Below are 141,865 nucleotides of genomic sequence, written 5' to 3' on the forward strand. Positions count from 1 at the left end.
AGCAATCGCTAAAACATAATGTGTTATTTCTACCACAATACGCCGTGCTATTCCACTCTCGGGCTATTTTAATTTATAAATAAGCTGTGAGTTGAATAATTGTATTGATATTGTACTAGTGGAAAAAAACCTGCCTTGATTGGTTGAGATTTTAAACTATGACCCGAACCACCTTTTTCTCATTGTCGCATCATAAATCCTTAACGTCATCGATCACCGAATGACGTCTTGTCGCTGTACTCCGATCGCTGCTTGAAGAACAAACCACTGCTGAAACGGATGAATTGGATTTGTGACGACGTCGAAATCTTTCATGATTTCTTATTCGTAGTATGTTAAACTAGCAATTCAAAATTAATAATTGTGTTTGTTTAGTGGCATATCGTGCTGTAAGAGGACCCTGGGGGTGATTTCGGTAGAATTAACGCATATTTACTTTAACTGGGCAACAATGGTTTGGTGATTGTTTAGCGGGAAGTAATTGTCACTTTGTCGTAAACATGTCCGAAGGTAGTTTGACAATGATTAGATATTTGTTCAAGTATAGAAATGAAAAAGACGTTCGGGGAATAGGAATGCTTGGAACAGTTTTTCATAATTAAAATGATTTGTTATAAATACATTCTTTAAGTAACTAAGAGTTTTGAATATTAATGAGTGTCTATTTACTTCAACTTATTTGTATATGTCTGCAAATAACGTTACCAGGTTACTGTATTTTGGCCTTCTTGTGAATATTTCATTGTGGTAGAAACAGGTCACACAACTCGGGGTTATTGGATATGGAATTAATTTCACACTCGTAAGATAAATTTAAAAGTTACAAAAGACACTCGCTAAAGCTCGTGTCTTTTGGAACTTTTTAAAAATAACCCACTCGCGTGAAATAAATTCAATATCTAATAACCATTCGTTGTGTAATCTCTATATAACTTCATAAAGATAGATAGTTCTTGTTTTTTGTTTGTTTTTCTAAATACAAATCCCTCTCTTTATCCTGAGAGACAAAGGCTTATTCAAATCAAAGAATGCTAAAATTAACTGTGACAGTGTTCTCATTATCGTTTCAGTAAAGGGTATTCACTTGTGAAAGGGGGCGTTTTTTTATTCTCTTTTCGCTTTGTTAACAACAAGATTTTGGACAAGATTAAGGTCAATCAAATAACTAAAACAGTTTTTAATAAAAAAATCAGTTGATTATTTGATGTTGTCAAATAATACTAACGTTTAAGCTTTGTTATCGATCAATCAAAGGTAAGTTTTATTTTATTACGTTTTCCCCGGAAAAGAATGTATATTGAAATTCGAATATTTAGAAAAAAACTATATGCGTTTTGATTTGTCTAAATATATCTCCATGGTCGTTAATGTTAAGGAAAAATGTATTATTATTACGAAATCTTGTAAAAAAATTACATCGTCCAATATATAAATCAGATTTATAAATGTTAATATGCTTAATAATGTACATGTATATATCTAATGACATTTGAAATTAGCGTAAACATCAATGACAACGCTTTATGTTTTTGTCAAAACATATCCTTGATGACAGACGACTTATATAATTTAAAGGAAAAAACAACAACATCGCTTGTATATATTATAACCACGACAAAATCTCGAAAAAAAAAAATAAATCAAACTTCTATTATATTTGCATTATTCAGTCGAAAATAGAAATGAAATTCATATATAGTTCTTTATACACCTAACCAATGGCATTTATTATAAGAATAAACATAAATGTCATCACTTTATGTACAGAAAACAGATTAATTTAATCATAGTCATATAAATACTGTATTCATATTGTTAATTCATATAAACGGACCAGTTGTTATGCTTCTATATCCTTCGCCACTGGGCTATACATCGTGTATTATAATATATTCACCTGAAGGAAACGCAGGTCATCTAGTAAATTAGAAATATTTTGCGAAGGCTACATATATCAATGCCGACGGCAAACTGTTGATGTAACCAACATAGCATTAAGTTAGGCATTAAGTAGGCACGCTAATGGAAATAAACACGTGTTACATAAATCAGTCCTTGCTGTTACTGCTATGATTTAAAGCCTTTATGTCCGTATGTTATAGCAGGAAATAAAACGGCTTTCTTAATGCAGAATTTAAAAAAACGTTGACTCACAATAATATTGCTTAAATGAAGGATATGATGAAATAGAGGTGCATATTTATGAAATATAAAATACGTATCTCTGCATGAATATGTAGTATAATGGACCGCAGTGACTGATGTGTTCCGACATATATAACAATATAACGGTATATTCAATATTAGTCTCTGTCTCTGGTTTGGTAGTTCCATGTTGTCACGTATTTACCGTAGGACGGTTTTGCATCTTCTTAATCCGACTAAAATATAAACTAAATAAAACAAAACTTATGAAAGTCAACAAAATCGAAATAGCCAAGTGCGACAACGTAGGTTGAAGTATGTACGGGAGACCTTCGGGAGCTGTTTGTACGATATGAAATAAAAGTGTTGTCTGATTCACATTTATAGAAATAAAAAAAAATAGTTTATAGGTGTGGACTTGTTTGATTTTTCACAGAAATATTAAATAATATGTAAAATGCACGTCGAAATAAAAAGAGTAAATCCTTGATAGGTCATTGGTCATTATCGTTATCTCACGAGAGAGAAACCATTCATTAATAAATCATAACTTTCATTGACAACATCTGATACCTTAGGAATTCTGGAAATATAGATTCTGGGAATTCTCTGTTCACAGAAGACCAAAATAAATAGTAAAAAAACCTATACATGTATATGACGTAGTCTAATTAATTTGTGTTTAATTATTTTCTTCGTTTTGTTGTTAATTAGAGCAAGGTCATTTCATTTATATATAATTTAGTGAAATTAGGGGTACAAACGTGTTGCTATGTATTTCTGTATATGGCCAGAATGAATAAAACTATGCTTGGTTATACAACGGATATGCTTGGTTATACAACGGATATGCTGTAAAACAACTTATTTTCGTGGTACCTTAATTTTGCGTTTTCTGCAGAACGAAATTAATTTCGTGAACTAGACTATTATGATTCTACTTGTGTTTAAAAGAATTTTTTAGTAATGTTTTATCGCGATTTCCTATCGCTCTCGAAATTCGTGAACAGTTACATGTACAAGTAATCACCGGCGAACTTAAATTGGGTGGCAGTATGTGTGTATCTTACAGACCTCAAATGGTTCTATAAAGTGCACCAGGGAGTCATCCATTTGATCCATTGGTAAACTTTAATGGTAACTATGATAGCTTCTTTATTCATATCCTTGTGTCACAATTTTTACGGTATGATTCAGGCATATCAAAACCACGTGTGACTTTGCTATTTCAAAGCAAAGCAATACGCGTCCATATTTTAGAGCGAGCCTTGCAGTGCAGATTGATGCACTTAACGATACACTACAAAATTGTTTGCCTAAAAACATAATGAGCAGCAGCTGTACCATCTCACAATATGATAAGAATATCGCAAATTATGTTTGATGTTTTCTTTACCCCTAACTGTTAATAATGCAGCACTGCTTACCATTTACTAAAAATAATTATACTGAAAAACTAAGCATATTTAAAACATACGCAAGAATGAGCACATTTTTATTGGTTAGATTATTCTAATTATCAAGTGATAGACCAAACAATGTAACACACGTATTATGACGTCTTAAATTAATAAGAATTTATTAACAAAAGAGAGAATTGTCGAACTTTGATGTATTCATCCTATGTCTGACGTAAATGAAATCGACAGTTTTTGTTATTTAATTTGTTGTACAAACATAACAGAAACTTTAAAAAAAAGTTTTGGTAAACAAGTAAGACAAAGACAATTTTTAAAATCATTTATATCTGTGGTTTTATTTCTCAGTTTAAATCTAAGAAAATATATGTTAAGGAATCAACTCGGTCTATGGGTAGACATGCCAAATTATTTTCGCAGTTCCGCCCTTACGCATTTGTTTAATCATAAAACATATTATCGTTTTAAAACTGTTTCATATTTACTAAAATGAATGAAAATGCTAAAAATGTTTAATAATTCGACAACATAATTTGACAAATATAGATGATAAAAACATAAGATGAAAGGGTCATTTTCGCAAGTATACTTGAGATTCCGTAGGTTCACTAATTATAAGAATGCGTTCTATATTTAAGATAAACATACATTTGCGTTCCATCTTACATTGTGTTAAAAAATGACATGCTTCACTATGTATTTCCAAAACTTCAACTTTCTTTCATGGATACAAATTTTCGCGATTTCCGTTTAAAAACATTTTCGCAGAGTTGGTATTTCACGGATATAAAACCAAATGAAAATATATTTGAATTTAATTGAGCAATAATTGTCTTAGTTAGTAGTTCACGGAAATAAACTTTCGTGATTTTGCCTTTATCGCAAAATGCGCGAAAATAGATCGCTCACGAAAGGAATTTGGTTTACAATAATGTTTTTGAAAAAAATGATATACATTGACAGTACTGTAAACCAGACTATTTTCGCGACGACTTGTTTTCGCGATTTAGACGCGTATGTTATACTCTGTAATTGTCTGGTTCATTTTTTTGTGCGGTGATTTATTTTTGCGTTTACTATCGCCGATAAAATTCGCGAAATGTGATAGCAAGCGAAAATTAAGTTGGTGTTCTGTTGTTTCATTTTCACAGTACTGGGTCGTGTGATTTATGTAGTGAATAAAGCCATTTTAAAGAATATGATAATCTTAACATATTTTCCCGCCGTTTTACTGATGTGTTTTTTTCTGGATGAAACAAATAATGCCATGCAAATAGTTCTTAACTCAACGTTAATCCGAAACCCAAGAAATTATACATTTACTCAACCCTTTTAACGTTACATACTAGTTTCTAATAAAAATATGCGAGGAAAAACCACGGATGGATAACATTTCAAATGAATGAACTGTTTGGTATTTTTTTAAGACAAAGAAGTTAACAAAATTGTGCTAATTGTGCTGAAAGAGTCATCCACTCAACCATTCATCACACATACACGTCGGGTTAAACAAATGATAAATTCAGTGCTTCAAGAAGGAGGGGCCGTTTATATTAGTGAAATGTCTTTCATGTTAAATCAGTGTGATTTTTGACGCATGTGGTTTTGCTATTTCTTTTGTCAGGTATCGCATTACTGATGTGCGCCAAAGGGGATTTCGGTTGAAATTTTCTCCTTAAATGCTATATATACCTCAAGTGTTGAACAGAAACGTTTTTGTTCGATAAATAAAAAAAATAAAGAAGATAGTAATGAAAACTGAATCTCGGAAGTACACTTTGAACATAAAGAGTTGCCAAAGTTAATTACCCTTATCCCTTACGTGCCCCTGGAAGTGTTTTCTATTTGGACATTGATTTATTACCTTGGGCTCGGACTGGCCAATAAATTGACCCTTGAAGAAGGCCATCAGTTTTAGGACGCACGCGATTCCCTCATAAACAAACACAGCAACGCCAAGATTACTTCTGATCATTTGCCAAAGTTAAGTGCGATAGATCTGTTAAATTTCACTACCTACGTACAGTCTGAAACAAAAGTAGATACTCAGCCAAAACTAATAGAAGAAACTGGTTGGTATACGTTTTGTGTATGAATAATATTCTTTACACATGTATAATGAAATGATATTTCAGGACGAGCATTACATTCATTTATAACCCCTTACCATTTTGAATCGAGTAATCGACATTATATACTACCAGAGCAAAACCCAATGTAGGATGTATATGAAACTCATAAGACATGCATGCCAGAGTGAAGAAGCGATGGAAACTCGTTTTGTGTGTAGAGCTTAACATGTCAAAACACAAGTCGACAACTTTAAATCCTGAACATTATTTGGTGTTCCATGTCAACATACGAGTGATGCACTACAAGTATTAGTTTACCGCGAAAATAAGATGTGTAAGCGAGATTATGCTGATTCCAACTTTTTTGATAGAATAACAATCTTGTAAGAATATTTTTCTATAAATATAACAATAAGGAAACATGTCTGTAAACCTTTAATGAGTTCTCATTTAAATCAGAGTACTAAGATGCGGTTGACTGTTTATGTATTAGATAGATTTATAAAAGTCTTAAGTAAATGCACTCTCGTTAATATGGGTTTAAATGTAAATAGTACATTGAATCTTTAATTTTACATTTTTATCTGTAGTGTGATATTTACATTATATGATTTGAACTCTAGAAAATTAAAGCATAAATATGTTAGTTTTGGTACGGTGGCCCGGCAATGCCTTTGATAAACCATAACAATAAGAAGGCTTATCCTAGATTTTTCAGACATAATTATAAAAAGAGACTAGATAGCTTATATATGAGAAATGTTGCATGCATACTGTAGTTTAGCATTTGGATAAAATATAGTGCCACAAAAGAAAATAATCGCTGTTGTTAATTAATCTTTAAAATAATATCTTGTAGCACTAATAATCACTCTAATGAGGTTGATTCAAATTGGATTTCACGAATCACCTGCTACGTATTTCTCTTTTCAAGTTTTTTTGTCTAGTTGTATTAAAATTGTTTTCAAACTTCACTGACATCAGCTAATGGTTAGTTATTAAAGTGGGTTAATTTTTGCGGAACATTTCATGTTCACCATTACGATCTGAATATAGAGGCACGTATAGTGCTTGCGTTCAGAATAAACTTAGTTAAACTAAAGTAAGTAAATCATACAGTACATATAAATGGTGTATCAGTTTTGCTTATTTGATAAGATACATTTATCTTTTTTAATAGAATCTACTACGTCATTGCATACATTTTGTATCTGATAACATCCATGACATCATAGCAAACATAGCGTCATATAGTTTTGATTTAGCCAATGAGGTAATATTTAACCAGGACATAATTTCATTACCATTAAGCTGTGGATTTTAAGACCAATATGTCTTTTCTCTGTTCCTCATATTGATATATTAAATAACTAGCTTTTATAATCTCAAGTCATATTACGATTAAACCAATTTCGGAGTCGACGTACGTGTATTTGAAGGTATTGAACTCTTTTTATTATCATGGTTTGTCATATTCCTCGAGTAATGCTATTGTACGATGGAACGATAAATTAATCCCCGAAAGAATAATACTACGCTAACTCCAATTTCTAATAAAAAGAGAAACATCATGAGCAGCATGCTTTCGACAACTAGAACACGGATTCTAGCGTTACGCAAGTATTGTCTATATTATCGATTGACAAGAGCAAGCGGATATACGCTATTCGTATATATCTGGGGTTTTCACGGTATAAAGAGAAGCCATTCTACGTACACATGATTAAAAGAGCCAGACAAGATATATCCTGGTAGCTCTGAACAGCTGGGCTTGTCAGGTAGTCTTGATGGAGCGATAGTGTGCATTACAAAACCAGATCGATGGAGGAGAAACAGAGATCTACATCACACAGAACGAAACACCACATCACCAGATGATCTATTGGTTTCTTCTCCAGTTACATATTCAGCATCCATGCGGGAATATTACCGGAACGCAATTTTAATGATAAACAATTTAGCGGGACTTCTTTTAATTAAAACCGATTAACCAAATAATATAAATAAAACAGTAATTTTCACATGGTTAATAGTCACATATTTCATTAAAAATATGCATATCACTGCACAGAATATTACAAAACATGAAATAAAACCGCCATGCTTGAATCGATATAACGCTTATAAGCTTATCATGTTTACTAATAATAATATTAATTTCAAGGAATAAAGTCATATAGGTTTATGTTCATGTAAGTAAGCAGCATGTCTTAACATATAATAATACTATCATATTACAGAAAAAACCTTTAATTAAATCTCATAAATTATATATAAATTATTACATACATAGTTATCAGCCTTTAGGTCGACTGTTATCACATGCATCACTAACCAGCCACTGAATGATGAAACACCTTTAATAACCATATTCCTTTATTTGTCTATCTAATTTAAAAAAAAGAATGTGATTTTACGAGCCTCTAGAGAACAGTTTTGCATTCAATGTCAACTATATACCGTATAGGTGTTAAATTTTCGCGGAGAGATATTTTTGTTATTTGTCAATTTTGTCAGCAATAATAATAAAAAAAGGTTATCTTACTTTTTATTCTCAAGTAATAGAGTTCATGGAAAATAACTTGGCCGAATATAGCAACAGTAAACCCCTCACGAATAAAAACAACTATACAGAATATGTATTCTAATCGACATTCTATGAACTACACGTATCAATGGTATACACATAATCAATATCAAAATAGCTTCACAATTTTATAAATGTAGAGAAATGAAAATGAAAAAAAGACTACACACCTAAGTCTTATTAACACTTCTCGCAAATTTTGAAAGTTTATTAGAAATAACATTTTCTTTCAAACAGTCGAATTAAAAATGGCGATATATTTTTTCGCGACAAAATTGTAATGTAGATTAACCGGGTAAATATCTTCGTTTTAATACTTTTGAGTAGATCCACATTAATCCAACGCATAATACAATAAACAGACAGAGAGTTATACCATAACCAATCCACGTTTTTATCAATAGTACGGGATACATAGAAAGGGTAACGGCGTATATCTGTAGAAAAACGGACATGTTCAGCCTGTCTTATGATAAAGTACTTTACGGAATAAAAGAGGAGAATTATGCGTGGTCTGACAACTCATCGCGTCAGATGTAAAGCAAAAGCTTGTAAAACCATTTACTCACGAATACCAACATATACCATTTTGGCAGCTGGTGTACTTCTGGTGGGCAACCAGGCCCAAGCCTGTAATGAATGGCTTTTTCCAGAAAACAGAAAACAGCACTTGCACTGTAAAGAGATTCATTTGCATCACCTAATGGCTAACTTACAAAGTAATGCTTTTTCATTGAGCACTTTTTGCGCGGCTTTGGTTAGGCAATATTCCATATAACAATGAAAAATCAATGGGTATACGGTGTCCATGTATATAAATATATTGCGCTATTCTATTTATATTCCTGACAAGGCATGGGAAAATTGAAAATTACACATCTGTATTATTTGTTTAAACTGTTGTAAACGAAATTGTGCGCGTGTATATTTTCGGTTTTCAAATTATTCGCGCACTGTGATAACATTTACACTGTGCATCCTTTGTCTTAATTTTTGAATGCACTTGACGATAGGCTCTCTGGATTCAATGAAAGCGAAAAAAAAAATTCCTTGCCGCTTATAAGGCACTTGTGCAGTTAATTGAAACGAACACAAGATCAATAGGTAAATGGTTTCATAGCTAAAAGCCTTTGAACTGGCCTAAATTAGTAAATATCAAATAAAGTGGTCGCTTGCTGTGTTCTCGCCGACAGCCAATAAAGAAGATGACCTTACCGACACTCATACTTACACGAAACCTCTTCATCACCATTCCAGTGTTCGATAACTACGTGGTATAGAGGCCAGAAACAGACAGTGTGTAGCATGTCTTCCATCGTGTGCCTTGCAGATCTTTAAAACGTCGACTTCGAGATACCGAAAAGACGTGGAAAAAATTCGATTTATCGTCAATTAGTCATTTACGGTGATTGTGACGTCACAAAACACGTAAGAATATGACGTCAAAATTACTGGAAGGCGGAACTAATCGACGGTTAATTTTCCAGGCCGTTTTGGTATCTCTAAATAGACGTATTGCAATGTCGGCCAACAAAATAAAGGAAACCATTATCTTTTCTAGTATCATTTGTTGTATTTTAAGTATATAAATGTAAGATTAAACAAGCGGAGATCATACGAACTATATGGTATTAAACATGAAAACGTTGACGCACATCATTCCTATCGTATGACAATGAAGCCAAACAAATAAAAAAAAATAAACCAAATGTAATATCCGATGAGGATTCTTTTCCGATTAAGGATGTCATTGTGACGGTTTTATATCAAATAAATGAATCCGGTTATATTGATTATTTATAAAACAATACGGGTCACTTACATCATATGGCAAAACACAATGTGGCTAGATATGAGGGTTCAATAGAGTATAAATTTATTGGTTGGCGAGGTTTTAATGTCAGCAACATTGAGTTGGGACACAAATCAGAAGGAACAAACTCTCAGTACTTAAAGCATATTTCATAATTGTAACCAACACTTCTTATAGAATGTGTATTACACATACAGACGGTATTTAGCTTTGTGAAGACATATATTTGTATATCTTACATATTTACGTTTGCTTTGAAATACCAATATATGTTACATAACCAGAACGATATCTGTGTTATGAGACAATAACACAGACGGGAAAGTACTTAAATGCCTGAAAATGACAGGGTTATCTTTGTGACATTTACTTTTGCTATATCATTTTATTGTCTTCAAATGTCACGATAAAGCTGCCCATATGTCATTCTATTGGCGGTTTCACCGTAACAAACAATAGAATATACATTACATGTCTTATTCAGATATGAAAATTGATGCAATGCAAAAATGTAAATATTATCGTTAAACACAATGCATTTAATTTTAGATAAATCACTATTCAGAATACTATTCCAAAATATTATTTATGTCATCTATTACACATATAATACTGTTATGTTTCGTTATTATATAATCCTCATTTTTTGGCACTGTCTGTATGAATGATTGTTGAATACATGCACAATCATTTTAGCCCAAACTTGATTTAAAACACATTGGCGCAATGTTTAATTCGCGCAATTGTATCATATAATAGAGTTGAATTTATCGTTTGAAGAGCGCTTAAATATTCTGCTAATATACCCTAACAATAATTGTGTATACCTTGTATTGTCTTCGCTAACGTCATTATGACTTAATTAATTATATTACTTATATTGATTATAGTATCTCTTTTGATAAAATCGTGTTATGATACCCACACGAAATAGGTCAAATAATACAATAAAGTAATATAAATTAGATTGTAACTTGTTTAATGCTTATCATTTAAGGTTAATTCGGTCCTGCATAATGTCATCCATTTATTATCATATAATCTATTATTAATTCATTAATGGTAAATGTGTTATGTGGGGCTGCAAAATCCGCCAACAATCTGAATGCTTTTAAATATTCCAAGGTTCGTGCATTTTAATACTGAACCGGTATGCTCATACTTTATTGGCCGTTTTTCAGAGGCAGAACACGTCTGAAACTGTTTTAATTTATTCTTCTTTGATTAAAAAAGTAAAAAAAACAACAACAAAAAAACCATAGACTCTCCCCAAGCCCTGCAATTATTTAAAACAAAATATTCAGAAGGGCTTATGGTATTTCGTTTACATCATTTTATTCTTGTGGCTTTATCGGTAATTTTGATTTACATGTATACATTTCACAGAAGCCATATATACTACATAAAACATGAAAACATTGAAAGAAAAAAGAAAGAAACCCTTTAACAATTCAGTTGAAAATTGATTAATATTAAGGGATAGCGAACGAAAACACATAACAAGCTTGACTTACAAACGATATGTAGTCTGAAATACGCAACGACATACTTTATTCAGGCGTTAGAGACTTTAAAGAAATGTGATATGTTTTATAAATCCACATGATTTAAATTTCACGTTGATATATTGGTATAACAAGAAACACATTTGTAGTTATTAATTTTTTAGCTTCAATATCTTCAATATTATTCATGATTTAATTGACTATTGATTGATATATTTGTCGGGTCTAACCTGAACGCGAAAGATGAGAAAGATATTGGATCTAAAGTATCAAATATTCAAAACTTTTGGATATTTCACAGAGTGAAATTAAGAAGGATTAAAAGATTGAACAAAAATGATCTCTGATTATACATCAACACGTGCACGCAATATATGGTAATCATAAAGTTTTAATTAAAATAATTAAACTGACACTCGTATTTGTGTAAATATAATTTTCAGCCTTCTCAATGAATTTAAATTTGAGAAAACGTTTTACTTTGAATAATAGCTAGAGTATATACATAGATAGAGCACAAGCTAGATATGGAGAGTGAATTGATAAAGCTTGATAGACGAGGAAATATCCTATGATTTTACATGAAGACAATAGAAAATGCACAAAATAATTAGTGATATCAATCACTAAAATGGAAATAAAATTAATGATTTTTGTGTTATGTCTACCGCATCAAAGATGTTCAGAGACTTTTTTTAGTATTCTCATTACACTTAAGTAAGTAAGTATCAACATTGCAGACTGATTCATCACGAACACGTGTGCATTTTGCATACGGGTTAGTTCATTATAATTTTCAAATTTTAGGGATGAATGGTGAAGTAAAGTATAATATAATGTAATTAAATACGTTTCGACAAAAATATTCAGTGCACGTGTATACGCCTTTACGATGTCAGTTTTAGAACAAGGAAACATGGAATGCTTTTTAATGATCTTGTTACCCATATTATATTGCATTGTGAAAAGAAACGAAATTCGTGACGAGTACTGGTGGTTTTTTTGGTGAATAGTTTTGGATTAGAATTCTTAACATCGCTTCACAATATGTAACACTTTGTTGAGTAAAGAATTAGCCTATGATTTCTCAAACAGTGCTTTAAAGGAGTTTAGATTAGGAAATATCTTTTATGGTATAGACTTCTGAAAGCATGCGATGTTTATTGCTTTGATTAAATCTCAACTAATAACTGATTATTAGACTGAACTTGTACATATTTTGTAAATATCTTCTTCCCCCCCCATTGTTTTCATGTTAAATGTCATTCTATATGTAATCTTCTATTTTGGAGGAAATAAAGATAATAATAATTCCTTAGAAATCAAACTCATTGTACATATTTTGTTTATAGAATAATTATAATCTGTCATAATTTATCAAAGGATTTTTTTCTTTAAACTTTGGTTTCGTCCGTTATCGTACTCTTAAGGGACTTGTAAATGACTAAATATGTATTAATTCATTAACGTTTCCAATATGTACATCCGTAATCCGACGACCCTACTGTATTTGCCATATGGACAAACATACATGCGTTTAACCTTGGTAATCTGGTATTATGTGTGACACAGGAAAAGTTGTCGGATGTAGTACCATTAGAGGGTGGTGACTGACTAACAGAAACTAGTGTATAATATTTTATGAATTCTGAAATTATTTTGACGAATGTTATGAGAATACCGTCTCAAAATGACAAGTAATTATGAGAATCTAGTTTATTACCTCCTACTCTATCGTACAGCTTTAATATGCCATGTACCGTAAATGATTAACACATGCATGTGTCGTTGAACATATGACCTTGGGTACATGCATACTCTTTTCTACACGTGGTACTTCGTACAAGAAACTGAATGAATCATCAGTATTACATAGACATGAAAGCTGATGTCATTTCACAGATGTATCAAATATAATGCAACATGAAATATAATTAATGTTAATTGGTTAATTGATTTATTGTGACATGAACAAGTAACTGATAATTCATCCTATTTGATGTTTCTCTACACTTCAACACTTTTAATATTGATAATAATTAGATTTTACAAATTAATGTTATAAACTTTTATTTTCTACACTATGTGATTCCAGCCTCCATTGCATTTAGTTTTATGTAGCACACATATGTAAATTTTGTCATTACCTGACTTCTTTCGTGCAAATAGATAAGTAGCCTTGAAATACCTCATTGCAGGGGAAAAATCGACTTTGTTTCTCCCCAAAATATAATATAAAGTTTAGATTTTAGTAACCTACCAGTATTACTTGCTGAAATGATATATTCAAGTTATAAATAAAGTGGTTTTGGGTAACAAAAGGTCTGAATAATCCATCGACAACTCTCATTCAAGGGTATCGGTTGATTTATTTGTATATTTATGTACAAAAGCCATAGATATTGTATATTAGCTGACCACCTACCGACTGTACTGCCCTCGTGCACTGAAAGAATGTGATTTGTTGCTGATCTGGGCGAGCCCTGTGAGAGTCTATTGTTGATGTGTGAGAACTCCAATGCATCAAATGCCTTTAATTGTACGGTCTTTGTTACCAATAAGCCATCGACAAAGCCGTCGACGGATCAATTCTTCTCATTTTCCATTGCAGTATTATTTCAAGGTCACGGGATCGGTGGCTCAATCAATACACAGCTACACACAGTAGGCAGTGTGTTATGCTACTGCGTGCTCTATAACTGACCGATATTACATGCCCGGCTTAACATAAGAAGTCAAACAGGTTCTATAGGAAGATTATCTTGTGGAATTACATGCTGTGCTTCATATTCTACCGGGAGATTAGTGTTTGAATAAAACCATTTCCCCTTTTCTATCCTCTTTCATCATGGTGTGACATCTATTATTGCATGTTTCCCCTAAAGTGAGATGTGTTTCATATCCGCGTGTTGCAATGCATCATACAATGTATTTTAAATTATGATTATTTTCAAAATGATCTTTAGGATAGTATTAGTGTAACATAAATAGTGTCTGTAATCATTTCATTGTCCAAATAAATGTTATCCATATATCAATGTGTTTTTGAAGGTAATAACATTGATAATGATATACAACACTTTATCACATAATCCGCCTAATTTCCAGTGATTTCGCCAGTGTAATATTTTTGCATATGTCACTAGTGTAATATGACCTGGAGCGATTTTCATTGGCTGGAAATTCATTGTGACGTCAGACAGAAACAATAAAATGACGTCAGGAAAAATTACGTGCCGTCAGAATTACGAGGACGGCGGGACAAAATGGCGGCATTTGCTGGATTTTCAGAATAATTTTTGGCGTGAAATGCTTTGTTATGTAAGTATTTGTAGTTATGTGATAAAATCCATCTTAAATTTGTGTTAATTTCATATGATATTTTCTGAAACTCGTCTCGAAGTTTAATTTTTGCTCGCCAAGGCTCGCAAAAATAAAAATGTCTTAGACTCGTTTCATAAAATCTCATATGAAATGAACACTCATGTAAGATCCTATATACATTTGTATATCCATTTATTTATGATAAAATTGATGTATTTTTCATTTCATGTTGTAAAACGTATTATTCAAGAAAATCATACTCAAAGTTTCATACGATATAAACGCATAACGTTTTTTTAAAGCAAACTATCCGTATGGCTTAATAGCGTTTATCATTTACATAAACGTATACTTTTTATTTACAATTTTTGTCTTTAAGTTTTAAATGAAATCATCACAAATGATAATTACGCTTATAACATTGTTTTTCAGTTGGGTTCAATATCGTATAGAAGAAAAGTAGGCTATGCTATCTTTCAATCATGACGAAACATCATTTTTACATCATGACATTACATGTAAAAATACTCAAATACCTTAGTGTTAAATTTCGTATGTGATGATAAATAAAAAGATAAGGGGTTCGACATTCATTAATTTGGAAATCAGTGTCATTCAATAATGGTATTGATTTGGAAATAAAAGATGTCAAAAATATTAAGTCATACATTTATAATAAAACCTTAATGTTGCTTTACTTTACTTTGTATATAAGGCAAAAATGGTGACGTGTCATGATATTTAATTTAAAAAAATAATGTATCGAACTTTCATGTCGGAACACGAAAGTAACTTGAAGTTATTACAAAAACACTTACACGCACAGTAGCATAATGTTTGAAAGGCTAATGAAAACAACAGTTCAACCATATAAATTGCAGCAGAATTTGTAACAAGACTCTAAATGAGTATGTGTTCAGCTGTCATGAAAGATTAATTAAAAGTGTGGACATGTATTGTTTATAAAATATTTGCTAATTAAGGCATCTACGTCTAAATAAAAATAATAAAACACTTTGCATGATCAAAATGTAGCAATATTATCAAAAGGTGAATCCTTTTCAATTTAGCAAAACTTTTTGTAGGCGAATTGATCCATTTCAAGACAGCAATTGTGTCGGAGAGTTTTTATTTATTTATTTTTCACAAAAGATAATCGAACACAAATTATATCACTGTTATAAAGTATTCATGACAAAAGTAATTGTTTTCCTTTGTTGTTAACCTTGAAGAAAAGCTGATGCATGCATAATTTTATTTAATGAATAATGGTACCTCTGTGAACCTTAAGATACACCATGGGATCTTCATTGTGAATTATGTAAATGAGGGCGTCGAACGATAGGCCATTAAATATTTAATGTCAAATAACTGCACTAGTCTCATTTACATGACTTCGGTATTTTGTTTTGATAGAACGTCTCTCTCGGCGTGCATGCACTAAATGAAATATATATATATGTATATATAATTATAAGCTTCCTGTTCGTTTTTGTGAATGATTATCCTTTCAGTTTGTGTTTTTGGTAATTAAACATCTTCGTAACCAGAATTGTCATACTACAATTGATGTTCATTCATTAAGTCAAGTTTATTTTATTTTCAAGTATGAGAATTCCTCAATATTGCATGTGATTAATCATTTCATGCAGACTAATTCATTCATTAGAGTTGTACGAATTCAATTTCCTGTTGTATATTACGACTATACGTTTCGCTATCTACAGGGATAACATACTTCCTTCATGACATTTCAGTGAAAGCTTGCTTTTTGTTAACTTTTGATGATAATATTGATAAAATGAAATCTTAACAGAGTAAATAAAATAAAATCAAGAACCAAAATTATAAGCTTATGCATATCTTTAAATAGTTAAAAACACTATTGTTTTAACCGTTCTTCATCATTATTATAAGTAGTGGTAATGCAATTCGTTGTATTTTCAATATATCAAGTCTTACACATGATCATAAATTGCAAACCGTCTTTGATAAAGGAAATATAAAAGATTACTATCATGAGCTATTCTTATCTATATATAGTGTAACTGAGCTTCTATTATTATCGACTGGTTGCCATTTTAAACTTCCAACCCAAACATTGCAATAACCTTCAATTATATTGGACACATTTTTATTTATTAAACATTTCCTTGCATTAATGTGCCATCAAAGTGAACTTTCCTCATGTATGAAACATATATAAATACATAATAAAAGAATCTTATTTCCCTTCAAAAAAAGAAAATATAGAAAATAAAAATGAAAAGAAAAAAGATAAAAAACAAAAATATAAAAAAACAATCCAGAAGCAAACAAACTTATGATGTATATCCAACCTAGTATGTGGATATATTGTATGTTTATAAACTCCAGCGCATCAAGATTTCTATCTTATGATGTTTTAAGATGTTTTAACATATTTATCAATTTGATACATACGTCATCATTATACCATTGCATTTTTTCTAGTTTTTTTTTCTAGTTTTGCTTTGTCAATTATATCGCGCAATAATATCAATAGAATACCCTGTATCTTTGGGATGGTGGTTTCTTAAATAACATGTTCTTGATATAAAGTTATAAAATTAGTTAACGGAAAACCTCTTGATTGACCATAGAATATCACTAGCAAGCAAACTATCTATTTCTATGTATACTATTGTTTTTACTTCCGCGGGAATGATATTTTAACAATTTTCCCGGACACTGCTATGATCGCGAAAATTAAGTTAATCATATAAACCCTGAAGGCTAGATCGCGAAAATTTGATACTGTTAAAATACAACTTTGTCGGTTTAGATAAAATCGCAAAAATTTTGATCCGTGCAAGTGATTTTGACGGTATTTCCTTATATTCCGATTCACCTGTCGTGACACGATTTCACCCAAGTGAGATGGATGTTTGTTTATCATTGGCTGTGACGTTTACCAGAGATATAAGCTGGAGTGTTGATCTAGTGCCAACCACGATAGTTAAACACTTATGGACCAAAGCAGGCAAATGAACTCATAAATATGACAGCAGCTCTCAACTAGCGAGGATCATTAAAATGTTTTACTCCGACGCTCACTGAAAAGCTTGTCATTGTTGTGGAGGATAATCGATTGAGATTTTATCTACTAGCATGGCCTATCTCCATTGTCGACCTCGGACAGGTGAGAGAGAACGACAGGTGGGCGGTCGATTTAGACCACTACCAACCGATGCATTACAGTTAGAAGTGTAGTAAGTGTGTACACATCAAGCATTTTCAGACAATTGAAATTGAATTATTTATTACACAAGTTCAAAATAACACGCAGTTTAATTTGCATTTTAAATTACGTTTCAAATAAATAAAGGTGATTATATTAGCCGTACTATCGATATCGTTATAGTCCTGCAGTGCTTAAAACAACTATTGGTAAAGATACCCAACAAGATAATCATATTTTTGACCCGTGCAAAAATCAAAGAATCACAGAAAGACACATCTATGCGAACATTTAATTGCCTGCTTTTCGTCCTTTTTTTCTTTTCTTTGTTTTTAAATTCTTCTTCATGTTCACTAAAATCAAAGTTATAATTCATATGAACAGGTCGGAATGGTCATAAAGAAATATTGCTTCCAAAGAGTGTGTTTTTCTTTTTCCGTGTTTAAAATAACTTCATACCAAAGTGACGTATTTTATATTTATAGCGATAAGCTAATTGTATGGATGAACCTGCTGTATATTTTCGTCGTCAGGTCCAACGAATATGCTTTTATAACCGTTCATCGTCAAATAATTAAAATTTACTAATAACATGCATTTTCATTGGCTTAAAAATATCAACTTACAACCTATAAGATGACGTCACCATTTTAAACTTGCATCTGATTGGTTGATACTATTACCTAATTATATCATAGAAAAAGGGTCTCCAATCAATTTTGAATGTCATGGAATCAGATTGAATAATAGATATTAAATTTAATGTATTTTTATGTTATGGAGATATAACATAAAATGATTGTGTAGTCTCGTCATAAACAGCTGATTTAGAGAACACGCCGAAAAAGTTGATAGAGATTTGACTGAGGAAACTTTTCTTCGGAAACAAAACATGTAACTCATACCCTCCAAATAAACACACAGAGAATTATATTCCATGCATACACTGATGAACTTCAGTTATAAGTAAACTTACGATATAAGTAAAAATAAACTGTCTCGGTCCAAACATATCAACCACTAATATTTATTGTAAATTGTAACCTGTAAAAAATTTGTATGAGAAGAAAAGCTTGATATATACAGCTTTTTCGTGAATAGATATATAGAGATAAATCTAAGAATTATTTTGTGTCTTTTGGAAAAAAGGAAGTATAATATGATGATATCATAGGTTTGTGTTTAATTAATATCATCTATCTAATGGCATTGTTTAGAGTGACAAATTCAATGGAAAACACCTTCATCAGTCGGTTGATAAATAGGGATAAGCGTCCTATTAATACATCTTTTGCCGATATACTTACCGCTGATTGGCTACATGATAACCATGTCGCAGACGCGATTTAGAATATGGATATATTGTAACTTCGCTATTTCATGACTTTACAATATGATCCACTGGACCAGACGCCAACTTGACAGACATGTTATGATAACTACATAGCTAGTTCTACTTCAATTGACATTTGACGTTTGACAATTTAGGTGTTGTAATCTATCATGTAATTGCATAAAACTGTGATTCGAAAATATGAATACCTCTGCGTCGCGTACATGTATGTTGATTCTGCAGTCATTGTAATTTAGATGAGAGGCCACTATTGCATCAACGTATCGTCTTGTGATGATATATCCCATCCATTTAAACTACTTTGAGGTAGCAAGGTCATGAGATGTAATTAACAGCTAATGTCATAAAATGATGGTATCTCTTGCATGTAATGTGTTGCGGATGTGGATGTCTGTATGTATTGGGAGGCTGAGGTATAAACTTAATAAACTTATAGGGTCTGCTATTTCATCACTTGTCTTCCTTTCCGATGCAGTGGCAGTGTTGTTATATTCTGTCTCTACACCTCACATGTAACCCACAATCGCCAAAATGTTTATGTTTCTAGATCATACGCGGGGCCAGGGCAGTGGGTCGTTGTTTATTCTTCGTGTACTTCAGGTTTTCTTTGTACCGCTAAAGCTTTGCAAATTATTTCAAAATGGACTATTGCTGTTTATAAAGTGCGAAATTAAATCAAATGATTTCATGTGTAATACATTTAGACAGCCTTGTTGATTTAATTTATTGAGTAATGCAGGCACAGAGTGGGATAATGAATAAATCCCTATAGAACAGAAAATTGCTCACGTCTTATTATATTATCTCATGGTTACAATAAAAAAAAGCAGTGATAACCGTGTAGTTGTTTCATGTGTCCATCGGATACCATTGCAGATAACATTTATCGACCATGTTCAAATGCATTCTGGTGTCCAAAATAATTGTTCTAAATCTTTTACGGAAGGATTGGTTTTCGCCCATTATGTATGATAACGAAATAATTGTTACCGAAAGGATTAACCAAACAACTGTGTATGAAGTCAGAAGTACCGAGTGGCAGAAATATCGGTAACATATGGTTAAATATTAGTCCTCTTAGTTATGTGTCTAAATAGTGGTAAATTTGAAGCATGCTTTTTCATAAAATGGGATGTACCTAATTCTTTTTTAGTTTGTTTCTTAAGTCATTTTTAACACAAATTTGGTGATACGAATTCAACTAATCTGCAAATATGCCCTGATCATTTTAACCATAGTCTTGATTTCGATGTCGTTTGATTTCCGTTGTCCATTAAAACAATTCTACATATCTTTTCATTTGCATTTGTTGTACGCAACAAGTAAAAGAGGGAAACTAGAAACCAGCATGATAACCAATCAAGACATGAAACAGCGAGTGAAAATAGAAATCGATACACTGAATTGAGAACACTGAAAATCACTACGAAGCGAAATATATACGAAAAATAATCCCTTGAAGAGTAATCGGATTCTTGATCACCAAAGACACTCGCCATAAAAGTAAAGGTCAAATAGAGAAGAAGACTGGATCTCAAATAGGCATCAGGTGGTGGTGTGATATCAGACAGTCGACCGCCATTTTATGTAGACTAAGGTTTGTCCAGAGGAACAAATCGCAGAAGTTGAATCTCAGTACAATTCGTCTCATATCAGTGTGTGATGTGACAATTTATCTCGTACTCGGTTGTTGTAAACCAGCAGAGGTGATGCAATGTATTCATATAATGTGTGAGTTTATGCCGTAGAAGACAACATTAAACCTATGTTAAAAAATAGAACCGGTACGCGGTTTCTAAACATATATATTTGCCATTTTGAATGTATTATTTTGTAATTGTATATAAAATCTGATTTCCTGCTCATAAACTTCTAATGCAATTATATATACATTTACTTATCTAAGAAAAGAAAAATACTTAATTTTTTTTCACTGTTAATACATATCCAAAATAATCAAATCAATTGAAATGAGATGAAATATATCTCTTTCGTGGGTTCGTTTTAATCACTTAAATCATTTGCTATTTCAGTAATGATTTGCAGCTTTTAGTTATTATTACCGGAATTATGACTTCTATTTGTGTTACAAATGTAAGGCAAAATAGAAGGGGTGAAATAATTAATCAATGTACAAAAATAATGTCCTGTGGTGATATAAAAAGGCAATGATATGAGATATTGTCATTTATATTACCCTGCTTGATCACGTGTTCTTGTGTCCCTGCAAAAGGCATACAAGTCCCAGATGTGTCGTGCGAATCATTTAATCTAGAAAATGGGGGCTTCGGCAACTTTCATCACCGTGGTATGGACTTACTCACACAAAAGGTCTTCAAAACCGGACCATGTTGCTTCGGTTGTACAATGGACCATGGTTGTCCTTGTAGTTCAGATGTATGGTGATATATTCCATACTTTTCGTTTTAGATGGTATGATGGTGTAAGACCATGTTGCTTCGGTTGTACAATGGACCATGGTTGTCCTTGTAGTTCAGATGTATGGTGATATATTCCATACTCTTCGTTTTAGATGGTATGATGGTGTAAGAAGCTATTTTAAGTTTATTAGATTCTATTCAATGGGATAAAGGTATGCGTCGAACATATCAAAATAAATCTCGACATAATAACACATTTTCGAAAAAAATATATAGTTCATGTTAATAATTCACTCTTAGTTACCAAACACCATTTTGTCACACATGTTTGTTAGTGTTGTGAAGAATAAGAACAAATTGTAACGGGGAACGGATCTGCCATCATATTATACGTTAATATTGAGACAATTTTAACTGAACTGATATTTCTTGAAAAGAATCACACAACAAAACCCAGTTCTATAATGACGCCACTTTTATTTTGATTTCGAAGCTCGATAAAGACAAATGCATTTTGTTCTCAATTATTGTGCTTACCTACCGTCGGAAAAACCCGATTAAATTGCTTCTACGTTACAAACAGGTTCCAATATAACGTATTTTCCTCTTTTATTCCATCCCTCAAATTACGGGTATTTACATATGCTAAAACATCAATTGCATTCTCCTTTGATTGGCAGTGGTATATCGGGATAGTGCTTGAATCAGGAATTTTGAAATTCACCTATCGATCTATAGAAGATCGAAATATGCGGATGGAACATTGTAACTAGAAAACTATCCGAACCTGGAAAAGAGTAAACATTGTTTTTGTGATTTTGACGCCCAATATCGCCATGGTAACACGTCCAAAATTGACAATGTTGTGGAGTGGAGTGCAACGATTTTAGAGTTTAGACATCCAATGGGACGGACACAATGACAGACGGCAGACCCTTGTTTCAGTTAGAGGGGTAAGTTTGGTAATGGATATCAATATAAATTAGTTTTTAAGTAAAGAAATACATCATGTTGAGAAAAACAACGAAAAGACGAATATTGCATCAAATGTTGAATTTATTTTACATAACCATAATATCCATTTTACAGAATTTAAAAAAAAAAATGTTTTTGATATCGGATTGGTGATTTCCCAAATACGAGCATTAGCTTGTAGTTAGCATGGAACACAATCAATGACAGAAGTGCTAAATAATTTCTTTTAAGAAGCATTATGTCCAAGAAGCTCCCGTTAGGATGTAATGGTGAGCAAGGGAATGAGCGAAATCATAAAAGAATGTAAATATTAAAAATCTGTATACCACTAAAACAGATATTTAGAATAGCAATGGTATTGATTGCTAAGCGAATTGCCATTAAACATTAAGATTACAATGATTAAAAACGTTCATATCACGTAAGATAAATACGTTTTCAACTTTATAAATTGCAAAATATATACAATGTATATCTCAACTTAAAGTAAAAATTTATTAGTATTTTCTGTTTCACTGTTTATTAAATTGAATCTGAATTTTTTTATAGTCAAAATGTACCTGCTCTTTTACGCTTGTTCCAATCTGAATATATGAACGAATACGACATATATGAAGTAATAAAACAGCAAAAAAGGTTTTGCATTAAAAAATTACTTATCCTATTAATCATTCATTGGTGTTTCCGACAATACCTAATAGAGCACTTTCACGTATCGGAAAAGGAAAAGAAAATAGGATCATTAAGACTTTCATAAATAAAAGTGAAATATTTCAACGGTTTTAATAGGGTTATAAACGCTTTCAGCTAGCATAGATACACATGCAACGTACAATAGAGAGGAAACACAAAATTATATAAATAAAATGATCACACATATGTATGTATATATACACACTTACATATATAACAAGTATCAAGCATATCCAGTACAATCTATCCAGATAGAGGTTTAATTATGTCATATCACAATCAGACATAACTAAGATATTATTCAAGGTCTGAACAATACCCACTTATTCTCGATGGCAAAAATTGCAATTCGAATACACTTTGTTTTGTTATGTCGCAAAAACTGTATATCTCGAATGTAGTATATATCTAATTCGATACAACGAGGTTGTTTGCATTTTCAAATCAAATCTATAGAGAACTATCAAATTTCGCTTATTACATTCCATAATGGGACTTATGCATATTATATTCTACAGAATGTTCTTTTGGCACTAACGAATTACAAAAACCGAAACTGTTGTCGACACATGGTAGGTAGCACGATATTACTTTTAAGCTTCAGAAAATAAATCAAACATATTAGCCTCGTTCAACCAAAGCTTTCGTCAGAAGCATAATGCTGTTATAAATAGAATATACTTTTTTCAAGTGATCATATTCAAGTTAATCTAAGACAAAGCAAAAGTTCTGAGAAATTATTATATTTTTACCCAGTGTATCAACACATCATAAATAAATACTAAATATTACTTTCAGTAACATAACAGCAAGGAATGTTTCTATTTGTAAACAGTTCCCACGGAGGTCATATGTAGGTCATAATACTCGTAGCACTACATTATGTGACAATTTACGTTGGCATTACGCCAACAGCTCAGTCTAAAAGTGTCACGCAATACGTGCAAAGTATGCAGTACGCACAAAACAGGATTGCCAGTTGACCTTACAGATTAAGTTTGTTGCTTCATATCAAGTAAACTGGGTAATTATTGCATCCACATAAGAATGCAAAAACATGGATTGTGAAATTTTATATCCAACATTAGAAATATGCACATGCTAAATCAAACGCTGTACAAACAGGATGTGGATACGCTTAAATGGATTTGAAACGTTGATATTCAAACATACATCCCCTGGAAAATGTTGTTGCGCATGGATGGATTTTGCGTAGTGGTACAAACATCTATTGCAAATCTCGATGCTTCGTATAAGAAAAAAAGTTATCAATACTTGAACTATGATCACTTTGTTGATATTTACTTGTATTTTTGTATAGCCAACTACCGTCAGTGATGTAACGTAACATAAAGCGTTATAATTACAAGTTTCGTTTTTATATCATTCTCGTTTGATTCTCAGATCAAAATTAGGTTACTTTGGCAATTAAAATAAAATAGTTCATGCGTTTGTTCTTAACGAACGTTCTAAGTAATGTTTGCGTAAGTGACGGTTTGAATACTTTCTGAGTAACATGATATACATCCACAGCAAATGTCATCAACATACTAATAACTGCAAAATATAAAGTTTTCTCCTTTCAAAATTAGGGGTGAATAATCATGTTCCTCTTCCTTCATCATTTGCTTTATCAATTTACATATGACGTCATTTTAGATTATTTTGAACAAAATGTTAATGAATATACAAAAAACAAAGATGAAGAATACTTCCGGGACAGGTGTTAAAGAATTAAAGACAAAAAATACTGATAACATGCCCTATAGTTAAAATAAGTAATTGCCCTCAGAACTGATCCGACAAAATGTTGTTGGCGCGATAGTTTGACTATCTTATTTAACTTAGTTAAATTATATACATCTCAAATGGTATGCTTTGAGCATATTGGCAAGTAATTCGCAATCTAGTTGCCATTTAAATATAATAAAATTAGCCCATAGTCATTAAAAGACACCAGGGAAAATGCATATCTGTTAAGATGAGTTTCATAAATTAATCATTCTTACTCTAAACAGCTACTTGGTAACATTTTACATGTGAACATATGCACAAATGGTAACTAATTGCTACATGCACTTAAATATTCTGGAAAGATGTTTAAATTCTCAACCCACTTGTATTTATATGATTTATCCAACATTCACAAAACTGCTTTGTATTCTAACACAGACTATATGTACTACTGTTTCAGATAGACACGACAAATACAATATCAAAAGGTTCACAAAACGTAAAAATAAGTTCTATATTAACAGACGAAGTACTAAAAAAGTAGAGTTTGTTGTCAAAACTTATAAAACTAGTAATACGATTCAGTGATAACTGTACTGGTATTATTTCTACAGACGATAGTAATCAAGATTGCTTGTGTCATTTTCCGATTTTGTACTGCTAAAAAGAGATGTCTTGCGCATGTTATAACTTAGATTAAAATTTGGAATTGCAAAAACTGATTTGAACAAGACTATTTGACAGGTATATTTCGGTCTTCTTTACAACGTTATTCTTGCTATTGTGTCAATACCATACGTTGCGTTTTTGTAGGTTTGGATTAACTCATTCACTCCTGAAATTTCACTGTTCCAGTCCTTGACTTAAAAGAGTCGAAATTATCTTCATTAGTGAATGAATTAACAGGAAACCCCAGTTCTATACCCGGTCACTGGTTGTAGCATTCTAAAGAACTGTCATTTAAAAGTTTGAATACGTTTTTACTTGTATTTTTGTTACGGAAAATAAGAGAAAGAAAGATTATTACACTATTTACTTTATCAGTTTTGAAATGTCAATATCCTTCAAACAGAACATGAAAAATGTAGAAACGTCTCGATGGATGTATACATATATAACGAATTTAGCACAATGTTATAACAATATAACTGCAATACTCCAGGAAATGATGAGATAAAAACCAAAGCGAATGTTTTTTTTGTCAAACAAGAAATATGACAGGTTTTGAATGGATCATAAATGATAAATCATGCAGTACAATACAAAGATGGCGAATATTAACAATTCCCTCCGAATGTAGACTCGCCAACTCACTTCAGAAGAACAGAACTTTTGGCGTTGTCTACTCAAGTACGTATCAATGTAATTTCCAACATTACGCAAATGGCACAAAAAACCCATGGTTTCCATTGATAACAATCACATTATTTCCAGATACATAGATTGAAGAAGGATAAACTCAAACCAATCACAGACATATTCCGATAAGAACATTTTAAGTCCTTGGGCTTCCGTTCTTCCTAAGAAAATATACTACACATACATGAATACATAATGCGTTTCCAATCATTTTAGTTTCTTACGTCTTAGCACTGAAACTTTGACAACACGTGTCAGAATATCAAATGAACGTTGCGAATACACGACGAATTGAGTGAAAAAAATACAACAATTTTGTATCGAATCGTTCTGCACATCACAAACCGCGAAGCACAATCGTCGTTTCTAGAATCCACGTCCTTGCTAATTTTGTAATAATCAAATTCTTCATTTCATATTCATTTGTCACACAAAAGCTGCCGATACGTCATCAGAAGTTAAACCCACTCCGGGTCATGCGTTACTTATTGACCGACATGCGCTGTGCATGTGTCAGTCTATAGTAACCGGTTCGGCCTTGATTGGATGATGAAGTTTATGACTGTTTAGTGGCGGGACTGGCAAATCATCGTCATCATCCGTGAAGGCAAATCTGTCAATTTCTCCATTCGGAAGGAGCCCATTCGTTTTTGGCGCCGCCGGTTTGTTTCCGTTAGTTGTAGGTTCTTTAGAAGGGGTTTTCTTTTTAATGCTCAAGTCTTGAGCAACCTCATTACTATCATGTCTATTCAAATGACCATTTCCATTCATCATTGCGTATGTGGATATCAAGTTCATTCCATTTAACCTGGGTGTCGTCAAAACGACATGATTCGTTCCATTTCGTTCTTTCGGTAAAGTCTTTTCTGGTGTTTTGGTCACATCCTTTCTCACACAGGTTGTGGGAGATGGTGTTGAAGATGGGGGAGTGGGTGTGTGAGGGGCATGGAATCCATTCTCCACAGAAACTGATGACGTTACAACATTACTGGAAACAGTAGGACTTTTGCTTGGCTCAACCAGCTTGGGGACAGTTGGTTCTGTCGTCCGAAGGGGCTCTTTCGTTTTCGTTTCTGGTGCAGATTTGTTAGATGATAATACAGCGGACGCTGCCTCTATGGCACTTTCTTGTGATGTGGTTTTCTTGTCAAAGTCTAAGTCACGTTTACTTGTCGATTGTGGTTCCATGGGCACATTTGACGTCACTGTACACGAAATAGATTTCTTGAATCGTTTGGCAGGGTTTGTATAGACTGTGTAGAACAATTTCATTGGTCCTCTCTGTAAAATAAAAAGAAACGGAAAAAATAAATTAAAATTCTAGCCTACAAACTTACAGTATTATTGTCAACGGCTGGAAAAACTTATAGCTAATCCTTTTTCTTTCAGGTTCATATGAATATTTCACACACTTTCAAAAATACGTATTTTATGTTAACGAATTGTATTAAATTGAGTTAAGTTAAGAATTGGATCAAAGTATGGTGATTATTGCATTACTACAAATTCAAGAAATTAGAAAAAAAAATCTTCTGAACATTGCAACATTTATATAAGTTAAAATATAAGAAAATAATAATAAAGGTATTGACCATTTTCATATTTCAAGTGAGCTAGGTTTTGAAACCCTTGCTGGCATATGTAATCTGGGTAGGTATTTTGTCGTCTACACTGACAAATTTCACCCTGGGTATCAATGATTTGACAAAAAGAAATGAAAAGCCGGGTGATCGTTTTAAAACATTTTGATTATTGTGTCTCTCATATGATAAAATCGCTCACCCGTCTCCACAGATATATGTACGCCACATCCATCAACGTATACTCGTCTCGTAGAGATTCATCAGTATGGTACACATCAATCTATAAATATATGGATTGATTGCTTATCAAAGTTACGAAACTTACGAAAAGAAGCAAAGTTTCCTCTGAATCATGTGATCATGTATGTATAATATATGTAATTATAAAGGGACGGGACTTGAGTCCTTGAAAATTGACTATACACCAGGTCGGGATCAAAATTTTATATTAATGATCTAAACAGAGAAGGTTAGCCACCAAAAGCGTTCTTAGAGATTCATATAACAATTAATTGTTTTTAGAAAATTAGTCAAAAACAGCTCTATTGACATCTATGATCATCGATAGAAGAGAACGACATTGTATATTTCTTGACATTCACAATTTGATTTGTAATATAAGCGCAATCTACGTCATTCGCGTTCACTTCCTCAGAATAAAAATCTTAAACTCTAATACAAATAGAAAGATGACAAGGAAATGACGCAAGTCATATAATACATATCACATATTGGAGGTTTAATTTTTATATAACAAATTTTAACATTTTACGGTTGATTTTAAATCGTGTGTCGCTTACCTGGAATCTATCACATAGGCTAAACTTCATTTTGATGAATTTCTTGAGATGTCCAATTGTGACAGCGGCCGGACACAGAAGGTAACGACAGTCGTGCACCTGCATTATAAATGTAAAAATTAATTATATGTTAAACAGATTTCCTGGTCTTTAAATCATTTCATCCCAGACTTACTGCATGGAATCGTGCGGTGCATTTCAACATATGAAAACAAACAAGTGTTTATAAAAGAATAAAAATGCATTTCAACATAATATCTAAAACGTATATTGTTTACGACAGTAAATTTTTCTCGACAGTAAATTCTCTTATGATATATCATTGACACAGTCAATAGAACCACCTCTTAATGTTAATTATATTTTTAACTGTAAAATGTTCACAATTTAACTTTCTTTTCACAAAATGAGATGAGATGTGAAATATTGGTAGCAAAGCTCATGCTAATCCAATGACTTGATACAAGTTGGGTAAAAAATGATAATTTTTTTCACTCTTTTTTTTTACTTTCGTTTTCTTCTTTTTTGGAGATGGGATGGGGTTGGATGGGAAACATCGATTTAAAATGCAGTCGATCCCGGACGGAAAATCTTGGTGATTTTGGTTTGTTTACCACACGTATACAACTTCATATCATCTACCATGACTTAGTTGTAATATCCTGGTGGTGTTGGTTTGTTTACCACACGTATACAACGTCATATCATCTACCATGACTAAGTTATAATATCCTGGTGGTGTTGGTTTGTTTACCACACGTATATAACGTCATATCATCTACCATGACTTAGTAACAATATCCTGGTGGTGTTGGTTTGTTTACCACACGTATACAATTTCATATCATCTACCATGACTAAGTTATAATATCCTGGTGGTGTTGGTTTGTTTACCACACGTATACAACGTCATATCATCTACCATGACTAAGTTATAATATCCTGGTGGTGTTGGTTTGTTTACCACACGTATACAACGTCATATCATCTACCATGACTTAGTAATGTACTGTACTTACGTTACTGTTAGTGTCCTTGCCATTTTCTGCAAGACTTCGACTGGGTGGTCTGCCACTGAAGAGCAATAAGTAAAATACTTAATGAGCTTGGTTTACTGCAGTTATATGTTAATGTTATTACCTGCAAGTGCTCTTCATGTTCTAACAGCTTACTTGATTTTTTTTTTTGTATTTTCCTGGTCTGATCTTGGAAATTCACCAAACACTTACAATGAAAGCGTTTTTGTTAGATATGGCTAACTGTTAACTGCCACATGGTGATGTTGTCTCAGATGTTATCATTAGCTGGGTAGTTAATATCATTAATCTTATTCTACAGAAGGTTTAAGGGACAAACAAAAACTACAAGGCGAAACTACAAGTCTGTTATTTGCATATATGTGACATACAAGTTTCTGAAGTGACTTTAACGCGTTTGCCTTTTGATAAAACGGAAACATTGCCGTTTACATAGAGGGGGCTTTGCAGAAGGAAAGATGACCACGAAACGGAAACTATCGACTTTTAACCAAAGATGTTCTTTACAAAACTGAAGACAATCTAAATGCCAAGACATGTTGAGTATCGAAGAAGGAGAGCTAACCAATCAGAAAGAAGCATTTTAGGATCACGTGATTACTGGCTAATACAGACGAAAGAAATGGCAAGAACAACCATACTCGATTCTGAAAAAGGAAATGTGATATTGCAATCTATTATCTTTACAACTTTTCATATTGTAGACGATTGAAAGATTGAAATGAGTCCGGTAGAGTAATTTTGTGTGAAATTTGATCGAATTTGATGTAATACATATTACTTTAGATGTCAATTACGAACAATACATCAATAAACTAAACATATCAAATATTGCAAAGGGATAAGAGTTATAAATCAGACATAAACTACGTTGTCTAGAAAACATAGGCTTGTTGGCATGTATGCATTATCTTTTTGCACAAGATAGCCTTTACGGCGTCACGCTGCTTAAATATAATCCACTTTATATATTCAAAACGTTAGAGACAACAACGTACTTGGTGCTTAAGTGCAATGCCAAACTGATTTGTTCATCTTCGGAGTAGATTACTCGCTCCCTCTGTTCGTCTTCCTCGTCTTCCCCGATACAACTTCCAGGACTTCGCGCCTTCCCTTGTAATTCCAGAGCTGCATTAGCTAGTAAAATAAACAGACGTTTGATTAGTATGCAGTTACTCTGGATAAAACAGAAACGTACTGTCAGTCTCTATTGATGGCTTACATCATTTTGGAATGGGCTCCCACTGGTATGTTGTGTTGTTCGAGAATGCGATACATCCACATTTGATTTTCTTCGTAATTACATGGAAATTATGTACAATTTGCGACAGAGTCTTACTATTGTATTCTAATTCAATATTTAAATTGCGTTTCTTGAAGCGTCCATAAACATTTTTTACTGTAATGTATCGTATTGTAATTAGTTAAAAAATCTATTGCAGCATAAATGCATTGGCAAATAGCAACTAAAATAAGCATTTCCGTTATTGAAAATCAACTATAATATATTTCTACCGTTGATAAGATTGGCAAATAAGGTAAAAACGCCCGAACGAGGTCCACTAGAACGATAATGAAAATTTATGATGAAGAACATATTCTAATAAACAGCACATTGTTACAGTAATGATTAAATTAAGTAAAGGGATTACGATATCGAAATACATTGAAAGATTCTAAAACCATCCGTTAAGACTTTTTCGAAGTATTACAACATACCATCGTTTGGCTGGTCCTTATAGAATTCTCGTCGCCTGGTCATTTCGTCTGCAATGAAGAAAATGATAGTAATGATGTGATATCCTTTCTAATAAATAGGAATACCTATTCATATTTTAAAGTAAAAGTATATTTCAGTATATCTTTATTCTAGGTCAGGTTATATGCCCTTAAGGCACTAAAACATCACTAGCAATGTCCTTGTGCTTTCTATGAATGTCTCCATAAAGACTCATACGAAAGAACTGTCTCGCGACACGTTCGCTTTTCATATACTCCTCTGTGACAGATGCATCCATATTCAACCAATTTCCTCACTCAAGCACAATAGTATCTAACGACGAATTTGAAATGTTATACACTACATATTATGTCTTCTGTTCGGGCGAGGGATTATATAGAGATTCTAATAATGACAATGCGCAGAATCCGCCCGTTCTTCCTCTCAACTAAAAATTACCTGGTAGTTCTAACCTCGATTTGAACAATAGTGATTTTAGTTTTATTCGGTCACATTGACGTCACAAGCTTGACATTAACTGGTGCTGAAAACACAACCGAGCACCGCTCGGCATAATTCACTCATCGAAATATAAATTACTTGGGCGTTCTCCTCCGGCTTATATGAAAAGACAGTATCAGCGAACGCACCCGAGAGTTGCAATAATTACATCATGAACGATACATCAGCATTAAAATGCACCTCTAAGGCCCAGTAACTATCAATAAACGAGCATGTTTGCTAAAGGAAGATGTGTATTAAAAATTACATGATTGCATCATGCTCTACTTCGCCTCTTCCTGTTATAGATATTGAATTAGCATTCTTTAGTGGCTGAGCAAGCATTTTGAAGCGATAAAGGAAAAACAATATTTAAAAATAATACAATTAAGTAAATAATATAATGTCAAATCATACGAACAAATTTCTTAATTTGTCGAAAGCTAACATTGGATTATCAATATCTTACATCTGTGAAACAAGGAGTCGATGCCAAGACGTGCAAGATTGAAATTTATGATGAGGTAACGTAAAAGAAAAACATTCTAAATACGTCTCTCACATCTGCACCAAGTACGACCTATCTTCCTCACTATATTGCATGTTTGATCTGTTAAGACTTTGGTATGAAGATTGTCATAACATACTCACCTTTAAATAAGCCCGGAACCAATTTGTAGACAATGTCTTGAAGGGTATGATCCAATCTGAAAAAAAACAAACAACATAAATGATAAAAGAAATCCTTTTATGATATCTAAACCATTATCAATTATTGCTAACGTCAAATAAAGGCAATTTTACCCAATATATTAGTCTGGCGACGTCTTACTACTATCAAACCTTAATTGTAAATTATTATTATATAATAAAAAGTAATATGATCGTCACTCCCTCTTACAATTACTGATAAACACTTCTTATCCAATAATATTATTACTGAAGTGCACGATATTGAATCACGTCCCATCTGGTACACGTTCGCCGTCTGATGGTAATGGATATACGTGTTACATACTTGTAGAGAGAAAAATGTTTCCAACACAACTGGTAGAGAAAAGATTAAAACCACCTGACTCGCTTTACTGTGACTTACTGTTAGCTACATTGATTATATCAAGTGAATCTAAATATTCAAGACGTCTGCAAGCAACGGTCCGATGAATACATGTGCGTCTATCGGAAAGAGAACGGTGTGGCTAGTTTTCGTTCGCATTCCCATTCTAGGCGAAGCCAAAAAATGCATTGAAAAATCTCAAATTAGACACACACTCGCTCCCAGGCAGTGAAAACCGAAATAAACCCTTCCTCCCTCCCGTTTTGTGTTGAATTACATCCAACTGATCGTCTGCTTTTGTACTCTCTCGGCGCGTGCTCGCGCGTGGTCTTCTCAAACACACGCGCTGCTTTGTATGATTTTTGAAATCTGAACTGAATATCAATATTAATATTTCATCTGTGCGTAATGACTAGAGAGAGTGTGGAGCTTTGGAATTGTAACGACAGTATATCACACGATTTGACGTTAATTGCCAATAGACATGTACGATATTAAACACTATAAAGGTGGAGCTCCATTTATCGTAAGACCGACAAAGAACAAGGCATTCTTCTAAATATACGTGCACCTGTTAACGAATAAATCAATGGGGTGATTTATTTGGTAACATTTAAGCAAGTAGTGTAGATACATTGTGAACAACATACGGGCTTCCATGTTTACAATGTAACATCGTTGGAGCATTGTGTGCTTTCGTTGAAGTTGCAGTATTATCAGGTTTTGATGTACTACGTGTTTAGTGTGGTATAGAGCAAAAGAAAAAATAACATGTTCATAAACATCAACGGAGTATGATTTCAAAGAAGGAAATTCAAAGTTAACCTTCGGATTACTGATAGCATTGTGCATATATACTATTTCGAGAAACGTATATCACTGTAATTAACAGGTTTTATTTCAAAAATAATAAATACTTTATATAGAAATTACTACCAGTATAGTCATAATGGTAAGCAGTGTAAGAACAGGGGAATAATAATGATTATTATAATAAAAATAATATTGATATACGTAATAAACATGGGAATGAAATGACAAATTAGACAAAAATAATTTGTAAATAGCAGTTCTGCATGGAGACAACACAAACGCAACACAAAGGTGTCTATCTGCGAATATTGGTTATATAAATGAAACATATAATTTCAAACGTACACATAACATAAGACCTTTAGTGTCGTTTAGCGCGGGTAAAAATGGTGAAGAATACGAGACACATTATCAGCATGCAAAAGGAGAACTCTCATAGTCAATATAGCATCAAGCCCTCTGGCGTCGAGCTCAATAAACGGAAATTGAACCTGATCGATCGTGCGTGGTCATGAAAATACCGATTTATTTGCTTGATAAGTGGATGTCTTTCCTTATATATCTTGTTGTCCAAATGATAATGAATTCTGCAATTTACACATATTATTATATAAAATTTAACTCAGACTTGTTTTGTAATTACATATAATTATATATTCTTAAGATATGGCTGATATACCATCTCTACGAATCTCTCTGAAAGAGTCATTTCAACGAATGTTAATCATGGTTTTAAAATGTGTAACTTCAATATAATAGTTTCAATTTAATTCAATACTTAACTTTGTAATATATTTTTAAAATGTTTTGGTTGTACATTTGTTTACTTATATAACTTTTTAATCTGATTTTTTTTACTTGTTTATCCACTTTAGATTTACAGCTAATTTAACTGCTTGTTCTGATTAAACCTACATATGTATAATATTTAACAGTATTTGAATTATTTTTGCCAATCCATCGTATCATTATCTGTGTGTTAGTTGCTCGTTTGCTTACTCACCTTATGTTTAAGAGAGGCTTTGTCTTGTGGACTTGGACATCACATATAGGACAGAACTTGCTGCTCTCCAAGTAACGGACGATGCAAGTCTTACAGACTGAAAATGGAAATTACAAAACATGAGGAATGTTATCGTAAAACGCATGTAACATCAATATCTAAAACTCATTTAAAACATATTCCCAGTGAAATGGGAAAAACACTTATGGCGAAGAGACTGAAAGTGAAATTTGATATAAACGATATTGCATCCTTTTCTCTATATCACATTTTAACATCAATATCTCAATTGTGTCTCTCATTTGGAATGTACAGAAAGATAGCTTCGTAATTTCGAACAGCATTTGTTCCAAAGGACATATTGACATTTCAACTTTGTTCAATCATTTGTCTCTGAACGATATTTCTAATTAAAACAATAAAAATATCCCTATTCTGAAAAGACAATAAGATAAGTAGTCTGACTTCACGTTATGAAGATCAAAAGCGCCGACATTATTCAAAACTGTTTCAATTTCTTGTAATAAGATTTAAATATAACATAACGCTTTTACACTTCACACCGGATATATTGTGTTTGATTCCAAAGTCTAATCATGTTTCTGTTGGTTATATTCCATTGTGGGCCATGTTTCTTTTTTAAATCGATACTTTCATGTTTCAAAAATCGACAATGAGTGAGGAAATATCTAGAGAATAATACGAGCTTTCTAAATTGCTGATGATTTGTCAAAATGTCGGTTTGAAATGCTTCCCTAGAGGTACTGCTTAAGCAGATAAAGCCCGGGTAGCGAGTAAAACGCGATCGATATTCGCTTTATGGAGTCTTGCGAGAGAGGCTCCCAATAGATTTCATGGTAAATGTCAATCATTCACGGATTCGTTTATTACTCCAGAATAATAAATTATTTAAGAATGAAAGCAATGCTTTCGTTCTCGCTCTTCGTGTCAGATTTTGCGAGTTCAGATTATTTTGATTGATTTCCTATTTACTTTTACCGGAAGTTTTATCGTTCAATTAAGTATCTGAAAAGTGTAAAATATTTTGATTTGACAGTGTAGAGAATGAATTAAAGAAGTTGTTTTTGTTCAAATAATGAAGATTCTCTGGTTAAAAAGACTGTGTTTTGGGTTAAACTTGTGAAAAGGAAATTTAACAACTCAACAGACAGCATTTTATTTAACTGGGGTATACTTTTACACTGAAATCAGTATTTAAAAAATTAGTAGAACGAAGTAGAATGTTTTTGCAATATACACTTAAAATATGCAAGATTGCATTGAATATATTTTCTATACCAATATGAAATGCATACTATATTTCACTTTTCTAGTTACCTTCCGCATAGTGATTTAAGCTGCCATTCTGTATATCATATACTCTATATAACATGTTCATGATCATACTCTCTCCGACATACACATATTTGTACATAAATACCATCATACATGTACTTGTAACATATATAAGTTTATATTAATAAATACACGTATAAGCACGCACTGACCTTAGATAAACAAAAAATAGAACATATACTTCCACAGCAGTAAAACGAGTTATTATGTAGAATATAATCGTATGAAGGTATATGTCCTCAGCGATTTAAAAACCTACTTCGTTCTATTCGCACGAAACTTACCGTGTTCTTACGAGCTTGGCTGTAAGGAAATGAATACGCTGTTTCGAAGAGACATGTCAGGGCTAAGGTATGCATAGAAATTGCTTTATTACTGAAATCTCCACCAAGCGACATAAAACGATATTTATTAATACAGTTACGACACGTTATGGAACACAACTTTGTAATAAATGCAGTTACGTATCAAGCTGTGAGGAACATGACTAGATTCGTGATGAACGACTCATAGATTAGTCTGACAATTAAAGTTACTTAAGATCTCCAACAAGGATATGTTTTTCCTCCGCTGCACTCTGATGTTCAAAGAAAATAATTATCATAAATCGGAAGTATGATAATGTTCTATTCATATAAATGTTAATCGATTTCTGTACGTAAAAACATATGGCATTTAGAATCTTTTTAGTTATGTTTTACTGTAAACTCTGTCTAAACCGATTTCATTTTCACATGTCGTCTTCTTGTCGAGTTAAACCATTAGAGTACTAAACTTGTAATTTCTGTAGAAAATAATGACGTGTACAGATCGTGTGGATACCTTACCTTCATATTTAATTCCTTTCACAAAACTGCATGATATTTGAGTGCATTTCCGAATATTTGTATTTGTATTTTGTATGCACTGCAAAGCTTTTTACTTGTGCGAAATTGAAAAATATGACGAACACGAGATAACTCAACATATACTAAGTATCAAATATAGGGCCTGATGGTTATTTCGTTTTGCAAGGAAATGGGCGATTTAAACATTTAAACAAGAAATATTGACAAATATCTAGTCGTTTTTTAACAGTGCTTTGATTCACATCGTTATGTATACGTACTTAATATTTAATCGTCCTTTTTATATACCGTTCTTGTCAATTTCTTTACTTTCTCATCAGATTTGAATGTTGCACATTAACATACATATTTGAGATTTGGAGCCTGTTTTATCATAACTGACTGTAAAACACCTCTGCACGTTTGACGCGAGATGGCTTATTTAATAAATCATGAATAGACATACTACTAATTGGTTTTTACTTCAACAATTAAATACTTTCGATAAAATTGAATACTTTCTGCTTTGAAGACGACGATTAAGTAATACTACTACACTATCTAATTATTCTAAGATTTGATTCGGGATATCCGTAATTCCCGAAACAGAATCGTTACGTACAATTTCATAAACGGATACCAAACACGTGTTCCAGAATTAGATGGATATCGAAAGAATATCATATACTTTAACCAATATGCCACCATGGTATACGCAATATGCGAAGTCCAAAACGTCTGATCGAAATATAAATGATATCGTCTGAACTACAAAGCAGTTTAACCTGTTAAAGATTGCTTACATATTAATGTTTAAACCAACGATCACTGAATGACATACGTAATTCAAATTATTTAAATCAAACTAAGATAAACCATATAGAAAAATGACCTGTGTATCTATTTAAAGAATTGAATATGGAAAATAGCCTAGATTATATTCATAAGAAAAAAGTTTACAATCTCTGGGTCAAACGACAAACCAAATATATATATATATATAGATTTATTACTACATGCAACAGTTTGTGGTTATATAATTTTATGTTTACTGTTAACGGTAATATATTCGCGAGTTTTTCATTTTGCGATTTACACGTCTACACATTTCGCGACGTTGTGACTTTCATGATAGACATACCTTCGATCCTGTGATCATCACAATTATTACGCGAGGGGAATTTCCGCGGTAACAAGATCTCCGCGTAATTAGCGTAAATTTTCACTTCGCGTAAATTACAGGGTTTACAGCACCAGTGATACCGATAACTCCATATGAGAGGGAAGACTAAGGCATCTTTAATTTGCTTGCTTTCATTTTAAGGCGATAGCAACAAAACGTAATAAATGCACTGTTATGACTGCAGTGATCAATATCAGGACATTTACTAGGTTTGTGACGGTATCAGAGAGAACAGCTACAAGCTTATTTACCCTCATTGTCCATTGAGAATCACTACATGTTATTGTATCGATCGTAACTCAGAACTTCAAATGTTTCCATCTGTAATCTTGCAAGTGAATTGACTAGTAAATCTACTTGGCGTAAAAACCTCATTCTCCCCATCAATAGCATTACAGAAGTTTAAGTAGGCCTGCTGATGAAAAATAACGTCAATTTCACACGTGTGTTTTAAGGGGAAATTTAGGAATTTAATTTTGAATTTTATCAGTAACACTGAAATATGATCAGCCCAAAGGAGGATCTGCCTCCTCGGAGCACCCCGTAGATTCAATAGTTTTGCTACATTACCACTTGACAGTGCTATTTACGCAAGTCCCGACACGAAGATTTATGTAACTGATGCAATCATTAATGCTATATGGTAGTCTGTAAGTTCATTTCGGTTTTGTTATCTTTATGACTTTTCATTTTCTTTTTTATATCAAGCAACGTAATTTTGTCATTGCAAAAATTTTGCTTTGGGAAATTTGTTTATTTGAATTTAGGAAATTACTTAATTCTTGCACCGATTCAACGCAAAAACTTTTTTTTATATTCCTTTCAAGTACTTGTAATTTTGCACGTAAACCATTCGTCGCCGTTTGTTAATTAATTACCATTAATTGTCTGATGTAGTAACTCCAGAATCTGATAATGTTATCCCATAAAAATCACATGGTTCGATTTTCCGTGTAAGCTTAGACGGAGTTCGCTTTCCATCTATTTTCATGTCCTCGCTACATCTACACTGGTATTACATTCTTTCTTATTACCGCCTATCCAGTGGATTTTCACGGGGCTAACATTTTGGATTCTTACTTAAAACGAGAAATAGAAATTTGAGGGATTTTTTCAAGCTATAATAGCATAAATAATGGTGTCAAACCAGTAACAAAGCCCATTTAGTATGTAAGCCCCGTGAGTTAACGAAAATGTCATCCCAAGACGAGACCAAAACAGCTAATCCGATATCAGAGTATCTTTTTTGTTACGATATTCTGGTCAAAAGGTTTAATGATAGCGGCGTGATATCATAGGATGGCTTCTGTAACCTACATTATTTTCACGTATTCATTATGCCGCACAATCGTTATCTTGAACGTTAAAGATTTGAATCACGTATTCATTATGCCGCACAATCGTTATCTTGAACGTTAAAGATTTGAATTCGTCTTCAGGCTTTCTTGCGAAATCTCGCGAAAATGTGTATGTCACCAACGTAAAGTGATTTGCTATTTCTATTTTCTGACATTTTTCTACGTGGATAAAAATATTTTCTTTTTCGTTTCTCTTCATCAAGTTTTCCTGATGAAATATCAACTCATTGTGGTCATGTCCCTTCAGCGTTTTCTTACAGCTATCAATCGATGATGATCTTCTCTCTTATAAGTGTTAGCGTTTCATTTTCAAACATTGTCTTTTTGTAAAATTGCCATTGTAGTATTCTCTTCAAATTATGTTACACGCTAAAATTGCATTACTGAGTACGTTCACAGGTCTATCAATTGATAATTAATGGATACCAGGATATGTCAGTTCACTTGTACTTTACAAGGGGAGAACAAATGAATTTGAACAGCTGCAACATATAACTAAATAAAACAGAATTGTGTGAAGCAATTAAACGTTTATTCGGATACTCGATCCAGTGTTCTTTGAACAAGTAATTCAATCTTGATAATCAATTTTTAAACTTAGTTTAAAATGGAAACTGTTTCGTTTAGATCCCAATACCCAAGTGTGCACATAATAATAAATGATCTTTAGTTTTATTTGTGATTTATATCTTTAATTGCGAAATTAGATCTTACGAAACAGTGCCACGAAAAAAGGTCGTATCTGAGATCAAAATGTTTGATTTTTATTTGAATAGAGTTAGAAATTACAAAACGAAAAAAAATAAGTAACGGCGCATGTGATTGCACAATTACTGTTTTCATATAAAACATTCCTATTACGATTTCAATGATAGCTCTTATCTTCTGCACTAGTTATGATATAAACAAAAATTCATACATTATCAACACCATTTACAAATATCAGATATTCTTGTCATGTGATCTCATATGAGCAGGTTAATAAATTTCAGCAATACTCAAAGATAATGTGTAATGTTATCTTGGAAAACATTTTTTATATCTTTATTTTATACATTATTTGTTAATAATTTCAGAAATAATGCAAACTATTTAAACATGCTACTTTTTATTACATCATCCTTTATATTTTCTGAAAAATGTGCCCGCCGCAAAATGACAAATTGGAAGGGGACACAACGAAATGGGAAGGGCATGGCAAAGAAAATATGCCTTCCCTTTTTCATTTACGTACCATAAAAGATAGTCCCATCATTTAACGGTTACAGTCATAGTTATAGAACTGCTTTAAAGAAGTAAAATCATTAAGCACTCTTTTAAGAAACCAAGAATCCGACTGCCTTTCATAAAAAGGTTATACTGATATAAATATATATGTTATCCATTAAGGGGTAAAACGGAGTGTTCCAAAGTTAATGCTTGCCAGTATCATTCTCCGTCTAAACTATAATTAGTTTACATCTGCATTGCATTACACCTTTGGATTTCTCTCTATTTAGAAGAAGAGGTTTATTTTTGTATCTGTTTCCACCGAACACCATAGCTGGGTTAGGCGATAATATCTAATGCTGGAATGAAATAAACATTAATTTATGTGGATAGAATGCCCTACTCCTGTATTCACAACAACTATGTGTATAACATATCTCAACCGCAGCAATTATCAAGAGACGTTTATGTTCGTTTGTTTGATTTCGCTTGCATTTTAATGACAAGTTGAAGCGCGGACCATTGATAAGGAAGAAACTCTCATTTTCCAGGTCGTTGGCCCGTATGACGATGGTATAATGCACTTTCGCGATGTTTAACCTAATACAAGCAGTTTTAAAGTGACCAGGATAGATTTTTGTTATGTGGTTCGACATGAAATAAATTGTAATATTAATTGAGAAATAATGGTTCCTATTTCATGCTAAAGTATTAATTTCAGTACTTAATTCAAACTATATTACGTATTTTTAATATTGAACTAATATCTGAACGATACATAGATTGGTTATAACCGTTACAGACTCTATGAGACAAATGTTTATAGCGCAGCAAAGCCATCAAGAGTTTTAGAAATCATGAGAAAGATACGAGTATAGCACTCTGGGGGGGGGGGGGGGGGGGGGAGGTGAGGGGGGAGGTGATACATTATCTTTATTAGACATAAAGCAACGATAAATTTATATCATATCATAAAAAACTATTATTTTTTCTTTTAAATTTCTCATCGAATTAATGCGCATCTACCGTAGCTTAGCCTAAACTTTTTCTAAAGTGTGGTGGATAACTTTTTCAATAAACGCTAATTAATTGTAATGAAATAAAGAGTATGATGATAAACTTATTTATTTGTTTCTGATGTTATAAACTTTTATTTATACACATGAAATGGAAACGTTCCTACATGTTATGCTACATTGATTAACAGGTTTGTTTGGCTAAACTAACAACGTGTTTTTAACATGAATGTGTGTATGGCATTCAGCGGAAACAACATATTGAAGTCGGTCGGTGCAATGGAAGTTCATGTGGGGCGATGGAGTTGTGGATATCGTTTCATTTGTAGAATTGACTCAATAACCATAATGAGGGAACGAGTATACAATAAACATTACTCTGTAGATTTGATTTTTATTCAACTTTCATTTAAAAAAGAACTTATAACATCAACGCAACATGATAATTAATAACATGCCGTTTAAATTGTAAGATAACAATTATATGATTAATTTCATTTAAAAAGCTATGCTGAACTGCTTAGAGTGGTTAAAAATTCTAGCAAAAGCGTTCCATCTCCTCATACAAAGTTCGAACCCTATGTTGCGCTGACCGTCGTAGGCCTGCGATTTATTCCGGGTACTCGGGTTGGTTTCAACTTCGAAACACTGACAACTTCTTACATACAATGGACGTTTATATCTCGTTAAAACATAAATCAAACAAAGTAATGCTTAACTTAAACTGCATTTGCGCTTTAGCTATAGGAGTTCTAACGACAAACCATAAAGCCTACCTTGCATCCGTTATCATATTAACCACCTTAGCATTCTCTTTACATTACGCTAGCCTCAGATGCACGATGTTTCTGCTGTGCGCTAGCAGACACCTGTTCAGTTGCTGGGAGTGGGTATCTTAGCCAATCTTTATCGACCGGAGCAAGAAAAGCAACCGTTATACTATGTCGGTTGCGTAATCTTGTTCAGTCTATTCGTTTTTCATCTCAAATTCTCAAACAGCTCTCTCTTGCTGTTTTTGAGCTAGCGTATACCTTCCCCCTCAATTATCTCGGCCGCCCGTGGAACCAACAGCCCCTAGCATTATCACATCCGCTAGTAGATAAATTACGTTTATTCAAGTCTGACTTAAACCTGTTAAAATATCAAATGGAGAGCAGATATATCAGAAACGTAATATTTTACTTACATGAGTGTAGACATTCGACTATGGTGGTAGCATCGATGAGGTAACCCCCACAGAGGACGCAAACTAGGTGGGGGTTCAACTCGGTGATCTTAAGTCTAGTCGAACGATGCATTGCGTAGTTGGTCGTTCTTCCAATTTACATGGATTCGTACTGAAACAAATGAAACGTTAATTAATTAATGATAAAACGGCATAGACGGGGCAATCAAACTCAAGGCCATAATTGCGATTGCAGTGATATGTATATAATGTCTGTGCGTGTATGTGATACGAGATTAACGATAAAAAATCGTTTTACCGCACCGGGCAAGAAACGTGTGGTGGAGTAAACATTATCTGGGATATAAAATATGGTCGTACATCCGACAGGGGCATATCGCAATCATAATCTCCCTAGTCATTCACTTGTACACACAAACATGAATAAAACACGGGGATATAAGTCGTCTCAAGTGATTCTACAGACTGGGGACGTCAGTGTGATAGAGGGGAGTTGTAAGTACGCTAGTTAAAGGTTTCAAGTGAGGCCTGTTGGCGTGAACTTTAGGAACAAGACACTCCACAATCTCCCTTCATCACGCGCCAACCGCCTAAATACTTCAATTTTCTCCAATTTCGAACAATATACAAAGGCTTGCATTAATGAGATCGTTTGTACACGATATTTTGTAACGCGTATGGGGCTTAACTTTCTCATGCTATTTTTACAATGTTACAATTTATTTTACATTGTGACAATTTTTATAACTTCACAGTTATATTTGAAAGCTTGAAACATGACAAAATGTATATTTTTGGATTAAAGTAATCACGATAACATGAATTGTGTTTTCAAAATAAAATACAATAAAAAATAATCCTACACATGGGATTTCATGTCTAGGTTTCTTGTAGAATAAAAAACTGTCTGTCAATCGTGGGTGTACCACAAAAGTCGTGCAACCCTTATCAAATGAAATCAATGAAACACTTTATGCATATACAAGATAAAGTTACAATATTAAATAACGACAATGAGCCAAACCGGATATGGGTGTTTGTATCATTAGAAAACTCACGTAAAGTAGTTATTGAAGATATTGTCAAAATGTATCAGTTCTCTCGTTTAATTGCTTGTAAAGTGTTTGGTTTAAAATGATAACAGTTCTTTTGCATTGTGTTTAAAAGAGTTATTCAAAGTAGGAAATTACTAATTATAGAACCTTATGAATACACAAGATAAAAATAGGATTGGAAATCCATTTGTGTAAAGACAATAACGCGTTCCTTGGAAAGTATAACCAATAAAGAGTCAATGTATGGCAAATGTAATTAGTAAAGTGACTGTTTTGTGTATGACGTACTTTACATATTTTACGGAATACAATATTTCAAACAACTTTATTAACTGCGTTAGATAAGAAAGTCTCAACGTATCATAGCGAGTTGGAACGCCATGATACAACAGGTAATATGTATCTATCTATATTTAAACACTGGTAACATAACTTAATGTCTATGTTGTAATTTACATTTTTTATATTTAATGAGTTCCAATGTTATATGATCAAATGCAGTAGTGTAAACATAACACCGAAAATAAAAAAAATGCTTTAGTTTTAATCTATGCATGGATTCAATACAATATGATTAGCTATATATGTTAATGTTCAGTTTTACAAACCTGATACTCTTATGACAAAAAATAAATTCGAATTCAATTTAATTCGAAAGTAAAATATCATATATCATATATATTGGACCCAAAGAAAATGATGAGGTGAAAGTATAAGCTCGAGTGTTCAAAAAGAGCTAGCGTACTGTACTGAAATGATCAATCAATATTTAATTTTGAATTAAAAATTGAATCTGACATGACACAGTGGCATATCTAAATTAAAATTAAATTATAGCGACACCAAATAACATTTCTTATTTACTAAAATGTGGATTTTTTAAGAATATATTTGCACTTTTAGGGACAGAAGTACTATTTTTTAAGGAAATATCATTTCATTTATTAATTTTCAGTAAGGTTAGAAAATATCATGTACATTGGAAATCAATTTATAAATGGAAGGCAAAAATAGCCCATCTCATTGGATTTAGAATGTTATAAATTTTTATGTGAATCCACACAGAAGGAAATATTCTAATCTTTGAAGATAAACAATCAATCAGAATGCAGTTTAAGACACGTACATACCTTTTCTGTACTTACATTTTCTTATTTCATAAAACAAAAACCATCAGATCCTTAGTTTGCTAATTCTATTACCGGAGTTGATAAATGTAGTTAACATGAAGTTTTTATTATTTGATAAATTAATGTCCAACCAAAAGCATATCCGTATACCAAAACCATTAATGTAATTATTTCAGTTATATTTGTACAATGCCCCAGGCAATAAGACTATTTCAATTTCCGTTTTGTGGAAATCGTTTATCAGACAGATTATCTGGTAACTAAATATAACTTTCCGCATGAACGAATATAAACAAAGAAAATATTTCAATTTCAAATTTCTATTCTTAATGTTTTTTTCCTAGCAAGGCAATTTACTCATGTTGTTGACATATCAACTACTCTGGACAATATCCTAAAGCAATTTCATGTCGATTAAAGTTAGTAATCCAGATGAGGATGAAGTTTGCCTTTGGGGGAAATATTTTATATAAGATTTTTATGAGCTTAACATGTCATCGGCATGAAGATATTTCTTAAAAAAATTCTGGTACTTAAAAAGAAGAGGTAGCTTCAACGATTCAACCAAAAAGTATCTAAAATGAAACATTTTTTTCACATGCATGACAAAATCTATAGTTTTTGGCGCTTTTATAAATATAAACTTATGTTCAAGTGTAGAATTACCGTAAATATAATAAGAAACCATTTCAACGCAAAAGTTTTATCAGTCATATAACGCAAAATTTTTATCAGTCACATTTTGTCATTTCAAAACTAATGGATTGGTATATTGGCCAATAAGTGTAACGAATCTATTTAGCAAAACAAGATGTACGGTTAACGCCTAAAGAGCTAACCCTAAGGAAAATGAATCGAACGAAGTTTGCGGAGATAATTTGAAAATGGTATATTGATCATAACAAACGTATATTTGAGTCATTATTATATTATCAAGAAGCTTACAACTACAGAATAAATCTAAGAATACATTTTAAATGTATTGGTTAATTTAATTCAATTATATTTATCTATTTAAAAAGAAGTTTTTTGAACTTCATGTACAAAAACGCCAATCCGACGTGCACTGACACAAGGAGATTTGTAGACATTCCGTATCAGCACTATGGTTACGATTGGTTGTGGAAAATTATTATTTTATATGTCAATATCAGAAGTTTTAGTGAATTGTCAGCAATAATGCTTATAATTATGGGTAAAATCGAATGGATCAGTTGTACTTGCATATCAATTATAAGTTAAGCTATTATAACAGTGACTGTCCCCTAACATCACTGATTAATGCGCGTGAAATGAATTATGTTTTAATGAATTATCTTTGTACACCTTATAATGGACTGGGAATTTATTAATATGCTTCCTTCAGGATTGGTCGTCAAAGCAATTATTTTTTAATTTATCCAGATTCTTAGTAATTTTCTACATTTTTGATATTTGTAACTTTAATATATTCAGTATTACATGGTAATGGAAGACCAGTAAATTAGTTTGCAGCATACACATTTGCATACCAGAGTCTAGACGACGAATAACAAAAAAAAAATAACGATTAAGGAATTATGCCAGATATTATAAGACGTAATACATTTTAATGCACCTGCTAGAGATATGCAATATCTTACACGGAAATGAATTCTCATTCATAAAGTCTCATTCATACGTTCAATTAAATTGTCATGAAACATTTGACAGTGGACAGCTTTACATGAAATGAATACGTAATGTTGAATAACATTCGTTTTTATGCTCAAAGTATCATGAACCGATGTATGTTTTCTGATTCCACTAAGGAATATAAACACGTTTTGATCCCGTTCGTATCGGCAAAAGTTTAACTAGTGACCTTAGCTGTCGAATGAACGCAAATCACAAACAAAGCACTTGATGATATAGTTATTAAGTGCAAATACATAAAAAGTTATATATTTTTTTCATAATGAGAATAATATTGATTTAAAGTGCTTTCATCAAAATAAATTTATTTTTGTTTGCAATATTTAACAGCAATCATCTTACATTTTGTGAACTTGAAACTAATACATGTACTTCCGTTCAGGTAACTGCGAAAAACAAACGAAGCTTGCTATATTTTTGTTCACTAAAACGAAGCAACCAGGGACAACAATACATCATACGAAATTGACAATTTCAGTCAGTAGTGGGATAAGACAAAAATAGCATTTTCGATAGCTGAACTACAGTAATATGACTTTAACTACATTTATCATTGGGAAAGATGAACAGGGTTGAGGGAAGTCTTTTTGATCAGGATAACGAATGATGTGACTTTCGTTCAAAACATTGATACTATTTCATTGTAATTATTCTGACAGATATGAACCATTCAGACCGATGTGTCCTTACCGTGTGTTTAGAGGTAGCAAGATACACCAGCTTCCCCACAGATACCTCACACGGAAATGAAACACTGCCAACAAAAGCATGGCATAAATGCTATTGATCGGCCAGGGCACCAGACCCAAGCATTATTTGTGGAACTCCTTACATTCCCTTTACGAGATAGCGAGCGTATGCCTCGTTTTACGTTGATGTAACTCAAAGGATACACATTTATGTAAATGTTCAATTGAACTAGAGAAACTCTATTACACGTCGAGATAATAACATCATTTTAATGATAGTTGTCTATGAACATAACATGCTTGTGAAATAGCTGGTATCAATGTTTTGACCTTGAAACACATTCCCAAGGTTAAATTCTATCGCCACACGTAACTGCAGTTTTCTTCGCCTGTAATGCGGAAGTTAAGAGGAAATATAATGTGCATGTATGTTTACCTTGTATGAACAGAAAATAAAAAAGTATTTATGACAGAATCAATTGTGGCATTAAAAGGTTAGATGTCATTGTGACATATAAGGGAAGCGCACCAGTAGTGATACACGATTCTGTTTGATACATTAGTTGTGTAATCTATTATTCAAATGCGTGTGCAACACCTTCTCGGATACATTATTGATATGTCACACAGGTGTATACATTTAATAAAAAATATGTAATGTTATGCGTAACACGTTCTGGTGCTACATATATTTACAGATATGAAGTGTTCATCACTACACACGCAAATACAACACCATAATACTGTCCATCTATCCTGATATCAATTCTAGGGGGTAATTTGCTGTTTTACACCTGAATTATGATACAAAATCAAGGATCAGTTGGAGATGATGTTTACAATATTTCCAGTATTATTAATTGTTCGTATTAAAGTCTTGGAATTTTGAAGAACAATACAAAATTGAAATAAAAAAGATAGTACTTACAATCGATATTCAGATTTCTGACAATACTTTTATCAATGGTAATACAAAATTGACAATAAAAGTGGTGACAGTGAATAAATGTGAACGAAGATCATAAAACGATCTAAATAAAATACTCACTTTAGTGTCAACAAAAACATTCCAAAAATGATGTTCAAAACAGACTTTTCTTAACAAGAATTGGATTTTATATTATTTCATAGCTGTAGAGCAAAGCATCTGAAACATAACTATTTCTACATTTACATGATATTATCTGCTATGCAAATCTATTCAAAGTCAAATGAAATCATATTCCCGAATATATAGATATTTTTTCTCTGAATACAAACAGAGAATCAATTCTAGCGCCCATCAGTTAAGCTTATTTTAATATTACTCGGTCCATAATGGTTGCCAACAGTTGGTTGTAAAATGTTAAATTCGGATTTCGTAATCTTCATTCATTTTTTGCAAAACATGTTACTTATCTTACACGGGTATCAAATTTAGCGATTTACACTTTTTCGCGGGTTTTTTTTTGTCGCGAATCCTATTGATAACCTTTAAAATCGTCATCCACACGACAGGCTGCGATATGTAAATTTGTGATTTTGATAAATTTCGCGAGATATTAATTCTCGCACATTGGAACGAAACCGCGTATTTAGCGAAAATAGCTTTCACGAATGAATATTTTCAACTTCATTTGTATATAGCATAACTTTATACGAACACATTGTGTAACAGTATGTATACTTTAACGAAGTAAGCTGTTGACCTTTACAATTTGGTAACGGTTAAGTGTGTCGTAAACCACTTATTATATAAGAAATTACATTTTATCACCATGACGTTGAAGATAATGCAAATCACAAAGAAACAAAAACATATGTATTCCGTTTATACTGTTTTACCTCTTGAGGTGACTAAAATGTTTCAACTAAGTGCACAGCGCCATATCGCTGGTGCCAACAATGGCTGAAGTAATATCAACAACTTTTAGTCATTAATTCGGCGAGAGAAAATGTAATTTATAAGTTGATAATTAATTACAAAACGTTACATTGGACTGCTCCAGCGTAATGGTTGTGTCCATATATTTATACAAACTGTAACTTCTGTCAAAGAGTTTCAAATTTGATAACAATGGCGTATGCATATCTCAAGAAAACTAGGAATACTATTCAGCTAAGAAATAAGTTTTACTTTTTGACATAAGAAACACGAAACATTTGAATGAATTTTATCGAAAGAAATTCATACAATACTTTAAATTTCATTTCAGAACAAACACTTTTTTTGAAGACTTTTTTTTTATTAAAGATTGATTAATTCATTACTCTATTGAAATAAGGTAAAAACTGTGATGTGTCATTGTATTACTGAATGGTAATATTACATCAGATTAAAACAAAAATTAAAAACAATACCAGTCACTCTTCTATTTAAATATCATTTAATTCATTCATTTTACATGTTTGTAAACGAAAGCGTATGGTATATTAGCTTAGTAATTAATGTGTATTATGCAAACATATGTTCCAATATATCAAATTGTATATATTAATTGTCTACATTAGTTAGCATTAAAATAATATTTGTTCTGTATATTTCAACGTTTCTACATTTGCATGTGCGGAAATAATCGATCAACGCATCTGCAACTTCTGTCGTTAAATAAATTAAATCAAAGGCACATAAACTAATATCAAGTAAATGTTTTTTAAAACTTATTTTAGACGCATTACAGCTTAAATAATATCGAGTACCAAAGTTTACTACCAATTTATTTCCAATACGCACATCTTAACCTGACACGTGCATTTCTTCCGGAAGGTATTATTTAGAATTTTTCAAACGCATTAAATTTTAGTGGTAATCCCATTCTAGCTCATTTTATTCTTTTGAAAATCACATGTTCCTTTGTAATTTTAGGCATTTTCCTTGTGTCAATTTCTGAATGAGTTAAACTGGTAAAACCCTGGTTTTTGTTATGGGAATAAAATTATTTAAAACATTTTATGTTAAAACCTTTTTTTCATAATTATATAAAAACGCATATAGTCATAAATTCAATACTCTGCTAATTGCATCACATTACCTTTACTTTTTTTTACATTTTTGATGAAAAATGATTCCGATCAAACGAATACAAATATCATTAGTTATCATATCTGGACAGATGAACACACAGATGAATATCATTTTTTTCCATTTTTCATATGGAGGTGTACGCACACTGCTATTTCTATAATGTTTTCTTCTGAAACACATGCAAGCTTGTATTTTACCTGTAGCATACTATTGCATCTTCAATATTATGCATTTTCCATATCGATGTCTTTATGTGAAGACACAAACGCTTAGTTTCCATTGACAAATTTGACTCGGCATGTGTGTATCAATTAGCATTTGGATAGGAAATGATACCGAATATAATTTCCTTCGCCACATAAGCAAATCAGTACCATTGTAATTTTAATAAACAAGAAAGGTATATAATTATATTTAACTTCATGAATTAGAAATGTTCAGCAACTTATGCGTTAATAATATCTAATATATTAGTCTCTAACAAATTATGTACTGTTAACCAGAACTGTTCAGTTACGTATGCGTCGATAATCTCTAATATAATGTACAATAATACTATAATAACTTCATTGCAATATTTGAGTATTCAATATTCCATTATGAAATGAATATTTCGCTCAATTTTTGTCTGACATTACAGAATGTCAGTCCTGGTTGTAACATCCGGGCTATAATACATCCGGGTCTCCCAACACCATTTTCCGAACCATGGTATGGGTTGTGAGCATGCTCAGTTTATATTCATTATCTGAACGCCCTTAATATACTTCTAGCGCCTCACGTAATTAACTCAGGAAAGTCGGATACATATTCGTTCCAGAGAAAGCATACGTCAGGATATTGCCATCACGCTCCAGTAACCACACATTGAACCCTCTACCAGTCAGTACACGCCACCACACATGTATGCATTATGATATAAACGTTTGTAAAGTTGTAGCCAGATGCTGCTGTAGTGGAAGTTCAAGGACAATAAAGCACAAACAATTGTGTCACATATATAGCTTCATTCCTTTGCAGGGCCATTGTTAACAAGGCTACGTCAGGTGTCGTTGTTGATTAGGCGATAAAGCGGAGGCGGCGTTTCACTGGTAGGTCAAATACAAATATTTCACTCCTTGCTTCAGTGAATTTCAAAGCAAAGATATCAGCGTTGTGCATTGCACACATACGCACTCTCTCGAATATCGGTTATGAGTGACAGGTAGGGTAGCATCATCAGATATATTTCACATATACTAGATGACCCATGACCTGTGCAGATGTAGTAAACCAACACTATATTGTTAGAAAAGACATCTGTTCCCGCTAGTCCTGTATCACGAAATCATATGATCAGTTTGGGTCGCTGCTTTACAGAGTTTAGCCAACGAGTAATGGAAATACTTAGATAAAGAAAACAGTTTTGAAATATCGTATTTCCCCTAATTATTATATTTATTAAGTATTTTATATTTTAGTGTTTTATATAAATCATTAAAGGTGCAATCAGATACCATCTAATGCTAAATACGTCATCTTCTGTTTTGAAGAGGAAGATTAACAAAACTAATATGTTGATAATGATTGTTTTAAATTGTGTTTCGAGGTTAAGTGATAAATTGACAGGAAACAATCTGTATTTGAACATCTATTAGGTTTCAATTGCTGTGTTTCAGCTATCGACCAACAAAGCCATCATTTTGACATTCTAATCGATACGATAATCTGGAAGACATTGCTATCTATTTACCCATCTAGTAAGTATTGTTCCAAGAAGCATTAATGAAAGAAACTCGACATAGCGATGAAACGAAACTTCCTCCTTCGTCGATTTTACAAACATAAAATCAATCCGAAATCCACGTTGAAGTATTAACGGGGATAATTGAAACCATCTCCTGACCGAAAATGTTCGGTTTCATCGACGACAAGAGTTAGATGATACGAATAACATGGAAATATAATTTTGAAGCACATAATTGCTACATTATGAATCAAGGAGATATGTTCGTCTTCAAAGAAAAGAGCGATTGCACACCAACTGAACTATATTTCAATCCATAACATGTTTGTCTTATTTCATATTGACATGCATTGGGTATTTGAGAATATTTTATATCGACTTATTCATCAATTGTTATTTCTACTTAGATCCACTCTATTAAAACGTCGGTATATTAAACCATCTATTGGAGTATAAAATTATCGTTTGCATGTCCGAAGGGCAGACATTATGGACATAAAAGCCCTTGACAATATTAAGATGTCAATTATGATTTTTTCAGTACGTCGTACGGATGTTTTATCTTACAAATTAATTTAGACTGATAAGTTGGCACTGTGAAACAAAACTAGCTTTTGCCAGAGAGGGTTCGATTTCTCGATTACACATTGTAAGATACCCGATCAGCTGTTCGACAAGGGTTTACATCAAATACACTATTTCGTCTCTTATCACACTCCTTGTGCTTGTACATTTAATGCTATGTTTTTCATACTTGTTTTATGTCGAATCTGAATAATGCAGAAGAATTACGTATCTGCGAATTCGCCAAACTCTAAAAATGTGGTTAATATCTTCGGAATTTAAGCTGCAATTATTTATGCTGAAGGAATAGGAATCGTATGTTTATGTTAAATACAAGCCCTACCTTTAGAATCAAGTAACATAATGTATTATATTTTTTGAAACCACTCAGATCAAAAGTATTTCTTAATCAAGTGGACACAATTTCATTCTTTGTCAAAGAATCACACGAAACTAGTATAATCGATGTTGATTTTTGCAATTATAGATTCAAATATCGTGTTGTAATCTAAAGATTTTAACAATGAGAATGTGTCTATTTTGATTCCTTGCCAATTTTTGACTAATCCATTGTTTTCCATTTTGTACAACAATAGTTAATGGTAGGTATTTTGATTATTAGTCGCGAGTTTGAATACCGTGTGGGGCAATTGTCAGCTTCTGACCACTGGTCGGTGGTTTTTCTCCGGGTACTCCGGCCTTCCTCATCAACAAACCTGGCACGTTCTTAAATGACCCTGGTTGTTAATAGGACATTAAACTAATAAAATCCTTAACTCCTTTATCATTACTGACGGAAAAAAGTAAAGAACTTGCATTTTATGGCAATATAAAATCGTAAATTGTGACATTTTGTAATGTCAAACGTTGGCGTATTCTTACGGAACCAGTTTGATCTTATTTATGCGTGTCTATATTTGGCATTTACGTAAACCTCGTATTGTAACTCCCTTCCGCATATAGACTGCTCTCCTTTATTCCATCAAATACTTGTTTTTAGACAAATACCAATCTGTATCGCAGTTTTGTGGTCCAAAATGAAATGTTGCCTCCTTCTTCGAAACCATACCGAAAGATGATTACGCATTCAAAGATATAAAGCAGTATTACCTAGTTAACAAATCAGATACGTCTCTGTCTGCAATCATATAACGAAGATGCAATCATATAGATAGTGTGTCAGATTTTATCGCGGAAGTGACCGACGCCAATTAAACAAGATAAACTAAATCCCAAATTATCCCGATTTTAAAGTAAGAGAACCAAACTCATAGGTTACTTCTATTCCATAGATTGTATCTTGTAAATGAAGGATCACTATATACGAAAATAATGTATTTTAATGAAGATACTGATGCCATGTTTCCATACTACAAACGTGTTTATTTGTGACCATAATTGTAACGCTTAATGACTTTGAAGTTAGGTTATAATGAATCAACGCATTTACAAATATCTCTACCAAATACTACTAAAATCGCTAGAAAACGCACCTTAACGTTATAACATGTCTGCAGATATATTGAGGTTATTAAGATAACATTTCAAGATTATATATATTACCAACTAACATATTGAAATTTTTCTTTGATAAAAACAAGATATTGGCTGCTACTCAAAAGCATTTCCCTAAACAATCATTTAATTCAACATCGCTCGAAAACAGTTTGCCTACTGCGTTGAAGTAACCCCTGTGACTCAACAAGCTACGAATATTAGAAATGATTTACCTAAGTTAAATGTTTTGATGTTATCAAAAACAACATTCTGAACAATTTATTTGAAAATTTAATTAACAAACAACTCCTAAGTGTCCTCTTCCTCTGAATGTATTTTCGGAATGTCTATAGCATCGCTTTGATCATCCTCACTGCATATTTCAGTGTAATTTGATTTGCTAGTGCACCTGAGAGAAGAGATTCAAAAGTTAATCGCATGTAAGGAAAACATGTAGTTCCCAATGAAGAACTGCCACGTACTTGATTTCAATTGTTCTATTAATGAACTTGAATTCATAATTACTTTGTAACGGAGTTTCATCGAATAAATGGGCGATCCCTGGTTTTGTTTTACTCTTATCAAGATCACTTAACACTTCGAATTTTAAGGATTTACATTTTATTTACATTTTATATGACTCTACTATGAGTATGTTACAGTTTGTTAACGATAAGTACACTTTTCCAATTCCAGTTCAATCTAAACGTTAAGGCATTAAACAAACATATATCTGCACTGTGTTCAGCAAACAGAAAATATTTCATGGATCAATTTAAGCAGATAAGCACCCTTGAAACATTCAGTAGTAATGAATAAACAATCTACACGTGTCTGCAATTTATGCTTTGGTAAATTGTCAATCTGTTTTGCAAATTAGAGTTATCGTCATTTTTCATTTAAGAAGGCGACCGGTTGCATACCTATTTATTTATGTTCATGACCGTAATTTTTATTAACTTCTCTTCAAATCATATGTTCCCACTTTAAAAAGATTACATTGCACTAATCCAATATACGTTGAAAAGCCTTTATCACAATAACTGTTGGTCTTAAAGACTTTGGAATTTAAATTTAAGTTAACATCGAGTCATTTTGAAAAAAAAACCCCAAAAAACCCTGATAGCCCCAATAGGATATCTAGCGAATAATGACAATGAATAACGATAGACTGTCATGTCCATGGTAAAACAATGGTTAACCATGTCAGGTTTGTTATACCCAATAAAATAGTTACACTGGGAAAGTAATGTCACTCGTGGCTTTAATGGTAGGCTGCTCGCGTGAACAGATTAATTATTTCACCGTTGTTGATATATATAAAAAAATCTTTATGTCTTTTTTTCAACATTACTAACACAACATTGAATCAGAACGTGATACTGTATCACGCAGTCTCCTGTGTTCACTTTATCAAACAATTTAAAATGGCATGTCGGTTCGGTTAACTTTTAAATGTCACATTTGTTTTTTCCGTGGCCATGTTAGGAACGCTTATGGGATTTATTAAGGTTTTCAATCCTTATTGGTTTTTTTTACATATTCTTTATCATAAAAACCCTTTAACATCTATAGAGAGGGATGGGTTTATATTGTATGTGTCATTACTCGGAATGTCGTCATTACCGGGTATAACGTTGATGAATACTCTAGGGCCACTGATATCGTAAAGCATAAAAAACTATTTACTTTATCTTATTGACATGTGCAGATAATGAACTCATTTGTAAAACAATCGGTTTCTTGTTTTATTGCCCAATTTAGGGTTGTAGTCGTCAATAGCACATGACACACAAATATAGACCTTAACAGACAATTCAAAAGTACATATTTTCTCTTCAATGTTCGTTAACTTGTAAGATAATGATCATGAGTACATGTGCAATATGATAACTTATTGTAAACCATATTTTCTCTTCTTTTTTCTCTTGCTTATTCTTAAAATATTTCGGGTGAATGCCTAGATATTATAGAATTGTTAAAACAAAAACTGAATTAATAGATAAACAAGCGAGAAAGAGACAAAAAGATATTTAGTCTATTCAAAGTGGAAAAGAAAGTTTGGTGTTTTGACAACATAACGATTGCTTTTGTTAAATTAATAACTGGAGTCAACGAACTGATCAAAACATACATACACATTCATATATATAGCATAAGATTCAAATCAAATTCACCTGACAGAAGAATAAATTATAATTGTTTACACGACATAGTCTTTAACCATGATTATTATCATGCATATCTTCCACCTATTAAAAATACGTGGATATCGACATTAGATTTAGATCGAACCGTGCCCTTATCGCGACAGTTATAGATTTGTTTGTTTTTCTATTAATTAATGTCCTATTAACAGCCCAGGTCATGTAAGGACGGCCTCCCATGTATGCGGAGTGTAGCGTGTATGAAGTGCGAGGTGCGTGTTTTGGGAGACTGCGGTATGTTCGTGTTGTGTCTTCTTGTTTAGTGGAACTGTTGCCCTTTTTATAGTGCTATATCACTGAAGCATACCGCCGAAGACACCAAGCAACACACCCCACCCGGTCACATTATACTGACAACAGGTGAACCAGTCGTCCTACTCCCTGTATGCTAAGCACTAAGCAGGATCAGAAACTATCAATTTGTAGACTTTGGTGTGTCTCGGCCAGGTACAGTTATAAAAAACGTTATAAATGGGTCACGATCAGATACCATTCGAGAAAATCGCGATATATAGAGAAAATCGCATTTGACAGTAGGAACAGACCGTTTCAATTGGGCCTTCGTAACTTCCATATATATATGAATTTTTATAATAAATAACGTGTCCGAGAATGACATGGTAAACGTTTGTTGCTAGCTTTTACAGTGAGTATATTCTCGTTGTATTCTTGATATTTACATAGTATAATATGTTATTTCTGTTGAATAATTTTATATTCTATGTTGTATACTTGACTATTCTTATGGTACATTTGTCATTTATATTATATCGTTAATATTCAGAACGTACGTTTCGATATCCATAATGTACATTTCGATATTCATAATGTTCCATGGTCATTCAAAGTCCATCTCTTTTATTAGTATGGTAATATCGGCGTTCTCATTATGTTTTTGTTATCCATATTGTTGTTGTTGTCGCTTAAAATCGATTGCCCAGAACAGAGTTTAATTGTAGACTAGATTATATACCGGAAGAGTAACGAAATATACGATATGAACGGCTGTGATAATATAATATATTATCATCATAAGAATATCATTAATACAGTACTGCATAATTTATAAACGTTTGCCACGCAAAATCCATGAGCACTTCATTATCTAACAAAATAGCAGAAAAGATAACATATAATATATATCACTGGTGACTTTTATGTAAATGTTATTTTAGATCCTGTTTTGACTACTATATATCAAACATGCACTACAGCATACATTCTGCACTTTCCATAAGGTATGCAAACGACAGGTCTGAATTGAGTGTTTAATTGTACAAAGGGCTTATGGAATTGCACACGAAAAAATAATGTATTACAGTATGCACTTTCTACTCGAGTGGGAAGCATTTGAAGTTATTTAGCTTGTGTGTATATTTAGTAAGTATGTGAAGGAAGTAGGCTTAATGTTTCCTTCGTCCTTCGACGCCAACTTCACGTGATACGAAGCCATAAGTGTTCACACGTTCACACGTGTGCGACACCGATGATAAAATATACATGTAGTTTGTAATTTTAACTGAATCATAACATCATTTCTTCCATATCATTCTTTCAAACATTAATACCATTGGTATTTTTTTAAAGATACAATTATGTTGAATAACGATTGATATAAGAGTTAATGTTTAGTCAAGTATTACAAGTTGAACCCCGTTGTATATTCAGAAACTGATTGTAAAATAAAGTGCTAATAACTTCGTTTCATTTTATCTTCGCGGGCAGGATACCATTTTTGCAATTTTGCGAATAAAAATCCACGCAAATTCAATTCATGCCATTAGAAGAAGGTCGCGAAAATAAGTTCGTAACACTTTAAAGTCAACGTTTCAGGGGTGCATATCGATGGCGTTTTTCTTACTTAAATAATTGACTTGATATGAACGTAACATTATTGTCAATTATTTCTAATTAATTGTATACTAATTGCTTTCTTTAAAGACTGGTATTTGTCAGAATATCACTCGGGAGATAATATAGTTTCCAACGATTTATATTGAAATTCCATTTAGTATTGAATTCTCATAGAAGTTTGGTTATCATGTCATCAAAATAACAATTGATCAAATAAAAAATGCAGACAGAAGAATACACACAGTATTAGTAATCTGTTTAATGGTTTCATGTGGTTTCTGTGCTTTTATTTTCTCCAGTGAGGATTAACTTTGAGTCAGTAGTATTGAAAACTGATATGAACATGCCTTCATATACAACACAATAGTGCTTCGTGTCATCGTGAATTAGACTACATTTTTTTGATACCCGGAACATTTCTATGAACCCCCAAAGCGTTGATATATGTCCCTCTGTTTACAATTGTCTTCTTTTCTACCGCTACTCATGACAATTTACTAAACAACGGCAAACAAGACGTTCTTACTCGAGTCCCTGGTATCATTTACACTCTGTGTTAAGAACATTTTCCTCCTTGATGAGCCGTTACCTGAAATCAAGTGACACAATCATCTCGCCTGGGTAGACTAAACATTACTAGCTTCCTGTCAAAACAGATCCCAACACAGATAAAGCCTAACAAGGGGGAAAAGTCTCACATTCCCAAGATAATAGTAGCTTTGTTAGCCACACAAATCGCACATATCATACCATTTTCGCACTCTATATTTAAAATTCTACTTTAAACTTTATTGGAAGTTTTTTTTTTGTTAAACGCGGAGGTGTTTCATGTTTTTGGTTTGTGAAGCGTTGCATGTAAAGGTAATCGACAACGCGTAATAATCGCATTGTGTTCGCCCTGTACTCTAAAGACGGTGTTCGCCGAGACTGTGTACGAGCCAATAATAGGTTTGATCGAGAGATAAGTTGTTAGCATGACGGAATTTATCTTAACACACAAAGAATCAGAGTACGATTATATCGCCGTTTTAAAAGTGGAATATCATTTTTGTAAGCTAATCTTGGTTTACTTGTCTGATAAGGCATCTCGAGTCCGGATGGTGTATAGTTACGGCTTCTGTTAATTGATAAAGCTTACCAGTATAAATATGACTAATTACGGACGAGGATTTATATTGCTATGTCGGCAAATCAGTAGTTACATATAATTATGAGGCTCAAATATATCGATTATACTTTTTTTGAATTGCAGGTCGTCAGCTGTCTCATTTGTTTAAAACTAGTTTAAATAAGATACTGACATGAATATCACTTGAATACATGTAGATATGTTCAACTATTTTATGCCACAACGACGACTTGGATTTGTAACAAATTACTTTATGAATCATACATAGAATATGTTGAATATTTTTTTTCTTTTCTTTCCCATAAAATAAATATAAATATATCGTACTTTTAAAACCACGGTCGGGTGGTCTTACCTTTGTTGGAGTTAAAGTCATATATTTCTCACGAGGTTTTGTGTCTCCTTTCTGCCCTAGTCATTAAGAAATATATTATCATATATAAGATATATCTGTAATCTTCCGCTACATATCCGATTGTGTCATAAATCATTTCCGTAGTTATACACATTGAATATATGCTATATGATTACGAAAATAATACAATAACCTTAAGATGGCACAGAAACAAAGGCAATCGTGGATTTCCTCTTGTATTGTTATCAATCTGTAAAGACCAGATACAATTTTCTCATCCCAACTTTAGCGCTTAAACACAGTAAATATCACGAATGCTAAAAGAAGGCAATGACAAATAATGGATAAGTAAAAAAATACAAGTAAGCATACTGGCAATATAATTTGGTCGGGAAGGGGGGAGGTGAGTTCGGGAAAACATCTAACATTTTGTCTGTGCTGAAAAGGCCTACGTAGACGATAAAATAGCAAATAGACAAAAGTAAAATCAAAGAAAAAATAAGATATAAAATAAACAACAACAGTTACCTTTATATGTATCTATCTGTGTGGATATACTTTACTTGTGAAGTTAAATGATGATGGTATTTAAAGAAATATCTGGTTGATTCGCAAAATCACTTGTATAGAAGAGTTAAAGGGAAGAAAGAAGAAAGAAGAAATAGTTCTTTTACTACAGTATCTACTATTGGGTAAATGACTTAATGATCATTATCATTAACATATCATCAGCAAAAAATATTAAATCAAAATGCTATATCATCACCATTATAATAACTATCTTTTTATTCATTCGTAAATCGGAATGCAGCAAAAGAAAATCTGTTGTACCATCAGTATTTGTTGATTAGATTATCCAGCATCATTTGGCTTTATTGTACCCTACATGAACTGAAGTTATACTATCGAAGTTACACATGTTAAAAATCAGTCCGTTTCACTAAAGGTTAGTAACAATCTTATACCAAATCCGTGTAAATATTTAAGATTCCTTGAAGGCAATCCATTAGGAATTGTCTTTTTAGTTTGTAAGGACAGCGCTGAATGTTTTTCGCCGGACATCTAATTATAGTACTCTTGATTTATACATATTAAGTTATCTTTGGTACTGAAATAAGCCGTCATTCCTAAATCCAGTGGTATTTTGTTTGACGTTTTTTGTCTAGGTTTCGGTTTTTATCGTCTTCGAATATGATTTTGCAATGACACATCGCTGAAATGGGTAAAACACGGTATGTTCCAGTAAAATCTTTAAAGTTGCTTAATACCTTAAGTGTCTTGTGTACAATCCATTATAAGTTTATTCGATTCCTGGTATTGTCCCTGTGTATCGATTGTCTCTAAATGCTGACACAGTGGTGCCATTTCTCGGGTTTACTTTAAAAGCCAATAATTGAATTGCGATTTGGAATTCGTCTAACGGGAGCCGTAGTAGGAAGAATACACAGTTACTTCAGTCTTCGTTGTAAGACGTTAATTTCAATTAGATATAAAAGAAATGTTGCACAGTAACAAACATCGTTCAAATCATCCTTTCATTTGTTTTAGATGCTCCAAGTATTTCAGATTTATTCTGATTGTGCGGGTTTTGAACCTTTTGTTCGTTTGGCGAACAAGGTAGTTTTGAAAGAAACGTAGGCGTTCACGAGATCGAATTAGGAAACATTCATGCCAATAACTCTTGTAGTTACATAAAATGCTACAACATCAAGTAAGCCCATTTCATTCAGAAAGGAAATAAACGTGGATATTTGTTCTAAACTGTTTGCGAGGGAAAATCAGGACTGACATAATTCCAAAGTTCTTTAGAAAAGAGTAACTAATTATCGGTGATGTACAGAAGGTTTCACAGTTGTTAAAATAAAATATAGATGTTATTACTGAAACCTAATCGAAAACCACCAGGAGCCCCTTACTACCGATGAAATACCCGATATCTTAGAAAGATTTTCCACAAAAAAAGTGTAAAAATGGGCTTTATTACGATACGATGAAAACCACTTGATTATTGACAAACTTATTGTGATACACAAACCCCAAAACTGAAATTCTTAGAAAATAACCACTTGACAATGCATTCATTCACTACATTTTCCACATTCCGTGCGAAGGAAAATTAGTTCGGCGAAGGATGAAGATGAAAATAGCCATGCTGTGTGTCACTCATGGGGGTTCAATGCACGCGTAATAGCTGCAATGCTTGTTGCGTCGTACAGCGCAGCGCATGTGGCTAGGCAATGCTATACCATTGTCTACTAATGAACGCAGATGCACACAATTTCATTTCAAAGACATATAAATGAGACATATGTTATTGTTGATTATTCAATTACTCTTTACATCATGATCTGTTTGTACGAATCTGTACGTGTGGGGTCGAGTGTACTATAAGGTACTATTTTGTTTTTTACGATCGCGAGACATGTAAAGTTCCGTCAACGGACACTTCCGAGTAAATGCCCTTTACTTACAGGCATCACTAATCTAAATTAAACACATCCACATCGCATTTCAAAATTACTTCAGTTAAAATTAGAAACTCCCAAAAGTGACAACGGAGGAAATGGCGATACAAGAATGTCTTATGAAGTACAAAAATTACAAAGGTATACTAAATATACCTCGAAATTAAAATTAGATTCCTGTTGATTTTTAATCATTCATTAACAGAATTTACTACGACATTCTACAACAACTTTACGATTATGTACTCACGCACTCGTTCATCAAACTAACTTTTAAAAATATTCTATCTTATAAATGACACTCCTTCTGATATCGTCATGACACTTTTGGAAATGCCATCGAGAGGTTTCGAGAACGTTGGCCTTCAGGAAACTTGAACGATCGATAATAAAGGCCCACGCTCTGTTTCAATACTATTCACACTTGGTGGTTTATATGCATAGTATGGCAAACAACCATTTTTTTCTGGTACATTATATTCTGTAGTAAATTGTTGTTATAAAAAAAATGTATGTGTTGGTGAACTAATTTCCTTGATAGTAATGTCCAAAGTACTGATGAATTTTGCAATAGTATGATTAAGGTATTTACAATTTCTTTCTTGCGATATCAGGGTTTGGGTTATGATATTCGTAAGACTTTTTTTTCAAAATTTTCGCCAATTCGATAATAATTAAAATTAATTTAGAGCCTGATGAGCGAGTTTAAATGCCTATAATGATACATTTGCCTTTGAATTAGGTTTTGTACCTTAGAAATGGTTCTTTCCTTGCAAAGTAAACTGTAACATTACTTCGAACATTCAAATGGTTATTTTTAAACACAATCATTTTCTGTTTCCTTAGTATGAAATGCAAACTGTAATGCTTGCCTATCTGTTACATTTTAAATTTCGTTAGTCCGATTTACAGCTCTCTTCACATGCACATGCACAATTAAAATGCAGTGTTTTCCTACTTTTATCCACACATATTCGTGGCAAACTTCAAACTCCCAAGGGGACACGGATTCAAAGCAGAAAGCGTCACTTCTTTGTCACAACAAATGTGTTTTTCCATAAATGTGTTGCCGAGTCGTACACCTTGTTTCCTAACCAAATGTACCTCGTGTACGAGATATTGTCCTTCTCTTGACAAAGCAGATTTTCAATATGTTGTCATAGATTTCGAATGAAAAACGAAGTAGATACATGCAATGTTAAAATTGATATACTGCAAACGTCCACATTTTAACGGTAGTCATCAATGATTTCGCGAATCTATGATTTCGCAAAATTGATATAAATCCATAAATACATGCTTCCGCTATTTTACCATATCGATGATTTACGTTTCTGTTCAAACTTAATCTGGAATCATGCAAATCCACTCTATATCTAACTTATGTTTCCAAATCTGATAATCTATAATTTCAATAATTTGTGAATTATACAAAATTAAAATAATTATCGCACAGTACGTGTGTATTAAGTTTGATCCACTTGTCTTATTGCCAGGTCTTTTGGCGCGGTACACGTACTTTATTGAGCTACTTACTTTGGCATTAAACTAATTAAATAGTTCGCCAAAATCTGGACGTTTTCAGCTATTCAATTCGGTAAACTTTAGACCAGGTGTGAAGACAAACTGAAATTCTTACCTTTCAATATTTTTTCTCTTCTGTCCTTCTGTTGCTGGTCACTCTTTTGTATGTGACACGTACATCGTCAAGGGTTTTTGTTACCGTTTAAAGCCTCTGTAACATAAGGTCAAATCTCGTGTGACATATACATATACCATTGATATAAGTTCCACTACAATAGCTGTTGAATGTCATATGGTAAAACATACACCAGGAGAGCAGGGTTTTTTCGTCATTGTTGCATGAATGCCAAAATGAGATAGCCCTTCCCATTTGTAATAGGCATCGCTTTTAGAAGACCTTATTCCAACTTAAACAATAATTACTTATTACTTGTGATTTTGTATATGCTACTTTTTATTGTGCCACTTTTAATTTTCACAGGAAATTTTGTCTTTACAAATTTAGTACAAATAAAAGATCCTTTATGACAGAAAATTACTTTATATAGAGTTCCTATAAAATCAACAGCACATCTTCCAATTTCAATATTGGCAGTGCGATCTTGAATCGTTTATATTACCTGCAGTTACATTGAATGTTGAAATACAAAATAGATACATATCTTTTGTAATGATAGAAATGTATACTAAGTACATAAAGGTCATTCAACCGTGTAAAATGTTTCTTCTTCACGTTACATAACAACGAAATAGCAGCCTTCCTGTACCACTGGGGAAATCATTTGTATATTCAAAATGATCCATTATTACAAGCTGTATGTCGTGATTTAGGCAAATTACTTTCGAGTAGGAAATTAAATATATTATGGGATAGCAGCTTTAGTTTAGTGGCGATGGAAGTCGTGACAAAGAGTTTATCACTCCATCATATTAAATGTGTGTTGGTTCTAATCTATATGTATAGCTTGGACAATGGGAACATCCCTATAGAACAGGAACCGGATATCCGGTAGAGGGCGAGAGACAACAGTCCCGGACAAAAACACTTTTCATTGGTGGAAAATATTAAACTATCATGTTTATCGGCTAAACAATTTTCAAATATTTGTAATTTGTCCAGGGCTATTTCTATAGAGACTACAAGAACAAACGTTCTTGAAAATTGTATTTAAGTACTGTTAGATCATATCGAGGCGAGACAGAAACCCTCCAAGTAAAATAAATCTTAACATTAGTCCATTATTTTACGGCCGGAAGTTGGTAAGCATACAGTACTTAATTAGAATATAACCCAATTGCACTGGGTATGTATTTATAAAAAATGTATCTAATTAATACGTGGTTCTAGTTGATAAATTAAAAATCAATTTTGTTTAAACATATGAAGTATAAACAACCTGATTACTGATTGTGCCTTTTAATAATTAGTCTTCTATGAATTTACGATAAATTTGTCTATTAATAGTCTTTTATGAATTTACGATAAATCTGTCTATTAATGCCAAAGACTAATCTTCAAATAGAGGCAATGTATAGCCCCGAAAAATATAGCACTCATAGGATACAAAACCTAATTACATTTTCTGTCTATAGAAAATGCCACTAAGATCAAGTTTTTCCAATTAATGCCAACGATTTGTCTTCAAACGGAGTTATTGTATGCGAAAAACATGTGTTTTTTCGTTGAGCAGTTTGAGTCAATAGTACATATTGGAAGATCGCGACAAATATATCACACACACACAGTATAGAAAATCTAATTACATTCAGCTTCTTACATAAGAGATGTGTTTAATACACTGTTTGTCTATAAATGCCGAAGAGGTTTCCTCAAACACCGCAATAGCGACATGGGCATAAGATACCTAAAGCATGTGTTTCTCGTATGATTTAGATTGATTGAAACTGATACCATTGGCGAATGATGGACGACGGTGTTTTGGAGCGGTCGTAGACAGATTCACTCGTTGGTCAACACTCGCCAACTCCCGGTCGTGAAATACTAAATCTGCGTGTATAAACACTCTTCGGAACATTTTTGGCAGCAGTAATAAAATTCGGAGTTTGTGTGTGTCTGCGATAAATATTCCGGATATTTGGCACCGCAAGGGTCTGTTTATAGACTCACAAAAGAAACGGTTTAGCAGGAATTGGTTTGTTATTTGGAGATAATTTTACGTCTTCGGGTTTTCAATCTCAGTGCATTAAATTGTCTTATCCTTTCATCCGGTTAAATAGATTTTTTGATATATATTGCGTAGCGCAATCGACATTGTATTACTCGTGATATTTTAATTTTCATACCGTTCCTTATCTGCGAATCAATAATTTACTCAAAATTGTTTAACAATAACTAGAAAATCATCAAAATCCTTATAGCTACTTTAAACAAAATACCACAAAACCCCCAACTTTTTACATGAAATACCAAATTCTACAACAAGCGCATGGCAACCAAATCAAGTTGTTTTGTAATATTGCTTACACTTTACGTGGAATACGTACGTATCCATGGAAGATTAAACTAGCTCAGGTATAAGTGTGGTACACCGCCTCAATCAGGTCGGAGGACGCCCGGTCGGTCATTCACCGGCTGACCATAGCCATCCTATAGCGTAATATACATATTTGTTACAACCTGCGAAATCGTTGTCTTGAACTCTGAGGCGTGCTGATTGGTCAAAATAAATGAGGATTTTACTTTTCGAGGCGTCAATACGGTAAAGCCATTAAGTTTGAGATATCAGCATTCGGTAAAAATGACATCGATAGTGTTTGTTAATATCAGAAAATACCAAATGTTAGAATTTAATCTAGTTCCACTGAAATGATTTGGGAACGTCTGTGCTATATACACGTTTACTTTAGCAAGTTATCGGGTCGCCCAGCTTGTTTAGAATACATTAATTTCCGAGGTAATTATTCATAAAACGAGATGAGGAAATATTTCATTCTTCACTTTTGTGTACTTTGCATATAAATATATAGCAAACTATACAATAATGTAACGCATATTAAAGTAACTGGTCTAGATAATGTTCTCAATTTTGAAAAAAACAAAGTGAAAGGAGTCCATATGCCTCGCACATTATTATATGATAAGTTAATATCTGTACGATATATTTAAAGTTTTTAGAATTCCTTTATGAACTAAAATACAAGACCGCTTAAAAAACAACATCGACAGAATTTTGCCGAGAGTCGGTCGATGCCCAATATACTCAGAGATCTATGTTTTTATCGGACAAAGTTTGCAAATCTATTTCGATAAAGATCATATATATATCAGTCCAGTTAAAAATCCGTAAAAAGCTCTTCCATTTTCTTTGGACGATGCTATTTGAATTATGTGCCACCATCGTAGCCGTTATAGATTTCAGTATTATCAGCATTCAATAGCATTCGTCAATTCCTGAATTTAAGTTCATCAAAACAATTTTCATATGAAAAACATATTTTTCATGACAGAACGGATTTTTATACATATCTATTCATAATTACTCCTTTCGAACCCAGATTTGCCGTGTGAACATGAATAACAATAACTTTAAACCGCAAACTCATAAACAGATTTCCAAATTATTCATCATTCAAAAAATATGCTTTATTTACTTATTAATGTGATACTAAAATAGAATCAAAAATAAGCATTACATTATTAATTATTAATGAAAGAACTTCATGAAATCACAACCATTCTTCCATATGGAATTCACCTAATGTGTCACAAAGAAGAATGTTTGATAGACATTAAGGTCATCGCTTCAATATGCAATCGGGACGGAACATGACAAGAAATTTTAATTCAGACTACCTGAACATTCCATTGTTTGAACTGAATGTTGGTATTTTTTCGAGCATAGAGTAAAAGAATTGAAGGATTCAATTACATTTAGAATAACTTTTGTTACTTTTGTTATTATGTTTTTCTATTATTACTTATTATATTCGATATGACATATAATCTGAAATCACGGTATTGTTGCTTGGTTGCCTAAGGTCTTATAACAGTTCCTGTACGCAATGAAGGTCATCCCAGCTGTATGCAATGACGACCTCCCCTGTGTGCGGTGACGGCCATCCCAGTTTGCAATGACAGCCTCCCCAGCTGTATGCAATGACAGCCATCCAAGTATGCATCCTAGTATGCAATTACGGCCTCCCCAGCTGTATGCAATGACGGCCATCCCAGTATGAAATGACGGCCTCCCCAGCTGTATGCAATGACGGCCATCCCAGTATGCAATGACGGCCATCCCAGTATGCAATGACGCTCCCCAGCTGTATGCAATGACGTCCCAGTATGCAATGACGGCCTCCCCAGCTGTATGCAATGACGGCCATCCAGTATGCAATGACGGCCATCCCAGTAGCAATGAGTATGCAATGACGGCTCCCATATGCAATGTATGCAATGACGGCCATCCCAGTATGCAATGACGGCCTCCCCAGCTGTATGCAATGACGCCATCCAGTATGCAATGACGGCCTCCCCAGCTGTATGCAATGACGACCATCCCAGTATGCAATGACGGCCATCCCAGTACGCAATGACGGCCTCTGCAGCTGTATGCAATGACAGCCATCCCAGTATGCAATGACGGCCATCCCAGTATGCAATGACGGCCTCCCGAGCTTTATGCAATGACGGCCATTCCAGTATGCAAGGTAATGCTTGAAATTGGTTTGGTTTGTTATGTTAACGTTAACAGCCAGGTCATGTAAGGACGGCCTCCCATGTATGTGGAGTTGTGTCTTGGAAGAATGTGGAATATTCGCAATGCGTCCTCTTGGTTAGTAAAACTCCTGCCCTTTTTATAGTGTTATATCACTGCCGCATGCCGCCAAGCAACACATCCGACCCGGTTACGGTATACTGACAACGGCCGAACCACTCGTCCCACTCTATTAAAAGCTGAGGGTTAAGCAGGAGAAAAAACCATACCACATTTATAGACTATGGTGGGTTTCGACCAGATGACATCACATAGAGTCTTCCTCACAGGTACACGGGTTCAAATAAAGACCAAAAGTGAGGCGGTGTCAAAAAAGCCGTTAGGAAAAATAAAGTCAGATAGGAGGGAAAGAAGAGAACATATCCTAAATTTAGTCGCCTTTTACAGAAGTTACATTTTTAATGCCCGCCTGCAGGGAAGAATACATGTACATTTGTATAATCTTTTGGGAGGTTGATATTTGAACTCTTGCCATATTTGTAGAGCTTACAATGCCAGAAAAAATACACATCCCACGCAGCCGCATTACACTGACAACTTGTCCAATTCCCTTTAAACTGAGCGTTACAAGGAACTCTTCTGGGTAGGAGGTAGAAAACGTTGATTTGGTCATGTGACCGCGAAAAATTTAGAGCACACTTTTCCGTCATGGCGGTGACACTTATAGGCAGAGAATACCAATGTCCGGGTAAAGGTCATAGTCGGTAATACTTGCTCGATAACGGAACTAAGATAAACTGTTATGTTTTGTGTTTCTTATTTGTTATTGATTTTTGGGAAAATGCACCAAGGTAAGTTATGAAATATTTGTGAGTGAGACGTCAGATACCGCTGATTTCCAACTGCTAGGCGACAGCTCCATTTGATGCCGTAATTTACATGTCATTTCCTTATGAAGTGTCTAAATTCAATTTTCGTGCATATTTAGATTAGATTTAATACAATATGTTCTGATAATTAATGTTAAATGTTCTATCATGATATGTAATTTTCCACCCGTGTTCAATCATTACATATGCCGCCATTTTGTTTCAAATGTGCCCTAAATTAAGTCACGTGGTGATGAAAGTCACATGACTAAACTGACTGAATGTCCAATTCCCTTTAAACTGAGCGTTATGCAGGATATGATATACTAATATACTGAGTGTCCTCACCAATGGATATAATCTTTATACGTATTCTTACCAACAGAGGCGAAAGCACATCATCGGGACAAACGTGGGGCGTGTCGAAGGAAGAAGCTGGGAAAACGAAAGTCGGGATGAAAGAAGATAAAATATAAAATCCTAAATTTAGTTGCCTTTTACGATTGCGGTGGAGGTAACAAGTACAATACTATCCGCATGGCAAACATAACATTGTCCATGTCATAATGTCTAAATGATGGGGACACAATCGCCATGTTATGTACGCACACGTGCAAAAATATCGCAGACATGACTTGTGGACTAGAGGCAAATTTATCTAAATATCGCAAATTTAGTCGCCTTTTATTTATGTTTATGCCTTACCTGCAAATAGGCTAGGTAATAAACGAAGGCGTGTATTTATATGCGGTAGATTGTATCTCATCTTATTGTATCTATTACATACTTCAACGTTGAAAGTTACATCCTGTATAGAATTTAAAAAAGATGAAGTATGCCTGTTCGTCAATGGTATCTATAGTACACACGCCTTGTGTTGTTCTGTACCGTCTTCCTCGTAGATAGATTTATGTTCATCTCTGTTCAGCACAAACGGAATGGACAAGTGATCATGCGACACAGGTGAGAGAGGTTGAAACGAAACACATATGTGAGATGTATTTTCGATCATCGGTCTGATATTGCACAGGTGAAAATGTAGTATATATGGTTATTGCAATACTGCACGTGGGTATTGTAACTAACTCTTTGGTGGGGCGACACCAGAAGACGTATAATAAAGAACGAACCATATGTTCCTAGTATGATGCGTACAGGCCTAATATCAGTTTCTGGGGCGAAAAGATATTGACAAGAAGAGAATTCAGTTGAACATGTCATCCTCTTTGACCACTTTAATCTTGAATCAAGGTCCAAGGTCAAAGCCATTCTTTTGAACAAACGCTAAATAGCCCTTCATTTCAGCATTTAAATTATGTATTTACCTTATTAATTAATAATGTTGATATTGTTCTCCTTATTATCGCCCGAACAACACAACGACATGATTTCAATAGATTCTTCAAATTACTTTTTTGAGGACGCCTACATGTACACGTATATGTACTACTGATATGGCGTCATTTACTGTAACGTAAGATGCTAACTGTCTAAATCGCAAACCAGAGATACTGGTTCCAGACTTTTTTTTGTAGTTTTCATTTAATTATGATTTTTTCCTCTTGTAAGTGTCAAGTGTTTCATAAAAAGTGTAAAACGAGAGACATGTAATTTGAAAATAAATGCTGAAAAGGCTAAAGCTACACTGCACTCTCTACCTACCAAACGTCAGATGAAACCCAGACAAGCAATGGATATTCATTGAGTATCTAAAGCATGCTACTAAAACCTTACAGCAAAGAAGGCAATTTGACATTATCTACAAGTCTTAAGGAAAATAACACTATTATTCATTATTTCATAACAGTATTTGTCATAACGAATCATTATACCAAATGTTTCACGTAAGTCTTTTCTTGCATTAACAAATATGAATAAACTATTTTTTATTTACAATTTATAATGATTATAATATAACATATTATACAACTTATACCTTAATTACCTGAAAAGATACATTCGACGTCAATAAATAATCTGACGTACAATTTTTTCTGCACATATATTACAGTATTTCCTAGAAAGTTGTGCCGTTTTACACTATTTGATAATTGCTGAGTATTTGCTTTAAATGCTGATAATTATATCAGCATAATACATAATCAATTTCTTGAAAAACATACTAACCCCTTCTAGATATAACCTACTTCCAGATCCGATCATAAAAGTATGTGATCTTCATCGCTCCGTAAGCAAGACACATCTAAAATTAGTACACGATTATATGCCTGTACAGTACTTGTAGTGATCGTCTCAATGTCTCTTATTATGAGGTTAGGTTATAGAGACAAATACGTACGTACTACTTCCATATAATATTTGATATGTTTCATAACTACTTATGATATAATACATTTTCATGCATTGCGTAACATTAATAATTTGGATAAATGTAAGCCTAATAAAGATATATAGTACAAAACCTTATAGAGGTAACGGAAAAATCATAAAGCAATTTGAAAAAAAGGCAATTCATCGAAATTTCCGTACACGTAAATTGCATGAATATTCCCATCATACTATCTTACATACAATCGTGATTTAGTTTCTTCATTAAATTTGCCATTCTTCAAGTATACAGTATTATTTAATGCTTTACCAACATATCAAAATAACATAATAGCTTTCACAAAATAGAGTGCGTTTCAATTTTCAATATATATAATAACCCGTTTAATTGCGATATATAAATATAACGACGAGAGCTGTTTTAGTAAAATAAGCTACCAGCTATTATCTGATAATGACGCAAACATGAGCATACATTGTTAGTCTCAGCACATTAGGGAAATCACGACACTTTCAATGCCAAGTCATGCTTGAAGCTTTAAATCCCTTTTGATATCGTTCATCAACGTTCAGGATAGAAGGAAGTTAATTTATTCAGCATTGTTTATTTAAATTCACGTTTGAGGAAACAATATCATGAGATTATCAAAGCTGCATCTGAGTTTGATTTCTTATCTGTCAAACTATGTGTTCATAAATGTATCGACAGTTACGCATTTTCATATATTTTATCAATTTCCATTCAAAAGTGCAGAACCGCTATAAAGTGTGTCAGTAGGTGTGAGTTTAGTTTTCATCATTTATTGGTCCAAATAACTTTAAGAGACTATCAATATCTGGACTGCTAACACTTGCTGATGAAGGAAAACTAGATCACCGGAAGTAAATCCATCGGCCTTCAGTGACAGTATTCTGCTTTCCTTAGGACCGAGGTTATTTAACGGAATGATAAAACGATAATATTTTCAAGTTGAGTAAACAGACCAGGACGTGTTCGTTGTTGCATTTGGTGCAAGTCATTGGATACTTTTTATAACTTAAGACGCAAACGTTATGGGGTCATTCGATTGCATGATTAAGGGAACTTTTATTCTAGGGGGCCATTTTTTATCCCCGATGGCCGGAAAAGTCATACCTCACAGTCGCTGTATGATATGCACTTTCTGGACATGTGAACATAGCTGTATTCGGTTTTATCAAGAGAGCAATAGCTTTTGAATTGAACATGCACCATGCCGTCAGAGTTATTGCTGAAGGCATCCCTGTAGGAGACATGTCAGTCATATTCATCCCCGCTTCTGCACAGATTGGTTCGTGAATGTGTCTCCCAGATATAGATCACCTAAGTCACGTAAAATACACCAGGTTTGATTTGAAATGCTTTAACATCAGTCGAATTATTATTTTATGGTTTGGATTTTGTTGGTTTGACGTCCTATTTAAAGCCAGGGTCAAAACTGTAGTAATACCTGGTCAGCAAATATCCACAAGTGTCCTATACCGCAATTATAGTTCTCAAAAGGTTTCGCAAAAATAAGTATTTTGTGTAATTCTTTTCTTGGAATTTTGTCTTTGAAAAAGGACAAAAATAATTTGCACATTTTCCATAATGGTCAACTTACACTCATTATTTATCCGCATGATAACGAAGGTTAATGAAGTTAAATAACATTAATTATTGTCGCTGTTTTTCACTTGAATGCCCCGATGTAAAGGAAGCATGTACGAACCTACAAAACATGTCGTGGACTTCCATTAGCAAGTATTGCGTAGTATTTGAGATACCTCGAATTACATTTTTTTTTGTACCGAGACATTTACAAGTGACAATGCTGGTAATTGTATTCAGTTTTAAATTTCACCCTATTACCTGCATTGAGCATGGACGCAGTCATGCAAAACTGCAACAGGCTTGATAAAAAGCGTTTTGAAATCGTAATTCAGTTAAAAAACAGCTGATTTTGTTAATCATGCTCTTTGAGAACTTCTTTCTGCTGAATCAGACGTCGTATCATATTTAAAGCGACTTCATTTATGTAAAGACCGGAACATTTTAAGTAAAGTGTAACACTTTAATTAGGAACAATATGCTCTCTTCAATGACACTGCAATACCGCCGACGTCGAAGAAGAAATATATATGAATACTTATCGAAAATGTGTATCCAATGTTTCCGCACTTAACTTTTTGCTTTGGCTTTCGAATGTGAAGATTTTAAATCATCGTGTCATTTATACTTTAAATCCGTGAAAATTCAAACAGCATTCTATATTTTCAGATGTCATGGACAATTCAACGATTCAATGGTCTTGCTGTTAAATCCCGTTTTTGATTAAGATGTTAATTGTTACACGACTTTTTCTCATGTCACCATGTCGCCATAATTCAGACGACCATTGACACCATAGAGAGTAAATCCATAAACTAAATGATAAACATAAACTAGTGGACTCTTTTGGGAGGAAAGGGGAAACCAGTAAAAGTTCTTAATATCTTAAGTCTCTAGTGCCGCTGCAGTTGCAAGCCATCCTTATGATTATCAGTTAAACAGGGGAAAGAAATACTTAATAATTTGGTAGTGGTACACAAAGGTATAATAATACAAATAGAAAATGCACTTTTCTAAATGTGATGCGTTTTGAATATAAGCAACATTGATGGAATAAATGAAATTAAACAGTCCTTCCCTGTGACGACTTGAAAGAAAATACTATCAGAAAGTTGTAAATATCTTTTTGCAAAGACCACGCTTTGAATAAATTCTCTGCGATAATTTGACCGCTTGCATGTTACGCTCAATATCAGCGCTATGTGCGATCTTGACAAATTATGTTTTGAAGGGCGAAAAAGTGAATCTTGAGGACGGCCGTAATATTTTACAGTTCCAAAGGTACCGAACATAAAGTGACGGACCGTTTACTGTCGGCACGGTTCTCGATTAGCAAATTGAGCCAGTTTGTTTATTTAAGCGATAATAATTATATTTGAACATTAATTGCTCAGTGTTTTCAGGAACAAAAACAAAAAACACACCGTATAATCCATTCCTCTTCTGTGAAGATGTGATGGAACTTTGTTAATGAGGAAAACTTAAGCTGCTAGTATCTCTGTAACACGACACAGAAGAGCGTATTCGCTTCAAGACAATTATGTGGATTTGCTTTAATGTTCTATACTATCTTATCATAATTATTAGAAGAAATGCATAAAGCACTTCGTATACACTACAAGTTCCCTAATGTTACTGTCACAGAAAGAATTGTTCTTTACGTTACTATTTCGAAAAAGAAAGGCTGGTCGTTGTATGATTATTCATTGATAGACATCGATTCCTAGTATTAGATTATTATCCTGGCACTTGATTTTCGTGTCTTCAAGGCGTGCTTAAATTCAGCAATGACGATTCAATACATCATCGGTATAGGATTCTAATTGTAGAACTTTAAATCCCTGCCAACTATATATTCAGATAATTTATAGTGCTCTTCATAACTTCATAATTTCGGTAATGCTGTGAACACAGCTATATGAACTCATAAATAACAGAATTTAACATTTTGTAGCAGTGAAATGTTTCGGTCGCGGGTTATGAGAACTCAAATATAAGTGAAGGATACATAGCTGACCAAGCCAACGTTTCCGTATTTCTTTCAAATGGAGTACAACAGACATTGTCACAACATCTACACTGACGGATCGGAGTTGTCCAGTGTAGAAAGGCTAGCCAACCAATGTAAGACGATGGACTCGTATTGCGTTAAACATGTGTTTACGGCAGGCAGCAACTGGACTATTTCCAGCAACATTATTAGCATACATAACCTAAATTTCCATATATTCGTAATTAGACGGATAGATCCATAAGCCAGAAAATATTGCCAAGACGTTATCACCCATTTTTGGTGACGCGAAAATTGTTCCTGTGCACCTCGACATGGAAGGAAAATAAGAAACAAGATATTCATCACTATTCCTGTCCTGGTAGGTTGATCAGGTTTAGGAGATAGTTTGAGGCAATAGTGAAGCTATGAGCTTGAGGGATTGCCTGTTGAGTTCACTATCAACGTATATACAAGCTGATAGACTGATGGAAATATATTGGTATTTAGGATCTTACAGAATTGAGCAGGATTTGGTTTTCAAAAAATAACAATAACCGCTGAAGTTGTTGTTATTTAAATCGTTTTTCTTTTTATTCGATTAATCGAAAATTTTCATTGGTGTCGAACTTATTGTATTCGCACTCACTTATGGCTTTTGTATGTTGCTCTTGCATTTTAAATCACTGAGAATGCATCCCTATTTCTTTTAGTTATGCTTCTTGGTATCCAATGTTGTTTTAACGAAGTGATTTTCTTTGTTGATAAATCCCAATTCAGATATCCAAGTACATCCTTTGGAAACTTGCCACACTGTTTATCTCTAAATCAATTATAGGAACTTCAATTAACTGCTTCTCAAATTGACGTGGCACTCTTCGGAGATATAGAGAGTAAAATCCAATTATCCACCGAAAGGTAGCAAGCCTTGTTTTGATTCAGCAGATTTTTTCCATCGGACGATGAGGCCGAATTTTAAAGTCCACAGTTTCTCTGATGAACGACAAGACCCAACATGCTGGTCGGGAACATAAAAAGTAGTCATATTCGATCAAACAGCGTCACTAGATTATGTATATTTTTTAAATTCCTCTCCGGGAAAAAAGTGATTAAGAGAATAATTATCGTGTCCTAAAATTCTCTGTAGCCCAAAGTGCGTGGTGTTTAATCAATACCTCGGGAATACCATCACAACATAGCATGCCTCCGCACTGAACAATATAGCGGTCTCGCTCAACTCCTAGTCAGGCACAACTGATACCATCCGGTCTTTTTAAGGCTCAAATGCATATGCTAATTACCTAAACTTGAAACCATATGTTTCAGTCCTGATAAAAACATCACTTGATCTCATTCGAATTATATTAATATTTCACAGGAGTTTTATAATCCAATAGTATGCAAACGATATTTAAAATAAGTAATTTTAACCTTCATTCACACAGAGATGTAATTGCTTTTGGTCATATAAAACACAAAAAGGACGCCAACTGTATATGCGTGTTTAAATAAATCGTAATGTTGCGCAATTTAAACATATTTAAACGGGTTTTTTATGTATGCATCGAATAGTAGTTATATTTCAATAGGACTATTCGCATACCAACGTTTACCCGCCAGCCATGGTTTCATCATGTCGATATATTTCCCGTCCATGTCAGCGAGTGTGTGTAAATTCTGACGACAAATGTGACTCTGTGCATAGCGTTTTTATCGAATAAACCTTTAGATGTATCGCCGTGTGTATACACACACATGCATGCAAACACCCTGTGCACGTATCAGTCGGTGGCTAGACTGTGTGTGTATATGTCATCCGCGACACATGAAATATCGTCTGCTCAGAAAAGGGGGCGGAGCTTAGTCGTGGCAGAATGCCAGTACATTTACATATAGCTGATAAATTAATTAAGAAAATTCAATGCGAATAAATCATTATAAATTCTACCATATCGAAAATTAGAGAAGTAAAATATACTTGATATATCCCAACTCAAATCTAAGTTAGAGGGTACCGTTCCCATTTATAAAATGTCAACAACAACACACAAATACACTGGTTCGTCTGTCGGCCGCCATATTGTAGGAATACACACAGAGACGTTCCGCATAACTTCGCATCGAACGAGTAAATATAAAATACAGCCAATCTATATAAATTTATATCAGAAAAACTCATATACAAAGAGAAAATATATAAATGAAATTACCTGTATATCAGGAAAAAATTGCCTCTGACTGGAAACTGTGTAAATCCTTGTGTTTATGTCGGGAGCTCCCCTGTAGGTCGCGGTGAACACCAGTGATACCGATAGCTCTAGGTGTAGTCACGTGACTCGTGGTAATTTATAAGGCGAAGCTTCGATAAGAATAGGACAAAAAGCGCGTGGTGTATATTAACATTGTAATGTAGGCGACTGTGCAACGCTATTTGAAGGGTGAAAAAAACTATTGAGCGCGTTTCTAGATATTAAACAGCACGATAGCTTGTTTTTCGTTATATAAGAGCAATTTGAACCTCCTAAAACCCTCGAATGAAAATCCCCGGCTTGGTGTCACGGTTGTAACTCGGCAAATCCTAGCTGTTTGTAATATAAATTGCACTAAAAATTAAAACCAAGACTTATATATATATATATTTATTTAGTAGCTAAAGTAAAAGAGTCACAGCAGTTTACTACTTGAATAGCTTTACTAGTAATTTGGTTGTTTTTTTTGTCTAAAATATTCACATGACGTGTGAAGAAATTAACCTTTAATTTTTTTTTTAATTATGTTTCGTTTTATTTTGAATTCATTGACTAATTACATGTTGTTGGAATTAACTTAAATCGTGTAGTATTACTTGTAGTATAGGAAAGTATCTGAACTGATGAAGCCTGATTAAAATAGCTACTGTAGTAAAAACGTTTAACATTTTAATGAATAATGCAATTATATTATCACAAGAAAAAACACGAACCCTTAACAAAACGGATATCCTTGAAAACAGGCCACTTCTAATAAAACATCACGCTCATAACTGTTATTATAACGTCTTAGTCATAATAAACTTTGACCCTTGAAGAGTCACGTTGGATTATATCAAACGACCATTCTAATTGCCTGAAAGTCATTGCAAATTACTTTCATTGTCGCATGAACATTATACTCTAATTTATTTTACAACTATGCAGATTAAATAATTATGACTACTAATTTTGTGATGGAATAGTTATGGACTACTAACTGTCTTGAACTCGAACATTATAGGGTACTTATTATTTTAATAATAATATCATTTAACAAAATATGAGCCAAAACTAAACAACGATAATTAACTTAATACTTATTTTTTAAACGATACGTAGTTATGAACTTATTCCATTTTGATTTCATGATTGTGACTCGAACTCATTCACTTGAAATAAAAAGTTGTTTTTTTTTAATATTTTATTAATGTATATATCGTGTTTTTAGTAACAACCATTGTTCGCAGAACAAGTATAAACGGATTTCCGCACACTCTACTCCTTATTTTCGTGTATATATATATATATATAGGATACTGATCGTAATTTCCGGAATGTTTTCGTTTTTTTATTCCATAGCTAGAAAGATATCAATTTCCCTTTGAATGTAACCTAAGTTGCATTTCCGTTCGATCAATATCTCTCAAATCTGAAATAGAAAAAAAAAGGTCATCGTCTTCTTTCTTTCTTTAAACATTAGACATGACGTCATGAGATATATTACATATAGATCTTAAAATAGAAAATCCAAAATATCACCAACTTACCTATCTCAGTTCATGAGTCCATGCATTTGCTATTTTTAGTTGTTAATTTCTTAGATTGTCACGTTTCGCAAGAGGATAACAATGGTGTAATAGATTTATCATATAAAACGTAAAAAGACAATCGCAGCAAAAATAGAAAACTAAATGCAAAAGAAGAAATTTTAAATCGTCGTAAAAGATCGTTAGGGATTCAAACGCGAAATAAATTCGCCACGAAAAAGGTTAGATTAGAGTAAATTGGTGATTACCGAACTGGTAGATACATTTAACAGTACTATCAGAAAGATTTGAAATTAGTAAAATGTAGTCATATCCGCCAAAACGTCTCATGGTAACCTAAAAAAATAAAACAAAGCATGAAGAGTCCGTTCAATTGTAAACCAGTAAGATGGACCGAAATTAATTGTAATACACAATTTAAATAATGTACTATTTGCATTATCATATGATGAGTCTATTTATTGCAATATCTTATAGATTTAAACTTCATTTAATAATAATACTACTAAACGATTTTCAGATCGATATGGGACTCATTCAATATCATAAAATGCAAGATGCATGCACATTATCGCATAATATAGTTGATTTAAGGAATGTCAGGAGCAGGTTTTGATATCATGACTTGCAAAAATATTATCAGTGGCAAGGAATGATAAAATATCAGTGGATCTTCATTTTTTAAGCAGAATGTGTTTTTATCACTCTATGTATAATGAATAAAACTTCTTTTTTAAATCGTGATTTTCTGCTGTATTTTGTAAAAATCCGCTTATAGGAATGCTTCGAGTACTATTAAGCACTGACGTTAAATTAAGCGCTATTACGACGGTTCTCCTTCAGGAACACTTTGAATTAAACCCCATTTATTTCCGCATTGGCTTAGATTTTCTTTTTTTAGATAGCGATGTTAAATTGTGATTCATTTTTAAACAGATCTGTTGTAATTGTAGATAAGCTTTTTTCGCAACAATCTACACTTACGTTTGTGAGTTATAATTGCCTTCAAATTACGCGAGATTAGATCACACACGAAAGTAGAATTGTAACCAGAATATGCTATTGATTACATTCATGTTGCATATCTCGTCATTTCTTTATGACCTGATTTGATAAACTATCAGTTATCCTTTAAAATAGACACTATAGTAGCATGAAATGCATGTACCTTGATATATACGACGATTAAAAATTTAGTCACAGGGGTTTATCTAAATATAATCCGTTTGTCATTTTTTTAACAAGTATACTAACATGATTTAGATAGTATCAATCTGTGTATTACTTATTTGAAACTTGATATACAAAATTATCAAAATCATCGACACTTGTTTATGCAACGTTTCAGTTAGAGAATGTTCATCAACTTTAAATTACATTTCGTATTCGTTTTCATTTATGTAAATTACAAAATATCCTTCCTGCTTTGCATTAGAAGACTAAAAATTGCTGTGTTGTAAATTTCTGAATTCGTTGTCGTCAAACTTCTAGATTGTCAGGTCATGGAAGTTACCCTTATCTCATAAACAGATTTAAACACTGTTATTCACCAGGAGTTAGTAGCCTTCTTACATATGCAATTTAATTTTATATGTTACATTCTTTTCTATTGGTTAGATGTTTGAGATTATTTTTCCATAGACCGAAAGGATTTTACGTCAAGTATTATGACGTTATCCATACAAAACGCTTTCGCGGGATATTTTAACACCGACGCAGTCATTGGCCAAACTAAAACATTGGATAAGATATCAATGCGCCTCAACTCAAGTTTTATTGCAACAGTAAGTAAAATCACGAAAATCATGCCTATTTAATACCTTATTGAGTTATATAAATTAATTATAAGCGCTATCCACATTATATTTCGTGTTTATGAAGTCATAGACAAAAACGGACGGACATTCTTAAAAGCGTCAATGAGGAATGTCCTTCAATGTTTTTGTCTCTGATTTCATAGACCAAAAGATATTGAAAACAATGATTAAATCACTACTTACACAGATAATAAGTATTACCAAACAAACCGGGGAAAAGTGTACAAATAGAATGAAATACAAATTTCCATAATGATAAAGAAGAAACTGTTTACGGGAAAAAACATACTAAGATTCCTATGGAAATAAAACTCGAACTAATTATCGCCAACTGTCCATTTACTGTTCAATTCTGGATGTCATTATCCTTGCATCAACAATTATTCAGGGAGAAGACTAATATAAACAATGCCTGACGTTTCATCCCTTTGTCTTTGACAATAAGATTGTTTCAGTTTGATTATATCTATATTTTAATTACGTATAAATGTTTGTTCTATTACATTTGCTAAATAGATCCACACTTGTTGGATACACGATGTAGCACTGATGAGCTGATTTAGACAATGTCGCTTAAAACCTATTTTTATTCAATATGATGCTTTCTTCTTACATTTAATATAATTGCATCATAATGAATAGTCTGTAGTGTGCACGGAAAATACTGGCTTTCATACTGTTTATCCGTTTATAACGATGGCGTGAAAACGTAACGTCAAAATGATGATGTCACTTATATTGACGTCCTGAAGAATCTGTTATTGAGTTTCCAAAGAATCGTCATAAAAGGTTTTTTTTCCTGTGAAATTAAAAATAGAGTGTCATACAGTTCACAAAAATAACGTTAAGAAAATATTTCAATGAGAATTATAAACGACAATTTAAGCAAATATTTAACAATATTTAATTGGAAACTGAAAACAGTTGAATCTTTATAGTGCTACGCTTTATTTCAAAAGAAATACATTATAGTGCTATCTTACTGGCATGTCCTTTGGGATGATTTACCACACATTCATTTTATAAATCAATATTACATTTAACGTTCACTAACATAGCTATAGGCTATTTAACTAAACCATCATGGTGTAACGTGACAAATGACGTCACAGCTTGTAACGGCGTGATGCATCAGCTTAAGCGTTATGCATTCATGTAAGAAAGATCCAAGCGAAATTTTGGAAAATTATAGTGAATTATAAGGATGACTTTGAATCCAGGATAAGTTTATGTCTTATGCTATGTCGATGTAACAGCAAAATCATCATAAACAGCGAAACGGTTCATCTAGAGGACACTCTTAATTTTACCTTCATAACATAGAAATATATCTAAGTTAATCCTAAATTATACAGCAGCACATAACTGGATTTGATTTTTATTGAAATATATTGTTACACAGTAAGAACTAAAGGTCTTAATACTTTAAATTTATCATGTAATTGTTTATTTGTTTGATGAATTAAAACTGATCAGTCTAATAATTAAAATAAGAAAGGCGCAGATTGAATCATCTGTTGTGTTAATTTATAATTATATATTTGACCTGATCTTCTTTCCAGTATATTGATATTTTACACTTGTAGTCATAATGTTTGATATTCTACCTATCAGAAATGTGTCCTTGTTTATTTACGGATATTTTATTGATTCTGTGTTTAACGATTTGCGAAGATTGGATGATGCTGATGCAGATTTTCGCAACTGACTTATATATTGCTGAATAAAATTGAAATTCGCAACAATGTTGGTCATTACAAAAACATACTTTATAGGTTTCGAAAGACCAATTCTATGCGAAGGAGGTTTTTTGTTGTATTTGCAAATTTTGTAGATTTGTATCACGTGATTTCAGAAAGAAAGTCTTCGCCAATGACCGTTTATTTTACTTATGTTACTCCGCATCTTCACGATAAATTCGGTCCTTGTGAGCCATCAACTTATTTATTATGTAATGGTACACGACTACAAAAGTGCGTGCAGGGTTGGTTTTAATTACACACTGTTAATTAGTCATATACATCGCCCTAATTAGATTTGAGGTTGAGCCTTCACTTTCACTGATTCGACAGTAGGTGCAATGTAAGGCCTGTAACTAATTATTGAGATACTCCTATGCAAAATTGGACAGACTTGAAGTTCCCTTTTCTCATTTTTTAATTGATTGGAAGTATTTTGCGACACTTTTTGTCACTTATTACATATACATTTTAAAGCATTTTTAAATATTGACATGCAATATGCGTTCTCACTTTGTTGTACATGTATTACAAATGTTCTACTTATAAAACATCATCTTCATCAATAGAATATATACAAAAAGTGGCATAAAGTTACCTAATTGTTTGTTTATATGGGGTGACAGAATAGAATGGTAACCGGCTCATAATACAAAACTCTGACGGAACATTGCCACGAATAATGATGCATACGTATTTGTAAATACCTATTAATACGATTGGACTAAATGCCACCGCTATCAGAAACGATATTTAAGATGGAAACTATTATCAAAATAGATTTACCTTTACGCACTTAATGATTTATGCTAGTCTAAGACCTCATTTTCTGAAACGTGTTTCAAATAATTTTATTTAGATATAAGTAGTTATAAATTGTTTTTTTTTTTAAATATTGACTCGATTTTAATGTAATCCATTGGAAGTTGAGTGACAAATCGAAACAAGGAAATGTAATCACATTAAAAGTAAGAACTTTAATACATGTTAATGTATTATGAACAACTGCAAAAAGTCAACTTGACAGATGACGTTATATCATTTTGGATTAAAGGTGAAATTAAAAACGAAATCTAATTCATAAACATATATGTTCTGTAGGTAAATTAATGCAAATGTGCATTGATATTAAATCAGATAGAACCGAACATAAAATTTCACGGAGTTGTTGAATGTCATTTGTATTTTTATGTTTACTTTGTTGTTTTATCCTGTGCATCACTTCTTATGTTACGTAAACAATGTTTCGCGCCATCGTTATGTTCAACTTATGCGCGAATCATATATGTTTAAATATTCTCTTTTACGAGAAAAGAAAGGGCTGTCTACGGGATGCGACATGAAAGATAATTATATTGATATAGATATTCGTCAAATGTTTGAATTCACGTCCGATATCTATTGAGAAATTACGCTAAAACTTGGTTCTCGCGAAAATGTAATGATTTGCAGTATGTTAGCTGACTTTGACCTTTCCTGCCACTCATGTTGTATCGCCTCTCTTGTCATCGTTGTCATCGTTGTCGTCGTCGTCGTCGTTGTTGTTGTTGTTGTTGTTGTTGTTGTTGTTGTTGTTGTGTGTTCTTTTGTCTTTCTATTTTGTTTTCCGCAGTACCGTTCTTCCTTGCCGTTCTTTTAAGTAAAAAGAAAAAAAAGTTTATAGGACTCATAATGATTATACCTGATAGATGTACAGGTGGCTAACTACTTACAAATTGTTTTATATTTTAAACTTGAAATTGTGTATTCTAAAAACATGTAACAATTGAGTTTTCAATCTACAAACTTTGAAATAAAATGAATTAATTGTAATGGATGAATTTCCTGAAATGAAGCAAACAAAATACAAATTATACACGTGCCAAAAGCAACTGACTCCATTCAATGTATTTGTATAGATTTTTTCACTCTTCTTTTCACATATATAATTATATTTATATGAGTAGATTAATTTCCATATATAATGATTATGCTCTATCGACGGTGTGTCATGAAAGACTGTCTTATTTGGTATTATTTCTTTCTTCTGTGAGCTTTCAAAAATTTTCCTAAATATTTACTTTACACGTCCCGAAATGACACTGGTTGTTGAACTAATCAAACCAATAAATCTATTCAAAAAAATAAAACAGAGAACCTATAATCTATTAAAACACATAAATATCATCAGTAAAATAGTGTATACACGATCGTTATTTAATAGTAAGAGTAGTAAATATCAAAGAAACACAATTTTATAAAGCATGACAATTTATTGACTCGTGCCCTACCCGGGCCTCGAACTCAGGATCTACAGCATCCAATCGCTGTTGGGATGTGGATGTGGCGCAGTGGTAAAAGGTGCAGGTATGTTTGGCTAGGCGATTGGGTGCCGTAGATCGTGAGTTCGAGGCCCGGATAGGGCACGAGTCAATAAATTGTCATGCTTTGTTAAATTGTGTTTCTTTGATATTTTTTGGGTAAGAGTAGTATATATACACAATGGAAAATGCACCAAACCTACTCTAGTCGAGTTTATGATACAATTGGTATTTCAACTCGACTATCAATGTTGAAGAAGGCCTTGGAAAATATTTATGACCCCGTTATAAATTTTCCTTCTGCGGTAAGTAATGCAATGTTAGTTCATATGCCTACCGCCCCACTATGACATGGGTAAGGATTTGTCAAAACGACACTATTGTTCTCGTCGACAATTTGGATGACTTTAAAAAATGAGCTATCAACAAGATCTTATTCCCTTGCCTTCTTTTCTTCAAATATCTTTTATCTTTTTTGTTCGCATTTTAACTAACAAGATTAAATTACAAATTCGCCATTATATGTGGCAAAAAATGGTATCGCTATGCCCGTACATGTAACAAAAGAGTAAATTACTTTGGAATGCAGAAAGAACATACCATGCTATAAAAATAACATCAATTGATAGAAAAGTCGGGATTTTAGGATTATTGAATTTGTTCCCACTCATGTAGGTTGACGTAGCGACTGATAATTCTTCGGCTATGTACATTCCACAGATAAATACCACAGATAAGGAACGGAAATACGGAAAGTTTTATAGATACTCTTTATATTCATCGCTCAAAATTTCAGAAATTTCTTTCAGAAAGTCAGAATTTTTTTACCCTTGGCTTACACATTGATTTTACGAAATTTTAAATTTCTTGTTTGAAATGTATCCAATATTATGATTTTTATTAGGTTTTAGTAACTGGTGCCTCGAAGCAAAAGATCAATACAAAGATGAGATATAGAAAAGAACAGCCATCAACAATTTCTCAAAATTGAATATTGCGTAATGACTTCAATCGACAGAGTTACAACCATATGTTTCTAGATCCCTTGGGCTACATTCAATTATGCATGCATCATAGAATTCGACTTTAAAGTGGTGCAAGGATACCGTACTTCAACTGAAGCAGGGGATTCTGCTGCTACGTCAGTCGTCGCCTTTTTATACAAATACTGACTGCATTTATCATTCTTGCTAAACGGTTTGTTCATTACGAAAAAAAGCGTATCTTTAAACTTAAGTAATGAGAGAATACCAAACATAATATATATTGCTGTGTTTATTCTTTATAAATGAACATGTTTCACAGGAAAAACAAAAACACTCGCAGATGCAATAGTCGCTAATCGGAAAAGCTAGCGAAATCTGACCCAAGGATAAATCCCGGTCTATTCAAATTCTATTGAACTTGCTGCCATGCACATGTTACTAACATTTATATGTCGCCTCCTCGACGATTCAGTTATATTTTTTTAAACGATTCAATTGCCATTTTCTGGTTAGTAGCATACCCGTGTAATTTCCATATGATGTATATTTCACAAAATTGGTAAATGTAACTACCATTACGCAATATACCTATCCTTTTATGTGCAGTTCGGGAAAAATATCTATTCTAAATTTGTTTAGGTACTGCATGAACCTATATAATATAGGTCCAACAGATTGCTTCGATTTAAAGCTCAACGTTAACCACCAAACCTTTGCATATAAAACACAGAAAATATGAGCTATCGTCTCGACGTACGATAAATAAAAAACTGCAGACGTATCAATTTTAATTGTCAAACAAAATGTTATTAAAACCTTTCGTTTATACACCCGACCACATTAACACCAAACCAGTACATCTTGGTAAATTACGCTGACAGAACACTGACCTTAGTCCGTGCTATAAAGCCTACTAATAGGCGAAGTCATGTAGGTGATTAACCATGAATGTCTCGTTTGTTTTTGGTCAATGTCATAATGATAACGCGTTTCACATTTACAGTATAACACTTGTTCTTCAATATCACAATTTGTGAGCAATGACTTTGACCGGCGCTCACCACTTTGACCTAACTATATCGTTTTACTTAGTATTCTTATTACTTTTGTAAACGTAGAAATTTACGTGAGGTGGAGATTTTCGTGAGGGGGAGATTTTCGTGAGGTGGAGATTTTCGTGAGGGGGAGATTTTCGTGAGAGGGAAATTTTCGCTAATTACGCAAAAAAGGTGGTTTGAAAATTATCCCCGCGCGTAATATTTTGTATATTGAATATTTATGTAGTACCCAATGATAATAATTCTAAAAGCATATTCAATTTCTCATCCACCTGCAATATAGCTTTAACGAAATATATCATATAAAAACCTTTCTTTTTCATATCACGTGATCGGTTACATCAGTTTTGACTTTGAGCATGGAAAGAAATATATGAAAAAATTTTGATAATTGAAAAAAAGCTAGCATTCAAGCTTCATAAAATATTTGCTTATATTGCATAAGTTAATAATGGCTTTTTGTTGCATTATTTTCTGAACCGGTCTACGCATGTACATATTATATATATATATAAACGTTGTGCGATTTCTACAGGTAATTATCAATCTATTTCTGGTTTCTACGGTTGTGTGCCAGACTGCAACAGAAACAAATTTAGATATGGCAATTACGTGTAATCTGATGGAATTCTATACTTAAATTTGATAATATCACGATTTATAAAAACAATGAATATATATTTGTATCGAAGTTCGTTTGAGTTTAATCAAGTTGCTGCATGTTTCATTATTCATTTGGTGTAGTAATAGTTCTATGAAAAAAATACGTCTTAAATTATACTGTACTTCGGATCCAGACATACTCCCCGTCCTTGTGTGCAAAACAATTTAGGTTAAAGGTTTAAGTTAGATGATTAGAACCCTTATAAAGCATAATTCCATCCCTTGGTTTTCGCATGATCGTTATCAATTATGACAAAGTCATAGGGTTTATATTGTTGAACTAAAATCTGAATTGTTGGATATTGTAAGTCATGGTAGAAGTCATTCTTATCGTAGTAGAAAATGCAACAATATATTATGTAGTACATTTGCAGAAGCTGCAGTAGTAGAAGTAGTGATATTTGAGTAGAAGTATAAGTAGAAGTAGTATTAGTAGAGGTAGTATTAGAAGAAGACGTAGTAGTGTTAGTAGAAGTAGAAGTCAAACGAAGTAGTATTAGTATTAGAGTAATAGTTTTAGTAGAAGTAGTAGCAGTATTAGAGTAGTAGTTTTAGTAGAAGTAGTAGCAGTATTAGAGTAGTAGTTTTAGTAGAAGTAGTAGCAGTATTAGAGTAGTAGTTTTAGTAGATAGTAGTATTAGAGTAGTAGTTTTAGTAGAAGTAGTAGCAGTATTAGAGTAGTAGTTTTAGTAGAAGTAGTACAGTATTAGAGTAGTAGTTTTAGTAGAAGTATTAGAGTAGTAGTTTTAGTAGAAGTAGTAACAGTATTAGAGTAGTAGTTTTAGTAGAAGTAGTAGCAGTATTAGAGTAGTAGTTTTAGTAGAAGTAGTAGCAGTATTAGAGTAGTAGTTTTAGTAGAAGTAGTAACAGTATTAGAGTAGTAGTTTTAGTAGAAGTAGTAACAGTATTAGAGTAGTAGTTTTAGTAGAAGTAGTAGCAGTATTAGAGTAGTAGTTTTAGTAGAAGTAGTACAGTATTAGAGTAGTAGTTTTAGTAGAAGTAGTAACAGTATTAGAGTAGTAGTTTTAGTAGAAGTAGTACAGTATTAGAGTAGTAGTTTTAGTAGAAGTAGTAGCAGATATTAGAGTAGTAGTTTTAGTAGAAGTAGTAACAGTATTAGAGTAGTAGTTTTAGTAGAAGTAGTAACAGTATTAGAGTAGTAGTTTTAGTAGAAGTATTAGAGTAGTAGTTTTAGTAGAAGTAGTAGCAGTATTAGAGTAGTAGTTTTAGTAGAAGTAGTATATAGGTTAGTATAGAGTAGTAGTTTTAGTAGAAGTAGTAGCAGTATTAGAGTAGTAGTTTTAGTAGAAGTAGTACAGTATTAGAGTAGTAGTTTTAGTAGAAGTAGTAGCAGTATTAGAGTAGTAGTTTTAGTAGAAGTAGTAGCAGTATTAGAGTAGTAGTTTTAGTAGATAGTCAGTATTAGAGTAGTAGTTTTAGTAGAAGTAGTAGCAGTATTAGAGTAGTAGTTTTAGTAGAAGTAGTAACAGTATTAGAGTAGTAGTTTTAGTAGAAGTAGTAACAGTATTAGAGTAGTAGTTTTAGTAGAAGTAGTAGCAGTATTAGAGTAGTAGTTTTAGTAGAAGTAGTGTACAGTATTAGAGTAGTAGTTTTAGTAGAAGTAGTAGCAGTATTAGAGTAGTAGTTTTAGTAGAAGTAGTAGCAGTATTAGAGTAGTAGTTTTAGTAGAAGTAGTAACAGTATTAGAGTAGTAGTTTTAGTAAGTAGAAGTATTAGAGTAGTAGTTTTAGTAGAAGTAGTAGCAGTATTAGAGTAGTAGTTTTAGTAGAAGTAGTAGCAGTATTAGAGTAGTAGTTTTAGTAGAAGTAGTAGCAGTATTAGAGTAGTAGTTTTAGTAGAAGTAGTAGCAGTATTAGAGTAGTAGTTTTAGTAGAAGTATTAGAGTAGTAGTTTTAGTAGAAGTAGTAGCAGTATTAGAGTAGTAGTTTTAGTAGAAGTAGTAGTACAGTATTAGAGTAGTAGTTTTAGTAGAAGAGTAGCAGTAGTAGTAGTAGTAGTAGTTGTAGTAGTAGTAGTAGAGTTTTAGTAGCAGTATTAGAGTAGTAGTTTTAGTAGAAGTAGTAGCAGTATTAGAGTAGTAGTTTTAGTAGAAGTAGTAGCAGTATTAGAGTAGTAGTTTTAGTAGAAGTAGTAACAGTATTAGAGTAGTAGTTTTAGTAGAAGTAGTAGAGTAGTAGTTTTTAGTAGAAGTAGTAGCAGTATTAGAGTAGTAGTTTTAGTAGAAGTAGTAACAGTATTAGAGTAGTAGTTTTAGTAGAAGTAGTAGCAGTATTAGAGTAGTAGTTTTTTAGTAGATAGAGTAGTAGTAGTAGAGTATAGTATTAGAGTAGTAGTTTTAGTAGAAGTAGTAACAGTATTAGAGTAGTAGTTTTAGTAGAAGTAGTAGCAGTATTAGAGTAGTAGTTTTAGTAGAAGTAGTAGCAGTATTAGAGTAGTAGTTTTAGTAGAAGTAGTAGCAGTATTAGAGTAGTAGTTTTAGTAGAAGTAGTAACAGTATTAGAGTAGTAGTTTTAGTAGAAGTAGTAGCAGTATTAGAGTAGTACATGTAGTATTAGTAGAAGTAGTGTTAGTATTAGAATAGTAGTAACAATAGTAGTAGCTGTAGTAGCAGTAGTAGTGGTGGAGGTAGTAATGGTATTATAAGTTCAAGTAGAAACAACAGCAACCAACAGTTTTGTAGTAGTTCTCTTACTGATTTGTTCTGTTGCTTCTGGTGAAGAGGAATCAGCAGCAGGATTTGACGTCTTGGTGATTGCAATAGAATGTGTTACTGGGTGGTATAGTTACAATGTATATATACTGTACAAGGGAATGGAGCAATACCTCTCCACTCAAAAGTGGGCATCGATCCAACTTTCAGGATGATCAATCACACAAGCTCAGTTTAATATGCACTGAGTAGATGTTCATATTATTGTACGCTATCTTTTAATTTTGCTGAATAACACAAAGATTGACTATGTTGGCTCTGTTTTAACTACATGTACATATACGTTACATCTCTTTAAGTGTCAGTCTTGTGCGACACTTTACATATGAGCAATTCGAGAGAATGCTACAATGTATAAAAGAGTTTAATTTACAAATATCCGCGCCAAATCACATTTACAAAACTAGCTTAATAGCGCTTTGTACGATTGTGTATATATAACATCATTAAAAAGAAATTAACAATTTTTTAAAAGATTGTTTACGATTGTATAGACTCGTTTGAAGGGTATACTGTATAAAAGGCTATTCATGATATAATAACATTCAATATATTACGCCTAAGTGAGCTTTGCCTGCACGTTTTTTAAATATACAGGTGTTGTATGCAAATATGTGTATAAGTATTGAACTTTGACCCGAGGTCAATATATATATATATATGGATTATATATATATTATTATTATTATGGAATATATGGATTAATTGGCATCTATTTACAAAAGCTTTAAAATTGCTAAAATTGCATGGTTTTAAGGGAGATAGATATCATTCTAATTAAAGGTTTACTATTCAACTACACTGCATCACACACTATATTCGTGAAAGATGATATTATCGAAAGAAACGTCAGTTTTAACTATGGGCTATTTTTATCTATATGTTCCAAAATTAAAGTCTTAATTTATCATATTAATTAATAAATTAATATAAAAGAAATATCATTATTCGATATATGTGTTTTTGTTTCTTTTCATCATCTTTAAATATTGAATGCTACATCTGGAAATGAAACTGATCGTTAAAACCGCACAGTAAATTAGTACTATTTGTCTCGACTTAAAACCTATTGAAGTATATCGCTGAATAATATGATAGATATTGATAGATAAGTCATAAAATAAAATAAAATCCGAAGACTCGTTTCATAAGACCCCATATGAACAAGTGAATTAATTTTGTTTTTGCCAAGAAGTCAATTGTTATCGCATCTCTGACTGTTAACTGTACTTGTCTGCAATAGTTGTTAACAGACACGCAATTAAGGTTAGCGCAACACGCGCGATTGGTGACGTCTAATTTTATGTCACTAAATCTTTTTTGTGGAATGTAAATGGATAATCTTTAATCTGTATCTTACTAATGACGATACTCTGGGATTTCACGTAACAAAAAAAAAAAAAAAAAAAAAAAACCTTGGTTTGAGCTTTTCTCTTTGCCAGACAACGGATTCCCCAACAACAAGGTTGTGTACTATGGACACAACATGAATATACCGCAGTCTCCCAAAAACACGCACCTCGCACACATACACGCAACACATCACATACATTGGAGGACGTCCCTACACGAATCTGGCTGTTAATAGGACGTTAATAATTCAAACAAGCAAACGAAAAGTGTACTTTGGTCATCTTTGTTCTTCAGCATATTTTTAATATTTATGTTGAGCATGCCTCTCTGCTGCATTATGTATGAGAACACTATTTCTGGTTGCTCATGACAGTTTCTCTCCTTCCATTGTTAAAATAATTTTTGACAAATAGATTAAATAGCATCGTTTGCATTCGCACAACAATTTACAGATTGTTACTGCTTAATTTGCAGCCTTACAAAGACATTAATGTATCGCTAGATCAAACCAGTCACTGTCAGTAAGTGCATGTGTGATTATTTATTAATTTATTAAAATAAAAGCGAATTTATCACTTGTATATCTTGTTACTATTCTAAAGGCATTAAAAAGAGATAGTGATTTTCCTTTTACTTGCTTCTTTATTTGTCCTGAACCACAAAGTTAATATTGTAAGAAAAGGCAAAGCTTTCCTTTGAGCATTGTCATAATGCACAATTAACTTTCGTTCATATTTCTCTCTGCAATATCCCTTTTCATTGATACTACAAATAACCTTCGTTTTTATGTCTCATTTAAGTGACTTCCTGTATTTCAATATAGATATGCAAGTATGCAAATTCGTCATATTTGGATCATGCATTAAACATTTATATAGATTTGTAATAAGAATTCACACGTCACCTTTGCTACCTTTAAATGTCCATTGATTTTACATACATTGAAGTATGTCAATTTTGTACACTATGCAGGTACTTCAACTGATTCGGGTCTCAGTATTATGAATAACGATACAGTTTTACGGCAGATCCAATATGTCATTTGATTGAAATTAATCAAAATACTGTATCATTTGTATTAGAATTCATTATAGACGACTGATACAAATTGCACATAATCTGTATTTATTATCAAGTCAAAGTTTGTCCTCATTTTTATACTTGAAAATGAATATCCTTAATGTTCAACATTCGAGCCATTTTCTTGTTGTTACTCAGTGTGTACATGATGTCACGTTTGCCTTATTGACACAAACCTAAAAACCAGTTCCTCTATTTATCTTGTTATGACTGATGCACAATAAATAGGTAGGTTATCGGGGGACGAACAGAGTGCAAGGTCAAATGGCACGGATAGTGAACAATCACGTGACACTCAAAGTATGATGATGTGGTTTTTCAGTCTTATCAGTCATGTGACAATCGTGGCACAAAGGTCAACATACCACGTGACAGGATGTGCTTTTTGCCACATCATATAAATTATTACATAATAGAACATTCCGAATGAATCATGATTTTATTTAAAGATATTGTATATCTATAGTTTTATTGCGTTGCTAATGTAAAATATGATAATACCTATTAATAATTTCTTTTTATTGTGTGGTAACATTTAGGTTGTAGAAATAAAACATGTGTATAATTTTGAATATTTGAATAATCTTGATTCCCGGAAACACATATATCTTGATTGTGTAACGGAAAATGCGTATAAACGTCATGGGAATCATTTTATTTGTTTCCTCAATTCTTTTAACAGATAAAATTTTCAACGGAAATGGAAAAGTACAACCGTAATATGTTAGCCCAGAGCACCTGTGTGGGTGTGCACACTGACGTGAATAGAATATCTCTCTTATGTAAATAACAGTTAAATTCGATACAGTGCATTTGTAATATACTTCATTAAGTCTGCACAGCAATGCATTAATGTAACTTGTTCTCTGTGTGCATGTCTTTGATTACCAGGACGAAGTAACATCATTTGCGTTACATTTGTACCATGTATTCTAGTAGGTCGATTTTAATGTAGTGTATGTTGTGAAGGACACGTCTGTTTGAACAATTTGTTAAAGAAAATATTTGTAAATGTTTCAATAGAAATAGTAGCGTTTGATTATAATTCAGCAATGTCAAACAGGGTTCATCTAAAAAATTTACCAAACTTAGTGCTAACTACTTACTGATTCCTTGCTGAATACTCTGGCAGTTCAACGAGTACTAATATATGAAAACACACACTCAACTTAAAACTGGTGCTTTCGTAAACAATCTGTTCTTATTTCATATAACATTAATAAGTTATTCTTTTACTTTTGAAATGATGAAAATTATATGTTTCTGTTAATTCTCCAAATGTTTTGTTGTTTATACATCACTTTGCGTTTATTTTCAAGATGACATATATTCTATTTCCCCAAATATTTTATTTCCTAAGGTTATCACTAAACAAACAGCCAAATAGCATATCAACTATGATATCAAAATCGGAAAACCTGAATAGCAATCGTTAATTTGAATATTTACGTACGTTTCCCTTTTTCTGTCTCCCTATTTTCGAAATGATTTTTCCAGTTGTTTCGTGAACTTTGGTTTGTTAATGCCGGTAGATTAGGGCGATGGACACTCTTTATTCTGTCAAATATAACATTAGACTTGCTTAGTGATTTTTTATATACTCGGTGCTTCCGCTATCGTAAACATATTCTTGATAAAAATGATATCATAACTATGATTTCGTTTTTATGGCGGTTGTCATTAATAAAGAAGAGATCGCGTTGTCTTCTGAAACACCTGGTTTCAGCTTCCCATTATGCAATAATCGTCAATACATAGTGCATATCTTGATTATATGCCTTTGTTTTCGTTCGATATGAGAACATTACCATATGATTATTATCTTGATAATATTTACCGACTTTAACTTTCACAGTTCTGTCATACTTGCTACTTGTGGTCTAACCCTACCACGATTACGAAGCATGCGAAATATTTAAGACCATGGGAACAAAAAGCATATTTTGAGAGACGCTGTCATGCAGCAAAATAAATCCTCATTGCCTCACCCTTGTATTTGTTTGCCAATTTATTCCGCATTGTTGACATGCGTAATTTCCTGATATACAACAGCTGTTAAATTGTGAAGTATTTTGCATCATTTGAGGTGTGTTGATAACCTTTGACCTAATGGATTGATAGTGTAACTTCATCATTGTGAGAGTTATATTGTAACGTTATCTAAATACATTCCGCAACACAACAGTACAGATATATAAATGTAATTACTGTCAACATTTAAACATGTACAACCATACATCTATCAAGATATTTCTTCGTCGATTAATGTGTTTGGTCTTGCTATATATATATTTATATATGTGTACGCATGACTTTTAAAGTTGATAACAATTTGTCAAAATGTCCCTGCTTTAACACTTTTTGACCTAATTTAATTACTTTCATTAATATCATTAACAATGTATTCTAATCGAAAAGAATAGGCACTGTGTTTGCAAGAGTGTGAAATTAAAAATACGTATTTTTTTAAATAAAAGGAAAACGCTCAATTTCTATATTCGTTTTATATATCATTTTGTTTAACCTTTGTTAAAAAGTATTTGATTACAAGCTTGATGGGAAATAGGCGACACTGCAAAGGTGTAATCCCTGTGAACCTTGACAATACAATGTGATATTTGATGTGAGGTGAACAATAAAATGCCTATTTCGCTATACCTACGTCACATTTATGCTATAATCAATTACAAATGTACGTGTATATCTATATATGCAGTTTTCATGTGCACTAAATTATGTTAAACTGGCATTGTCTTGCTAATTAAATTTAGTTATATATACTTATTATTACGCACGTGATGTATGACCAAGCACGTGCTTTAATTTCTGACATTAAATCATTAACACCCTTAACGACACGGAAAAGCATTTACAAATTCTCATTTTGATATCTCCACAACCGCACGGCGACCTACCAACAACGGTATTTAAACAATGCTTATTATTAAAAGACATCTTGTGTTACGTGAAACAGTAATCATATCAAATAGTGCTCTCGCCTGTCGTGTATTGTGACTAAATTAATATAATCTATATTATATGCTAAATTGAAAATAAGTGTCTCACGGCTGGATTAACAATTTTCTCGAGCGTAAAATTGTTACAAATTGCTGTAATAAGAATGCGGTGTACGTTACGAGAAAACTTATCAAGTTTCGTTGACCTGGTGGTTCAGCTATATTCTCCGTGAGTAGGATGAATACATAGCTAAAGATCTGTTACACAAACAAAAGTATAATACTAAAATGGCGATGATTAGCAAGAACCACTTAAAAATGAAACGTATTATGAAAAAAAAATTAATTCAGTCATTGAGGTAAATTAAGATTTTAATACTTCTTTAATTTTGATATATCTCGTATTACACGACAGAGCTACGATTAACAATATCTATCTGATAGCCTTTGCTATAGAATATATAACATACGTGTACATGTACTGCTAACACCAACTTTATTTCGCCTCGCGATTTGTTTCACGGCGAATAAATGCGATTGTTTTTTGCTAAATACTGTAGATCAACTTATTTCTATGGGTAATTCTATCTCACGTTGTAGCAAAGCCTTTGCTCACCCGTGGCTAATCTAATAGCGCATCTAAATAAGATGATTGGACGTAGATAATATATATATATACCACTATTGTTGTCCGTTCATGTCCGTTGCCTTTATTGGAATTGGTATTAGATCATTAGATTTGACGTCTGCCGTATTCAAATTCTTTTTGTTTTTACTTTTGGCTTTGCAGCCAATCACTCTTAGACTTATACAAATATCTCATTAAACGCAGAAGTATCTCAAAAAAGTGTTCAATGGTATAGAAATACATATAAAAACATATATATTCCAGATCCCCTGAAGAGCAGCGGTACCTGCGAAAGCGCTAGGAAAGGCATATTTGTTTATATATATGTTTTTACATTAAAAAAACATATCATAGATATGTGTTAAATACCACTACTTACTTAACGATTTTTTAAAATTTTGTTACACTTTGAAACTCAACAATTATTACATATTTTAGATCTGAGTACTTCAAACATAAGTAGCACTTATTGCGGAGGTTGCGATAATTACCTATTGGCGTATTAGTCTGCCTTTCGACAACTACACTCCCAGTTCTGAGTTTCGGGTTCAAAACATACGTTGGGCAGATGCCAGGTTCCGGCAATAGGTTTTTTTTTTGTCTGAAATCTCTTATTATATTCTACCACCTTAACCCATCATGGAATTCGAACGTACGATGCAAATATCAAAACCCAAATCTTACATGAGTTAGTTGTTTCGACGATATTTATGGTTTTTTTTCCAATCGTTAATGTCTCACACAAATCGTTCTTTTTTATGGTATTAGATGTTTACATTGTTTGCTTCCCACTGACAATATAAGCCGTGGTTTAATACGTGAAAAGCTTTGGGCGCTTTCCATAATGCTGCAAATGCCGAACCCTTCAAACTTCATTCAATTTTAATATGTGAAGACTACATACACTAAACAGCCTGCAATTATAAAGTACCAAAAGTTAACGGAATACTATACTAATGCGGAAGAGCTCATAAATAATGCACTTCAAAACAAAAGTCATATCCATCATAATTATCTATTATGGCCTGGTTGAGAGGGCACTATTGCCTCATAGTATTGTTGAGGGATGGAATAGTGTCCGAGCCGAAGGCGAGGGCACTATCCCATCACGAGACAATACTATGAGGCAATAGTGCCCTCTCAACCAGGCCATAATGGGTTTAGTACATCACCCTCACATGAGACCCATTTTCATGTCATCGTAACAGAAACTCGTCAAACGATACCTCGCAACGATATCTTCATTTCCACACTATGCTGTTACATAAAAAGTACAACGTATCAATTGTCACAGAAAACTGTTTCTATAAAAAGGATTCAGCTTCATGAAGATGAAAAGTATATCAACATCAGGAAACTGTCCTTTGTAGAAAAGCAACATTTGCTTCCATCCCCGCACACAACAGCCTATCCGCCATCTTGACATCTTGGTCGAAGCGCAACGTTATAATGACTTCATGTAATGGTGACGTCACAATACATTCACGTTCAATTTCGCGCCACTTCAATAGTACCCATGTGTTTAGCCAATCAGAATCAAGTATTATTCTATATTAGCTTAACTCAAAAGCTAATTGGCATGTGTCAAAGTATGTAAAGCTACATGTATTGAGATTACTTAAGTTTTACACAATGTATCATTACCGGCAAACCCCCCTGAATGTTTTTCTACTGTATAATGCTGAATGGGGAGACCCCGTTAAGTAAACGGCTTAAGTAAAACGTTGACGAAGATGACAAAAAAAGACAATCAAAACAAAGACAATGAAGATTCATAGTCATGGTATCAATAGCAATCATCAACAATATTGTTCCTCTTACCAGTTACGAAGCAGGAATGTAAAGCAGTGTGTATATGTAACTTGTTTCTTTGCCTGATGTATTGCAGCACAATACGTCCTCAACATCAATAGACATTGGCAAAACCATTTGCCTCTATTTCTTCGCATACATTTTATGCACCGAAATTGTATTATTATTATTGATTTTTTTTTCTCAAAATTATTCAGATATATAATAAAATAATGTTGTTGCATACAGTTTTCAAATAATATTGCGTGACTTGAGTGCATGGAAAACAGTTATTAAATCCGCAAAACGTGATAACACAAGTTATAAAACACAATATTGTTTTGAACCTAAAATTGCATTGTAATGAGGGTTAACCCATTTATAAAATAAAACACTTGTTCAAAGACAACGATAATAATGACGTCCATCTCAAGGGACGAACCGAGAAGTCAACTCACCAAGAAATCAGCCAGACAAGCATTACTTCAGCACAGTGAACGTAGCGTCTGCTATTGATCAATAAAGTAATTTGCTTTTGTTGCTATTGTAGTGTTGCTTATGGATGTAAATGTAAGGCATATTTGTGATAAATCAAGTCAGAATGTAAGTTAATGAGGATCCTGCTTTTGACTGCTGGATAAAAACAATACCGAGCTAACATATCGCCACCGGATGGTCCGGCGACGCAGGGGCAAACACCTTAATGTGGTTTACTTATGGTATTGTTTGCATTTAGTATCTATTTTTTCAAATTCTAATAAAAAGTTATTTAAGAACTTGCCAGGTTTATGAGGCGCAGGAAAGCCGGAGTACCCGGGGCTATACACGTAGTAATGATTGATTGTCCATGAAACTTTTCTAGCGATGCGTGTTAGTGATGGAGGGAAAGGTGTGAAGTCGCTTTTATTAGTTGCGTAATACGAGCAATATGGCATTGTTGATAGAGAAAATCGTGTGCTAGCCAGAAGACATTCTGTACATAACATACATATACTCGGGCCTTCGCGCTCTCATATCAAGTGAGAAACGTGATGCGGCCTAGAATTCAGAATGTCAGTTGTAATAGCTTTGCCGACATAATTAAGTCATTTAAATACATGACGTCATTGCATATAGCTGCAGGCGAATGCATATTGGGGTTTAGATGTGAAAAGGATAAACAAGTTTGCAAATGGAAAATCCGTGTCAAGCAGATAGAGAGAGGTGAAGGGCGTTAAAAGTGGGCCTGCTTCCTGCGTCTAACAAAAGGCGCCCGTATATTCTCAGCCTTGTTAATAAGGCCTCGTCTAGATCCTTTTTACTGTACTGGCTCCTCGTGGTTCCAAAGGGGTCGGCAAAACTCCCATATGATATATTCCGGGGGCAATGATCAAATTGAAATGGAAAGCAATTTTCATGTCAAAAACCTTTTTATATGTGTCATTTGGGAATCTTCAAATACAAAATTGACTGGCTCAAAAAAAATGTTACGTAAACGTCAGTATCGATTAAATGTGTGTATTTCAAATTATCGAATTTTCAACGTTTGTTTAATCATTCTAAGCTTGTGATAACGTCCTGAATATTAACAAACAGCAATTAAGTCTGCCAAATGTGTCATATATACAAAGATGATTTAAAACCCTCAAGTTAAAATGGATTTGAAATGTTCAATAAAAATATCAAATAACATGTTAAGTTAATTTAAATTTAAAAAAAAAAAGTTTTTTATTTATAGTCCTTTAACATAGGTAGTTTGTACTATTTTCATGTTTCCTTATTCTTGACCTTTCTTCCTTATACTTTCCTGAATTTATAAATTAATACAGTTGACATTGGCATCTTTGTCGGGTCCGAAACAGCTGTCTGGTACAATGTAAGTTTCAAATGTGCTTTATATCTATTGGCAGCATTTTATTTTAACTGTCTAATTAGTTCGTGTAGGTTCATATTTTAGGATTTAGGGATGTTGAATTTGACCGAGAGTATTATCTAATGTTAAAGACGAAATATTTTTTAGTTGTGTGGTTATGTGCCATGTTAAATGTGCATTTCATATTAAAAAGGGATTTTTATTAAAATCATTGGTAATGTTTAAGATAATCTTAACTGTGAGACGAGTGTATAAATTATCATTTAAAAATCAGATGCAGTCTGATTGGTGACTAAATGAAATGAGATAAATCGTCTTCTTTTGTTGTATTTTTGTTGACTTGGCATTATCTAAAATGTTGCGAATTTAAGAGCAAACATTGTTATTATGACTAATGAAAGATTGACTTAGGTTTGGGAATCAGTCTTAACTGAGTTTATATGAATAATATGAAGTTTGATTATTTGATTAAGATAAGGAATTATGAATTCTTTCAAAGTTGCAGATTTGAAATAACTAGATAGGCATGGAAACTTTATGTAATCCTATGTAGTTTAATATTGATGATTTACGTCCGCAGACCTAACATAGTATAACTATTATTAGATAATAATAATTTGATTAGTGTGAATGGTTTTAAGACTTAAAATTAATTTATTTTCATAAAGAGATCCATCTACATCAATATGTTTTCTTTGATTTTACAGTCAATAATCAAAAGATAAAAAGAACATCCTTAAGACATTTCATAAATCAAACGAATGATTAAAACACACAAAATTAATTCATGTAAATAAAGTAGATAATAAATGAAATATAATACAGCTTTTTCAAATTAACCTTTTTTCAAAAACAAGTTCCGTATCCTGTATGGTTTTCACCTGTTATAAAGAGCTTTAATTACACCTGATATCTGATTATACTGATAATATATATCCGGATACATAGTTTTCTGTATGTATTGTAGTATTTCACACAATCATTTATCATATTTAATTTTGAGTGTTTTTGGATTTCAAAGCAAAAGCAGTACCATTTTAACTTATTTAAGAGGGTTCGAACCGATAACTTCATCCATCGAAATCCCAATATATATTTCCTTGTCAGAAAGGAGTACTAGCGTTTGATGATTTTATTCATCTCCTTTTTTATCCTACAAAAACAGTCACAGTTACATCTTACTCAGCAAAAACATTATCGGATGCTTGAACGATTTTTGCGGATTCCTAATCTCTGCATTGTGAGTCGAGAGCATGCGTACCCAAAAAAATGAGTCTAATGTATTTAAAACACCATATCTGCATTGTTAATTTTTAAAGTTTGAAACATAGGTGAATTATCTGATCACGGGAATGATTCAAAAGTAGATCAACGTCTTAGATTCATAATGAACAACGATATTATCTGTCAAGGTGGTGGATATATTTCATTGCCTTTATTTGTACACTTTTATGAATAATTAATACGGCACGCGGAAATTTCGATTTAAGTGGATAATTTGGCTTGCATCCTTAGGCAAGTTGTGTCTAAAGATTTATCGTGGTCTTGTTTTAATGTCGGTTCAATTTGCTGTAAAAAAGTATTATCATACTTGAAATGCGATTGTTTAATGTATATTAATGTAAATTATTTTTAAGAAAGTATTAAAAAAATGATTACGATATGAACATTTATTCAAAGATTGAAAATTAATATCTTAATATTTCTTCATTAATACAAACTAATACTAAATTACTTATTTTTCGTAAAAAATATGTCGATTTTATTATTTTATTATAAATACACATGGGTATTATTTATAGTATCTCAAGAATGCTAAATAAAGAAATTAATAGATTGATGTAAACCTTCCAATCGCAAAATACAATATACAAAACATATCATATGTAGAAAAAGTACATCCCTGATAGAAATAGAATGTTACTAGGTGAGCCGAAATCCCACACGGGGGCAATCTGAGACGATCGTTCTCTACTTGATAAAAATCACTCAGGCATAGCAAATGTATTTCACAAAAACATTTAACCCATACAAGTGAGCAAGCTAGATTGCCCAGTCGAGCGTGATAAGGAGATTATAAACTCTCCCATTACGAGAGCGGAGTCGTATCAGTTAAAACGGTGTACGATTTACAAGTGCACTATATGCCACAGAGGAATAACACGGATTTATCTGATAAGCTGTGCAACAATACTCGAATGGCGCGATAGAAATTGCTTACTGGAGCAGTGAAGCCGATAAAATAGACTTGTACTCTACATGTAACACCTGGCGTTTTCATTGAAGTATATCTGTATGTGCATCACCCACAGCGAAGTAAATCATTATTTATATCGGAACAGTGTGTTGATTCATCATATTGCATGAAATGAATCTCATAAAAAAATATAAATTACAGAGAAATAATCACCAGGAAAATATTATAAATCATATGAAAAATTCTCCTATCATCCGACATATACAGAATATATGGAAATTTGTTTACATTTCAAAAGGTGTTTTTTTTATTGCAATGCCTTCAAACGAAAGAAAGGAAAAGGAAATGCATACATATACATATATATAGATTACATGGGTATCAGTCATTCTTTGTAGGAGACCAACAAAAAACGCGTCATCCTGGACAACTTTTCAATCTCAATTGATTTCCTGATTTGAATAAGATAATAAGACCTTTTTGACTTTTGATGGTTTATTTACGCCACATCAAACACGTCAGGCACGTATGTATAATCACAATTATCTTCATATAATGTGTATCATGTCACGCAATAATTGCACTTTTAAAATCACATCTCAACTTCTAATAGACAATGGAATGAGTTACAAGTGCAAAATTATAAAACATTTTTGTGCGATTGGATTCCTATAACTATTTTTGTTTTGCCTTATGTGTTCATAGTATTTCATTTTCTTTGTGTTTTCATACAGAATATCTTGTTTCTTATTGACCAATTCATTGTCATACCTTTTTGTGAAAAGAAGCAATCCTATACTGAAGCAGAAAACCGACGTTATCGTGACGTCACACTGACATTGACGTTTGACATTGAAAACATTGACGTTTCTTATTAATTTGAAAAAATAGTATCTTGATAAATCAACGGAATCGAACGTTGAAACATATATTTTCTTTCATTATGCAATCAAAAAAAATATTATTAGCATTGATGTCAGTATTTCTATTTTTTCATTAGTTTTCTGGTTATGGAAAAAACACTTGTTTGCAAATAATTGAATATTTTCTATACCTTTTACAAATCTTAAAATTATTATTTCATTGATTATAAATGTATTTAATCATTTTGACGAACATCAGGTCGTCATAATACAAATTAACGTCATTCTTATGGTGTTTTCTTAGGTTTTTATTAGCAATACAGGTGCGAGTGTCTGACAACAAGTACGTTCTATCATTTTTTCATTAACAGTTTTAAGAAACCACTATATACTTTGTTCCTGTTTCCAAGTCTCATATAGTCTATCGCGGTTCTCTATGACAAAGCCAAAGTATCTGGGTTCATTATTAAATGTTCGGCTTTCACATTCTTATATGATATATAAGTCTATAAATAATCCTGGCCCAATATACAATAAAACCAAATGTGAACTTATGTCTGCCTTCCAACTTCATGCTGAGCGTTTCGTAGTTGCTTTTATACAAGTGTGTTGAATTTTGTAATAATCGTGGTAAAGTTCTGCGCACATAAATATCTGCAAATAACAGAGAAAGAATGATAAGTAATATGCAATATAAATTTTACAATAATCGCAGTAAATTTCCACGAACATAAGTATCTGCGAATAATAGAGACAAAATGATAAGCAATACACTTCCAAATGCAAGACATCATGGATCTGCTTTCAAATTTATTTTTTTCTTTTGATGTTTCATGGTTTTGAGATGCAGATGATTTCTGGGACTAACGTTTAGTATCGGTGATTTTGTTGTCTCAGCTATGATTAAAGACTATATTTTGATGTATCTCTAAGGTGAAATTAATTAACAGCAATTAGCCAAAGGTAGACTTACCGTTTTGATATTTTGCATACATTTCTTCTGACAAGGATACACAATATTAGCCATATTATGTTGAAGTAAGTTAACATCTTTATGTTCAAAGATCGTATCTAAAAGTACATACATTTCAAGAGAAAATTGAAACATCGAGGATATATAAATCATTAATGCAACTCAAATAATTATTCAATATACTTATCAAGGTTTGCATTGCCGATACATATAGAAATAAGTCACCAAGAAATAAGTATGCTACATTTAGTTAAGAATATGTTTTAAGTTAAAGATTGCGAGAGAATAATTACGATCAATTCATATGACTGGTAAATATAAAATACTCGTATTACATTAAAGAACACATTAAAAGTCTCGAATGATTGGTTATTGGTGGAGCGTAACGTCCCTGTTCCGGTAACACAGATCCTGGGGCACACATTATGCAAAGTGAAAGCACTTTATATTTTAGAAAAAAATTATCGGAGAATACAAAAAGTCACTGTGAATATTTTACTCTGTTGTGGTGGTATCAAAGTGTCTCTGCTTGTGTATGTCTTAGTCTATGATTTGTTTTGACATTTTGTTCTATAGCTGAATTAGCAATAAATATTATTATATAATATATTTATATGAACCAAATGCAATTTGTTGATGACCACCATGATCAGTTAAATAATTGTAAGACAATGTTAGCATTTTGTATATCTGCTCTTTGTGTTGCTGTATGCAATGAAAGAGGTTAGAAAAGGAGTCAATTTGATTGTCTCGTCATCATGAATGTTACACTTCAAATTCTTGAATTATCGGTCGCTTGCGCCTCCTTATCCATATTATTAATATTCCGGTTGATCTTTTACTAGATTTAGTCTCTCGTCATACCAATATTAAAAATTGATAACAATCATAATTCACCGACATTGATTATTTTTTTTTACTTTTTTGCTCTTTTTTTTAAAGATCATTTAGTCTCAATTTATACTTATATACATTTACATGTGTTGCTCTCTGTCTTTCTTATTAATTTATTCGACTCGATATTTCTAATTGGTCTTTTATTCTTGACATGCCTTGCCATATAAGAAACTTTCCGATGATTTTCGAAGATTTTAATCCACCTAGGCCGAGTTTGAACTTGGTTTAAAATTCCCGGATAATTTTTTTGAGAACAGTGTTGTTACATACAATGTGCAGTATGTTCATATGCTTTACCTATACAATCTAAATCCAAAAAGACCTTCAATGAAATATAGATATTCATAACTAAAATAATCTGATATCAATAAATTATTTTGCCATTTGTGCCTTTTACTTATGGAAATTACTTTATCTGATATGCATATGTCGTAAATAACGCTTTTCCTGTTCTGACCTGCTTAAAGATAGTTCAATTGAAATAGACAAAAACTCACATGACTTGAAATTATTGAATATTGAATTTATTTCTTAAAGATAACAAAAAGATACTTGTTAATGTTTTTTTTTATTTTCTTAAATAATACACGAGTGCGAAATAAATTCCATATCTAACGTCAACTTGTTGTGTATTCACTTGCGATTTAAGACCTTTATCAACTGTTTGCATAGGCTCTTCTAAGATGATGACCACTACTATGTAATATGTATTTTGCAAATGAAGATAAATGATGGCTTTGTAGATGTATCGTTCCCAGGAATGACATAGCGAAATGATAAAATGTACATTATTAATCTAGGTTTTGACAAATCATGTTATTTGTAATTGAATAATATATTTTATTAGTGAATAGGCAATTGGATATATACAATGTATATGCCACGGAAGATATAACTCATATGTATCTTTTCACTTGAATTCATATATATTCATGTAATTGAGATCTAAGAAGACGTGAAGACGTTTCCCCGAAATGTCTTTCCACATGGGACTGTTTTCTTGTGACATAATCATGAGGATGATTTGCTGCAGAGTCTTTCAAATGACCTTAGATTTGCCTCCTTGAAGAGACCAAATTCGCAAATACTATGTGGCTTGGATGGAATTTTTTTTTCTAATACGAAAACACAAACGAAGCAGTCAATGTTGGAAATACATGTTAAGGCTATTTGATCGAACACTCACTGGTTTCCATGTCAGCTTTGAGTATGAGGACAGATCCGACGACAGAGGAGATTGCGACATGGAATAGAGCGTCCCTTTGACGCTCGACCATCACTACAGAATCTAGCAGCAATACTTCCTACACACACTCACTACGGCCGCGTATATCGATCGACGCTCCTGCTTCTAACATGTCTCTGGTTCTAAAATTGGTAAATGCACTTTTCTCACTTGAAGTATTTTTATAAACGTTTTGGCAAATTTCCAAGACGGCGAAGCAACGAAACTATCAGTATGGGATTGCATGTATACATGGACATCATGCGTTCTCGTCTGCGTGCTGATAGGGAAAGCGTTATATAGAAATTTAATTTAAACACAGAGGCTACTAGGGGAATACGGTATACTGTGATGATTTTTTTTTCGCGGTACGAAAACAACTTTGCGAATTGTTAACTTTCAACAGTAATAAGTCCCAAATGTTGCCTTTCCAATCATCTAAATCGTTATCGTCGTGGGTATTAGCGATACAAAAGGGGGAAATGCCGACAACGTTAGGGAAATTGTACCACTTTGTGGACATATTGCTCAATGGCGATTGAAATAAGTAATTCCCATATAGGTAGTTAATACATTAATACACTACCTGTTTAGGGTTGCCAATGAATAAAAAAAGAATCGCTATCGTAATGGCTTAAAATGCTAGTAAATATTACCATTTATATCATCTATGCTTTGAGATTCTCTCTTGATAGAGTGGATCATGTAGCATATGGGTCTTATTTCGGTGAAGCCTAGTTAGCAAAGCAAAAGGTGGGTTTTAACATCCCACAACGACATAGGTTAAGTGCGATTTACCGTAAACTAGTCCCACTTTCCGATGATTATGATGTCACCAAAACCACGTCAGTTCAGATAAAACGATGATAAGTTAAACTAGACGAATTATAGATCAATTTAACAGAAACCTGTATTATTGTCAGTTTGACAGGCCCTTCACTCATAATAGTTCCACTGTCTATAACTGGTCATTAGGAGAGGATGTACTTACTTAATCATACATCGGTTTTAAGCGCATTATAGCATGTTAAATAGAATATATTGAAGTCAAAAACATTGAAATTCGTCTTCAAAAACAGGAACATTGAATAATCTCTTTCGAAATGTCTATAAAATGTGACAATTCAATGAAAATGTATCTTCAGCTTTAAAAGTAATATATATGAAATTAACGGTAACATTATTTTTGTCTTTGAAGATACGTTAAATTATTTCTTGTGCTCTACATGCTACGTATCTGTTACTTTATTCCAAAGTATTCCAATATTGACATATTTATTTCGTTAAAAGCTGAGTTGCGTTGTTTCTTTACTTAACCAGCTATTTGTGCTCTTAAATACATTGCCATTTTAGGGTTCAGATATGTTAGGTAAGTTAAGGTCTGAGTTTGACACAAGTGCCAAAATGATATTTGTATAGCAAAATAAGTCGAGGGATCAGAGAACACTTACACGCTAATGTTTACTCCATTTTAATATCAGACGATTATGAAATTAAATATTCATCGCAGTTAATGCCAATGTACGCTTTAATTTTAAAATTGCATATCATAAGGACTTCAAACGTTCTGAAAGTGGTTGAAATAGCATTTAATATCGACTCAGCTAAAATATTTAACCTACGCGTTTAACAGTGTATTGCAATAACATTGCAAAACCCTATTCCGTTGACAATATATTATGCAAATATGAAAGCTATATCAGTTCGTGATTAAAATATTCAACAAGTGATATAATCATATTTGATTCAAATGTATGCAACACAAAAGTAGATACAAGTTATGATAAGATTCGAAACTGTTGTTAATTTCAACAAACTGTTATGCAACAAAAGAGATTTGTATCGAATTGTCGGACTATACAATGTAGCGATAAGATTCATATAACGCTTGACTGCCCAACAGAAATTGTAAAATATCTAGGGACCCATTTAAAGACACTGTAATATCGCTTACGTAATGCATTGGTCGCATTTTTTTTTTCGTACACGATCTTTATTTTTAAAGATGATTTCAATGCACATGTCCATGTCTCTAATATTCTCTTTTACTTTTACATCAACCGACTCTGTCCTCTGAAGTTTTGACCCATTTGTCGGCGGTGGTCATATGGCTAGCACAATTCGACATGTTAACTCTAACCCTCCAACTCTACTTTGCAAGTCGCCAGTCACTGCCCATAGGTCTTTGGTTTTTTTCTCCTGATATTCCAGATTTCCATCGACTAACTTCTAAATGCGGCGCTTCCTATAATAATATTTTCAATAAAACAAAATTTACTCTTAATCATTTTTGTTGATAACAGCAAATAAATGAAATGGCCTAGAAATAATTAATCATAATTTAAACATTAGCCAGTTTGCATGAACGTGTTTCAGCATGGTTTCGATAAATCAGACAATATCCGTGCATAATGTTGTACGGTTCGATAATATTAGTATTTAACATATTTCACATTTATTATCGATTGTGACTGTAACATATGTCTTCCAGAGACCATAAATCAAATCTAATGACATTCCTGAAAACGTCATAAAAAGGTAAAAACGCGTGAATATGTATTTGGATTTTTGTTACGCTACTATCTATTTTGTTAAAACGTTTTACTGAATAGGTAAAAATTTAAAGCTTACATTCGCACATCATCGCAATGCAGTAAATCACGTGATATCCGCCTTTTTTATCATTGTTTAAAACCGTTTACATAATTAAAAAAAATAATGAATACTACACGATCACTAAATCACTAAATCACAGATGTATTATATATACGTCAGTTACATGATAAAATATTTGTGGATGACAGAAGTTTATGCTACCATTACGAAAACAAGTGCAACAGACGTGATGCATTAGTTCACAAAATTAAGTCCGAAATGAATCTATTATCGCAAATCGAAATGTGTGGTTTACGAATTAATATCTTTCGTCGAGAGTTTGATTGATGCCCTTCGTTGAAATAAAGAACACATATTCGCATGAATACAAAATGCTTTACTTTCCTTATTTCGTCAAATGTCTCCGACAAAACTTTATCAACTATTTACGTCACATCAAGCAGTTTCGTTCTCCAAGCATGTTCAGGAAATAATATATCATTTATGTGCAATGTTGAAATTGTAAAGTGTAAAAATAGATCAAATTATAATTTATCAATTATGTTGTTTTTTAAAAGAATTCAATGTTGAGTTAAAAGATATATGTTTCAATGTCATAAATCAATTTAGAGCAAAATGATTTTGTTTTCGCATGATCCATGTTGAATATCAGCTGGTCTTATGCTTTTTTATTACTATTACTTTTACATGTGTATCTTATAACATCGTATATATTACACGTAATATATCCAAATGCTGCTTATAGATATTATAGCAAATCTGTGTAATATAGTTATTGATTTATAGTAATGAGACAATAAAAGTAAACAATAATAGAATTCCATACGCAACGTTGATGAATAAAATCAGATGGAAAATGTATAAATATATGTAACTGTTCTTTGATGCTAACTATTATTTTAGATAAAATATATACCAAATGCTATGAATGCAAACAATATGATTATAGCAGTAATAATGGGAAAACGATATTACCTACATTGGGCTACAAGACTCGCGATATATTTACTGAATTCTAATACTACTGCGGGAATTTATTGATGAAAATGACATTCCGTTCCCAAAATGGAGTTCCGGATTCGGAATACGATTTTCCGGACTAGTGAGTATAAATAACGTTACGGAAATCCGTTCCCTGACATTTCCGTCCGGATTGTGAGTTTTCCGGACTATCGGCGTCCGGATTATCGCGGGTCCACAGTACTTTGAAATAACGATCATCGAAGTCATTTTGGCAACTATGAACACACTTCGAACAATAAATAATAGGACGATCTATATAAGAAAGAACCAACAATATCAGCCCATTACGGCTTCCTTTAAGTATTTTGCATAAAGATCTCTTTAGTGAGAATATCAATAGTCTATCACACTTTATGCAAGAGTTTTTTGACAAAGATGACAAGGATTAGAAATAATTGTTCAATTCAATAAATTTTCATTTTGTTTGAAAATAATGAGGACATGCAGAAAATTTCTCTTATATCTGGTCATTTTGTTCTTTATTTTATTGTATTTCTTGGTCCAAGGGGCTAAATAATTCATTGACTAAAATGAGTTTCAAGTTATATAAGCTATATAATATGTATTTTAATTATCCTGGTTTTTTCAAGTAAGTAACTGGTATGCTGTGCATTTTATAACATCACAGAGACATTAATTGCACGTCCGTTTTATGTATCGCTCATTGCAATATGTCACATTTTTGTAGGCTGGTAAGTTTTCGAAAGAGAGGATATGGTGATACCCGAATGACGTGATTAGTTTTTGATCGCAGGCGTGATTATCTTGTAAGGGTATACTGCTAACAGAAAGTGCCAGGCGCAAATAATTTACCTAACAAGATAGCAAAAATCACCGTCCACGAAATTTAGTTATGTTACAGTATTATCGTGATTCTCTTCTTTTCTGATAACTATATGGTATGGTTCAATTATTCTTCATGAAAAAAGCACGATATGGCGAGATCTAAAATTTATAAATAACTTTTTTGATTTCTTATAATATTACTTCCATATATTCAGTATTTGAAACAGATGCAGCGTCGTTTTTCCTCTGTTACAATGGTGGCCTTCGTTTGACAATAAAAGCAACATGAATCCTGCTTTATGTTACCAGCACAAGAGCTATGTCACATATTTACGTTGATGTGGTTATGTTTTTTACGACAAACATTTTATCAGAAATCTCAAAGCTTTGCATAAGGGTATAATCTATTCCATTTACACACACATTATACATCGTTCTTGCAACATTATACAACCCACTACCTCTTAATCTAAACCATCTGCAAACATCCACAATTTCCTTAGTCTCCGCTTAAATAGACATACGTGTAATCAGTAACTCAAAACGAACGCCTAAATGTGTTTGACTGAACATTCTACATTCCTTATTCCATTATATCAATGTAAATAGTCAAGCTCTTATTTCAGTTACGTAATTTTAGTTTGCGCTGGCGAGCTGTGTAGTTTTATTGGCTTTTAGTTTGTTATGATGCTATTTTTACGAGTTCAATTGGTGTAAAAGTTCCTCAAGTCTAATAACATTTAATCCGTTGAGCGGAGCACGTGGAAAACCTTACTGCCTTACAAGATAAACCCTTTTGACAGCTGTTACTTTTTACATGACGCGTGTTCGCGTATGCATGCGTGTGATACCATGATAGAGGAATTTGTATTGCTTTAACATGTTTTACTTTACACAAAGTTTAACAGTTGTTTAATTATTCAAGGCTATGCAGGTGATTTGGGTAACTTATTTTTGAACCACACATAAAGTTAAAAGAGTTATAAATGTTCAGAATTCAATTACACGTAGTGCCAGAAAATGAATAAAGCTTTGATAATATCAACAGCAAAACATGCAAAAGGCAGTTAATCCCGTTGTGCCATTTGTGTGCTTAGGAAATGTTCTTGTACGGTATAACGTCCATTGATGACGTAATTGTTCATTTAATTATATTCTTCTTCTTAATTGCAGATTAATTGGTGCTACTTATGCGTACAACTTTCCTTCTGCATCCGTATTATAATTACTTCCTAAAGACATGGCTTATAAATTTGATTTTGTTTTAAAATTTTAAAACCTGAACACAAGCTCGTCAGCAAACTCATGTCAGTGGGTTTTTTTCTGCCAGGAATATATATTCCGAATGAATGTAGTTATTAAACTTTTTAAACCTGATATTGCTGATTGGGGCGAAAAAAAATGATATCATCTTATTGCATTTTCTTACTACATGAGTTGTATTTAAATGTTTGTTTTACTTTTTATGCTTTCTACCTTAGTATGCAGGCAAGTTATATTTCATTACATTTAAAAAATCATGAGATTATACAAAATTAAGAGTGAATGCATCTATAACTAAACATTGGTGTTTGGAGCATTGCCATTCAGGCACCAGCTTCATGAACATTCCTCAGCTTTCAGAAATTCATTAATAACTTTAAATTTTCTACAGGAGAGTATTAAGAGAAGAATTCTAAAGTATGATTAAAGTAGATTCAAAAGATATTTCTTAACTTCTGTAATGCTTTCCCTGAGTACAAGAATTTAATTAAGTTAAGGATTGTTCGTGAAGCTGTTCTCAGGTTACACCATGCATTCTGATGTCTGAACAGGTCGGCCATATACTTTATTAATGTTTGTTTTCATTTTTTTATTTATTTGTTTTGTGTTGACATATTATGTGGAATCCCATTGAGCTCTCCACTTAAAAAACGAAATGTACACGTTTAGCACTTTCCATGATTATCATGACTGATTCATTTAAGATATGAAAATGTCAAATATGTTAGCAATAGACTAGTGAATGAGGCCATTATGACCGACATTTTGGTGGATTCATTCCTTTTACTTTTTCTTTTTTATTTAAATCTTTTTTGTTATTTGCAAAGTAGAAATAACCGGAAAATCACACAAGTTTTATTTAATCAATATATTTGATTTTTTAGCAGACTTTACTTTTGTACTTTCATAAAACGACATTTTAGGAAAAATACCCAACTAATTAATTCCACATTACGTTAACAAACCACCTTTTAAATGCAATTTATTTGCATGGTTTAGAGTCATGTACATGTAGAAGATGTTATGCTCGAAAATTTTTCGCGACTATTGATTGTCACGATGTTGTAGCCGCCACCAATTGCAAATATATGCGTGACTTAATCGCACGCGTAAATATGTTGGATTACAATTATATTTTTTTTCTAAATTCTATATCTGGTTGACCAGATTTGTTTCAGAGATGTAACATAATATTAGTTATTCATCACGGATTTAATAATCGCTTTGTTTCTTTATTTTCATTATTGCATAAAATACATTCAAAATACAATTAACTCAACCACACAACTGTTTACGTCGATGACGATTAAAATCGATATATTTTAAACTGTTTATTCATTTTTTCATTATCTTTATATAAATTATCAGTAGATAAAATGATCTAACATGTTGTTAAAACCAGACCATCCACCATCTTTGTCAGCTTAGTGTTCTTGTAACAGCCACTATACTTTAGATTATAATGATGAAATTCCTAAATTTATTTACAGAGTGGGTGGATAGAGGGTTTACTTTGAACTCCTTTTGTTATATATTTTATCATTTTTATATTTTTTTTTATCTTTACAGCTTATAAGCATCAAAATGTGCATTTAGCACATAATTTTAGCACAATCAGTCAATCAAAAGATTCGTTCAGCATAATGGGCTTAAATCAATATAGCGCATAACTTGAAGTTTATGATATTATTTCAGTTAATTAAATATGGTATTTAAATATGTACGGTGAATCATTTACTTGTGTTTAAAGAATTATCATAGATGTATATATTATATAGAACATTGCTATCACACAAGATAATACCATACTCGATAGGTCTACCTTTATTGCGATCGATACCATATAGACATTTAACTTATTTTATTATTAAGTTGTCGTCCTATATTAATCTTTTACGAGTTTCTTACACACGTTGGCTTGAGTGTTGTATATGGCTCATGATATTATGAGCCTGGTATACATTACGAACGAATCAATGGATTTTGTTCCGATAGTTTAAATACCTCAGTCGGTTGATATTGATATAAGCAGATACTCTGAAATGAATACTATAGTACTATGCAAACACACATATGTGCATATTAGATGAAAAGTGAAGAAGTTTTAGTTGTGAACACGTTCTAACAAGTCGTTAAGGCATTCCATACCTGGATAATACATGTTTAATAATATTCACATGTGTCAACAAAATAAACGATATTGATGTATCGGCAACAGATGGCTCGTACTACAATGATAATTAAGGAAATAAATAAGATAGTTCCTGTGGTACAATAATATATCGATATCATCAATAAACAAAGGTAAATTATTAAGAAATTGTCATTTTTTGCTATTTCGAATTACTGAATTTTCCATTTATCGCCGTTTCACAGTTTGTCGTGGAAAATATTGTGTTTCATTGCAAGTAAAGAACAACAAATTATAAAACTGAAGTATTTTGAAATTGATGCAATTTTAGCTGCACAAATTTAAGTGTATATAGAATAAAACTTACAGGCTAATTTTGTTTTTCTCAATATCGATAAGAAAAAAAGATCTGTTCAGCAATCACGTCAAAATTGGGAAAAAGGATTGCATCATTTCTCGGCATAAACAATATAAAATACCAACTGCGTAACCGAAATTAAAAATAGGACTTTATGAAGCAGCTACCACGGACTATAGAAAAACTCATCCCATTATAAACGGTTAAACGAAAAATAAAAAGCATCAAGAGATACTAAGAAGATACATCGTCAATCAAACCATGTAAAATACAGTTTTGATATTATCATATACTTTACAATGTGTTTTTTATTTAGTAATTTTAATTAGTAATTACATTAGAAAGATAAGTTGCAAAATTCTATTGCAATAGTCATACTCATATGAATTAGCATACCGATGTTCAGTAATGCAATCATCATTTTTCTACAAGTAGCTATACATGCTGTTAAAGTGATTTCTATGAAAAATACTCATAGAACATTCCACAACAATTTTTAAACGTAATCTTATAAATGTAACTCCTAATCTAACGAGATATAATTTTAAAAATTTGTGACGTGATCAAAGCATTACGTCACACTTGTGATGATGTACTTTTAATGTTCTGTAAACAAATTCATTTTCGCAACAGCATCATTTCACGTTTACATAACTAACGACATTTCTGCGGGGATTGAGTTGCACGGTTCTTCTGTACCAATGCTTGAAACTTTTTGTGACCGTTTCTTATTTTACCTTCTATTGTTAGTTACTGCGAAATACACGAAACTTATCAGCTCTCAAAAATACGCTGGTTTTCAGTGTGTATATAAATGTATACCTCCTTGTTTTCCATATGTCATTTTAAAAGAAAAAAATGTATTTGTAAATAGCACAAACGCTTTTCATTATTTAAGAGCTCAGAATGTTCACATCCATTTAGCTTTTCGGATTATGTTTCATTCCTTGTTCTTAAATATTAATAAATGGTCCGAATATGAATTAAACTAATTACCATGGTCAATACCGGTAACACACTTGGATCCGTTCCAAGTAGACATACATTACACTTTACCGGTGATGTTATAAGCACAAAGACGACATATGCGTCGATGAACATTAGCGCCCTTGTCACATATATCTCCGCTTACGTTATCTGATAGATGAAAACATAGTTATGTAGACAATAATAGTTTAACTTTGTAACGATCAAACAGTGTAACCTCTTATCTCCAATAGTAACTGCCAACCGGTAAGATTACGTTTCCCTTTTTCTATTGTGTTTAAGAATTATAATAAGCCCTTACCTCTTTTCACAAGCAATAATGTACATTGACGATAAAAGGGTTTACTAACACAATCGGAGGTAATCTGGCTATTTCAGCATTAGGTAGGGTAAAGAAGAATTTCTGTATCTTGAAATTATTTCATACATGGCATTTCTTTAAAAACATTTTTGCAATTTACATCTTCTAAAGTACCATTGAAATAGGATGCAAGATGAATATTCGACTGATATTTCCCTGTCTGACTGGGTTATTCGTAAGGAAATTACAAAATAAATTTGACCTTTTTATACCAAACAGTCCTACGAAAACATGGAAAATGATGGAAAATGATCCAAATATGCTTTTACTGCAATCAAAGCCGCTATGATTTCTGTACGAGGCATGAATGCGATCGACTGACGATGAAACTGCTGACTCGTCACTTTTCCAGATATCGATCAAAAACCTCCACAAGATTATCCTCTCTGTAGCAAGCATAAAATAAGTGACTGGTGAATAGAAGACGGGAGTCTAGAAGTGATAAAAGGAACACATGTTCCTACGTAAATATTGTCTATTGTTTTATATACATGACGATTGATAATGCCGGTCGATTCATACACGTAAAAGGAATGAAAACCGTAATGAAAAAATAAAAAAAAAGAATGTTTAAACTAAAATATTGGTAATGCAAAGGATAATTTGTGTTAAGGACCATTTTTGGCCCATGGTAGGAATTTCTTTATTTTCATATCATGGTAACCTGAGTATGTGGAATTTAAGAAAAATGTTGTATCAAATAATTCTGACATTGTGTTGCTTAGCAACTGGCCTAGCAACATACATAGCATTTTTTTATACATTTCCGTATTTTTTATGATCAAAATTTTGTTAAAATTTTATTTCCGTCTTCTTACAAAAATTCTAAAAACTCTGGTGTTTTCTTCTTTTAATACAATGTATGTATTTTAGCTATGCAATGGTTTATCTTTTCTTACAGTAGCCTTGCTATTCCCTTAGCAACCTATGTACACAACAAAGCTACCCAACTTATCAAAGTAATATCAGCAAATATGAAATTTTGGTGAAATGGTTTATGCTAAAATGTTTCCGATAACGAATAACCATTAATGCATTAGTTTATACTTAAATTTAGTAGTTAACTCAAAGATTAATTCAAACTAAAGAAATCGACACTTTGACACAGCTATATACGTATCAATCATTTGATACTGTCTGTTCGTACCTTAAATTCTTGTTGAAGGGTTGAATTTTAAATGTTGGAACATGGTTGTTTCACTTGAATTAAATTATCGATCTAAAACGTATATGTTTTATATATTTTGTTCATGCGTGTGATTTTGTGTGTGTGTGTCAGAGATGTACAATTTAAGATAAGTATATACTCAGATTGACATCTGACATAATGTCAATAACTAGTGTACATGTTGGTCATTCCACTTATAAAAAATGATATTTCTTTCATAGATTTTTCTGTTCTCTCTATCCTTCCAATTTCCCAAAAATCTACATTTTAAGCACTTTTTTGACAGACAAATAGTGTATATGATCTCATATCACCTTACTATAAGTCGATTTAACAAGGAATAAGTAATAAAGTTTGATAAAGAGATACTCTTGAAATATAGATACGAAGTGCAAAGGGAATAGCAATCAGGTGTCCATGTTCTTGTTATATATGTAGTGATATTTCAAAAAAGTATATAAAGGATCATATATGAGTGTTCGTTTTATATGAGATTTAATTAAACGAGTTATAAGAAACTTTTATTTTTGCGAGCCTTGGCAAGCAAAAATTAAAATTTCGAGACAAGTTTCATCAGTTTTTAAAACACAAATTTAAGATAATTGTTAAAAATCTAGCAGAGGACGCCAGTTTGTCCCGCCGACCTAGTAATACTGACGTCACGTCATTTTTCCTGACATCATTTTATTGTTTCTGTCTGACGTCATAATGAATTTCCAGTCATGAGAATCGCTCCAGGTCATATTACGCCAGTGATATACTAGCGAATACTAATATTACACTGGCGAAATCACAGGATATCAAACGGATTATGTGATAAAAAAAATGTTTTGTGTCACTATGGTTTCAGATTTTGATATTTCTCTACACCAACCTTATTGAATTTATAAATTTTTGCAAGGTTTTGTACTTTTAAAACAAATTGGTCATACGAAACACACGCTTAAGATGTAAAATATGATATAAAATGGTATAAGCTAGATACTTATACGATGGTATAAGCCAGATACTTATACCCTAACCTTAATTTGAATCAGTCTATAGAAATGCTGTTTGAAATTTTAATATTTCGTCTTCAATCGAGCATGTGAGCATAGGAATTCATGCAGAAGTGCTGCTTTCAATTACATTGTATTTTTGGAAAATCTTGCTATTGAGCCTGATCAATTTAATGTTGTAACGTGTATTTCGACGACAGAGGTCAAAGGAAACGAAACCAGGCCATAAATACAGTCAGAGTCCTTTACAGTCAGGTCTGCGTAATTTGTTAATTGGAACGTGCATCGCGTGATCAAATATGTGTGTTAATTGTGTTTTTGGCTATATTGCAGTGGACATGGAATCTACGGAGTGATTGATACGTATATACACAGCATACAGAACCAATACCACACACAGCACGTGGAAATTGGCATGGATTTATAAATGCAATAACTGAAAATAGGTACATACTTTAACTACAGTTGTAATTTAAAATGTTGAAACTAAAAAATGATATCACAATGTGCTAATGGTAAATTCCAAATTATATTCTAAAAAAAATAAAGTGTGGTTGTTCCAACCAAGCTGTAGCATAACAAAAAGCATTTGTACAACGATAAATATTTTTTTTCATTTTTTTATTTATACATTCATATGAAAATTATTAGGTCATATCACATTATATTTTTTTAATTTAGAAAAAAAAAGAAATTAAATTAAACAAAATAGAATATTCATGTTTATATTTATATAGAATACATATTTCTTTGTGATTTCCATCAAATGTAACCGAGTAATTTGTAAATTGACACAGTACACGTTTACATTGTCCTCGTTTTTAATGCCAATAATCGGATACGATGCTGGTATATTATGAAAACCTTGTCTTTCAAGATACCTATACTACTGATAGCCTGAAGTGATATAGAACATGTGTGTAAAACTGTGAAATCCTGGGAATTATAACAACATTCCTAGTAAGCATGCCGTTTGTAAAATGACGTTACAACTAACTATTTAATAACAAAAATATCCATACAACTGATTGCAACCATTCTGATACCAGACATACTTTTAATGTTAAAACCAGAGTGGTTTAAGAATTCATGCTAAACATTGTATGTACAAAACCCTGGTATGTGTGAGAAAAAAACACACATTCCGAAGTGGCATGTTTACATATCGGAAGTGATTTACTATTCGGAAGCACTTGGGTTAAACTGGTTTGAATACAGTACGATACTCCAAGGGAAAGTTCTGATAGCCTAGACTGTGAGGTAAGATACAACAAAAACATACAGAAAAGATGCATCAATTTCATGTGTGCTATGTACCAGGAGCACTTGACTATCTACGTGCGCGTGACGTCAGATCTAGGTGATGAATGAACCCGTAACGTCTAACGCCGATGTTTTGTACTTTAGATAACGGGGGTTTTAGGTAAATGTTTGTTTTCTTTAGTTTCTTTAAATGAAAAAAAATATTGATGTCTGGACGTTTTTTTTGTAAAGAGCTGCCGTCGACCAGAACTGCAAATTGATGTCTATAGTTGAGTTTTTATTGGTTTTTTTTCATAGATATTGTAAAAAAAAACAAATTCAAAAAGACTTATAAATATACGCAGAACTGTGTCAATCTGATATCTTTTTACTTGCATTTGTGTACCATAAGCACTAATAAGCCATGGGACAAGCTTCCAATAAAAGTAAAACACTTATGTGTCACCTATGCGTTGATATCTTGTAAGAACCAATAAAATTATTCTTATTGTTATTTTTCACACAATTCCATCAAAACTATTGATCGTATTGTGGCTGGTCTCTGAAACATGAAACTACAGAAATACCATAAAAGTGCTGATATACGTGGAAGGTTTAAAACATCAAAAAGATTGTAGAAATTGCATCAGCCTGTATTTGAAATCTCAAACTCAAAATCACCGAAATGACAAACAAATGTCTATGTATTGATAAACATTTGTAAACCACACTTTAATAATATGACCAGATGTGTAGCAAGAGTAAGCGTCTTCGGCCTTTCATTGGTTAATTCGTTATGAAAATTATATAGAGCGTCCAACGATTAACCACTGCCAGGTTGCAGGCAGCTGTATCAGCAATCAAAATGGTTAAGCACATACGATCTTATTATTCAATACTTGTTACGAAATAGTATCTGCTTCATTAGCAATACATTTGTAATCGTACAGCTTCGCCAACTGGAGACAAATGTTGCACATGGTGTGATGGCGAATTATGGACATTTAGATGATGTATTTATCACCTACGCACAGCTCCATCATTTTTGCAAACATACATTACCATAAAACGTATCTTCTAACATCAAATTTCCTTGAACGTTACATGTATGTAAACCTTATAATTAAAATTCAATAGTTACCTTAATAATGTGTGTGTTAAGCATATTCACTAAAATTTGCCTGTATCAACATATCTATTTTCCTGATAAAAAGCTTATCTTCCCAAAAGCATTCTGTTTGTAATGGGTTGTATATACCGTTGATTTGCACTACGATAGACAAGCTAACAAAACTCATAATTCACTGCTAATACGCTTGTCCTATACTCTATCTCTAAAAAGCAGGAAGCCAAAGCAATAAAACCCACACAGACAAACACTCAATCCGTTCACATCATTGTTATCTCATTTTCTCACTGACGTCGGTGTTCGTCATCCAGTCAATTACAGAGCTCTGTATAGTAGAGAGAGCCCTCGTATAAAATAAATAGGTCGATGTGACGTGAAGTCATTGGCTCATATATAGGTGATTCGGTATAAAATTCCTACGTTAACTTAGTACGTATCACTAGCAGAGAAAACATAAAGCGTTGAGTGCGTTCACCGCTAAATGTACATTGACATTCTACCTTCTGCATTCTTACACATGATATATCAAGTTCAATTTATCTTCCAACAGTAAAAACAAATATTGGAATGCTGTCTTCGTAAGTTTTCATTTTATACATTAGGTAAGATAGACGACTTGTGTTAAGTTAGGCAAAACTATGTAACCTTAGTACACTTACGTAAAGGAATTGGTTGTTTAATTTAAACATAACTCAAAACGAAATGCAATCATATCCTTTGATCTCCATAGATTCTATGTCACCATGACAATTCGAAACATTGTTCGAAACCCCTTTGTTCTAATAAAGAAATTCGATTGTCGAAACACTATTATTTGTAGACGAAATGAAACAGAACGTTTTATATAACACGTAAAACGAATAGGATTTTATTTCAATTAAAATGCCTTTTGTCACTACTGTGACGTGGCACATACCTGCGCTATTTGTATGATTGTCAATAGATTATAATTCGATGCAAACTGATTAAATTACATCACACGATCTTAACATTCCTCGCAATGCAGAAATGGCTTACGACATATACAAAAAACAATAATCCTAACACAGTCGCTTTTGATCGGGTATTGGACAACTAATCGACAAGTGTCAGTATAACCATTGTCAACATGATAAGGAAATTAACTTATATTTGCTTTATCCAATATAAGGAAAATCGAAGATTACAGTTGATTACAACTTGACTATTTCGCTGCGAAGGCAATTTTACCAGACATTAATATCAAGATATGAAGGTACTTTATTTCTGTTATATACATATATATAACGTTACTGCTATATTTCCTCTTTACCTGTATAAACTATATTACAGGTCTTTTGGAAAAGTATATATCGACGTATAAGGCGTATGCGGTATTTACATGTGTTTCTTCAGAACACACAATAAACCAACGATACCTTATAGGCTGTGCCTCATAATCAACCTGAGGAATTCCAGCATGACAACTGAAAATTATTGTGTTCGGTTAACTGTGCATTTCATATCGGAAGTAGAGCATGCAGTTTGAATTATCATAATGACTTACATTTTCTGTGATGTAGAATTAACACAATGAAATAACTGTAATATCCATATATCATTTGTATCGAGTATATTACAATTTGAGTTACCAACTTATTACAACCTCTTTCCTGGTATGATGTCAATTATGTTCCAAGACCTAACGATTTCAGTTACTGTAAGCCAACTTAGTTTGTCGTGCGGTAAAATTTCGCAAAAAAAAAACAATCGCTGGGATAACAGTTCAATTGCAAGCCAATTTAATCCTTTATTCGATAAATTGCGAAGTTAAATCGATGTAACAATCCCGTTAACACACGAGATTAAGTCCTCTCAAAAATTAGTTGGTTAACAGTAAGTAAATTCTGACTACGGCTTCATCACACTACTGGAAAAGATTTATCATATAACTGCAAAATTCACAATGACTGTTATGATAGCGATGGGAAATCAGAGTCGACTGCCATCCATGCAGGTTTCAAAGAGGTTTATAATTTATGGACTACAGGCGATGTAGAATGGCCGTGAGATATTATTCGAGTCTTTACAGGTTGTTTGGGTCATGTAGGTATTTTGTAAATTCTTCAGTAAATAGGTGAAGATAACATTTTCCCTATTTTAATATGTTTCTTTAACTTTTATAAGTGTACCTTTCGACAAATTAATGATAGTTCATGCTGACGCCGATGCTGTAAAATGTGCTATTGGTAGTTTCTTGATTTCGCTTGTTCTTTTCAATATACAAGTGGTGGCGAAACTGAGTCCGTTAGATATTGTCTAAAGAGTGAGAACATCGCAAAGGCTTTTACCCGCATAAATGACTACATCGTAATTATCATTGTCTTTTTAACAAAAAGGCGATTTCAAACTTGATGTCAAAATATTATAAATAGCAAGAAAAAATCGAATTTAAAATACGGTTGAAGGGTAACGTTAAAATTTGAAATGAATCAAAATGCGCTAATGATAGTCAAAATGATACAGGCTTTAAGATATTTACATATTTTGTGATTAATCATTAAAGCGATAATTAATCTGAACACAATATTTAGTACATTCAAAGTACAAAATAGATTAGATATATCCCTATACATTATAAGATACAATAACATAAGACATCGATTGACGTTATATTCCCACGAACGGCTGATTTAACGAGATAACCTTTCCTACTCTAAGTGATTATATAATGTATTAACCGAACCAGGGTCTGGAATTGCATTTCTATACCATTTGTATAGGCCTTAATAGTTATGTGAAATTTAACACGAAGGGCACTAGCTTCGAGGAACTTTCAGTCATAATTTACATCACAAAGTCTACAATTTTACAGGAATTCGAATCAAGCTTTTGAAAACGGTCTCCGGTGAAAAGTATCATTTTGACGTGGGATCGAGGTGAAATTGTTATTTCCTGACTGTGTCGCTGAACCAATAAAAAGTCGACTTGCTATCTCCTTTTCTACTCTAATTACTGTATCCTTTGTACGGTGTTAGGAGAAGAGATAAAAAAAACCAGTAGAGTGAACTCAGCGAGACGCCAAACGTGAGCGTATCGTCGAATCATAAAAAGTGTAAAGTTCGTTCAGTATTTTATCACATACCTTTGTCGATTTATACCATCATGTTCGTTTTATGTATATTTAGTTAGTTATTACAGTTCATTCATCTTCTACCGGTAGGGAATTCAAACCTGATAACAATTATCGTTAGTTGTGTCTATCAAAACAAACTTCCGAACATGATTGGATAATAGAATGTCAATACAGAGTGTGAAAAATATCGCTGTAAAATACAACTGAAGGGAAACGGTTTTAAGTTACAGAAAGAGTTGACTTACTACGTTCTGTTTCACGTGCTGGTATAACTAATACTAGATGCTACATTGCAGAGAAAATTGAAAATATCTCGTCCTTGTTTGAAATCATTCGTCGATTGATACTGGAACAAGTTGCTTTCCTTTAAGGAGGTAGGGATTTCGTCCTTTACTAATGGTCTTCGCTGTTTGATAAAACTAGAAATGAACCATATGAAAGTAAATTTGTATTTTAATTTCAATAACATCATTTTCACAAAGTATTGCATTTTAAGGTTATTAATTTTATCTTAGTTTGTTCAGTACGACACAACCCATTTTCACTCCAAAACATCTCTCCCATAAATAGCTTTGCGTTATTCGTATATAGACAAAGTCTTCCAATTTAAACATTTTCGTTAAATGTCAACCAGACAGATTTCGAATAAAAAAATCCACATCTGGAACCCAAGAAAGAAAAGTGCGGCCCCAACTAGTGTTTCAGTAGATATATAATGCCCATTCCAATCGATCAGGATTATCTGAGTTGGACGTGTTAAACTTGTCTAACGTGTGCGTATAGAGGACGGTGGCAAAATCACTCACCGCTATAATTGTCAGACGACGAGGATAATAGACAGAAGTGTTATCTAAATGTCACTCATCGTGCTATTTACAATACTAAACCCCCTACGTTAGGAGATAAGAGCATGCTTCCGTGTAAGCGTATACCGTACATCTGTTAGGAACCGAACGCGCCGACGACTTGCGTCTCTCTGTTTTGATAGAATCGATCCGTTTTGGTTTATTGATGAACAAGTGCTTCCTTACAAACCGTCTTTGTATTTGAAGGTTATCTGTTGTTTCCGTTTGATGTATGTAGCTTTGAGATAGTTTCCTCCGACACTCTTAACATTTGTATTAAATGTTTATTTAATGTAAAAACTTTATCGTGAAAGGTCATCAACTAAAAAACAACTAAAAAATAAACCAACGATTATCTTACTTCCCAAACGTATCAAGAAACATTCATCTGATATTGTCACTTAATTCCATTCTTTTCATAATTATGTATACACACAATATTTATACATATACAACTGCAAATGCCTAATTTGATACTTTCATAAATATGCACATACACACAATGTTCCGTCAAATCCCGTTTATTCATAAGCCTTCTGACTCCGTCTTGTTAATTATCCCTGAATATGGATCCAAAGCAATACCGCATTTTAAACACGACACTACGTACTTTGCCAGTGAGACGCAGAAAAATTGGCCCTTTAGCTATTCATCCATCAGGGCTTGTCAATATACAAGTGCTAGAGTTCGTGATGATATTCTCTACAACATCCGTCGCGGCCAGGCCGCGTGGATATATGAGAGCTCGAGGAAGGAGCTCGTACTTTTTACGAAGCAGACGAGAGGGATCGCAGCGCCATCACTAATCAATACCCATCTGGTCGGCGAACTTTTCAATGATCACGTGATCAGGATGAAATGTTTTGTATCGCTTCGTTACGTCCGGATCCCCTTCCTCGTTAGCTATTCCTTCAGAATGGGCAATGAGGGACCCAATGGGGTAATCGTATCACGTGCCGATTTTATATTCCTCATCAATATTGTTGAGTGCTTCATATAGGATTGACTGTTCATCGGTCAATATTTCTGATGTGTTTCATGCGATCAACTGTTGGATTAAATCAATAGCTTAAAGCAGAATATACATGAAAAATATAACTGTTTGATTGAAAAATATTTCGTTAATTATTATCAAAGTGGGACATACTACTTAATAGCTATGATTTTACTCTGAATAAATTGAATTGTGTAATGATCTAACTCGTGATGATTAAAGATGTCTTATTTAAAGAAAAAACCTTTTGAATCAAGTTGAATAGTCTTACACACATTTTAATAATTCTGAATGACATTTTCAATGCGCTATGTTAGCAGTAGGGTTTAACAAATGTTAACTTTCCTCTGGTAGCATGCCAATATAATTCAATATGTTCTGCAAGCAAAATGCTATTTTCGACATGAACACCTCAGTTCACAAAAATGTAATACAAAATAAGATTGATCATTTTTCATTCAAGACGAATTGAAATTGAGCACATGTTCTGCCACTATCAAATAATTTTCATTTGATGAACTGCTAAAACATAAGGCGTTTCAAATATGTTATGAAACTTGCCAGTGTAGCAATAACATCAGTTTTTTTTCTAATAAAAGGAGGGAAAGGAAAATAAGGAAAAACAATCACCTTTACCGAAAACGTATTATGGTCATACGTTAGGAATAGGAAGACTATATATCAAAGTACTAAGCAGATATTTACAATAAAGTTTGGTTTAATTCAAAAAATATTTATGTCGTTTATCTAAGTATAAAATTAATTTACAAATAAGATTGTACTCGAAGGAGGAATAAGTCATTCTCCTAAAACGTGATACCACCTTTGAAATGTTTCTGATTTTTTTTGTCTCTATTCATTACTGCCATTTTGTATTCTACTTTCTACATTTTTTAATTACTTGATTACTTGATATGTTAATAGAATGATAAGTCAATTTTTAACGAATAAAATTTCAAACGAAATAATAATAAAATACTTAATACAACAATACAGGGAACATACATGTAATTACAGGAATTTTATGTTTCGTAAAAATACATACTCTTAGTGCGAATTTATAATTTTGCCAACGTACCTTAAGAGATGGCTAGTTGTAAATAAAATCTACGTCGACTTAATTGCAATGCTGCACGATAACAAATATACGAAGTAAAACAATAAATGTTTCATAGTGTTTCCTGGTAATATGTTTAAGTGCCTTTCTCCACTTTTTGTGAATACAAGCAGAAACAATGCCAGAAAATAAAAATGCACTTAAAAGTAAAAAATACTTTACTTCCATCGCATTTTTACTACAATCCCGATAAAAGCCAAAACACACACAATTTGAACAAAGGATTATCTGAGTGACTTGAAAGCCATTTTTAAGACAACATAAACGATAAAGCCTCCAAAAAATGAAAGGATAATGTATATGATTACGAGTCTACAAGTCAATGTAAGTCCCATCGTACGTTTGAAAAATGATTCGTAATCGATAAAAGCTATAATGAGCAGATGCGGAGATAAAATTTAACATTAATTATTCTTTACAAGCAAAAAGTCGATAAAAATACAACAAAGCTGTCAATGAATATTATATATATGAATCACATAATTGCATCAATCATCGTCAGGAATCGTGAGTCAATCTGGAATGGGTAAAATAAAGTACAATTTCCTTCTTATAAAGAATACGTACTGAAAATGAAATTAAAACCTATATCAAATTAGGTGAATTAAAATAAATAACACTATAAAGCTTTGAAAAGAGACCCCATAACAGGCTCGATGAATAGAACCTGGATTTCCGAAGGATTTAGCGTACTCTGAATTAGGAAAACACCTCTGTCAAATGTAGGTCATCTCATTAGAATATTATCTTCCACATCCCATAGAGGGACGTAGTTGAAGGTAAGACATCATGTAGTCTAATTACAAATTTGAGGATGAATTAATAAAATTTAATTTCATACACATACACTAAGCAGGTAAACGCGACAATATATGTATGCAAAATATGATTTATTTATCTAATTATTTTGTATTTGTTGGTATTTGTACTTGTAACCGATGAAAAAAATTACTTTCTTTCTTAATTTGAAATAAACTGCATCCGCTATTGTAGGATGAATTTTATAGCAGTATTTATATAGTGTTGGTTGTAGAATATTTAAAGGATATTTGAGTTGTTTTACTTGTTTTACGCGTTGTATTGATAAATACACCATACTCTTTAACTTCTTGGTGATATTTGGAGGCCACATATACTACTTATACACCGACTAGTCTCGCTGACATTGACAAATGACTTTACGCGTTATATAGGAGCATTAGGTAATCAATCAAATGCACACCTCGATACCATTAATGACACGGATGCAGCGTAATACACAGATTGAATAAACACACCTGTATCATATAATATATGTGCTAATGCGCAACTACTGCAATCTTACAAATTCAATAACATTCCGACAGGTGATTTATCACAGATAACACTTATTATATATTTAGAAACTGCAATTAGAGCTTTCCAAATTTGGCGGAGAGATGTCAGCCTGCAAATAGATACTCCAAAAAATTTCGCAATACTTATATACATGATAATATATATATTTGGTAAATGTAAGACAAGATTAAATGGTTTAAACAAACTGCACGTATGATTATCATTGAACTCTAATATAGAATATACATGTATATTAAGTTAAAGTAATGCTATTATAAACAACGATATATAAAAGGCAAGAGATCATCAATACATATAATTGATTTATTTGGCGATATTGATTGATGGCTTTATTCCATATCTGAGAATTAACTTTCGCTCTTTGATTTAAATCATTAGTGCAATATAATACATTTTAAGATAATTTGCAATTTAGCATTATTTGTTTTGCATGATAGTCAATATGCGATATTATGATTAGGCCTATGCATCTTGATCACAGCGACTGTATTTTGAAAGAGGTTTCAAAAACAAAATATAAGGAAAAATATATTTAGTCAACCGTTATGTCAAACTCCATCTGTAGAATATGATCATATCAAATATAATATATAATAAACATCATGATCAATAATGCATATTAATTAATATTGCTAAGATTTTATTTCATTTTTGAATTATGAATCCTGCAATCAGGGGTAAAATGTGCAAACGAGTATAAATTTGCAAAATAATAATAATAATAATAATAATGATTTGAATGAAAATTAATTACACCAACAAAACATATTTGGAAATTAACAAAACTGAGTATAATTTTACCTACATATATATATTACAGAGTTGTGTGTTGTAAAATGTTAATGCATTGTTTACTGTGACCTCCATATAGGGAGTGATTAATTGTTCTGGTGATAGTTGATAGCCAGCGTTCCTTGAAAAAAGACTTCGCTGGGCAGGGGTTGAGGGCTATAGTCGTAAGAAGAAATATTTGTTGCGATTCGACATAGGATATGACATTGAATGCATAGCTCAATGAATGTAGGGTGTTATTTTTGAAAACTGTATGTTTCTATTAGATTACAATTCTGGTAAGAAATTACCGACATTAAAATATGTTCAATTACGCCTAAAACATCATGAATTAAAAAGATAAGGTACTTTACATGAATGTGTGTATACTATTGTAGATCTCGAGCTTTTGAAAAAAAATTAATCAAAGTATCTTTATCATTTTTATTAAATACAGTTTTAAGGTAAGCTCTACAATGGAATAAATGATAAAAGAAAATATGAAATATCATTAATGTACATGCCTATAATCTAAATGGATTTCGATATGAATTATTATAACAGTAGGTGAGTTTTTTACATTTACTTTTTGTAAATATTTTCATCATAATATATTCAATGGATGAAATGAATGGACTGTATTCGGAAGTTGTTATAAATATTTATTAACGTGTTGTTTTATTTTTTCGTCGAAACATACAATGCTGTAAACATATTTTCTTTCGCGTGCGATTTACTTTCGCGAATTTCGCGATCCAAACAAAGTTCATCTCTGTGAATTAACGTTTACGTCGATATCATTGATTTTGATTTGATTTTTAATCCGTAAATGTAAATCATGTTTTGAAATAACGAAATGTATTAGCCGGGAAAGAAAATTGATTTACATCAATAGCAACGTAAAGAAGGGTCTGGCTAGCACAATAATATCAGTTAATATTTCTACCCAATCATGTGTTTACATGTATGAACTAAATCATATTTATAAATGCAATCATATCTAGATAAACTCATTTTAAAATGAATTCGGTTATATCTCTTCTTTTAAGCTAAATCAGTCTTCGTGTGAGTCTCATCATTTAACAGAACATGCTTTTATATGTAATCGTCATTATTAATGTTTCTAATTAATAATAATTATAATCCCTTAATGGATTCTATGCTCTTTGTTTATTAATTGTCGTTTTCAATACTGTGAACTTGCTATTTTAGTGGTAATAATATTTTAATGATTTCAGTTCTGGAAATATTGGTAAGTTTAATTACGTTCGATATATGTCGTTAATTATTTATGTGAATCAAAGAATCTATCTTTGCACTATTCTGTTCAATACAAATTCTGTGTTTAAATTTGATTCCGCAAAAAAATACATAACGCAAGTACCATTATAGTATATATATTTAGGTATAAATTCCTCTATTAATATTGTTAGTAGGGTTTCTATCACACACACACATAAATATATTAAACGTGACGGATCTGCTGACTCAAGGTTATGTACACAGATACCTTGTCATGTCGGATATGTGTGTGTAATAGATTTCTAAAGGAATTCATTAAGCGGAAGGAACGATTTGTCGGATAACGCTACGTTTGTTTCTTCGGGCGTTGCTTGTTGGACTGTGGGTTACACTAATGATTAAGCAGTAGAGATACGGTGGTTTGTGGTTTTCGTAGCCGGTGGGTTATTTATACTGTATACATTTGTCCTCAGGTCTAAAGCATTGTAAGCTTACTCACCTGCATACAAATACTTCTTCCAACTCATTATGTACATAAAATTATATTTTACACAACGTCTACAATTTCTATAAATTCCAATAACAATTCTATCGTATTACATACATGCACATAATGCTCAATGCTAGGATACCTTTAATATTATTAGTAATATCAAAGTCTAGTATAAATAGCATACAGTGACCAGACTAAACCCACAAAAGCACCAGACATTATACGTAGGGTGACAGACGAACACACTTTCCATTATGTGGTGAACCACTGTGGTGAGACAATAGATATGTTTGGGTGTATATAACAAAGGGCTAGAGACCTACGTAATGTAGTACAGTAAACATCAAAGAGGTCCTGGTGTGAACCCTCTGATAAACGTGTATTGAGCCCTATATAAAATACCGCCTGAGATTTATGGTAAATGTTACGTATATAATATTGCTTTAGCTTTAGCCAGAAAGTACACATCACATTTACCAATGCTGACACTGTATTATTCGGCGAGGGCGATTAAGCTATAGTTTGAAAGCCAATTGTTTGGGCAAAGACAGTTAATATATGTTACTGTAAACTGATCTATTTACGTGGGGTTCGATTTTCGTGGATAATCATATTTTAAAATATCGTTTACTCTAGTAGAGGAAATGTTGTGTTACTAGATTAAAAGGTGCACTGAACAGCACATAATAATTACATTGCCAAAGTTATCGTATTATGTTTTAGGAATCCGTTGACATCTGCATGTTACAGTGTCAATACTGTGGTTGCTAGGCTGGATACCAAAGTGATGTTATAGTCATTAAAGATGCTCCACCGGCAACAAATGGTAATTTTTCTCTATCAAAAACAAGAGCAGACGATTTAGAATTTTTCTTCAGTTACAAAAGTTACTTATTTTATACCATAACCACCATTGAAAAGTTTGAGCTTCTAATTTCACTCGAAGATAAAAATATTAAAAATAATTAATTGCATCCCGAAAAAATTCCGTAGCACTATGTCCTATATAGAATGCAGTACTGATTGCGCATGCATCGAAAGCAAAATAAATTATTCTAAATTATTTTTTGTTTAAATCAGACATATAAATACACGATTAAACACCAATTATTGTTCAAATGATGGGTATCATTTATGCTTTATTGGCGGTGGAGCATATTTAATACAAAAAAATACAACATCCTTATGAAATATTGTTTAGATAAAATTGGTCTCTTACAGATTTCAATCGCATGTGCTATGTGTTTTCTTTTCAATAACTTTTTGTTGGGTTATTGCATATACAAAACCTAAATTACTGTTGTAGCATGCCCAGCGTACAATTTTAAATGATGTGTTTTATCGTACTTTAAAAAGGTGATAAATTGTAGTATTGAACACGCATTATTTAAATACACGCTGGCTATTATTCATATTTGCATTTGATGTTTACTGAACAGTTTCTTTTCTGTCAACAGAAAATGTTACTCGGTGTCAAAAGGCTTCATTAAACGTTTACACATTTCAATTTGATAGAATTTGTTTCGGCTTGCTGTCCCTCATCTAAAAAACATCCACATTCATTAAGGAGGATGCAATATACAAGGAACAAATGACCAATATAATAACGACCGTAATGAGTGGCAAGCGTATCAAATTGAAATTGGAAGTCGAGTTGAAAGACAGACCAAAGTTTTAACTCCTGTGTCCCTCATTATCGTTTTGAATATATGAAAGCAAATCTTACTTAATTAGTACTGGTATGTGTGAAGGCTTATCATCAAAACTTTCAGCCATGCAAATTAAAGAAAGCGTTTGGTGCTGCACAAGGCCTCATAATATCGAGATTTACAACTTTCTGAGTCGATCAATAACACATAACTCAAGGGAAAAGAGTTGACCACCGTCGTTATTAGGACAATCTTTCTTTACTTTCTTGTACAGTAATACATGCAAACTGAGAGAATCCCAAATGTCCCCTTCTAATTTCGGTATACAATATTATAAATAACTGATATAAGCTGATTTCTTATTTTGAAGTAATCTCAATGTTAATAGTCGGTCTGAATTACGGTCTGAATGCCTTAATGTAAATAGATAAGCGTGGTGTTCTGTATACAGCCATCTTAACAATGTCCTAAACATGCATTTATCGAACACGGAATAGCGTTTGTAGCATAAGATGTAAGTTGCAGTCTCTACGAAAATCCTATCAGAGGATCAATGGTCGAATGAAACAAACGTCAGTCAAATCAAATGAACATACATGTATAACCAATATGCTGCACAATGTAATTATGATTCCAGAGGATGGCCTACAATCATACCAACAAAAATCTGAACCATAATTGGCCTATGTCTTGCTTTTACGTCCATTGCTCGTTACAAGTGTTAACCTTTGGTCTTTTCTGACCTTCACCAAACCCTAACAGTACGAAGTGACACACACATAGTTTACACACGTAGTACACACACGTAGTTCACAGCAAGACAGCTCGCCCCTTGTCAGACCACAGTGAATGTAAATGAGGATGATTTATGGGCTTGTGGTGAGCGGTCGACCAGGATAATAGTTTACCTATCTGAGGGGAATCGACCACAGCTTGAATTAAAGGGCCCATTGGGGGAAACCACACTAGGTTCATACACAATCTTAAGAATAGTTCTTTTATTCTGTGTAACACTCTATGGTGTGCGAATATCAATATAGATTTTTAGAAAAGGATACAATGTATAACAGTGACAGATATGTTCAATTATTTCTTGTAAAATTATCTTAAAAACGAATTCATCATAAACTTTAAAGATAAAAAGTCGAATATGATTTTTATTCATATCCAATATTAAACCTCTATTATCTTGGTACCATTTTACTTCAACAAGCACATTGCATTAAAATATAGAAATTAAATTTATTCACGAAGGTGACTGTTGTTTAGTTGTACTCCAAACTGCAATTTGATTAGAAAGGCTAGCTGCGTATGTGTGAACACGTTCAATATTACAAAGATATACCCATTTGCATAAAAATCCACTCAGGAACCACTCACGGTAACAAACACCCAGGTAACATAATACCGAGTAGTCCTTTAGAAATAATTTATTTGAGAAGAAGATTGTCAACCTTGATTAGAATATCAATTTAGCCACTCTGCAAACTGTTGGAATAGATTGAACGTGTTTTAAACAGTACTGATATAATACATTAGATAATTTTGCATTAATGACTTTTCTTTCACATTTCACTTTATGAATACTATCAAATGATTAATTTGGTATTATAAAAATAAGATTATAATCTTCGGTGCAATATTATTAACAGAAACGAATTGATTAAACCCTGCAAAGAACTGACATGCATGTCATTACGAAAAGGGCATTGTGCGATTTATAGAAATTGAATAACATCGGTTTATTTAAAAACATACCTACATATACATATTCTTCTACGCAAGTATATAAATTCGCTTACCGAAATCCAAGATATCGTCTAAAGCTTGAAAGACTGCCTTGAAAACATTTTACTGTCCTGACCTAGCCAAAAAACAAAAACAAAAAAACACCAAAAAATTACCTAGTATTTCGACTCCGCCAAATTCAACACAATTTAAATCAAATACAAATAATACAATTTACATTGCACCATACAAAAAAAACTTTTGCATTGTTTCCCTACTTTTCTATTTTTTTACAAAAATCTCCAAAACTATTATTAACGGTAAACCGACTGAATTGCGCGTTTTACTTTTAAAGATGATCGACAGTGCATAAAGGATACTCATCATTTGAACAATGATTGGTGTTAAATCGTATATATATTTGTGTCTAATGAACACAAGAAATAACATAAAATAATTTAGTTTGCTTTTGGTGCATGCACAATAAGTACTTCATTCCATATAGGACATAGTGCCAAGGTTTTTTTTTTGGGGGGGGGGGGGGGGGCGCAATAAATTAATAGTATTTATAAAGGAAAATAAAAAATCTTCAATATCTGATTGTCAATTACGATTTTCTTACAAGTCATACAAATAGTTAGAGAAGGTTAATAAATGTTCTTTAGATATAAACGAAAATAAATGGATGCAATACATCAATTTAAAATCAATACTTTGAGACGAGTTTTAGAAACTGTGAATGAAATGAACATAAATTAGAGATCTTTTATCACATCTGTTAACAATTAAAATTAGAGATCTTTTATCACATCTGTTAACAATTAAAGCTTGAAATTTAAGGAACTTTAGGTCAATACGTGAAAGAAAAAATCCTATTTTGAGCTCCAAAGTCACGTCACATCATGACAACGGTCATTTATGCCAGTGACATACACATTAAGGTGATATGACGATTGGAAATTTTATATGATAAAGTAGCTTATTTTTCAATCCAATGACATGTTCTGTGCACATCAGCGAAAATTTGCAATAAAACAGAGGACACATAGAATGGCCTCAACCGTTGAAATGACATGAGGCATTGGGAATAAAGCCTATGTTAAATAAGCATATATTATAATTAAAGAGAGTATGATACACCTAGTATATGGTGTGTAATGCATGCGCAGAAACAAATTATCAAACTGATGGCTGATGACCGCATATTATCTTAATTAAATGAGCTTTCTGTTCTCGCTAATTAGAATAGCAAAACTTTAGTTTTAAAAATGTTATAACGATAAAAACATTGCAATTTGAGAAATATTATTTATTAAAGTTTTATCATTTTAAACACAACAAATTATCACTTGCACGGAAAACATTTATACTTACTTTTAATCATAGGTTAATCTTCTTTCGTTTTTGTTAAATAATTATCTTGCCGAGATCTATGAAAAAAATGAATGATGAATAGTTAGTTACTTTAATTATCATTATGGTGTAGCTTGATCCTAATATACACAAAAAATAACTGACATATGTCAAAATATCGTGTAACTTTGTTTTTGCTGTACTATCATTAATGTCTTTTGGTTTGTTTGATTTTTTTCTGATTTTTTTTAAATGCGTCAATTTATAATCAAAATGTGATAAATATTATTCGTCACTGTACCAAGTGTCGTTACATTTGTAATTCAATTGATTCTGATAATCTTACTCTGTTATCTTGTGAAAGGGTCCGTCTACGATGGCAGACAACTAATTCCTGACACAAGTATATGGATGGCACAAAATTAAACTTTCAACGAAAGTAAATGTATTCCAATACCTTTTTGATACTATGTTACATTCAACCTACCGGTTTCGATTTAAAAAGAAATTGGCTTATCGCAGGATATTGGGTTGGCTGATACAACACTTTAATTTTTTATTAGATGTAGTATTAACATTTAAAATCGATCGATTTATTTGGAAATATGTCAAAAAATGCACAATCAAATATCAGTTTGCTATTAGAAGTGTTCTTACAACAACTAGTTTAATGTTGAAAATAGGAAAATATATACATTTTAAACATGAACCATATTGGTTTCATATTAAACTGGTTTTGTATTCTATTCATAAACAATATTTACGAACGAACGCCATGACGAACAAAATTTAATTTTTAGTTTAGTTTGGAAAAAATAAGAAATAACCCTTTGGTCGATTTAGGGTGTGTTAACTGTTTTCATTTTTACACAATTAACTATCCCATAAAATGAATATGTGTTAATTTCATAGGGAGCATATGGATTGATTGATAAGTGATTTAGTTTTTTTTTTCTTACGAAAATGCCGGTTTTGTTGCAAGCATGTCTAGTAGAAACATTTACTCTGTATACAGCGAGGTAACTCGTTTTAGGACAATGTGTGGTTATTGGCAAGCGTTTTACAGGCATCTACAAAACACTACCTACCTCTGGAACTTTATTACAACACTGCAATAATAGACATGGAGAGAAAATAGGCATCTGTCAGTGTAGTTCAATACAGATGAACTCTACAGCCGATTCAGCTTGAATATGTTAGAAAATAATTTTTAAAAACCCAGTCAATTATTATGAGCATTATAAAAATGCATAGTACAACAACAACACACTAGTTTGGATTTTGTTTTGTAAAAGATCGAGTCTTTACTAACAATATCGGCAAAATTTGAAACCACCAGAAGTTTTAGGTGCTTTGTACATTGCAATCTTTTAACTAAGATTTGCAATAGGCTTTGACATGATTAGAATAGTTGGTTCTATTTTATGGTATAGCATCTCAAACAAAATATACTCTTTAAGGACCTGAAACCATAAATGTTGACAGGTGGCAATTAAAATATATTCAAGTTAAATGACTCGCATAGAAAAGAAAGTTATCTTCTTATTTCTTTATCCTCGATATATATATAAATAATTAGAACAATGCGCAATGTTAACTACATGTCATGGAATGAATCTACATCGTGAAATATCATGTGAAAGTGTTAAGTACAGAAAGCTCCGAGACGAACCGCACTTTTTAATATTCAATCCTAAATAAATGTTAAAAGAAAACTGATTTGCAAGAACATAAATCTTTGTTTGTGTTTGTCATTTAAACCTAGAATGGGTATACAAAATGTAATGTATCGCCAAATTTAGCTAGTATAATTCAATTAATTATTGTTTTCCATACACAACCGTTGACAATGTTAGCAATATTCGACATCTTATGTCGAATTAACATGATACAAGGCCTAACCATAATCGTTGCCATGCTATAGTTCTGAAGAGGGAAGTCGATAGTAACAAGGTTACCAAGCTACGACGCCGGGCTCAAAAACAAAGCTATCAAAGCTTAATACAGCATCCGAACAAATGTCAAATTATTGAATATTCATACTTTCATTAACAAATAAATCATAACATATTTGAAAATATTTCATGTCGCCACATTTCATTATAAAAGCAGACATTTGCACTATTTTCAGCCTTAGATAATATTTAAATAAATCACTTAAAGCTTATCATGCTTGGTATCGAAATGGATGGTATCAAAACGTCGTAGTTTAAGTGGCATTTAGATTGGTAAAACATATTTCAGTGTGTAATTTAGCGAGATATTGAGATATAACTACGTTAAAAGCCTTATCGATCAGATGATGACCAACAGCACGTGGAATAAACGTCCGCCAAAAGGGTCTGGCGCGTGCACACGCGGGGTCAAAGGGTGGACACACACGATGGACATTTTGCACTAAATGAAGCTATCGATCCATGATAATGGTCACTTTGAGAGAGAAAAAAGGTTCGGTTGCGGACAGTTCAGTGTAGCATAGCGCCCGGCTACAGGGCGTGGGTCGGCGTTAATACCAGACTTGCGCCCAGCACGTACTCCCCATGTCATATTACACGTGATCGTGTACGTGGTAACGCAGAACTCACGTGTACGGAGGCCTGGTTTACATCAAATGTAGGTTCCGTCAGAAGCAGAGGGCCGGGTGACATTTAATCAATCACTTTACGTGCTAGATAAATCTGAGACCGAGACCAAACATTGTGTTTGAAATCTAAAACCGTTATTCGTATCACATGGTATCTTATCGGTGCACAAATTCTTCAGTTGTAAACGTATGAATTTAAAGCAATTTAATCAAATTTCATTTTTAAAACGAGGCGACTAAGATATAAAACTGTGCGTCTCCATTTGTTTAAATGTGGCAGGAAAAACGCCAGGATCTGCATTAGACAGCACAGCAAGAGATTATTGGCTTCACATGCACAGTGAACTACGAGTACCTAGAATGTATCATTTACAATGTCACTCATTACTATACGAGACAAAGACATCTTGAAACGGAACAATAACAAGAATTTATACTGTAACCCAACTTTCTTTCGCGGCTACTAAAATTCGCGATTTCTATTTCAAATTCAAAACAAGTTCGCAAAGATTAACATTCGCGAATTTGAAAAATTAAAAATATTACTTCGCAAGATATAATTTCACGAAATTACTTGCATCGCGCAATTCGTTAAAGTAAATCGCACGCAAAAGAAAGTTAACACTTTGGAAAAATTTGTAACGTGAAGACTGGAACCATTTGTCGGTAGAAGAAATACTGATGGGACATAATCCCCAGACTGAGTCATTCAGTTATTAAAAAATATCTATTTTTTATCTAAAAGCTGTTTTAAAGAATTGTTTCTACCTTCGAATCCAGTGTTTACGATGTTTTCTCAACGATCGATGTTTACTGGTGGGTTATTTTAAACTCTCGAGGTTTTCCGTGCCCAGATGATCACATTTATAAGAAATATTTAACTCGATTAAATAACGGCACACTTCAGAATATACAATTGTATCAATGCTCTTTCGAAATCCATTACAAAGATTGACTGCTTCCACCGCAATCATTTGACATGTTTCAATACCTTCTTGTAAAATATTCATCTTCAATTTTTACCTTTAGCTTGATGAGCTCTTCTAAAATAATGTTAAGTATCGATAGTCTTGGCCTTTTTTTCAATGATTCCGTAGAAGGATGAAGCATCTTTGTTGTGCAATTATTTTTAGAACACGCGTACACGATTTTACGTGTCGTCTTTTGTACAATAATTGCTTTCAGACTTTTATTCTTATCGAATTTCTTTATCACTGCTTCATTTCAAATATAATAAACAATAATCATAACGCATTTTTTATCCATTTGTATAATTATAGGACCATTCACCATTATGTACCTGCCAATCCAATCCATTATGAATCTTACATCATGCTTAATCTTTTTAGTTCTCAATTTCACTTTTCCATCACTGACAATCAAAAAGAGCACAGTCATTGTTTTTACTTTACTAAGCTTTTTTAATCTTCGTTTCCTTTTAGATGATTTCAGATTAAAAAACATAATGTAGTTCAAAATAAAATCATAAAAAATCCTAGTTAATTTCCAAAAAAAAAAAGTCGAAGAATACGCAGTTTGTGCTTTAAGTTAATCTCTTGGTTTTGAGTTTATATTATATAATGACATATGGAAAAAAAATACTAAAACAAATCTGCCTTCCCTAGCACTTTCGATTCGCAGCTATATATAATCGCTTGATGCTCTTTAACTCCCTTCCATGTGTCATAAAAGCAGATAATGCTTTGATGTTTAAACGGACGTGTTGCATATTTTTGTCTTATTCGCCAGGAGTAAGAGTAATCAAGAAAAAAAGAATGAATTTAATTATAAAACGTTATAGCTTACACGATAAAGACCTCTAGTAAATCGGCTGACTGCCTTTTATCCATGTACATAGTCATCGTTTTTATTTGATGAGAATAATACACTGCAGTAGTAATGATCGCGTCGTCCATATGATATTAATAATTTAATATTGGCAATTGAATTCACGAGTAATTATCGAGATTTGGTCTCAAATATCACTACTGTTATCCTATTGTAATTACAAGTTAATTAAAATCAAAGAGTAAAATAGTTTTGACATTTAGGTGAATGTAGCACTTTATTGAATTCAGTTTTACCATAACAAGTATTTGCTTTCTGATGAAATATTGTTATTAGAGAGCAAATAATTTCTCGTAAAACACACCATTAACGTAATGTAACAGATGAACAACACGTTTAAGGTTTTTTTTCTCGTGTTTGATACCTTCAAAGAGAATTTACTCTACATTCTTTCCCAATTCTACGTCATGTGTACATTTTACTAACGTCATATTCTGTAGCGTAAAAGTAAGTGATATTAAAGTTTATGATTTCATTGCAAAGTGTGCTGAAATATACAACAATGTCAGTAAAATGTTTTGTCGCATACATCTGAATGAAATTAAAAATTAGTTTGCCTCGGCAAAGTTAATTATATGCGGATCGTCAACAAGGGAATGCCTCTTCGCGTTATGCTAAGAGTATTTATAACTTAATACTAAAATTAGCAATAGCATTCATTAACTGGACATCTGTCGTGGCCACCTCATACGTCATCAGCTGGTCATGTGACAGTCCTAACCGCAGCTAATTTATCGGAAATTGGATGTTGACTTTGAACCGAAGCTAATTCTATCCCGATTGTCTACTTAGTGTTCTACGGTGGAGGAGGCTGTGAAGAGCGATTTAGGCTTAGATGTTTTGACAAATAATTGGCTTCAATGAATGGAATTGTTTCCTCTCGAATGGAGTCTGTATAGGGGGCAATTTGAGTCAGTGATAATTGACGGCGGATTAATGCCACAAATTCTCATTATGTTTTTAACTTTGACCTTAAACCCTTCATTTTATGACTTCTTCAACATATTTCACTAATTCTCAGAATAAAATGCATTTACGTGTACATTTAGAGAGGGTTACATTTAGAGTGGGGTACATTAAGAGAGGGTTACATTTAGAGACGGTTACATTTAGAGAGGGGTACATTTAGAGAGGGTTACATTTAGAGAGGGTTACATTTAGAGAGGGGTACATTTAGAGAGGGTTACATTTAGAGAGGGTTACATTTAGAGAGGGTTACATTTAGAGAGGGTTACATTTAGATAGGGTTACATTTAGAGAGGGTTACATTTAGAGAGGGTTACATTTAGATAGGGTTACATTTAGAGAGGGTTACATTTAGATAGGGTTATATTTAGAGAGGGTTACATTTAGAGAGGGTTACATTTAGAGAGGGTTATCTCTGATGACTACCTCACATGTATTTAATTCATTTACATCACATTGTCTAAAACATACGCTGCATTTTGGCGAGGGTCATTCAAGAAAGACAATAATGGCAAGTCGAGCCTTCAACCAAGAGTTTATTAGTCTCCCGGGTTTCTGTTTCGCCATGATGAGTTAAGTTTAGGTGAATTTGATTACATGATCTCATCTACGCCCTTGCTTCAAAGAGCAATTTATTCTTTCTAACCCGAACCAAAAATACAGCTTATATTTTAAGACAATAACCATGTATATTTTTCATCCTGTATCATTTTTAAGCATTGTTGTCACTATTATTTTTGTAATTTCATTAGGTTACGAAAGAAATCTCGTTTGAAAACTGTGTGATTTCGCATAGTACGAAGAAAAAGAATCTGCCAATCAGAGAGTTGGATTTAGTATGAAAACAAATAAAAATTCAAACAAAATTTCTTTCATACCCCGATGAAATTCAAAAATAGTGACTTCAATGCTTAAATAATTAATTTTCTCTTTGTTACTGGCTTTCTGATTGGCCTATTCATTTTTTTCATTCCACGATGAAAAAAAAATCCGAGATGGCGCGAAATCCCGACGTTATCGTGACGTCACAATAGAAACATTGACGTTGCGTATTGTTTTGGAAAAAATAATCCCTGGAAAAAATAAATGGAATCGTACGTGTAAACGTATTTCATTTTATAACTAGCTAGAAAATTAATTATAAGCATTAAGTCACTATTTATTAATTTCATCGGGTTATGAAATAAATTTTGTTTGCAAACTTTTGTGAGAATCCGCGGATTCTCACAGTTTGCAAACAAAATTTCTTTCATACCCCGATGAAATTAAAAAATAGTGACTTCAATGCTTAAATAACATGCATATTTAAGTTGAAGTTTTTTAACCATTTGAAAAAAATATGACCGCCTACATTGATGTACGTCTTTCAAACAATGTTC

The 141,865-nt window shown here is 32.6% G+C and overlaps 1 protein-coding gene across 2 annotated transcripts; it reads right to left on the reverse strand.

Annotated features, from left to right (window-relative positions):
• Positions 1-22,836: 22,836 nt before the first annotated feature.
• LOC138314289 (polycomb complex protein BMI-1-B-like) lies at positions 22,837-77,862 on the reverse strand. 2 transcript variants are annotated; one of them, XM_069254552.1, is made up of 11 exons: positions 77,725-77,862; positions 64,197-64,292; positions 43,209-43,359; positions 35,074-35,170; positions 32,852-32,907; positions 31,699-31,746; positions 30,978-31,116; positions 29,962-30,016; positions 28,943-29,041; positions 28,342-28,422; positions 22,837-27,840 (listed from the first exon to the last, which is right to left on the reverse strand). In XM_069254552.1, exons 3-11 carry the CDS (start codon positions 43,318-43,320, stop codon positions 27,073-27,075), a joined length of 1,455 nt encoding a protein of 484 aa, XP_069110653.1. In that variant the 5' UTR covers positions 43,321-43,359; positions 64,197-64,292; positions 77,725-77,862; the 3' UTR covers positions 22,837-27,072. The 2 variants fall into 2 exon arrangements, with proteins under 2 accessions (XP_069110653.1, XP_069110654.1); XM_069254553.1 differs by lacking the exons at positions 64,197-64,292; positions 77,725-77,862 and adding an exon at positions 43,569-43,679.
• Positions 77,863-141,865: the final 64,003 nt, after the last annotated feature.

The sequence above is a fragment of the Argopecten irradians genome, chromosome 2, assembly GCF_041381155.1.
Source record: "Argopecten irradians isolate NY chromosome 2, Ai_NY, whole genome shotgun sequence".
NCBI lineage: Eukaryota > Metazoa > Mollusca > Bivalvia > Pectinida > Pectinidae > Argopecten > Argopecten irradians.

Coding starts and splice junctions, on each gene's coding strand:
- LOC138314289 (XM_069254552.1), bottom strand. CDS start 43,320: ATGCATCGTTCGACTAGACTTAAGATCACCGAGTTGAACCCCCACCTA. Junction 30,017..30,977: donor GCATTGCACTTAAGCACCAA/GTACGTTGTTGT, acceptor ATTGCTCTTCAG/TGGCAGACCACCCAGTCGAA. Junction 27,841..28,341: donor ACATATATCTGTGGAGACGG/GTGAGCGATTTT, acceptor TTTATTTTACAG/AGAGGACCAATGAAATTGTT.